This window comes from Dipodomys spectabilis, unplaced genomic scaffold, assembly GCF_019054845.1.
Source record: "Dipodomys spectabilis isolate Male_0828 unplaced genomic scaffold, ASM1905484v1 ptg000051l, whole genome shotgun sequence".
NCBI classification, from domain to species: domain Eukaryota; kingdom Metazoa; phylum Chordata; class Mammalia; order Rodentia; family Heteromyidae; genus Dipodomys; species Dipodomys spectabilis.
The window spans coordinates 21,291,256-21,435,434 of NW_024870728.1; the positions used below are offsets into that span (position 1 = coordinate 21,291,256).

The window sequence follows — 144,179 nt, forward strand, 5'->3', positions numbered from 1 at the left end:
TTTCCCATGCCATTTTCAGGCTGAAATGTCTGCCCATTTCTTTTCTTCTCCAGTCATGAAAGATTTAGACCTGACTATAAACCTGACTTATCTTCTAACTTAACAACTTGATCTGATGGAAAGGGCATTTATTGAATGACCACTGTGTACCTAGAAGTAGCAGGGGGAGATACAGGAAGATACAAAAAAGTTGACACATTAGATTTTACCTTCAGGGAATTTATGATATAATAGATGGAGACACTTACAGAATGACTGAAGAATATAGTTATAAAATAAATAACAAGGAGTGCAAATTTGTATGTAGCCATGCCCCTTAGTGCAAATGCTATGTTCTTTAAGAGATGAGTGACTGCTGGATGTTGTTATGCACTATAAAAACGAGCCTTAAATAGAATAAATAGCAATTCCTTTTATAGTCTAGTATATTGATATTATAAAGTTCTAAACTTTGTGAGTCATTTTTTGTCTTGAAGTAGCTGTAATTGCCTCTTATCTACAAGGAATTAAATCCCAAACAGATGCTAGAAACCATACTGAGGATCAAACACTTTAAATGCTGTGTTTTTTTCTATACATATATACGTATCTATTCTAAAGTTTAATTTATAAATAAATTACAGTATGATATTTTGAACATTAAAAAAAGAAAACAACTTACAATATATAATAACATGTTTGTGAGTCTCTCTCTTGAAAGAGTCAAGATAAATATTATTTTTAGATCATGGTTTTCATGGATAACAGAAACTCTGAAAAGTGAACCTACAGATCATCGGGACTATTGTATAGCATTTGGATTATTGGGCCTAGAAAAAGATCAAGTTTAGGGGTAACTGTAGAAGGTTTTCTGGATGAATTGGAGTTTGGATTAGAGGTCGAATAAAAAATGAGCATCGGTAATGTTTTACTGAGCTATAAACTTTGCACAAGTCCAAAGCAGAAAAATTCAGCATCAGATCTCCACTTGCTTTTTGAGTGAGTGGTTCTCAACATAGGCAGAGTCAATGCTAGGTCATTTGTTGTTGTTTTTTAATTTTTGTTTTATTTTATTGTAAAGATGCTGTACAGAGGGGTTACAGTTACATGAATAAGGCAATGAGCACATTACTTCTCAATCTCTTCCCTTGTTATTGTCCCACTATCCCTCCCTCACCCCACTCCTCCCCACCCCACTCCTCTCTACCCTACCCCACCCCTCCACCTGAAGTTGTAAAGTTTGTTTCCAATATACTGTCCTATGGGTATATACAAGATGCAGGGAACCAAAATCCAGTACAGTGACAGGGGATATACCATAGGGGGAAGAATATACAAAGGAAACAACAACAAAAAAAGAATCACATAGTGCATTTAAAACAATAACAACAAAAGACAAACCTCTTGTGTCCATATCTTGGGATTCATTTCACTTGTGCTAAGTCATTTGTATGATTTGCACATATAAATTGGTATGTGCTTCGTTTTGTGTTATACCCTTCTGAACTGAGTTCTGACTTATTTCACATTAGTTGACAGCCTGAGATTTTTTTTTTGCCTGTAATAAGCCTGGATACTGTCTCTGAGCTTCTTTGGCTCAAAGCTAGCACTCTATCTACCACTTGAGCCACAGCACCACTTCAGGCTTTTTTCTGTTTATGTGGAACTGAGGAATCGAACCCAGGGCTTCATGCATGCTACACAACCACTCTACCACTAATCCATATTACCAGCCCCAGCCTGAGATCTTTAGTGAACATATAAACACTTGTCCTCTGACCCATCTTTGTCTGGCTTCCTAGAGGAGAAGCTAGTGACCTCAGATCACCTGGGCTCCTGTGGTCAATGATACATTCTTTATGAAATTTCTTTATATGATAATTCATTATGGAATTTCTTTTTGTTGTTGTTGTTGGTCATGGGCTTGAATTCAGGGTCTAGGACTGCCCCTGAGCTCTTTTGCCCAAGGCTAATGCTCTACCTCTTTTGAGTCTCACAGATTTTCCTGCCCAAGCTGGCTTTGAACAGCAATCCTCAAATCTCAGTCTCCTGAGTAGTTAGGATTATAGGTATGAGCCACCAGCATCTGGCTACATTCTTTATGGAATTTTTTTTATCCTGGTGACATATCTCTGAAGGTTGATCTGCATGGCAGCTCATGCTGGGAGGCTGATTAGCTTGTCTCCATGCTGAAGATGGAGTGATGATATGGATGAACAAAGTTTCTCTTCATTCTGAAATCCCTAACACTATCCCTTTAAGACATACTTCGCTTTTCCAATAATTCCTTGGTCATTTGGGTTCTTTTTGTCAGTTGATACACAGGAACATAGATAGGTAGAGAAATCATGATAAATAGATCAATGATGGATATAGATAGATGGTAGATAGTCAGCAGAAGCTTGCTCCCTGGTTCTTCCAAGTCCCATCTCTTTTTTGTTCAATTAATTCTATAAACAGCTAATGATTCATTTGTCCTCAAGCACAAAAACATCATCAGCAATTCCTGTTTTGTCTGGGAATGATGATACATGCCTGTAATCCTATCTAGGTGGAAGTTTGGAGGGAGGAAAAATGCAGTCCCAGGCCAGCCCCAGCCAAAAGCACAAGATCCTGTATGAAAAATAAAGGGAAAAGGAATGGAGACATCGCTTAAATTGTGGAACACTTGTCTGTCAAGTGTAGAACGAGTTCAATCCCTAATACTACCAAAAATCAAAGAAAACTCTCACCTATTGCTTGCATTTAAGTCAAAATTCTTCACTCTAAGACCAATGTCCCTTACCACACTTTCTTTTTTCTACCTCCTTAAGCAAATCCATTCTCTACTTCTGTGCTTTTTGTAAAATATTTCAATATTTAAAAGCCCCAGTCACTTCTCTCGTCTGAGCCGTGCCATGAAAAACACTGGTACAAATCCATCTTTCTGCAATGGTTCAATCCTCTTTTCCCCCATTTTTAACCTGCCCTCCACCGTTCACATTTCTGTCAGTATGGAACCTGTTCATCTAATCATAATTTAGATAGTCTATGTTCAGATTATGTTCCTCAATGAGATTACAAATTCTTAGGGACTGGAGAGATTTTTCTATTTGTTCAGTTCCGTTCCTTCCCTGTTTCAACCCTCTGAGAGCACCCAGAGTACAATAGTGTTCTGAAGCCTACAAGCCAGCTAGCAAATAATGGCTGGATTCTTCTCCAAAATACTTTCAATGGACAGTTTGGATTTAAGGCTGTTCTTAAGAACTAAATTTATAATGGTTCTTAAACCTCTTGTCAAGACTTCACTTGTCTTTGTATATTATAGTGTTAGTACATTAACTTAATACTACTATTATGTCATTCCTAACAATGCTGCTATAAGTAGCTGTCCATTCAAATTATATATATTGTGAGCCAGTACAGGTGTGTGGTGGTGAAATAATGTGGATCTTCAGGATGGAGATAAATTACAGCAAGCTAGGAGAGGAAATAACAGAGTGTTCATGGAGAAATCCCTAATGAGGTGACATCTGTATTTATCTGAATATATGGGTATGAACCATTCTTGCAGAGTGAGTAGAAGAACACTCAGACATGAAGAGAGAAAGCCAAGGAAGTAGGTACATAGGAAGATGCTACATTTCTACGGAACAGTTGTCTCTACAGAGTGTCCAGAAGCAATTATGGAAGGGTAGAGACATGACCAGAAGGGAGCTCAATATCCACTCATTCTCACCACCCCTTGTGGAGAGTCAGATACATGGTTAGATATTGGCTCTGTAAGGCCAAGAAGGGAAGATACCTGCTTGGGCTGAGGTCAAAAGTCAGGAGACATGAGCAGAGGAACAATGTAAGCTAAACACTTACAGGGAAAACTGAGGTTCAAGTCCCAGAAAGACTACATTTCCACCAAGTCTTGCGTTCATAGGGCAAAGGTCACACAGCCTAGAATTAAGAGTAAGGTAAGAGTAAGTTGGCAACAAAGACCACCTGATAGCTTATGTTTGCCTTTGGTGGTGGCAGGCATGTAGTTTGGTAGAACTCGTCTCTTCCCTCGCCAAACCAGAAGCAGGGAGCCCAGTGACAGGATGATCCTCCTCACTCCTTTGGCTTTGGCCGTGATGGACTAGAATGTGCCCTGGACCTAGATAAGGAAGTCCAGAGCAGGTAATACTTCATGGTATTGATTGTTAAATGTACATGATTTGGTTGCTTAACCACGAAAGGGTCACGGCTGTCTTCTTCATCTTCTGTTTCTGGCAGGCTGCCTAACATGGTTTCCAATCAGTGTGTGGCTGCTGAATGGATTAGGTTATGGGGAAATTTTAAAATATTTTTTAGTATTGTTAAGTAGTTGTATAAAGACTTGCCAATCACCAAAGCAGTTTATGAACACTTGATCCAGGCCACCCCTTTTAACATGCTCCCCACGCCTCTCAACACACTCCTTCCTTTACTGACCTTAATTTCAGAATTTTGTGTTGTCATTTAACCATGCAGTTTATATGTACAATGCATCTTGATCCTTGTCATTACTTTAACATCTTCACCTCCCTTTGCTGGGCTTAGCCAAAATTGAATCACATATACTTAAATGTTGCCTTAAGGAAAGTAATGAATAATTAGTGAACAGATACATCGAAATACTACACCTATGACAACATTTTGTGCATAGTATGTTATATGTGTTTCAGAACGAAAAAACAATGAAATATAAATATTAAAAAAAACCCTATGTCTGAAAAAGGCCCACACCAAAAAAAATCACAGTGTTTGGGGTGAGCAGGGGTCGAAGGGTTGGAGGGGTGCGGAAAAGAGACTAGCACTGACACAACACAGAACTAGAGCATCGATAAAAACAGCAATTTCAATTAAATCCTGGTAGTTTAGAAACTGAAATTATTTGAATTTCCTACTGAATATGCTAAACAAAAGTCAAGAAAATGAAGGTAGCTTGATTAAAAAAAGGATATTGTATTGAAGATCTTAACAGATTATGACTACAGATTGTGGAGACAAAGCCAAAATGCACAAAGATGGAAGAAAACTGTACAAATGATCGCTTCTAAAACTGAACATCATGAACAGGCCAGCCCTGCATTCCTCTGTGGTTTGCTGCCCTGAGCTGAGCTAATATATTTTGCATCGGGTGGCCATCACTGTATGACACAAAACACTCATGGGCTGGCTGAAATGTCTGTGAGAATCACATGCCATTTATGTTCTACTACCCTAAACTCCTTACTTACAAATCATAGACAGTCTACTTCATACCCTGAACACATGTTTGGGAGCACAGCAGACTGGATTTGCAAATTCTGAATAAAGACTATAAACAGAATCACCGCCTTTCCCCACCCCCCTAAACATCTTGAATTGAAAATCATGGATCTTATATTGAGTTAAGCAAATGATAAGTCATAGACATATTTTTGGTAGTTTATGTATAACATTTTTAAAAATTTGAATTGATATGTCCCAAAGTCACATATTCAAAATATCCATATTTTAAAAATCTGGATTTTCTGTGTTTTATTAACTCATGGCAAGAAATCAGTGACTGGTAGTAATTGCTTCCCATAGAAATGGTGGCTCTATTCACTTATGTTGCCTGTGTGATCTCATAGGCATTAGCAAGGCTGGCTAAACCTTCCATCCTGTAGGGCTCTGCTCACATGTATGTGTGTTTGACTTAAGGAATGACTGCTTTTTTTAGTTATAGCCATGGGTGTGTGTGTGTGTGTGTGTGTGTGTGTGTGTGTGTGTGTGTGTGTGTGTGTGTGTGTGCATGTATACTTCTCATTAGCCCAAAATACATGCTCTTTAATTTAAAAGTGACCCAGATCCATACTAAACAGGTCACAGGTAAGTGAGATAAATGAATCCCAGAAATAGAATAAGAAATAATGAGTTTTATGAGCAAATCAAACAGTCTTCTCCTAATTATTACAGTTAGATGTTTAAGGAAGCTCTGTTGATGATCATCTTCAGGTACCAAGTATTTTAGTGCATTCTCCACACTTAATTTGATTGGATTGTTGTGGTTCTTGTGCAAATACAAGTATATAATGTCAATGTAATTTTATTAGCTCCCCTTCATATAATGGCTTTAAAACAAGCTAATTCATCATTGATTGATACACCCTACACTTCTATTATTATTATTATTATATTACTTAAACTCTTTAATTTTTGTGTCACAACTGTCTAATTGGTAATTTAATGTTGATACTGTTATTGAGATTAAACAAATGTACATTTACATATCTGGTTCTCATTTTTCAAATATAATGAATATTTCTCTACATTAGTGTAGAAGATACACTTGGTTCTAAAACACTCTGATGCATAATTATTATGCCTAAAAAGTCCTGCTTTGAATTTCCACATTTCCTCATATCTGATTCTGATGATTTATAATCATTCCACCCTATCCCCACGGAGTAAATAATTAAGAGCCTTGATACTATATTTGACCATGGAAGAGTTTGCATGAAGTTTAAACCTTACCATAGGCCTGAACTTAGATTTGATAGATGTGAGCTCACTGCCTAAAACTCACTCTGTCATATTCCATCAATAATTTACAGTTTTGATAAAAGACTAACAAGTTAAAGGTAGATATTTTTAGAAATGGTCACCATTTCCTTTCAGTATGTGATTGTCGTTTAGAAGTTACAAATTCCACAATTTTAGTATTGCTTTTACACATGATGTAAAAATGAACTGGCCATAGACCATAAATGTTTGAAAGTGTAATTGCTCCTCTTTTCCTTAAAACTTTACTTGGTTGAAAGATTATTGACAAAAGTTATAACAACTCATCTAGCATGAGGTAATTTAGTGAATTATAACTGAATAAATTTTGTGTGTGTGTGCTAGTCCTGGGGCTTGAACTCAGGGTCTGGATGCTATCCCTGATCTTTTATGCTCAAGGCTAATCCTCTACTATTTGAGCCACAGCTCCATTTCCACCTTTTTGGCGATTAATTGGAGATAAGAACCTCACAGACTTTCCTACCCCAGCTGGCTTTGAACTGTGACCCTCAGAACTCAGCTTCCTAAGTAGTTAGTATTACAGATGTGAGCCACTGCACCTGGTGAATTCTTTGAAATCATTGTTAGTTTAATGTCTTTTATGCTTTGAAGCTCAACTTATTGATCCTTTTGGTGTTATTGCTAATTAGTTGCGTTATGGTGATCAGAAAGATTCAATACATTCTTTCTTTGTCCCTTCCAAAATTCAAGTGTTACATAGATACATTTTAAAAATATATTTTAATTGTTGATTCTGTAGTTAGTCAAACACCTTCTAGTTTTTTTTTAGCATCATTAGTTTTCTATATAAAATATATATTATATGTCTATACATATATATTATATGTGTATATATTATATGTATATATAATTATATATTATAGGTATAAAAGCTTATAGTGTATTTATATATAACAAGCAATTCAGAAGTGAAAAAAGAAAAAACAACAAAGTAAGCAAACAGGAAGTACACTAAATACTCCAATCCTGAAATCATGAATATTGATTGCTCAAATAAAACTATTCTTATACTGGATAATATTAAACTTACTCCTGTAGGGAAGTTTTTAGGTAGTTCTGGTATTTGAGCTCAAGAGCTATGCTTGCTAGATAAATGCTCTACCACTTGACCTATCTCCTTAGCACTTCCATTTACTATTTTAAATAATAAGAATTAATTTTAGTTAACACAAATTTAATACAAAGGAAGATGAATAGAAGTGAAGAAAAATAGACTAAACTGAGCTTAAAATAAGTACTTGGTCCTAAATATGTGTCAAAAGGGAGAAAATCCATGTCATAATTTCTTCTATTTATTCATTGTCACTAATAAAGAAGAACAGAGCCCAAAAAGCTTAATGTTGAACTCATTGGCACCACTGTTTATTTCTCTACCATTATGTTAAGTGTCCTGTAAGACTGTACCTGGGAGTATAATTCCAGTCAAACTTGAGTCTTTGGGCCAACGGTACTATGGACTTAAGAGTCTGCCAGGTCAAAAGAAAAGATAAAAAGTCCATGTGTTTGTGCTTTTGTGTGAGATGCAGGTAATGTGTAGCCCTGAGTAAAAGCAGTGTGGAGCACATGATTCTTTGCACACACAAAATTACCTCCTTTTTATTTTTTTATTTTTTGGGGGGGGGTCCAGTCATGAGGCCTGAACTCTGGGCCTGGGCGCTGTCCCTTAGCTCTTCAGCTCAAGGCTAGTGCTCTACCACTTGAGCCACAGCGCCACTTCCGGCTTTTTTCTTTTTGCTTATGTGGTGCTGAGGAATCAAACCCAGGGCCTCATGCATACACAGCAAGAGCTCTACCACTGAGCCACCTTCTCAGCCCCAATTACCTCCTTTTTAAAATCAGAGAAATGCAGGATGATCAATTAGCTGTATTCAGAGGAGCTCAGGGTTCTTCCTCTCACTCTTAAGACCTGCTAGTTTATGCACAAAGATTATGCATGTGGAGAACACAGATAATCTATGAGAAAAACGGAATTTTAATGTCCTTACAAAATCTCTTTTTTGGTTAATGCTTTATAAGGGACATATTGCATTTGTGCTATACTCTAAAGATATCATTTGCAAAAAAATGAAAGAAAGATATACTTTGAGGATGCATACTTAAAATTCCCTTAGAGGGAGGAATGCCTAGTCAAGACTTAAAGCCTTATACCACATAAACAGTGCAGAACTAGTCAGGGACTTGCTCTCTAATTGTAAACTAAGACCTCTCTTTCCTCTCTTTTTACCATTGTCCCAAAGGGCAAAAACCCCACAAGCATTATGCTTTAAGGTGGGAGAATGGGATTTAGATAAAGGCATTTTATTGTACTTACTTTAGTTTCTATGTTAATTGTCTCCATTTCTCATGTTTAACTCATGTTTGTGTGAATTCTCCCAAGCAGTTGTTCTAAACGTAGATAAAAGGTTAAAAAATAATATCTAGGAGAGGCAGGCCTCTATCTGACAAATTTATATTAAATTCTTGTGTCTTATTCTTCTCTGAAGGGGAATAACATAAATGATCTCTGAATTTCTCCCATGAAGCTTGTTTACAAAAATATCTTGGCTTCCTAAGAATTTGCCTCTTGTTGGCCATTAGGACACTTATTAGAATATTTATTAGTTATTAACTCAGAAAGTGTATTTGCATGCATTGAAAGAAACATAGCTCTGTAACTATTTACTGTTGGGACTAATTTAGATTGTAATATGTTGTGCATAGACTTAAAGCTAACTAAATCCAACAATGGCTTGAGATAAACTCAGGAATGGAAAGCTGATTAGCTAACAGGGGCAGATGTAGACAGAGCTGCCGGATATATCTTGGGTTTCCAGATTCGAAGACCCAGCAAGTTAAAAAATCCAGACAGAAGAGCTGTATGTGCTCACATCTATGGTTGTAGTAATTTTCTAGGGGTGCAACACCAAGTACCACAGGTTGTATGATTTGACACAAAAACCATTTCTCACTGTTCAAGAGGCTAAAGTCCAAATTTAAGGCATCAGCAGGGTTGGCTTCTTCACAACCTCTTTTGACTAGCAGACGCCGATCTTCTCTTGGGTCTTTTTTTTTTTTTTTGGTCCAGTCGTGGGACCTGAACTCTGGGCCTGGGTGCTGTCCCTCAGCTCTTCAGCTCAAGGATAGCGCGAGCCACAGCGCCACTCCCGGCTTTTTTCTTTTTGCTTATGGGGTGCTGAGGAATCGAACCCAGGGCCTCATGCATGCAAGGCAAGCGCTCTACCACTGAGCCACCTTCCCAGCCCCCTTTCTCTTGGGTCTTTATCTTGTCTTTCCTCTGTGTTTACGTCCTGGTCTCCTCTTTTGATCTGGTCATGGTCATATTGGATGAAGGCCTTGTTCATGACCTTACTGCAGCCTAGTTACCTCTTTAAAGATTCTGGGGGGAAAAAGATTCTGAATGGGAGTGAAATAGAATTCAACCCATAAACAGGGGCATTCCCAAGGTGATGAGTGCCATACCATCTCACCAGTATTCTAGCTAAGTCATAGCTAAATTTACACTGGATAGTAGCTTTCTTTGACCTAAACTGTCTTTATACTCTATTGTGAAATGCTTTATTGTGTATCTATTGAAGAAAATTTGTTGCTTTCCATGCCAGAGTTGGCTATATTCCAAAATCAGGAATGGAGTGTTTCCTGAGACTATTCAGCAATGAAGGAAGGAGAAAGAAGAAAATTGGGTATATTAGTTTTTCAGTTACTGTTATAAGATAATCAGTACAAGTGTTAATTGCACTTGAAGGTTTCCTTTACATAGAAAAAGTTTGATTTCTATATTGACATCATTTCATTTATTTTCCTTTTGACTCAATCCCACCTGATGGGATATGGAGTTGAGCTCTTTAGAATATAAAGAAGGTCAAAATACAATTGGTTAGCTAAGCAGCCACACAAGATTCTCTTGCTAACATTTGCAGTATTTTCCTCGGCTGATCAAGCACTTTTCTCCCTAGAAAGTAAACAGAAAACAGCTGTTTATGAAATGGTTCAGAGGATATATATATTTGGTCAGATGCAGGATAAATAGATCATAGATTAACTAAAATAGTCCTAAACAAACAAAACAAATCTATCAGCCACACAGATTCAACCTAAAGATGTTCAAAAGGAAAAATCAAACAAAGAAATTTAAAAAAATCAATGTATCCACAATTAGTTCACATTCCTATTAAAGATCTGTTTCCTAAAGCTTTATACTCACAACTATGGGTAGCCAAAACATCAACCAATCAGCCCAAATCCCTGAGCCTAACAGAATTGTTACAAACTATGACATCCCATGACATTATAAATCCCAAAGATGATTGATCCTGGAGCCCTCTAAACAGCATCACAGAAAACCTAATGCAATGGTTACTGACACAAGAACTAGAAGGAGAATATGCTACACTCAACAAGCCTGCTAGATCCATTCCTGCTTCTTTGCTTTCTCTGGACTACCTCATTCTTAGGCTCTGTGTGGTATTGCTCAGTAACTTTAGGCTACCAGCCTGACAATGTTCAACCTCAAATTAATGGAGCTCATGCAAGTCTCTTCAGGTAGCTTCCAGGAAAGTCCTGAGATTCATTCTGATTGATTTCTCACTCCAGAATTCCACTCATTCAGGGAAATAAGAACTTCTGATGGATCAGGAGGAATTTGCATGCATCACATCTGAAGCTGAGGAGTCATCTCCATCCTGAAGTCTACTGGCTGTGAGTAGAGGAAACAGTTCTCAGAGGAAAATTGAGACATTACCAAGGAATTACATCACCTGCTAGACGACCCAAAACCAATCACTCACTCTGATAAACAAATAAAGCTGGAAACTTGCACCCGAGATACAGCCATTACCAAGAAAAAGATAGGTTGAATTGCAAACATTATGGCAAAAGAGTGCTTAGGCTAGAATTAGAACCCAGGTTCCCTACACAGTAGTTTGATTCGTGTTACTTATATAGTCTATGGCTGAGATGGGAGGTGAATGTTTTTGTAGAGTGCTTTGAGTGGATGGTTTTGTTTCCCTCACTACCCCTAGCTACTTTCTTATTTTATGCTAGGTCAAATCCTGTTGTCTTGTAAATATTGACAGTTGAGGACATGGCCATGTCCATCTACTGTTGTCTCTGAGCCTCCTGTGCCTGCAAAGATCCTTGGGACCTTGTGGCATAGAATGTGAAGGAACACTGCTGTGGTTGGATCCTTCCTGTGTGGTGAGTAAGTCCTGCTTCTAGCTTGGAGTCCCAGAGGCCTAGGAAAACGTTCCCTCTAACTCTACAACAGGAACAGGGTTCCAAGTGGGGACACTGCAGCAAGCCTAGGCAGCCTCTGAAATACTGGAGGAAAGTATGTTTCCCAGGTGGGGCTGAAATTATTCTCTTTAAGAAAAGAGCTGTGGAAATGTAAGTGGAGGAAGCAGTCATAGAACGACCACTTAGAGCATCACAAGAGTCCTTAAAAGATTGTCCAATAAATGGCTGGGCTCAGGTTAGTCAGCCTTGAAACCATCTGATGTATCCAGACCTCTGTACAATGTTTAAAAGCAATTGGAGAACTAGAACACTAATTTGGAAACACATTCTAATGCTGAATCACTCTTCCAATCAAAAATTCCTCCTTATCTATTGCCAATTCCATTTTCTCTCTAAGAGAGCTAATTATCCCAGTATTGGGAGTGGGTTACAGGACCAATGTTCATGACTATAATGCCCTGATTTTTATAGATGTATATTAAAATGACAAGTAAAAGACATTTTATAGGAACACAATAAAGATGAAGAGATTCAATATATATATTGGGTTAGTAATCATTATAATCATTATTCCAATAATTATTGTAACAAAAGTAGTAATACATCTATGTGCAGAAAGAAGAAAATGGAGTAATTTCTAGATTGGGGAAAATTTTACATGTCTTTGAATGATGATGCTACAGCTCTCAGTTGCCTGAGTAGCTGGATTGAACACAAGAACCCCTTATGCTTGGCTGTATTCTTTTTTTTAACCACAGAATAATTGAAAATTTCTATCTTGATACTGGGCTTTGAAGTCTGGGCCTTATGCTCTTGCTCAACTTTTTTGCTCATGGCTAGAGTTCTACTACTTGATCCACACATCCACTTCTGGCTTTTTTTTTGCTGGTTATTGGAAGGTAAGAATCTCTTGGATTTGTTTGTCTAGAGTGGCTTTGATCCTCAGATTTCAGCCTCCTGAATACTAGGATTGTTATGTGTGAACCACCAGTGACCTGCTAAGCATTCTATCTTTTTGAGTGTGTGTGTGTGTGTGTGTGTGTGTGTGTGTGTGTGTATGTGTGTACTATATAAAGTTAACACTTTCATTTTGCATTGGCAGTCAAATTGGAAATAAGAATTACTTCAAATTTTGTTCATTATCTTTCATACATTTCTAACAATAGCCCCCAGATATGTTAAAAACCATTCTATTGCTATCTAATTTGAGGACATTTTCTAGTGATGCTGGTCATCATCTTTAAATAAAAATTGCTTATTTCTTTAGGAATTAATGGTGATTTTGTCATGTATCATACCCTCTAGAGCTCTATTTTTCCTGGTAGAGGTGCAGAATCAAAATCTGGTAGCATTTTGGTTGCCAGAAAATTCATTAAGATTGTCCAACAAAGAAAGGGCACATCACCAAATTCTTCCTTCTAATGCAAAACCGTCTTCCTGGAATTTGCAATATTTTTCTAATATGGATAGTGGAGGTTTTTTGAGAGTGCATAGTCATGTTAAAGTAAATACCCCGGGGAAATACTTTCAATTAAAATTCAGAAGGTTTAGAAATCCAGGCTAGGAAGGATTTCCCTGACCTACAAAACCTAATAAGATTTTTTTTCTTTCCATTTTCTCCCTCCTCATGCCTCCTAAGTGTGCGTCGCCGTCCTGCTTTCTTACCTGGTGGCCCCGTTTAGCTCTGCCCTCTAGACATTTCTGTCAGAAAATGGCTTTCAAGAATATTTTGAGAAAACTTGACACACTGATCTACTCTCAAACTCAATGATTTTTTTTTTCCTGAGTGGAAAAGAGTAACCAGAAAAGCAAACAATAATATCTTTGACAAATGAGAAAAATCTGACTGGAAGATAGAGAGGTAGAATTTGTGGTGATTGAGGAAGTTAGCACACACAAAAGCATAGCAAAAAGAAAGTAGCAACTCTGAGGCTTTAAGAGTAAGCAGACCTGGAATAAGACCGACTTTTTCATGTTGGAGTGTAGGTGGGTCTGTAGAATCTCATTAGTTAGTAAGAGCTTCTTTCCTGTGGGGCCTGGGGCCTGGCATTTCATCTTTCCTGGTCTCATATAAGAAGTAGATAATGAATATCTTGGTTATAGGATTTCTTGGTGAGTTTTACACATTGTATATGTGATGTAATTATCCAGTTTGAGTACAGTGATTCAAGCCTATATACTCATTTATTTAGCACTATCATTGTAAATGCTTAAATGCCTAGGTATAAAGGAAATACTTCGCATTTGATTTTGCATTTTTTTACATCAGAGAACAAAGGAGAATTGCTATCTTGTTGAGTGTGTGTGTGTGTGTGTGTGTGTTATATAAAGAGCAAGCAATATTTTTAGTTGAAGTCACATTCTGTGAATGTATTATTATTAGAATTCTAGTGAAAAGTATGGACATTTAACTGAAATTACTAAACACACACACACACACACACACACACACACACACAATCATCCAGGTTAGGGCCAAGAAGTAGGCCCTGAGATGAATGCGGGGGGTGGGGGGGGAAGGATGGGGGAGGGCTAGTGCTCATGAGAGATGATTCTCACTGGGAGGCAGAAGTGAAGGAACAAAAGAACACTGGAAAGACACTTAGGGGGCCCTGAACCTCAGGTCCTACAAGTCTGTGCTTACACAGTGCTGAGAGTTAGCACTTCCATCAAATTGATGCTCTAGGTGACTCTCCTGCTCTCCCCTATACTGGACCTGTTGGGAGAATATGTGTCTAGCTCATGGTGGGGAGGGGGATGAAGTATGGGGGAAGAGGATCTTGCTCCCAGCCCAAACCTTTCTTTCAAACTCAGCATCTGGAGTTATAGCAATTACTGTTGTCAGATTGCTTCAACTTCCCAAAGAACTCCAGGAGATCACTACAGGACCTGGCATGTGAAAGGGAGCAGAGGTACGTGGCAGACTATAAGGTTTAACTGCAGAGATGATCTCATTTTTGGCCATCAAAGTTCATGTAAAGACTTGCTAAAATGTCTACAAGTTATAGCCTCATTCTCTTTCACACCAGGATTAGTAAAGATGTTAGGAAGAGCAAGCAGGGCCTTTGTTTTTGTTTACCTGGTTTGTCAGGGACCACTTTGGGTCCTAGAAGACACCAGTCACCTCTAAGAAGAAGCCCCTAAAGGGAGTTGGATGGCAGTTGGTAGATTGTCCCCAACATAGATATTTCTCTTAGACATTATTTCTAAGATGTGTGTACTTTCAGTATTCAGTTGACTCAACCCCTCCCAACCTCAGTCCAAATCATTTGTAATGATAGCCTAATAATAACTAGAACATTCACTCTGAGTTGATCGGTATTATTTGATAAAATCAGGGTTTGTTTGATTGGAATGGTAATATATTCAGAATGTGTGATAGAAAACCCAACCATATGGGTTTAATTTTTTTCTTTTTCACATAACAAGCTATACATAGTCGGTGGTTCTTGTTGTTGGTTTAAATCCTTGGTCCTCTTGATCTTTCACTCCTAATCCCAGTATGACTGGGTAAGATTTGGTAAAGTGGAAGTCATATCATAGGAAACAACTCCCTTTCCTCAGAGTAAACAGGAGCAGAGCAAGTGGGTGTGGACAGAAGGGATGAATTCTGGGCTTTAAGAAGCCATTTATGGAAAGATCAGGAAAAAGTGGGTCCTGAGCATATTTTATCTCAGCAGGTCTGGGGGGAGGAGGCTGCCATTCTGTGTCTCCCACAAGCTCTGAGGTGTAGTCAGTGTTTGTTGGGAGTGTGAGGACCACACGAGGACAGGTATACACTTCTGAAAGGAAGCTAACCGAAGTGGGACAGGAAGTTTTCAAAACGGAACTTCTGATGACTGACTTAGGGAACAACCCTCCTGAGCACAAAAAATGTGAGGAATCTAAAGATTTGCCCTGAGTATCTCAACAAATTCGGCTTCTAAAGAACATAAGGGGAGGGGGGAAATCAGGTGAGGCGATGCACAACTGTGGACAATTATAAACAAATGGGGTAGACTTGTCTGGAAGACCTCAGAACAGAGTAAGCAATGCTTTAAAAATGGTTAAAGTTAAATGTAAGGAGTGCCTGGGAAATATACTTACGGCCAATATCCTGCTTTTCTCAGTTCCATTTGTATTCTTATAAAACCGCATACTTGGAGTCCCACCAAAAAATTCCTTCCAGGGTCAATATTATATTTTTATGTCATTTCTTAAACCAATTCTAGAATTAATTACTAAGCTAGATGGCAAGTATGGTTCAGAAAGGGAAGTTACAATCTCCAGAAGTCAGCATCTATGCCTGAAGTTTGAGTCAGGCCAAACAGCACATGATCCCAACTTCAAAGATAAAGAAGGACTGTGGACACAGTACATCTAAGGGACATAGTTAATAGACTTTCCATAGTATCTTTATGGACAGGTTAATAAGATTAGAGAAAGGGTTACCTGCTAGTGTTGTCTACGTGCAATATTCTAAGAAATCCAATATGGCAAAGTGCAGGGAAGCAGCTAAGAATGTGAACTTTGGATTTAGCTCACCTGGTTTTATCCCTTAGGAGCTGTGCAGAAGAGAGTTAGCTAATTTCTCAGTGCCTTTGTTTTTTAAACACATGTACAATGCATGTAGGATTGACAGGTAATATAGAGTATTGTTATGGACACAAACTGCTACATGTAATGTACTTAGAACAGGGCCTGATACAAGGCAAATTTCACACACATTAGCTATAAAGTATTAATATTCTTTCTGCAGGCCTAGGTCATATGGAATTGAGAAGGGTACTAATGTATTAGCCTATAAAACCAAGAGTCTAAAAGGACTTCTGACAGAAAGGAAACTTAAATCAAATGTAAAAAGATGAAGTTTAAAAAGGACTCATAAAAATCTTGTTCTGGGCAAAATAACAGGTAAAGAATGAAAGAAGTTTTTATAGTAGCACATGTGAAAAATGACTTACAAGTTTTTAGCTGATTGTAAGTTTAATATAAGTTAATATGAGTGCAACTATGACAAAATTAGATTTAGGTTGCCTTTATTGAAATACAGTGTTAGAAAGTGCAGTCCAGTTCTGCCCCTAAACTAGTTCAACCACACTTAGAATTCCAGTAAATATTCTGCACAGCAGGCCATTGAAAATAAGCATATCCAGACAACCCAAAACATTAAAGAGATTAAGTACATGTTTTAAAGGGGATTATTTGAATGATCAGGATTGTTTAGTCCAAAGAAGAGAAGACTTAGAAAGATTTAATACTGGCCTTTATAGGTTTTAAGGGTTTATACATGAAAGGAAAAGAAATATATTTGGGTTGAGGGGGGACACTACAGAAGAAAGACCATGCCCCATGCAATGAAGTTAAAAACCAAGTAGCTGTCATCTCAGACACGAGTAAGAACCTTCCTCCAATCAAGGACTGTGGTATCTCAAAGTCCTTCCTTATAACAGATTGCCTATTTCTTCTCTCTGCTCTTCTACCCTAAATGTGTAGCAGTCTCTGAAATCTAATATTTATGCCCCCAGCATTCTTACAACCTCTTTTAATTTTCAGTGTTGGAGATGAAACCTATGGCCTTGCATAGGCTGGGCAAGCACTCTACCACTAAGTTATATCTTCAGCCTTTTATTGAGACAGAGCCTACTTATGTAATGCAGGCTGTGTTGGACCACACAAATCTTGTTTCCACCTCCCCAGTGCTGGTATTACACATATGTAACACTGTGCCCAATGCCCTAGCCTTTGCAAGTTGCTGACACCTCTTCACATTTGCTGATTGATCCTATACTGTTTTCTGCTCAGCTTCCATCATTAGCATGCCTTTAGTTACTTATGTTGATTCCTGAGCTTCTCTGTGATTGCTTTCTTTTCAGGACTTGAGTTTGGTGAGTTCATACTATGTTGTTACTTTTACATATTCTCACCATGCATTTTTTGTATTTTGTCCAAAATTTCTATTGGTTCTCAGAGAAAGTGCTCAGAAGCACATTTAACTCAAGTGTATTGTTAAAGCTTTCTCTTAGCTATTTCTGGGAATATGAAACTTAAGGGTGCCTTCTGTCCGAAGCCATGTTGAATCCTACTTTGGTCCAATAATTCATTATTACCTTGTCAGCTCATGAATGCTTATGTTCGTATACGTTTTCCCCTGCATTTTGGTTGGGTTTACAAAGATAAGAGCATTTTGGTTGGGTTTACAAAGAGTGCCCCAATGATGTACTCTGCTGTGTTGCTCTCATTACTTTTCATGGAAATCTCTCTTTCATTAGCACATCAGTTCTGGAAGGGCAAGCATCATATATCATTTTACCCTTGTAGATATAGTCCCTAGCCTAAAGCCTGACAGCGTGGGTTGTCCATAATTACTGAACAAATGAAATTATATGGCTTTAAATGAGAATATCTGGGTGGTGGGCCTATTAGAACTGAAAATGTACATTTTTCCCAGTTTAAAAAAATTGAATTCATAGAATTCATAGCGGTAAGATCTTATGCTCTAGGGACATTGATTCACAAAGCAAATGTACAGGGTTCTAATTTACAAATGACAACATGGCTTAATCAGTATTTGATGGAAGATACATCTAGAATGATAATGGATGTCTTCTTTTATTTCTTCTTCCATTATCCTTTCATGCTTGACTTATGTCTTTTATTTAATATGAATAAGTTATAGTTATTTTTGTATTATAGTTCCTGTGTTTTTATTGTACTTATTCATACTTCCTCTCTGGTGATAGAAGACAATAAATATGAAAATAAATAAAAGGAATTGATATCATCTATTTACCAAGGGCAATCTCATGTAAATCAGTCCACTTGGAAGATGAAGTCACAGATTAGAAGGTTGCTATGGTAAAGACAAGACAGAGAGGGGAAATTCAATGATACTAAATACTCACGTTAAAGCTACTAAAATAAATCTTTTTCTACTCTAAGTGATCTTTAAAGGTCATTTAGTATCATGACATAGTTTACCTCCAGACAATCTGGAAGAAACTTGTAGTTGACAAATTCTTCCTCTCCTCTTTTCCTTTTGCTGATGCTATATTAGTTCCCAGTAAGATTTGCTATTACATCCCTTTGTGAAATGTGACAATATTCAAAATTATATAATCTGTTGTAAAAAGGTATGAATGATTGTTTGATGACAGGCTGGCACTATTGTTTGCATCCTAAATTTCTTCCAAAAGTTCATGGCTAAAGGCTTCATGCTCTGTCTGTGGAGCTACTGGGAAGTGGTGGAATTTTTAGGAGGTCAGACCTAGTGAAAGGAAGTTAGATCATTGTAGACATGCCCTTGAAAGGAGTATTGGTATCCAGGGCTCTCCTGTTGGTTTCTTTCTCTTTACTTTTCTAGCTGCCATGAGGTAAACAGTCTTCTTCCATGCGCCTTCTATGTTGTACTGTGCTACCACAGGCCCAAAGGGATGGGGCTAAGTGAATATGGACCGAAACTTTGGCAATCACAAGCTAATAAATTTGACTTTTCTCAGTTGTTTTGTGACAGTAACCGAAAGCTGACATAACCCTATTTTGAAACAACTCAGGTGTGGTAGTGGTGTACACCTGTGATCCCAGTGGCCTCAGAGGTAGAAGACAGGAGACCATGAGTTTTAGACTAGCCTGGGTCTATATAGCAATCTGAGGCTAGCCTGAACTACAATATTAGACTCTCTCTGAAAAAACAGCACTTTGTAAAGGGATATACTTGACAATGTATGTCTTTAATCACAGTCATCCCTCAATATCCTTGGTGAATTGGTCCTAGAACCCTTGTGAATATGGATATTCTCACATAACCAAGTCCCTCTATATAACATGGCATAGTATTGGTATCAAATCTAGGCACCTACTCCTAATGTACTTGAAATCATCTCAAGGTTACTTATAATACATAGTATTAGTGATCATAATATAGTATAATTTAAAAAATAACGACAAACTAGGACATGTAGGATTTTTTCCCTTTGAAGGGACAGTATATATCTTTTTCATAGTTGGTTAAATCTACAGTTATTGAACTATGGATAACTGAGTCATTGTATAAAGATATTGCTAGAAGGTTTAGAACTTTTACTCTCTTTTAAGCACATTTGACATTGTTAGACATGATAGCATTTCTTCGTATCTGGACCAACTTGACAGCAGCAGGCATAAGCACTTCAATGTCCAAACTAGAACAAGAATAATATTATTTTTAAATTTCATTAAAAAATTGTAAAAATAATGAAGCCAGGTGCTGGTAGTTCATGCCAGTAATCCTAGCTACTCAGGAGGCTTAGATCTGAGGATCACAGTTTGAAGCCAACCAGGGCAGGTTATCTCCAATTAACCACCTTAAAACCAGAAATGAAGCTGTGGCTCAAAGTGGTAGAACACTAGCCTTGAGCAGAAAAGCTCATGCCCCACAATTGACATGATGATAATCGTTTTTTAAACAGAAAACATCTATGAAAGATTCTATGTTTTCTGTAGGGCAATCAGAACACAACTGCTCTTTCAAATGGCAGATAAACACAAGCACACTCTTCAAAGATTGAGAATCAGTATTACAGAAAAGCAAAGAATATAGTAATTTGTAGCATAAGGACAGTTTAGTAGAATTTTCCATATTGGGACCATACGCTAGAGAGTTATACTGCCTTTTGGTCTTTATCAGATGGGATTTCCCTGGCTTCCCAAATGATCAACATGGAAGCAGAGCAAGCAAACAGTATGTCATCCAGGATGTTCATTTTGAGAGAAGCCAGAATGAGACCCCCCTGTATAAAACACGACCCCATTTACATAGAGCAATCTCAGTGTTAGAAAGCAGTAGGAAGAGATGAGTCAGGAGAGGATTGTGAACATTCTTCGAGGACTGCCCAAGTAGAGGGTTAGAGTGGTAGCTTCTTCCTAAAGTGAACAGTAACCAGTACTAAAAATTGTGACTCAGCAGACTTTTTAACCACTCAAATAAGCATCCCCCTGGTAAAGAAAATTCATTGGAATTCAAATGAGTGACCAGTCAGCAAAAAACTGCTGCTGACGTTATTAATCTTCCAAATTACCCAGATCTATCATATACATAAAAACTCATCATTGGGCACTTGTGGAATAGGTATCCCTCACTTAAAGAAATGACTACTGTCAGCAACGTTTGCAGTACAGAGACTTTCTATCAAATCAATGTTATCCTCCCATTGATTTCCATTACAAAATCTTAGATGCATTCTGCTGTTGACTCCCATTAACTGCCTACCAAACCCTTTGGAAATGGCACATTTAAAAGAAAAATGATTATATTCTGATGAAACAGTCACATTGATATTTAATATATTAATAGGAACACTGTTTCATTCAACATGTCATAATACTCAGGATGAAACATAATACATATATACATATATATCAAACTGTGCTAACTCCTAAGATATTAGCAACTTATATTCTTATTAGTTTTACAACTGTTTTGGCATTTCTACCATTATATGATAAAACTTACCCTATTAATTAAAAGAAATATTTTTTAATTTACTACTGTTCTTTTTCCCCTTAAAATCCTTGTCTAGAAATTCCATTAATAGCTATGGCACTTTTGTCCTTTGATGGGGAAAATTGGTCAACTAGGCTCAATTATGGAGACTTAGCTCTGTGCCTACTGCAGTGTCCCCATTACTGGAGGAACTGTATATCTCCTGGAAATAATGTCACAAATGAAAACAATAGGTCTGAGGTGGAAGGGGTAGCTCAGGTTGTAGAGTATCAGCTAATGAGTTGAAGTGTCAGATTGAGTTTGAGCCCTGGTCTTGGACCAAAATAAAAAAGAAAAGGTAAAAGAAAACAATGATAAAAGCCGACTATATACTTCTAATGCTTTTTCTAATTTCTAAGATGTAGTAGTAGTAGTTTCTAACATTGGTGTTGTCTGTGTCTGTGTTATTTTCAGCCTATGTGCTTTGCATAATGTATGTTCAATTTGAGTGTTTCATGTAATATTTGCTGGATGTCTGATTGACTTTCAATGACGATTTTATTCATTAGCTTTTCTAAGAGCTGACACCTCAAGCTAACAAAGTGATTACAAATATCAGTTTTCACAGGGGTCATGTAACACAAGTCATAATAGCATTAAATGTCCAGTATCATCAGGTCTGGGCAGAACATTCTTAACAGTGGAATTTTGTGGAATTCTTGCATTTCTTACCTTTATCGTTATAGTAAGTGTATTTTTGTTATCAGCAATAATAATTTGAGTTATGGGGAAAAGCAAATTGTCTTCTTAGCCACCTACCCATCACCAGCAATGTACCATCCTCCCTTTTACCTATTTCATATCATTCACTACAATGCAAGATTCAACACCTGGCGTTTGCTTTGACATTTTATTCAAAAGTAAAGTCGTTAAACTGTAACTCACAGAATTCTGAAAAGTTAACGACATGATTCTTCAGGATGTTTCCTGGAAAAGATCAGCAGGTTACTTTCTCTGAACTCTTGGTTAATTAAACCAAGACCAGTTTTTTGTTAAGCTTTTCATGTCCAGAATCCTCAGCATGTCAGTATCTCAAAATCAAACCCATTTACAAGTCAGAACCACACTGACTAAACTCACAAGGATATACAGATAACTAAAATGTCTTTGTAGTGACAATCACAATTAGTATTGTTATAGTGGCCAGGTTCCTGTGGGTGTAATCAACACATTCTTTCCTTGCAGGCATAAAAAGTACTGAAATTATGAGCAGAAAGTGAGCACAGAATGAAAATGGAGATGTTAATTCGTTAGAAATATTTTCGGGTGGACATCAGTGACCTGATGCCAATATGTGTTTTCTCAATCTTGAAACAACTCTCAAGCACCACACACACACACATTCTTTCAAGTTCAAACCCTGTGACTTTGTTCACTCTTCTACCTTTCTGACACTCGTTTTCCATGATACAACTAAAGTGTTCTCCCTACTTCTTTTTCTCTCTTATAGGAAGATTGTAAAAAGAGCAAACGATTCAAATATATGTAAGTACTTGTTTTGCTTTCTAAAAATATGTATTATAGTTATTAATGCATATAAATTGTATCTATTAATGGGTTGCACCCTGGCCTTTCCATGCATGGAGAGTATTTACAAATACTAGGATTCACTTATAAGTTAGTCTTCCATTTGGACATCCCTTCAAATAGCAAGCTTCTTCCCTCCCCCAGTGGCACAAACACAACAGGATGCCCTTCTAGTTCCTCAGCAAAGTGAAACTGCAAATTTTGAAAGAGGTGTAAGTAAGGTTTCCTAAGGTCAATGTAAGTACGGTTAGTAAAGCCACTGGCTCTACTAAATGAAGGGGAAATCAACAGGAAGGTGATAAGATAATCACTTCAGGAAAGAATACTTAGATATGAAATAACTGAGAATCTGGGGAAAATTGCCAAAGACCTCTAACATTTTTAGAAAATGACCCTCTTTTTGATAACGCTATAAAAGTCAAATGTGAAATAAAGTGTGTTATAAGGTATGTAGAGAAGTTGCAAGTTTCTTGATGTATTCTAATAATAAAAAAGCAGTTTTATAAGAGAAAAATCAGAAAGCGGTGCTGTGGCTCAAGTGGTAGAGCACTAGCCTTGAGCTAAAGAGCTGAGGGACAGTGCTCAAGCCCCATGACGACAAAAAAAAAAAAAAGAAAAAGAAACAGAAAAGAGAAAAATCACAAACAACTCATTTAATGCAAATATTATGTGACATGACAACCCTCTGCAATGCAGATCCATAGATGTGGGGAAAAATAATTTAATGGTTGGGTTTGGTGAAGAATGGACAGTTGTATAAAAGTATGACTGGAATGGAGGAAGGAAATGTAATCTAATGGTAGGAAAATGGGGGGAAATGAGGCCTAGTATTTCAGATTTTTCTTGACCTGTAGGTATGGGACAGAAAACCTATTACGTGAGGATTTTCAGTGATGAAGGTGGGAGGCAGAAAAGTTTTGGGTTTTTTGTTTTAGTTTTGTTCTTTTTGTTGTTGTTGTTTTGTCGGTCATGGGACTTGAACTCTGGGTCTGAGCGCTGGCCCCCAGCTCTTCAGCTCAAGGGAGTGCCACTTCCTAAAGTTCTTTTTTTTTTTTTAAGGCTCATTTTGGAGGAGAATTCTAGTTTCTAAGACACACCTCAGGAGATTCTGGAGGGGCCAGTGCCAAGGAATGGTCAAAGAGGTGTTCTTGCTTCTGTAGCTCACCCAATATGTTTCAATTCAAAATAAAAGCAAGTCAATGTGCCATAAGTGCTTTGCATTTTATAGGCAAAATTAAGCTAATAATAATTCTTATTATTTGTTTTGCAATTAACATGTAGTTGTAATTATATCATAAATGTAGAGGCCCAGTCGTGGTGACTCACACCTGTAATCTTATTTGATCTGAGGATCAAGGTTCAAAGTCAGCCCAGGCAGGAAAGTCCATGAATCTCTTATCTTTAATTAACTATGAGAAAGCCAAAATGGACCTGTGGCTTAAGTGGCAGAGCACTATCCTTGAGCTGAAAAAGCTCAGGGAAAACACCTAGGGCTTGAGTTCAAGTCCTGAACCATTAAAACAAACAAATGTACATATTTTGTTTAGTATAGAGTAAATGTTTTTTTAAATAACAATGAGTTTTGTTTTCAAATAAAGTTCCATAAAAATGTTTTTCTCATCAATTGCTCAAATTTGGTTCCTGTTTCTAGTAGATTTTTTTTGAGGGGTCTTTACTAGGACTAATCATACTAGGAAAGTAAGGTCTTCCTATAAAAATGAAATCAGACTTTTCTGCTGGTAAAAATCTGATATTTTCAACTCCAAATGGATCAAAGACCTCTGAGTCAAAGCAGACATCCTGAAAACATTATAGGGAATAAGAGAAACCCTAGGTCTCCTTGGCACAGGCCGAAATTTTCTTAATAGAGACCCAGAAACACAACAAATCAAAGAAAGGTTAGACAAATGAGACTGCATGAAGCTACAGAGCTTCTGCATGGGAAAGGACATAGCTAGCAAGATTAATAGAAAGCTCATGGATTGGGAGAAGATCTTCACTAGCCATACAACGGACAAGGGTCTTATATCTAAAATATACTTGGAACTCAAAAAATTAAATCCCCTAACAACAAATCCTCAAAGAAACAACTGCCCGATAAATAAGTGGGCCAAAGACTTAAAGAGAAACTTCTCTGAAGAGGAAATAAGAACGGCCAATAGACATATGGAGAAATGCTCAACTTCTCTAGCCATAAAAGAAATGCAAATCAAAACAACATTGAGATACCACCTCACCCCAGATTAAATGGCTATAATCAAGAACTCTAATAATAACAGATGCTGGAGGGGATGTGGCCAAAAGGGAACCCTACTGCATTGTTGGTAGAAATGTAAACTTGTTCAACCACAGTTCCCCTATGACCCAGTAATCCCACTTTTAGGCATTTACCTGAATGTCACAAACAAGACCATACTAAAGCTACCACCAGCACAACTATGTTTATTGCAGCATTATTTACCATAGCTAGGATATGGAACCAACCCAGATGCCCCTCAGTAGATGAATGGATCAAGAAAATGGGCAACATATATATGAATTCTATGCCTCCATCAGTAAGAATGACACCACCCCATTTATTAGGAAATGGAAAGACTTGGAAAAAATTATATTAAGTGAAATAATGCAGGCCCACAGAAACATAGGACCTATGGTTTTCCTTATTTGCAATAACTAGTGTATGTCTGGGACAAGCAGAAAAGGTCAAAAGTTATGTACATATGACCAGATAAGATGATGTTAAGCAAATGAAACCCATGATAGGGACACAAGTGGTTTTTTCTTTCTTGCTATTGTTTCTAATGTATTTATAATGTACCATGTGACTTTTTTGTTGCTGTTGCTTTGTATGTTCTTCCCCATGGTAAAACCCCTGTTTTCACTGTATTGATGTTGGTATAATTTGGGGAGGGGAAGGGAAAAAACAAAATGTTTAAATAGGAATGCAGGTTGACCCATTGTAGCAATGAGATGCACAAGACAGTATTTAGGCCGGGCCGGGAGGGTGGGGGAGTGGAAGTGGGGTTGTGGATTATAGTTGTTGGGGTGGGAGGAAAGGGATGGTAGGGGAAAAACAAAGGAGAAGGCAACAATGCTTGATAGGAAATGTACTCATTACCTTGCTCATGTAATTGTAACCCCTCTGTACAATATTTTTACAATAAAGAACTTATTTAAAATCTGATATTTTGATTGTATCTATTTACATTCAAATTTTCACTATTTTATTAAAATATGCTCATTTGCTGAGCACTGGTGGCTCACATGCTTATAATCCTAGCTACTCAGGAGGATGAGATCTGAGGATTGAAGCCAGTCAGCACAGTAAAGTCCTATATACTCTGATCTCCAATAAATACTCAGAAAAGGCAAGAAGTGGCACTGAGGCTGGAGTGGTAGAGCACTAGCCTTGAACAAAAGCAGCTCAGGGATTGCACTCAGACCCTGATTTCAAGCCCCAGGACTGGCATACACACCGACAAATGTGTGTGCATGTATTTTATGTTATCTTATTGTTGATTATTTGATATATATGGATACTTTGCATGGGTTTTACAATTTGAATATTGGGTCTCTAGGATATTAAATAATAGCTAAATATAACCAATAATAAGAATGTGCCTCTTGGAACACTTGGTGCATAAATCTCTTAGAATGAATTCTTAAGCATTTTATAATGCTTTATAAAAAAAGCTCAGAATGTGATTTGTTGGATTTACATTGCACAATTTTGGTTGAGTTCTTTTGCAATTTGGATGCCTGATAGTTACATGAAGAAAACCTTAATAGTAAGCTCCAAACCCATCCAAGTAATTTTTATAAACATTCTTGACTTAAAAAAAAAAATCACCTTTTTCCATGCAGAGAGCCAAGCCTAGGGCAAATGTTCCTAGATTTGAACCCCTGTCTGCCCACTTTCTAGTTCTGTGACCTGGACTGACTAAATATTTCTAAGCTTGTATATTTTCATCAATGAAATATCTGTCTTGGGGTGGTCCTGAAGATTAAATGAGATATTTCATGTAATGCAATAAGTGCTCTGTGTAAATGCTATCTATGAAATTTTCAAATTCATGTGTTAGTAGATATGTTAAGTTTAGGTATAGTTAGGATATCATTATAGTTTGTTAAAAAAAATAGTATGACACACATACAAAACTTTAAATCCTTGAGTTCAAATACTAAATGATGTGCTGTGGTCTTCCCTACTTCCTGCCTTCTGTATCCACGTTCTCATGAACATATCTCCAATGGCATTCTACCCAAGCAACCAGCTAGCACAGGGAGAAGGTTGGAGAAGATGAGATCTTTTAACAAATTAGCAAAGGGATTCTACCTTCCCTCCACCTTCAAGATTTCAGCCTGTTGCCTTGGGACCCATTAGTTATATCTCATTTAGTTTGCTTTGCTAGTCAGGAGACAATGAATGCTAACATTGAGTATTCAGTCATAACAGACACTAGGCTAAGTGAGCTGACAACTTTTTTTTTTCTCCTCCCAACATTTGTGTTTCGGAGATGGGTAGGCAGAGGCTCTGACCCAACAATTTGGCTTAAAGTTATGCATCCGGTTAAGTGGCACCACCCCTGCACATCCTATGCCTCTACATTTAGAGCAAATTTACCCATTATACAATGAATGCTGTAAATTAACCCAACAGAATTCCAGTCACTAACTGGCAAATAGGCCAGCCCTTCCTCAATCCACGAGAAAAATGTAATTCCAATTGGGACTTGCTCTATAAAATAATATTGCAAACACTGTGGTAAGGAGATCCACATAAATTAGAGAGAGGGGAGAGAAGTGGCAGGTGCCGAGGGGGATTCGGGTGGATGTTTCTTCCATTAAAGGCAGGAGGAAGTTTTAACTACTGAATTCAGCAATCATCCTCAAAGTAGAAGTTCAGCTTTCAAAGCCTTTTGGCCAAGCTTCAACCACACTAACTACTTAGGGTCAAGCAAACCACTGGACAACTTGTGTGCACTGTATAGGGAGACATCTCTCCACAGCTCCTGAAAACAAGCGAGTTCTTCTTCCCACAACAGCAGCTCTGCACACCCTCGCAGGGAGCCACATGGTAAAGCCTAACATTAGAGGGGACCCCCCCCCCCAGCAGCAAGCTGCAGAGTCCCCCCCTATTTCTTTAGCGCATGCTCAGGGCAGATCTGCTGTTATTGAACCCTCGCAGGAGTCCAACTCCCCTGGGGTCTCTGGTTGGTGAGGTGGGGGTGGGGGTGTCAGAGGACCTCGCAGGGCGGGGGCGGGGATGGGGGGGGGGAGAGGTCCGTGTGCGCACGCGCACGCGCGCCGGGGGCGGGGCGTGGGCTGCGCGCAGCGCCGGGGGCGGGCGCACACGGTCTCTCCACGCCGCTCCCCTTTGTTCTCTGCCATTGTCAGGCGCTTCTTCCTCTGGCGCTGCTTTTGAGACCACGGCAGTCGGGGAAGGGGAAGTGGTGGTGGTTTCGTGAGAGGGCTTTTGCTACCCTTTGGGGTTCGCTTGGTGACACGTGGGGTCCTCTTGCACTGCCCCCCTGCACCCCCACCCCCGTGCCTAGGAAGGCAGGGAGCGTGCACAGTGCCACTTCCTCTCGGATGGCTGCTGCGCACCGCGGTCCTCGGGATCCCTCCTCTAGGAGGCATCCTCACCCAGCACTTGGGACCTTTCACCTCCTGACCGGCCGCGTCCGCGCCACGACGGCGACGCGCGGCCCCCTCCCCTCCGAAGGACGCGGGCTCCCATCAGGCACCAAAGCCGGGGTCGGAGGCCGGCGCTCGGCCCGAGATCGGCCGTCCGGGCGTCCCGGGAGCCGGGCGCGAGTGCGGCCGCGGCCCTCCCCGGCGCTGGCGCTCCCCGGCCGCCAGGCCGCCGGCTCGGCCCCCTTATATAGCCCTCTAAAAATAGCTCGCCTCGCACCGCCTTGTAAGGCAGCAGGGAGATCCGCGGCGCGCCAATCCGAGCCTGCCGCTGGGGCCAGGCCCCGCCCCTGGGCCCGGTCCGAGCTCCCTATTGGTCCTCAGTGACTTCATGAGCCCCCTGTTTACCTTACATGGTCACACGCGGCCTAATGGACGCCCTCCTCCGAAATCCCACGGCTGCGCGCAGAGCCGGGCGGAGGGAGGGAGTCTGGGGAGGGAGGGGAGGTGGGGGGGAAGAGCAGGAGGAGGAGAAAAGAGGGAGGGGGTGGGGAGACTACAAACTAGCTAGGATGGGGTGGGGGGTGGGGAGGGAAGGGAAGGGGTGTGGGGGAGAGGAGCGATCGCGAGAGGGAGAGGGGAAAAAAAATGCAACCTCCCAAAATAAAGAGCAAAGATTGCATTAGGAGCGAACAGCGCTGCAGAAATAGATGGCAGCTTCGTGTCAGTGAGTTTGCATCCCCCTTCCTGGTCCACGCGCTGGAGTGATTACCCTGGAAGGGAATTGTTACTCCCGTGAAGTCCCCTTTTCCTGGCAGTCATCTGCACTGTACACGCTGGACGTCTTTCTCCATCCTCCCCACTCGCTCTCTCCTCTCTCATCTTTCTCCCTCTCTCCTGCATTGATTTTTTTTTTTCCTTTTTAGTTGACTGAAACAAAACAAAACAAAAGGGCCACTGGATGTCTGCCTTCTTGGGGGGTGAGCCAGACAGACTGACAAACAAACAGACCCAACTGTGCTCGGGGGAGGGTTTGTCCTCCCGTTTTGCCCGGCTGCAGCAGCATGGACGTGTTGGCTAGTTATAGTATATTCCAGGAGCTACAACTTGTCCACGACACCGGCTACTTCTCAGCTTTGCCATCCCTGGAGGAGACCTGGCAGCAGGTGAATGATTTAAATTACTTGTGTAAATCGTGTGGTGGCTGCGGAGACGCAGGGGCTGCGTTGGTGTGGGCTTTGGGTTGCATTTTTTTTGTTTGATTATTATTTATTAGTACTATTTTTTCCCCTTTCTGGCTGTATGTTGTTTAAAATGTTTTTGGAAACAGTCCTATACGCTTACCTTTCCACCCACCCCTAAACCCCTTGGTGCGCCGAGCCCAGCAGCCGGTCCGAACTGCCTGCATTTCAGTCACCAACACACATCCTTGCGCACACACTGTCCCCTATCAGAGACCCGGAGAACTTCTGGGGTTCGGAGGAACCGGGTGGAGAGGTGGTTTGGGGCTTTAAGAGCGATGGTTAACAGGATACCACGTCCCTACATGCACGAGTTCTACCTACTTGATACCTAAATCAGGTTTATCTATTTCAACTGGTGCTGAGAACTGTCAGTTGGGGGAAGGGGAAAGCGGAGTAATTGGCGAGTATCAATAAAGAATAGGAGCTTGATTTTTGAGATTACAAGGTGGGCAGAAGGGAGAGAAGCCCAGTGACAAAAGATGCTCCGAGGATATCTACAAGGACTGATCTATCTCAGGCTTGACAAAGCATTGTAGGTTTCCCCAGAGTAATGCCTCCAGAGAGAAAATACCCTCTACTTCTGTCCTTGTTTCTTTTCTTTTCTTTTTTCTTTCCTCCCCCCCCCCCACTTTTTTTTCTTTCTTTGAGATCTCTTTGCTGTGAGCCCAACCTTTGGACAAAAGGTGGTGTGTGTTTCTGTGCCTCTGACTTTGTCTTGGTGGACTAGTTAAGAAACTCCTAAGGATGCTGAAGGGCACTGGTGCCAAGTTGGCTAGGAGTCCCAGCTAGGATGAAGTGGGGCTTGGGGACAAGTTCACAGGGCTTTGTGAAGTGGAATAAAGAAAGTGCTGGTCAGTGGAAAGCAGTAGGTCTTCTGTGGAGAACAGTGTTTTTTTGTTTTTTGTTTTCCCCAGTATGGATTAGGAGCTGCTGAAGGGGACATTCTGCAGGAAAGATGGAGTGGGGGGGAGGGCGGGGGAGGAAGGGCTCCATATTTAAAAACTCTAAGATGTTCCCCATGGAAAGTCCAGGAAGACAGTTGGGATTTGTGCATCAGAAAGGTGAACTTGCTCTGTCAGTCCTAGAGAAACCTGCTTGCCCTGGGGGAGGGCTGTGCTAGGATGTGTGTGGCTGATCCTGTAACTTCTCTGCTCAGTGTCAGCAGCTTGTTAAGGCTAATGAAAGACTGAATTTTCTCTGCCAGGATCCAAAGCAGGATTTGTCAGCTTGAAGCTGGGATATTAACAGTTGCTGCTGTAAGAAGAGGATTTTAGGGTTTGTGGGGTTTTCTTGTTTGTTTTTGGGTTTTTTGGTTTTTGGGTTTTTTTTTTTTTTTTTTTTTGTAGAAAGAGCCTGTGACAAAGCCAACTGACTGTACCATTGTTACTAGTTGTTGTTTTCTTTTGACTAGAAGCTGCGAGTTTTCCTCCAGGTATTGGCCTCTGGTGTCTCTGTGTGTCCATGCATGCATTCCTGTCCCAAGATGCTGGCAAATACTCTCAACTCTTAGGTTTCTAAACACATGCACAGTTCATATATTTTTAGCACAGAACATTTCTTCAATGCATCTTTCCCCTCATCCTTTACAAGACTGTATCTCATGAAGGGTCTCACTGGATCTCTTTGACTCCTTTTATTTTGCATGCTAATTAAACCAAAATGTTGTCAGAATTTCATTTTCTAAACAGCCTTCATTTCACACCATCAGCCCACCAGTGCACTAGTGTCCAATCATTGCATATTAACAACTGTCTAGACAGGTTAGGGAAGGGAATCTGTTGATGTAGTCAGCCTGCCCCAGGCAGCTCTTGTTTGTGACTGTTAAGCAGTGTTGGAGGGAAGAAAGTTGGCTTTATTTGTTACAACGTTCCCTCCTGATGAATCACACAACTTTGTTTTGGTTCAAGTTTTCAGAGTAGTAAAGCCTGCTTAGGAGAACAGTTTCTCCAGAGGAAACCTGCTTTTCTAGATCTAGCTAGACCATCCTGGAGAAACTCTACATCTGCAGAGACAACATTGGCTTGACAATTAGTGGATGTGTTAGATCTATTGTTTCCTCACAAGCCAGCTTTGCTGTTTCCTCACAAGCTCTTCCCCCACCCCTTCCTGCAAGGAATCTCAAGCTTAGTTTCTATTTGCAGGCAAAGGTATGTTCTTCTTTCGGAACTCCATTCTTATTTATTGTCTTAATCTTCTCCAATTGCCAACCACTCTCACCTTAAGATCTTTCAAATTATTTCAGAGGCACACTCATAGTTCAGACTGAAGCACAACTTGTAAGCAAACACTTGTAAATAAGATTCCACTCTGATTTTGCTCTGAAAACTCTCCTTCCAACTGCTCCATATAAAGGTAGCCCAAACTCCCAAGTTCACACTGATTTCAAAACCTTTACCCTTCATCCCTTCCTTCCTCTCCCCACCCCCATCCCCTTGCCTCTTCTGAGTGATGATGGCTATACGCAACTGTTGGTTCACAATCAACCATCAGATGGTGAAATTTTGAGACTTCTTTACTCAAAACAGCTCAAGAGGGTTGCTACAAGAAAACCCAGGCTGGAGAAAGTCTTCTGCTGCTGTGGGATAATCAGATTTTAGAGGTCAAACAAGGAGTAATTATTAAATGTTCTTCTTAAAATGAACAATGTACCTGGCCTCCGGGAAATGAGTGAAAAACCGAGATCTCAATAATCTGATTTGGTGTCTAGAGAAGAGTGGCTTGGATGATAAACCTTAAACATATGTATTTGAAAAATTGAGGATGAATTGTTTGTGGATTTTATTTCAAACTTAGTATATGAGATAATTTCCTGTGTCACTGAGCTTGTGACAAAGTCATTGGTTGTGACAGGGCCACCTCCTGTCGTAGAGATCATCATTTTGACATTGGATTTTCAGGCAGCGATCCCTTAGCTACATATAGCTCCAACTCCGGAAATCATTGCTGGTGTAATTTTAAAACCCAAATGGACATCCCACATTAACAGCTCTTCATCCTTGGACTCTGACTGCATACTTAAGCACTTGGCCCAAGTAATATCATCTCTGCCTGTCATATAACTGTAAATTACACTCTGCTTATGTGGTCTATTATTTTATGGAATTCAGCTGACACAACTCTTAAGGCTACCAGCTTTAAGCTCTTTGGAAACTTGCAGGAAATTTTCCAAAAGCTATCAGAGCAAAAAAAAAAAAAAAGGAAAATGTCAAGAATACAACCCAAGCTGGAATAGATTATATTGTACCATTTGATGCTAGCTGAAGGGAGACCCATTCATGACTTTTGTTATTAAGAGAAGTTATGACTCTTTGCTCCCAATGCTGACATGAAAAAAAAACCAGACAAAAAATGCAGATTTGATACAATCCTCTTAGCTGTTTCTTTCTAGACTATACAAAGACTCTTAGAATTTTTATATATTTATTTTTCCTAGCCTGCTATCTCATGAGTTCAGGTCCAGTCATGATGCTCTGAGTCTCTTTGGGACTTAACTTTGCTTCATGTCATAGAGGAGCATATCATGTTTACTTGAATAATCTTATGGAATTATGCTCATAGTTAATGCTGATTCATAATTGGCAAATAGGGTCAGTTTCAGGCCTCTCTTTGGCTTGGAGAAAATTTTCCACTGCTACTGGAAACAAATAAATAAATCATAGAACCTTCTTCCCTCCTCCTCCATTCCCCCATTGTTTTAAACTAATGGCATAGTTGGCTACTCTAAGGACTAAAGTGTCCCCATAACATTGCTATTTCATCTTGGTTGCAGGCACCCTGAGACGTTTTATATTTAAGGGCTTTTGGTGTGAAGCATCTCTAGGGGGAAACCTGCAGAAGTGGTTGCCTTCCAAGAACAGGCTCGTGGTACTTAGGATGGGATTTGCTCAGTGAACCACGCTGCTTTTCCTTCTATATGATCTTGCCTTTGCATTGCCTCCAAGGCCTGAGCACCCAGGTGCTGTCTCAGCCAGAAAGACAAAGCAAACTGTGAGATCTGCCCATCCGCAGGTTTGCCACTATCCCCAATTTGTAGAAAACCTTGTCATGAATTAGAATTTCTTGGCAATAGCACCACCCTGAGAATTTTGTAGACACAAAGGAGCCTTGGTTACCATGCTGAAAGGATAAAATAGCTGGTTTCTCGCGCGCGTGTGTGTGTGTGTGTGTGTGTGTGTGTGTGTGTGTGTGTGTTTGTGTTTTCCAGTTTCTGTAAACCTCTTTTTTATAAATTTGAAATAGTGTCTTGGTAAATGAAAAAAGGTAGATTAAAACAATTAGAACTTCCCCTGCCCCTGTTATCCAGCCTTTTCTGTATAAAGATGCACCACTAGATAAATAAATGCAGCTTTAAAAATGAAAGCATATGAAGTCACGTACTTCATCCTTTTTCAATAGATTTGTTTCTATGTTTTCTTAATAGGCACATCTTTGTACAGATCTGGGGGGCCCTCAAACATTATCATTCCCTTTACCTGTCTACAGTTGGGTATTTAAAGTAAGTGAAGATTTCAATGAAGATATATATATATTTACTACATCTGTTCTTAGTAGGAGTAAATGATGACTATGATTCTTTGTTCTTCATGGACTTCACACCCTACTCCCTGTCCTGGGGAGAATGAGATTTTGGGGGTCCCATCTATTTCAGAGGCATTGCAGAAGATGCAGGGTGACAGCCTTGCCTTGAAATGATTTATGGATGGGGATGTTAGAGTCCTTAAGTGTTCAAATGTGAGCTCTTCCTCTTTCCCAGCCCATTCTAAATATAAATGCCTATAGGGGCTAATTTCCCTCTCCACTTAAATGAGGATAGTTTAGAGAGGGTCTTAATGGAGCTTTTAATAGCCATTCTCTTATGAATCTCCTAATTTTTCTCTCTTCAGAGAAACCCAATATTTTAGCTTTTTGAGTAGAAGCATTGCAGTCCTCTTCATCACTTTGTGCCTATTAAGGAAAGAATAGTTTACTCTGGCCAGTCCAGAGCAGCATAATAGTAGCTGGCTGGCTCATAATAGTAGCATAGTTGTTCTGATACTTGTCCAGTTAGTAGATGCCCCAATCTTTGCAGTTTATAACAGTGTGTAATGGATTTATAATCACCCTTGCCGAAACCATGACTGGCAAATGCAGAGACTGCATTTGTGTGACTCTGGTTCACTCTCTCCATCAGTTAGCACATTGTGTTGGAATTGGAATTTGCTGAAAGTTTAGGACAGCTCCCAACTTGAGCAGTGCCAGGTGGATGAAGAGTAGAGATTTAGTCTTCTGTAAATCCTTCTGTTCTCCCAAATCAACCAAATGTTTACGTAGCATGAACAGGTAATTGAAACCCAAATTGCTGGCTCCTGCCTAGTCTAATAATGACTAGAAAACCCTACAGCTACTAAATGGTATAGTCATTATTGTGACATATAACATTGACACCTTAAATAGTATCCCTCCTTTCATTGTATGCCCGTAGTAGGACACCCACAGGAGAAACACTACTTCTTAAATCTTTCCAAAATAAACAAAGTCTGCTACCATTCGCACAAGCTTTTATCATCATCTTGCTCCTCCCTACCTTGTCCATATTTCCTCCTGTTAATTGGCAGAACTGTTTCTATTTCCTTGAAACCTTTGTAATTTCCTCTCTTGATATTTGGTCTGATTCTAAGAAAGTGGTCTTTTTAAATGTAGTACGTCTCTTCTGTTACCTGTCAGAGGACTCATATCCTTGATATACACATGCTACAATGGAGTGTTAACAGTAGCCTTTCGTGTGAGTCTAATGTTGGTGTGCTTGAGATACATGGCTCTGATTTCATAGGAATACCATTCCTGGTTGAGATAGTAGATAGAACCAAAGACACCTTGTGGGATCTTCTTTATTTATATTAAAAATATAGAAAGTAGTCTCATTCTTATGCTCTTGTTCATGCAAAGGCCTGTGTTTGAGTGATGCAAAGGTGAATTGGAGGTAGAATATTCCTGACCAGCAGTGGGGAGAGAAAGCATGTTTAAAATGAAGTAAAAAATAGGACATAACTGAAAAAAAGGATCAAGTTCTATGGGCTCTGAACCCTTACTTATCTGTGTTTGCTCACATTGTTATGACTTTAAAAAAATTAAGACATATTAGAGATTTACTGAGTTCCATAGTGGACATGCTTTTAGCTAAGGATGTATTGGGGGCTGGATACTTTTAGGGCAGATGAGCAAGTGAGACTTCACATGTCCATAATGGCCAGGAAATGGCATCTATGTCTGTGTCATTCGGAAATGATTTGAGGTAATTAAAATAATTAATGTAGGACCATATGCAATGATATCTATTTCTGAATATGGATTCATTGACATTTCCTGAGGGTCATATTGAAAGTCAGGCCTTCAGCTTTGAACCAAAAATAGGGACAGAGCATCTTAGAATTTCAACTCTTGAAAAGGTCTTGTTTTTTTGAACACTAAAATACTAGGGTTCGACCAAGTGACTGCTGAAGCCAGAGGAGGCACTGAATTCTTCAAGGACACACTTTTTAATGTTAACACTGATACCTATAGAGCCCTGGGCTTTTTTCAGATGCCCAAATCAATTCTCTTGCTCCCCATTACTGCTTTTGAATATGCTTAGACTCATTCCTCATACTCTGCTATCCTCTATCCCCAAAAGAGAAAACCCTACCCCCATTTTAAAAAAAGAACACTGGCACATACAAGTTTGGAATTGCCTGGATTCTAGACCAAGCTAATGAATAGTTTAGAGATGCCTTACTTCTTTAATTTAACCCCTTTCCCACTTGGGGTGTGTGTGTGTGTGTGTGTGTGTGTGTGTGTGTGTGTGCGCACGCACGCGCGCGTGAGCATACGTGTGTGTGCCAATCCTGAGGTTTGAACTCAGGGACTGGGTGCTGTCCCTGAGCTTTTGTTTTGCTCAAGGCTAGGCTCTACCACTTGAGCCACAGCTCCACTTCCAACTTTTTGGGCAGTTAATTGGAAATTAAAGCCTCAAGGACTTTCCTGCCTGGACGATTTTGAAGCTTGATCCCTAGATCTCAGTCTCCTGAGTAGCTAGGATTACAGATGTGAGCCAGTAGACCCTTTCCCACTTTTAATAATGTATATTAAATTGGAAAACACTATACTGGTTAAAGGAAAAGCTGGTTAAAGGACCACCATTTGAATAGTAACAAATGGAATGGGACTAGGGAGGTTACCTGGAGGAGTATGTGGTGTAGGTTGGATGGAAGGTAGAGCTAGGGTTTCATGTAGAAAGCAGCAAATGTGAAATGACTTTATTTTTGATACCCTGACCAAACTGTATGAAATAGCAATCTATGTACCAGTTTATGAAAATCTTTTCTGACATGTGTTAAAATTCTTCAGAGGGTTGGCTGGGCAGTAGGGTAGTTTATAAATTTGAACAAAACAAAATGCTGCATGCTCTAGTAGAGCAGGATGAAGAACACAGCCTAGTAGAGGGTCCTGGAAGATGGAGCAGGCCTGAATTGCACAACACTTCCTACTGATCACTCCTGTGTCCTTCCTACCTCCTCATCACCTCTGCTAGTTCTGATGGTGGAAATCCTCCCCTACAATTTATCTTACAGTCCTCTTTTACCTCTAAGATCTTAGAAATTGAAATTTCCTTCCCAAATAGTTATGGATTCTTTATTTCCTCAGAGCTATCTACATCTTCAACTGTAGGTATTTTCCTGCCTTTCAGGTTCATGTTTTTTTGTTTGTTTGTTTGTTTGTTTAATTTGAGATATGCTACTGTTGGTAAAAGCATTTTGGACTGCTTCACCATTGCCACAGCTGAGTATGTTTCAATGTCTACATTTTTCAATTTCTGCTGTGATCTCTTCTTTTTCTTGGCTTCCTTATTTCATTTGATAACAGGATCATCCTTCTCTTAATCTAGGTTGGGTGTACCAGCTATCTTTGGCTTCTTGTTTTCCCTGAATCTAACTTTAAAAATAAATAAATAAAAGGTTCTAGTTTCAAAAATCCTGTGAATTAAAATGTAAAATCAGTGTCCAAGGTCCCATGGACTTGGCTTCTGTAGAATGTCAGCATTCTTCTTTCAACTTTCTGTTCCCTCTGCTGTTGCCCTGGGTAGATCCTGTCACTTCCCTGAAATTGTCTTTCTGCCACTCTAGGCCTCTGGTGTTCAAGGCTCCCTACTACACATAGGATGAGGCCAGTCATTCTAAGAGGCAAGGTGTTCAAAAACTTGGCCTGTTAAGTGCTGTCCACTTTTATGGGTAGTAAATGCCATCCAAATGAATGGAGGGTTTATTTGCAGGGGTTTTTATGTATATTTTTCCTGTGACCTTCTCCCTTTCCTCTCTCCTATCCCCCTTCCCCTCTCATTCATTGCTCTTTGCCCAACTTCTATCCATCCTTTAATCTTCAGATAGTTGCCACATCTTCCAAGAAGCTCTCCCTTACCCTCAGCTAACAGTAATCGCTACTATTTCTACACTCTTGGCAGAAGTTTTTACTTCCTTATATTTTTAGTGTTGTAGAATAGCCTAAGTGACTGTTGTTTCTCTCTGTCTCTCTGTCTCTGTCTCTGTCTCTCTCTTTTCCCCTCTACCATCTTTTTTTTCTTTTCTTTTTAGATAGGTTGTGTGAGTTAAAGAAAAGTTGATGCTTTCGCTATGATTTTGTTAATCACTTTTTTTTTTTTTTTGGTACTAGTCCTGGAGCTTGAACTCAGGGCCTGAGTGTTGAGCCTGAGCTTTTTTTTTTTTTTTTTTTTTCTCGAGGCTGGCACTCTACCATTTGAACCACAGTTCCACTTAGGGCTTTTTGGTGGTTCATCTAAGAATCTCAGAGATTTTCCTGCCTGGGCTGGCTTCAAACCCTCATCCTCAGATCTCAGGCTACTGAGTAGCTAGGATTACAGATGTGAGCTACTGGTGCCTGGCTGCTGATCACTTTTTAATATATAATTTGCTTTTTGGAGAGTCTTGTGTACAATAGGGATTTATTAGTTATTTGGAGAGTATGTTACAACTGTAAGATTTTAAGATTTGACTATGTTATTAGTAGTGGTTCTCAGTTATGGTTGCACTGCAGAACAAGCAGATCATTATCCCTTTGGGAAAGACGCAGGCAGTCATCAGCATTTGTATAGCTTCCTGGTGCTTCCAACATGTAGATGGAAGCATTGAGCTATTGGCCAGTAAAGGGTCAATGGTACAACAGCTTATAGCAGGCTTCTTTTCCTCATATTGGAATATTTAATTTCTTGTGTAACTTGCTAAGTTATGCCAGAGGTTTCTAACAAAGCAGAGCCGAGATGGCGGCTGTTCACAGCTCACTGGTCAACAGCAGCAGCCTAAATGCTCTGTATTTTGCTTTCTCTCATCTTAAAACATCTAACTCAGTCCATTTTGGCTTATATTTCCTCTGACCCACTCCAGGTTTGCTTAACCTGGTCAAATTCCATTTCTGGAAACTTTGTGGTGTTAGGCATTAAGCTTCAGTCATGTGGTGTTTTCAATAATTCTTAGTAGGTCCTCAGCCATAATTTTCCATGGACTCAGACTGCTCCATGGTTTTAAAGAGATGTATGTGTGCATGCACATCTGTTGGATGATGCCAGGTAGGTTTTAGGAACCAGCTCTCCATTTAAAAAAAAATTTTTTTTACTGACCACACTGTTAAGGAAGTGGGCTCTGTTTATAAAGAATTTCAAAGGAATCATCTTTCTAGTAAGAGGAACAAAAATAAACTGTGGAACAATCACTGCTGAGCACATTCAGGCAAGGAGACAGCCTCCAAATCCACGGAAGGCTTGGCTCCTATGGTAATGACAGTGGGCGTGTGGTGATCTTTACAAAGAAGCCTTAGAAATGCCCCTTTTTTTCAAACTGTGCTGTTTGCAAAATTCTAGGTCCTGTAGTGGCATCCTTTCATCTATAAGCTGTCTTTGATGGGGGTATGTATGGTTGGCAAGAGAGAGCATCAGGAGAGGAGCTCAGAGCTCAGAGTTGAAGGATGCTTTTTGGAAAGCTCAACCCAGCTGTGAAAATGGCAATTAGTGTGAAGCAATTCTCCTGCAAGGGAGTGTCTGACTGCTCTCGACCCCAGTCTCACATTCACCTTCCAGAGCCCAGTAAGCAGGAATTTAATGGAATGGTCATAGTGTTGGTATCTATTTTTGGAGAAGCAGCAAATTTGCCCAGCATACAAAGAAGTGGAAATAGACCTTTCCTATGTGTGACCCTACCTTTTGAGGTTTTAGTGGTTGTTCACATTGTCACTATAGGCCTTGTCCTGGAGCCTTGTGAAGGAGGGCTTCTGAGAGGAAGCTCATGGGCAGGGTTGATTCTCCTGGGGGAATTCTACTGGAGATCTTGCTTAATGTCAGACTCAAATCATTGATTTTGCTTCTAAGTACCAAGATTGTTTGGCTTTATCCTATGTTGAAAATAGGTTCTTCCTTCCTTGAATATGGATTCAGAGCTTATTTGTTCTATGATGGGAATTTTCATATTTTTCTGACAAACACCCATGGTGCACTTTGATAATTGTTTGATAATGGGCTACGAGTGTTTTGCTTGTGGTCTCCTGACACTGACACATCCTTCCTGTTAACTAGGGAGCAGGCACATATTACAGAATTTCCCACTCAGAGGTGAGAAAATTGGGGTAGTGGGTGATTAAGCAAGTTGTCTAACTGTGGCTACAAAACGAACTAGTGTAAAACGTGTGGCAGAATCTACTTTTATCTTTCCTCTTTCCACATAGCTGTTCTTCCATTCATTATGTAGCATCACAATAATGTCTAATCTATATGCTTCCTAAAGGTTATCTCCTTGAGTTCCTTATATGCATCCTTATCTTTCTTTCTTTTTTTTTTTTTGGGTCCGGTTGTGGGGCCTGAACTCTGGGCCTGGGCGCTGTCCCTCAGCTCTTCAGCTCAAGGCTAGCGCTCTACCACTTGAGCCACAGCGCCACTTCCGGCTTTTTTTTCTTTTTGCTTATGTGGTGCTGAGGAATCGAACCCAGGGCCTCGAGCATGCAAGGCAAGCGCTGTACCACTGAGCCACCTTCCCAGCCCATGCATCCTTATCTTTCATCTTCATGGTGACCTTGTGAAATATCTATCTTGCTAATTCCTATTTTATAGATGGAAATATTGAGGTTTCTGCTATTCACTAGCTTTTCTAAAATTATATGACATGCAAGAGGTTGAGCTAGAATCCAAAATTAGGCAAGCTACCCGACACTCTTTAAGTTTCATATTTATAATGGCTTCTGGTTAGAGAGGAGACATCAGGGCAGAAGCCAAGTTGTGGCCTGGCAGTCAGTGGACTTATATAGATTTCAGCAGCTCACTGGTCTGTCTGCTTTCTGGGTTTTGCTTTTCTCATCTGTAAATGTACTAGACTGTGCTAGATGCTGCTGAAGGTCACAGTGTTTTACAGTGCAAGAGTTACGTGGAGGCAGAGCTGGAACCTTGAGAAAGTCACTGAATGTCTTTGAGTCCTATTTGTCACCCATGGAAAGAGTTATTATATCCTGTAAAAGTGGCTTTCTAACTCAGTGTCTTGGAATATAGCAACCACTTGAATGTTCCTTCCTCACTCCTGGGCCTTTTTAGTAATAGTACAAAAGTCTCTTTCTCAAAAACTGTGGATGGTCTCTGGGAGGTCTTAGTGATCCTGGAGCATCTAAGAGAAGATGGATGAGAGATGGTAAGGTAGAGTGCTAGACATGGTATATGCACGTGGAATTCCTTTCTCTGCATATGGGTGAAGTTCTCACTAAGTACCTAGTAGTTAGAAGGATATATATTTTCCTCATAAATTGGGTCTAGGGGTAACATCTTTAACAGCTGCTTGTCCAACCTATTGCTGATGACTAAACCTTCTAACATGCAGTTATTCTATTTTATTGTATTTTATCTTATTTTATTTTATGAGTCAAAATTAGGTACACATAACACAATACAGTACTGGTTACTGTACCTGCCATTTCTGCCTTACCCGATGACTGGGCTTACAGCAGCTTATGAGAGTGAATCAGGTTTTATGAGATCTATAAATATCTCAGATAGGAATTTTATTTCATTTTCCTCCTTCAAATAAGACATAATGGAAGCACTCACATACACGAGGAACATTCTTTCTGTGATAAAAGTAGGGTGTTTGTGAATTGGCTTCTGAAAGGCAATCATTTGATAGGCTTATGTTGGGAGGGTTTTTTTTTTTGCGGGGGAGGGCCAGAACCATGCATATGCTGCTATAAAACTCAAAGATTATTACTTCCTTTATAAGGTTTATCCCAGTACCTATGGAGAGATTTATTTCAGAGGTGCTGGCTTGGTATAAAAACTGCATGCCCTCCTTCTGCACATTGTTATTTTCTTAAAGATATAGACACCAGGAAAAGGAAGTCTGAGCTTCCCTAGGAAGGTTTCATACTGCTTCATATAGCTCATTACATTGGAATTACACTTTTAAAATATTCTTATGACTGTTTATTTTCTTAATGTACATGAACTAATATCAGGAATGGGAAAGATTTTCTCTTATTTGACAAGTACCCAGAAGGGACTATGAACCCTACAACATAACAAAAGAATTTTATGAAATTCAAACTGAATTTTCAAAAGCAACTCTTATAGGTGTCTCCTTCTTCCTATCTGTAAAATGGAAATCATGGGCTTAAAATTTTTCCATGTCTTAACTCAGATCTATTGTTGCAAGTTTAACCGACTTCTAAGGCTTCTTGCTGTTGTTTTAGTCTGACCACTTAGTTCTTTATTTTTCCTTCCATTTTTTATTTTCTTAGTAAAGGCTCAATATTCCTCTTGTATCTTCTCTCTTATAATATAAAATATTATATACTAAATATAGTCTTTATATTTAACTAGAAAGGAATTTAATTTGTTCTTGAAAAAAATAAACTGCATGAACTTAGAATAGTTGCATCAGAAAGCATGCAGAGAGGACTTTCTCTTTCATGTTATTGCATTTTTTTCCTATTTAACTTCATGTCAACATGTAACACAATCCTAGCACTTTGCTTCCACCACATATAACAGCCCTTCTGTGCTTCTGTCCACTGAAGTGATTTCTCTGCTCCTTAATTTCCTAATGTATACTGTGGGGACATAGAAGCAGTGAGATTATCAGAGATATAAGCAGGAAGCTTTTAGGCTTGAAGATGTGTATTACTTGGCTGGCATGCATATTTCAATTTTCTTCTTAAATGCTTTTAGACACTATCATGTACTCCTCAATTAACCTCATCTCCACTGTTTTTATCTTCCTTTGTTTTCACATTTCTGGCTCATGGCGCATGCATTTGTGTTTGTGACCCCTCCAGACTAGCAACTAACTACCTTTCCCTCCAAAACAACTTGTACGGGGGACAACTTTTAACTCCTCCATCACTATTTGAAGCTTGCTTGCTCAGTGCTCTCATCCATAGTCCGTTTTCATTTCTTTCTTGCTTTCTCCATCTTGTTGAATGTCTTTGTTTGGCATGCTATTTTATAAAGCAAGTTCCAAATTGCATCTCACTTTTTCCTAGTCATCCAGGTTCTGTTGTAGATCATGGAAATCTGGGATGGAAAAGACCATCTGGCTCATCCCTCCCCCTGCCTGGGCTGAGCAGTTGCATTTGAGCATGCTCATTCTTTATTGGTATTTGCAACATTTTCCAACTTGGAAACTAGCTGAGTTTCCTGAGTAGGTAGCCTCTTCTTGGTCTAAGTGATTATAAAAGGGAACAATACCAAACCCCCCAAAATGGTTTTTTTCATCAGCTAGCCTTCATTAACAAAAAAGATCATCACTGTCATGGTTTCTTTTGCCACCAGCAATCAGTGCTGGAGAAACCCCTTGTGTGTGTGTGTGTGTGTGTGTGTGTGTGTGTGTGTGTGTGTGTGTGTGCAGTTGGGGGATTTTCTCAATCTGACATTGAAGAAAATTGCATAGAGTTCCACAATACTTTAACTGCTTATTATTTTTATTTGTGTGGAAATGGGTTTTATATGACTTGTTTCACTGAGGAAGTGATGTTGGGTGTTATAGTGTAGTACTTTTCTGAGACTCAAGTACTTTGCTGTTTTCATACCTTTGGCTTTCAAGAACTGCCAGTAAGGTACTTGGCCTTCACTTTCTAATGCTTTCAGGATGCTATTCTACATTAGGAGTGCTTAAGAGAATTATTCTTTTATATTGGCTTCCTTATATGACTAAGGTTATATCACTTAGCTTGACCAGATGGGAATTTTTCAGGGTCATTATTTTCCTGCTTCAAAAAAAAAAGCCATTCTTTGACTTGCTGAATGTAAGGTGTTCTTCCTTTTTTCCAATCACTGATTAATTTTTCTTTTGAAAAAATTCTGATTTCTAATGAAGACCCAAGGTTATTATCCTCCCCTCTCCCTTCTCTTTCTCTCTCTTTCTGTGTTTGTAAAAACATTTGTCTTGTGTGTGAATTAGCTATTAAAAATGTTCCTGAAAAATGTTTCTTGAAAGGAAGGAAGAGAAAAAGAAAGAAGAAAGAAAAGGGAATAAAGACAGACATTAAGTGGATATAGAATGTTGGTAGACAATTTTTCCTGCAAAACAGAAGCAGAATACAAACCAGTTGTCCTTTGACCTAGGATGGGCCTCCTTACTTGTTTTTCACCAGCTTTTACATCTGCAGGATTTTACAAGAATTAGAACTTTAGGAGCATTCCACCTCTCATTGTAATCATTCCTCTTCCTTATCAATTTGTAAATAACCTGCCTGAGCTTTAGGGATCATTAAATCCAAGCCAATATTGTACTCTTAAGAATTGTGAGACCTTCTTTCAGTATTTTACATGTGTTTTCATGTTAGCATAATGCATGGTGCAGCATGGCTCACAGCCAGGCTTCCTGAACGGTGGGCTGCAGTTCTCAGGCTTAGTGAGCATCATATTAAATGACACAGAATCACTTTGGAAGACAGTCTCGTTTCATTTTTAGTTCCTTCCATCCTTTTAAACTCAAGGAAGTCTCATTCTTCCCTTCCTACTACCTCTCTCCCTTTCCTCTGATTATTATTATTCTTTTCATTCACGAGAATCGGTTTCAGACCCTGAGCTTCTGACAGGCTTTAGAAGTTCAAATAAGGTTTTATTGTCTTTATTTTTTTGTTATCTCCTTTTAATAGACATTTGTAGCAAATACAATAAAAGAAAATAAAACACATGCGATTCTGTAAAGGTAAGTGAAAACTGAAAGCAGGGAAATGATTGTGCAGATGGAAGACTGAATTGGTAAAAATGTGTGAAGGGGGAATATAACCGAAGTCACTAGTGTTGTGGGAAACTGAAGGGATTTGGCATCAGAAAATGTGGAGTTTAGTCTTGACTTTGTAAATATAAACCAGGGGGAAATACTAAACTGTCTTTTTCCATCTGGAATGCAGGGATTATAATAATAGGATTGTTATAATCAAATAATACATGGATATATAAAAGTGCTTTGTAAACTGTCATGTGCTATACAGGGTTACTGCTTCTCTGTTCTGTGGTTGGAGATGCTTTGGCTTTAAGCTTTAAACTAATACCTTTTGTTGGCTTTCTTCTTTTTTATGATTTCTGTTATTTTCTTTGCAGAAACTTAGGAGCTTCCTGTTCATTTAGGGCTGTGACTGGTGCTTTAAGCAGGGGGCTTTGGAAATGTCCTACTGGTTGCCTAAATGGACATAAAACTTGCTAATTTCTCGTATATGTGCTAGCTTTCAACTACATTTTGAGGAAACTAAGATGAGTTTGTGGAAGATAGTATGTCAGAACTTCTAGATAAGGATGATACCGTATGTGTGCATGAGTGCGTGTGTCTGTGGTGGCAGTGGTACCCAGGGATGAAGAAAGTATAGAATTGGGGGTGGAAGTGAGAGCCTTGGGGACACTTTGCATCTGAAAGTGGAAGTGTGTGTGGCTGACTCATTCACAGTGCTCTGTCACATTCTGAGAAAAAGATGGGGACTTACCTGGATAGGAAGTCCTGGGTTTATCGGGAGCCACTTCCCCAGGTTATTCCATACTGGGGATAGAGTGACAGAGAAGCATGTGGCTCTCTAGGGTGTAAACTCTATCTCAGCTAGAGACAGCCGTGGTATGGAGTAACTGCTGGTAGGAAGGGAGGTTGGACTCTTAGAGGGTTACATTTGCTGAGTTGCCCAAACCTCAGGAACTCTTCATTGATGATGCTGCGGGGTAAGACAAGTGCCCGACTGAAAAGAATTTTAGAACTCAAGTGTCAAGTACGAAGTACACTCTTATGCAGTGATGTTACCCATAGCACTGGAGAACACAGCATTCATCTGATCTCTGTCCCTAGAGGCTCTCTGGATGTCTTCCTGTCATCAATGACGTGGCAAGAGGGTGAGTTCTCTGTCCACAATAGACCACCCCACAGTGGGCCTGAGCCAAGCATGAGCACAAGAGAAAGCCAGGATGGATTGTTGCCAATCTCTTGAAGGATTGTCAGCATTTCCAGTAGAGCAGATATAGGCACCCCTGGGAATGTCCCCTTCTTGATGGGAGTCTGGGACCCCTGCAGAACCTCAGCATGATAGAGCTAGAAAAATGGATAGCTAGGTTAGAAGACAAAGGCAGAGCCTCCTGGAGAGAGACTGACAGCTTGAGGGAGGGTGTCGCTTTGAAAGTGTTTTTAATTTTTCTCTCCAGAAAATTATTAACGACACCCAAGGTAGGAAAGGAAACCCATCAGTTTCTTATTTTTGACTCAGAAATCAACAAGAATGGGTACAGTTGGGCAAAAGACAGATTTTTTCAGTCCTTGGGAGGATGGAAGCTATGAATGCAGCAATGAATTGTGTGGTAAGAGACACTCCTTAGTTCTTATGGCCTTGAACAAGAAGAAGGACGTTAGAGAACATGTGTAAAGACTGGACGTATAATATTTTAAAGGCACCCAGAATTTCAAGAATGGAAAATAGGATGAGGATAGTGGGGTGATAAAAGGTTTCCCCATATCACCTGCATTCCAGCCTTCCAATTAGATATTAGCAAAGGAAAAGTCAGAAGAAGAGTCATAAAGATGGCGACTGGGGGCCAGTCTGGCAGTGTCAAGGGGTGGAACAGGAAGGATGTCAGGCAGTAGAGAGTAGTGTAGACTCGAAATGTAAGTATAGACACCATTTAAAGGAGTAGCTGTCATTTGACTCTTAGAAATGCTGTTCTAAAGGAATGTAAAAAGCTGTTGACAGATCGTTTGGTTTTTCAAGAGAAGCTAAAAATCTGATGTTTTAAAATCTCAAGTCCTCAAAAAAAAAATCACAATAAAAATATTGAATATGTCAAAAAACCATCATGGGTTGGTTCTCGACACCTTATTTCATCTAACTTTTGGGGTTGAATAGCTCTGTCTTCATAAATCCATTCAGAGTGAAAATCCAGGGCTGTGGCCAAGGGTTTTCTTGCTCTGTCTGCCCACCTAGGCTCTAGGTTGAATCATGTGGGGGCTCTGAAGTTCACAGTTGTCTCTGGCCTTGGCTCTAGACTTTCATGAGGTCAACTTATGGAGGAATCATGGAAGTGAAGAGGGACCCATGTTGGCCTCTTGACCCACTTGTATAGGGATTTCTTCAGACATATCTTTGTTTCACTTTCCCACAGGAGCAATTTGATTCTGGGGTTAGGAATGTGACAAGCACTTGAGTATGTGGCTGGGTTTTTGCCATCAATGTGATTTGCAGGGAAGTGTGGCCATAAAATGCTTTGAGATCATGAGTTGGATAGACTTTCCATCTGGTAAGCCATACCTTTCTCTGCAAAATTAAATATTTATGTACTTTTAAGGTTTAGTTTTGATTTTTTAAAAGAGGGTAAAATTAAAAAAAAAAACCTCACTCAACTATTAAAAAGAACATAAAATGCTTCAGATGAAATGGTAACATTCCAAGTTCACAATAGTTGGCTTTATTGGAAAACATTGCTTTGGTCTTTAAAGAAAATCAAACGTGTCCTAGAACATTTCAAAAACTGGCTGATGTTACCAGCCTGGCCTCAGGAGACCGTGGAAGCAGACAAGCCAGGAGCTTGTGCTGCTTGTATTCAGCACACTGTATTATGGAAGACTTTTGCCATCATTAATTAATTATTCCCCTTTCTCTCATGTTAGGGTTTCTCCACTGTGCCTTTTCTCACAGAGCATTGACTTCACTTATTTAAAAGAACTTTATATTTTGAAATGTAGACTCACAGGAAATTGTAAAAATAATACAGAGCCCTGTAGCCTTCACCCAGCAAGGATGACATCTTAAGCAGTCTTCCTAAGTCTTACTTCCTTTGCAGGAAACTTCATGTAAGGGACTGGAATGCACGTAGTAGGAGACATACACAGAAAAAGGGGTGGAATCTTTATGGGGAAGAAGAGGAGGGAGAGGAGAGAAGCATCCTGGCCTTCCCTGACTAGACTTCCATATACCTGAGATGTTTCAGCTGGTAAATAAAAAAAAAAAAATACTACATTCTATGTAAATAGGAAATGGAAAAAGAGGAATTAAATGCCAATTATATGTGCTGCTATATATTAGATGTAGATATTATATTATGTATATATGTTAATATATGTATACATAAGCATTTATTGACAGTTTAGAGGAGGGTACTGGGTGAAAAAGAAAAGATTATAACTTTTTTTTTTTGACGGTCGTGGGGCTTGAACTGTAGGCCTGTGCACTGTCCCTGAGCTCTTTAAGTCAAGGCTAGCACTTAGCAGTTGAGCCACAGGGCCACTTCCTGCCTTTTCTGTTTATGTGGTGCTAAGGAATCGAACCCAGGGCCTCAAGCCTACAAGGTAAGCACTCTACTACCACTGAGCCACCTTCCCAGCTGATTATCACTTTTTTTGTCATGCTTAAATGCCTTTGACCTTCCTGTGGGATCATTACTTTTAATTTGTAAAGAAAAATCCAGGAAATGCAATAAGGAACCAGGTATGTTTTCTTATGCTTATATTTTCTGAAAGTCCAGTGTTAACTTAAGTAGATCAGTAATTTGGACCAATAATGATTATCTATGATTATAATTGCTGCTCTTTCAGTTGGGCCAATAAATGAACTTGTTCTCTTTCTCCCCATGACCTAACTGAGAAGACAGATATGGAACCAGGTAGGCAAGATCAAATCCCAGGTTGGATGATTTAGGCAAGTGCAATTTCATCCAACATACTCATTCCCAATCCGTTCTTGCCTGTGGACTGATCACAAGTGGCCAAGTGTGTGCTGCATAGTGAGGTTACTGTGTCCTGGCCCCATTATGTTTCCTTCATGGAGGGGACAGAGTAGAGCCTCTCAGGGGGACAGAGGGAATGGGAGATGAGTGAGTCATGCACTTCATTTTGTTTCCTTCTTCTCCTTCTCCTCCTCCTCCTCCTCCTCCTCCTCCTCCTCCTCCTCCTCCTCCTCCTTCTTCTCCTCCTCCTTCTTCTTCTCCTCCTCCTCCTTCTTCTCCTCCTCCTTCTTTTTTCCTTTCTTGGGCTGGAGTGAGTAAAAGGAATAAGAGGAAGTCTGAAACCTATACTTCCAGAAATCCCTGGAAGATATTTTACTTGTGGGAATGGAGGGCTCCTGAGGGAATGTATAGGACAAGAGAAATGTGTCCTGCAAGGAGAATGAAGTCTGAGAGAAAAGAGAGTTTCCCAGAGGAGGTAGAGGAAAATATCCAGTGAAGCACGGGGAGGGGAGGGAGCAGAAAGGAAGCAGCAGTAACAGCTCCCATTGGTTTGGCTCAGAAGAGGTCAAAGAATAGTGTCCTTTGGTATTTGAGGAACCAGAGAGTGGCTGAGCAAGACAGGGGGAGGATCATTTAGGAAGTGTGTCCTGAATTCTCCCAACCTTACTTGGTAGTAAATATGGAGAGAATGTTAGGAAGCTAGACCAGTAGCTTTAATGGAAGGGTAGCATGAGTGGAGATGAGAACAGAAGAATCCTATGCCTCTAAAGCATAGGCTTTATGTCCTGCCTTTTATTTGTTCACTTGCCATCTGGCTGTTCTTTGTTACTTTAAATCAGGGCAGTTATTCCTGGTCTTGAAGGACTGGCCTTGCTAGATGAGAGCCCAATGTACATCAGGGATGAAGACATGGAAATGTTCACAGTCACTCATAATAAATCCAAGGGGTGCTTGGGTAGAGAATAGTGAGCACTTAATATTATAGCTGTAACTCATTTTCCTTCTGTACTTCTTTGTTTTCATTCTATAATTCTTTCACCGAATTCCTCTCCTTCCCTTCTAGTCATCCTCTCTTTATTGAAGACTTTCGGTGTGTAAAGCACTATACTGGGTGCTGAGGATGCCATTGTAAGCCAGACAGACATTCTCTGTGTTCACAGACCATAAAATCTAGAGGTAGACCAAAGAGCTAAATAAATAAATATGGAAGGGTGAGTTATCATTGGTCTAGAAGGAACAGAATAGGCTGCTGGAAAGAATGACTCTTACAGTCTCACCTGACATTCTCAAGGGATTTCTTCCTCCAAAATGTTCTTCTAAAACTTTCTCCCATATCTTTACTACTCAAAAAGAATCTGCAAAGCAACGGACATTCAAGAAACACTTGTGATCTTCAAATACTTGTATTTTATTAATTGTGAGTTTCTCTCCAAGTTTATAGCTTCCTTTTATGCTCTAGACAGAGTTTGTGTTTTGCTAATCAAGGAAGTGGTCACTTCCCACATTTTTTTTTGTATCTTCAAATTCTACCAACAGTAGATCAGAAATATTCAGAAAATAATGTCTATATTCAACCTGTTTTCCTTGTCATTATTCCCTAAACAATACAGCATAACATATATTTGCATAGCACCTACATTGTAACAGGTGTAATAAACAGGCTAGCAATGGTTTAAAGTATATAAGAGAATGTGGGTAAATTATATGCAACAATAGAACTGTTGTCTATAAGGTGTATCAGGTGTGTCCAAAAACCAATCTCCTATAGGTAACTAGAGATGACTATTTGTTATTGTTTAAAGTTCATTTTTAAATAAACTTTACTTTTTTCTTAATGCATTCATATTATGTTCCACTGGAAAAAATAAGGGTAGTATATAAAAGGAAAATTAATAATTTTTTCCCTGTTACATATTAAATTATATCAGGTAACACAAAGATAGGCCTAATGATAAGTTACTGAACAGAACTTTCTAGTAAAGTCCATCAATGTAAAAGCAGTAGTTGATTTATGGACATATTAGTGGCAAATTATTTTTTGAATATAGAGTTGATAAGCATTTCAACACTTAAATGCTGTTCTAGAACTGACTAGCAAGTTACCATTGTTTCCTGTTGACAGATGTGAATAACATCAATGAATACAGTAGGCAGCATTTGTTTGATTCTGACTTGGCTTGGTACCTGCTAAGAAAAGAAAAGAAAAAACAAAACAAAACTATTGTGAGAGAAGTGATGTTTATTCAGCAACCAACAGGTTGAATTGAATATGACTGGCAAGGGGCATGTGAACTTTCACTCTGGAATCAAAAGCCAGAACCCAAGAGCCATTTGAAGAAGGACACCACTGCACAGAGACAAGGCATTTGCTTGACCTGCACTTTTGGAGGAGAGATTTGAGGATTAAGATGCATCTGAGGATTAAGATGTATCTTTGTTTATTTATAATGACAGCAAATTTGCGGTGACAGTTACTAGAACTACTGAGGGGTGGTGGCTGGAGACTACCACATACTTTCATGTGAGGGCAAAAGTGAAATGAATTGAGTCATATGATCTAAGGGAGGGGACAGTGACCAGGATGGCTGGGTGGCAGTCCTAGGCAAAATAAAAGACATAGGACAGAAATGAGGTCCTGACTTCATGCAGCTTTGGCAATAATTCTGGATTTGTTCTGGTGAAAATACTTGAAAGTGCTCATTTTGGTATTTTTCAGATGACCCAAGAAGGCAGAGTGAGAAGTTAGAGACGGTGGGGTATTTTAAAAGTTTGTGACTGCAGATGGAGGAGTGTTATGTTGGTGTAATTCATTTAGAACTTGTGCCAAAGTCAGCCCCTAGCATGAGTTTTTCTTCATTGACATGTAGGACACCTACCAGACAACAGCCTTTTTCCACCAGTGCTTTGGTTGGTCTTGCTGTATGTTTTCTTATTGTAACAACTCTTAGATTAGGAGCAAGAGTTTAATTTTTAAAAGGCCTATCAACACTGAGTCCTCTGTTGCACTTGCGAAGCCTCTGCCTCCTGGAGTGAGGACTTTAATCAAGCATCCTCTCCCTCCGAGCCATCCTCCCGTCCCCTCCCCCTGCCTTCTCTCCACCAAGGCCCAGAGCAAAGCCTTCTCTTATGATATTGCAGAGTTCATAATGCTGCTCTATTGATTTTGCAAGCCTCTCAGTCACAGGGGAGTGAGTGGGGGGATGGGTCCAGAGGGCTGTGCGCCTCGTCCAACTCACTCTCCAGCCCTGGAGCTTTTGTTTTCAATCTGGAAGCTTCAGACTGGGGCTGGGTTTGCAAAGGTCAAATATGCCTGCACATTTCATCCATAAGTGAGCCCTGCCCGGGAGCCTCCACTAGTTAGTTGGCTGGCATTGAATCTGAGCAAGTAGGACCAGATTCATAGCCAGATCCCTGCTGGACACCAACCTGCAGCTGCAGTAGGCCCCCAGCAACACTGGCCTGCACAATAGGGTCTTAAATGCCTGTCTACAGGAATGGGTGAGGTTTCCTCTTTGCTTAGAAAGCCAGAAAAACATTCAGAGCGAGGTTATGAAGGAGAAAAACATACTCTGGCCCCAACCTTTCCTCCCCTCTCCAACAAAACCTTTGAGAATTTCTAATGAGGATTTCAGCAGAAAAACATTTTTTTTTCTGGGTAGGGAGAGAGGTCATCTAATTCCCTTCCTGTTCTTCCTTTCTATGTTTTCTTATCCTTCTTGTTTATTTTAAACCTTATGTGCACGGTCAAGTTATTGATTTCTGAGGAACTAGCTTTTTTGATAATGAGAATTCCTTATCTATTGATGATCTTCTTGAATTGACTACCAACTCAGAGCTGAATTCAGTCATGTTCTTGATCAAGTTATTATTATTGTTGTCTGTTTGCAGCCCAAACTTTATGTGGGTAATATTGATATTTACTTCTTACCTTTTTGTTGTTTTTGTTTTCCTCTCATGATCTGTTTGTTATATGTGTGTTTCACACTGGGAGTAGAAAATGCTTTCCAAAATGACTTTTTAGTGTTGAGCCTCAGGAATATTACTTGGCAATATAGACATGACTCCTGGGCCATTTTAATCTTTCTTTGAATTATCACTTTGAATCAGCCCCTAACTTTCAGTAAGTGCCCTAGTGGGGCTAAGCCCAGAGCAACAGCAATGTAATTATAAAAGCCATGATAATTACATTTTGTAATTCTGAGGGTACATTTCTTGATGTTCCAAAACCTGTGCCCATATATCAGAAACCCTGACTGTTCACTGCTCCCCAACAGAGTAGGTCATCTATGACTATATTCTTGCTCATATGGTCTGTCTTTCAAGAATGTCCTTTATCCACCTTGTAAAAGCTTCTTCCTTTATCAAGGTCAGCTCAAGTGTGACATCTTTACATGGCTCTTTCACTGTACACTCACCAGAAAGAGTAAATTGGTTATTTCTCTTTGTTGCCACCAATTTCACTCACCATGGTTATTAGGCATACAGATGTCAAGTTATCGTAAATTGTTTCTATTTCAATCCCTTCATTCTTCCTACAACTATAACACCTTAGAACAAAGTGTCTCTTAGAAAGTGGAAGCTCAGAAAGCCCTGCTGGACAAATTTCAAAACAGTAAAAGAGACAGTCCCTGCCCCTGAAAAGTGGACATGGGTTCACACAGGTGCAGCCTGTTTATTCTAGCAGGGCATTCTTCCTCCCCCGTCCTTATCCTGTTGGAGGAAAAAAAATATCCATCTGGACCTGACCTTGGTCACCTTAAAGTAGAGCATGTGATAAAATATGATAGATTTCTTTTAAAAAAGATTTTAATAGATTTTACATAGATTTTAAAATTGAGTAGCTACTGGCGATGCCAAATACTGTGCTTAGTTTAACTATGAGGTATGTCCTTCACTGTCATCTCTATAAAGAATGAATTGATTCCTTCTCTGTGTTGTCATTACATTTTATTCATCAAGTTCACCAAAAGAAGTTTAAAACTTCAAGGCTTGTGGATTTGTGTTTTTCTTTTTTCTTTTCTTCCTTTTTTTTTTTTTAAGATAGAATATACCTTGTCATTTCAGAGTGCCATCTCTGTTGATCTCAGTTTGGGACAAATTTTTTTGGGGGGGAGATTCTTAAGTCCAGTAGTGCTGGGTAAGGGACACTGAGCAGAGGACTAAAGAAATCCTGCTCATTAGTTACTTCTCCAGACAGGTCTTCCCTCAGAAGGGATTTCACAGGAAAACTTAGTGGGAAGTGAAAGTTCTACAGCTGTCTCCTGCAGTAACTTGGGTACAAAGAGAAGAAAAAATGGGACCAAATATGCCTCTGGATTTTCTTTTCCCTTTCCTTTTTTGGAACAGAAGCCTCAATTTGCTTTCTGCAGGCCCTTGTTTGCTGTGTTTTTTTCTTTTGAATTTTTGAGACAGGGTCTTACCCGTCAGGCTGATTTCTACCTACAGATGCTCCTGCTTTAGTGCCGGGATTGTAAATGTATACCACCATGCCTGGTTTGATATACTCTGTTAATTAATATTTATTACCATTTTAAGATTTTAAGGAATTCCATATAAGTACTGGGTTTGGGGCTCCATTAACAAAATGGGCTCTATTTCACATATGGTACCAATGAGCTGAAATTGTGAAGCAACTTGCTCTTTTGGATAGTGTATACTATCCAGTTTATCACAGTCCCTAACTCTCTGCACTTCCATTTTGCTTCGTTCACTAACGTATATTGGTCTCCCAACTTTTCTGTGTATTTGAGGTTGTTGATTTATTAGGAAGGGTTTTAACTTCTAAAGGAAACCATCCCTAGAAATATCATTTGTCTGCCCAGTACTTCAAGGACAATCAAGTGCCTTTGTTCTATTGGGTTTTGTCTGGAAGACTGGGCAGAAATCCCAGTCTGGAGTCTGAAGTAGAGATACCTGGATTCATGGCACTGTAGGCAGAGGGTTCAGAGAAATAAGTACCATCATCTTCATGCCGTGCTTCCCTTAGACAAGCAAGATTTCATCATGAGAAATGTATTCTATTCACACTCAGGAAAAGGTTGTGTCCATTTTATTAACATCTTTCATTTGTTGGTGAAGAGAACCAAGAGAAGGTGGCTTAGGGAAGGACACATAATTGCATAAAAGGAGCTGGTAAAAGTCTTCTTGATTTTGATCTGCTGTCTCTCCATGATCTCACATTGCCTTTGATTTTATATGCTTATAAAAAGTCCCAAGGTTGAAAGATTTTGGTATTCATGACTGCACAGGCCTCCTTCTTAAAACATGCTACCTATTACCTAGTTCTATAACAGATGATCTTCCATCAAGATAAACTTCTTTTTTTTTTTTGGGTCCGGTAGTGGGGCCTGAACTCAAGGCTAGCACTCTACCACTTGAGCCACAGCACCACTTCCGGCTTTTTTTCTTATGTGGTGCTGAGGAATCGAACCCAGGACCTTGAGCATGCAAGGCAATTGCTCTACCACTGAGCCACCTTCCCAGCCCAAGATAAACTTCTTTATCCGCAGTCTTCCTTCTTTTGCTTTGTCACTACCAGATGATTATAGGCAAACCAATTTCAAATTAATGTTTAAAGCCGACAGTGGTGGTATATTCCTGTAATCCCAGCTATGAAGGAGAGGGAAACAGAAGGATTGTGAATTTGAGGTGCCTAAGCAAAGGGAATGATGAGACTTTGTCTTAAAAAACAAAATCAAAAGGACTGGAGATGTAGCTCAAGTGGTAGGCCTAGTACGTTCAAGGCCCTGGGTTCAATTCTCAACACTAAAAACAAAATTAAACAAAACAAAAACAACCCCAACAAAAACCTTACTGGTTAAATTCAAGGTAGGAAGTGATCATGTTTAAATTTTGCTCTTGAGCTGATTTTCTTCCCAAGGTTGGATGGATCTTCTTGGTCTGAGGGATGTTACTGAGAAAGACAGCTGTGTGCAGCTGGAGTTTGCCAGTGGAGTGAAATGTTTGTTGTTCATCTGTTTCCATTGCTCCCATTTCTCCTCTTCCCGATGCTTCTACTTCTTGTGTGGTATTTTGCTAGCTGTGCTTTCTATTTCATTGTTAAACAAAAGAGGTGGATGATTGATAATACTCAGATTGAAAATGAGCCAAGAGCCACTGTTGGGAAGGGCACTTTAGGGGAAAAATGTTGAAGCATGTTTAGTTAAATCTGTGTTTTTATTTATACTAAAATTTAGGACAAATTTTGTAACGTTGGCTATCAGGCTCCAATCCCTCCTTTAAAAAGTAAAGAGTACAGAAATTTTTACTTTTCATATCTAAGACCATTGCTCAAATAAATAAGGACTTTCGTGCCCTATATTCAGTTTCTCAGTTCACATCCAAAAAATGATGCTAGATTTATTTCTTTTCATCTCAATGAATGTACTTTATGGTGACAGGTTGAAATAACTGCAATCCCACTTGTCTGTTAAGACAGAATCTCAAAGTGTGTAGCCCAGGCTGGCCTTGAACTCAACAATCCTGCCTCTGTCTCCCCAGTGCTAGGATTGCCCCCTTGCTCTCCACAAATAACAGCTTCATCAAAGTATTAAATAAGCATAGACAACTCAAGAATCTCGTACTAAAGGGTGTTGCCAAAAACCAAAGCCACTTAATCCCAGTCTCACCAGAAGAAATGACATAGAGAAATGTAACCAAAAAATTTATAAAATGAAGTTGAAGATCTGGTGGTGTTTCTAATTTAGAAGATCTCAAACCTCACTCGGGAATCTATATTCCTCCAAAATTACTGAGTGATGATGATTTGTTGAGATGCTTTGAGCGCCATAGTGGAAGTTCCATGGTTGAACTAGAAAAAATAATTGTTAGTTACCAAGAAGTTTTGGTTCTGTTTCTTGTCTTATTGCTAACATGGGTGCATAACTATAGAACCCCCAATTTTCTTCACTTTCTTGGGTTCTCATGAATAGTTGTTTTAATCCTGACTGCCTGTATGGTCTTGCAGTAGACTCCTAGATAGGAGGTTAGAGGACAAATATTGATGTGTTTTCTCATGCCTTTCACAAAAGAATTCTGTTTTCACAAAAGCCTATGTCATTTTGTAAGGATACATTGGAAAAGTCCTAGTTTCACCTGTGCTATAGTTAAGGTTTTTGTTCTGTTGCTGTCAGCCTGTTTTTCTTGAGAAAATGGAAGGTTTTATAGATCTCTGATTCAGTAAACTGTGGGTTGAAAGCTCACGGTGTGCTTTTAAGAAGTCTGTAGATAAGACATCCCCTGCCTCAGCAAGTGATCCTTTCATTCACACACTCATTAGCAAATCCTGATAGTGTGGATTGCATTTTCTTTGCCCAAAGAAAGCACATGCAAGAAAGAACTTAAGTTATTGAAAAAAATAAGTCCAATATGAACAAACTTCAATCCAATTGCAGACAGAGATACAAACATCCAAATATCTTCTTAATTAAGGTGATGGCTCTGCTGGGCTTGCATTCCAGGATTCTCAGTAGAGAAAACATGTTTTCTTTTATAGGGGAGTTTTATTAGCAGTAATGTTCCGGTATGTGGTTCAGGTTAATTAATGATGTAGTCACACTGATATCTATCTTTTTTGCTCTGAGTTTTATTCCAGTAAGTAGGGATACTAGGAAATCATATAGGTATATCTTATCATGCCAAAAAAGAAAAGGTATCCTTAATTTGGGCCATTAAAATACATTTCCAAGAGATCAATGAGATAATTTGACAATTTTTTTAAAATGTAGATACAACCTTAGACTAAGAATTAAGAATTAACTCACCATAAACTATCAGTGGCCCATGCAATGTTTTTCGTGAATATATGTAGAAATGATTGAGATCTCAAAGACTTAGACCACCCAGGAGATCTGATGGTTTTGACTTTCATTGTATAGGGAGATTTGTAGCAAGAACCACCTTTTCCCCATGAGAGTATTTTTTATTATTAATTTTTATCCTGGTGATGTTTTAAAACTTAATTTGTGTTGTGCATATGTAGCAACCTTCCTTGGAGGTTGAAACAACAAAGCAACTGGATTGGAAATTAGATTTTCTCCCTTATGCTGCTAATGTAGTTCTGGTCCACAGGGATTTCCCCTTTGCATGGACCGATGATTTCTTTGAAACTGTATGGAAATTGGTTCAGACAGGAACAAAGGGGTTAGGGGATGGCAGTGATGATTCAAATTAGTGTCTCTTCTTCAATGAGAGTCTGGTGTGCTTGAAAGTGCATGTCATCTGAGATCAGTCAAGCCACTAAGGTTAAGTGAGGTGCCTGAGTGACTGGAATCTAAACTTCAGGGTCTCAACACTTGAGTCGTCCCTGTCAAGTTGGATTGAATTGTTAATTTGAAATCTGCAACATTGTCATGTGGTCCAGAAAAGGGCCAAACACAATTTAACTTTTCTATACATGATGGAAACCCATCTCTTCTATTCCCCTTCATCTTTCCAAGGCAAATTCCTGGTGCCTACCATCATGAGTTAGAGAGGGAACAGCTCTGTGACTCTGGAAACAATGACAGATTTTGAGAAAGACAATGGAAATTCATTGAAGTAAGAATACACAATTATTGTCAGTGACATGTATGTAAGTGTATTCTCTCCCTCCCTCCCTCCTTCGCCCCCCCCCCCCATGGGAATCCTGTATAGCTTCTATTCAATATTTTCACCTCAACTTTTGCCTGGTTCAAATGCCATACCCTCTTAATTGGATTTTGGCTTACTTCCAGAGTTTGAGAGTTCTGTATCTGTGAAATAATGATCCTGAAATAAATAGCACTTCTCAGTAGAGATGGCTTTTTATGTAAAAAATTTTAAAGGGCCTAGTGAGGAAGGAAATGCTTCAATGTTTGAGAATTTATAGAAAAATATCAGCATGATTCACAACGAGAAGTTTGAAGAACCTCCTCTCTATAATGGGGGCCATTTAGAATGGCAGAAAATAGGAGTTACTGAAAAGTCTGGATTTGAGTAGATACCCTTAAATGACCTTTTATTTAAGGACTAATGGACATGTGGTTGCTAATGTTGGGGACAAAATTGTGAGCTGTAAGTTTTTTGGAGACCAATAGTCAGGGTTGGCTTTTTCTCAGGGAGATCATTTTTATGTGATAAAAATGGGGCTAAATGATAGAAAGGGGGTTGTATTCCTTTAGGACACTAGTTAATAAGCACCTGTCACAGAAGTGCAGAGGAGGGAGGATTTTGTTCATCTTAGTGGCACTTGGAGCACATGATGCAATATAGACTGTGGAGAAGAAACAGGCAGGTGTTTGCCTCTGTCAGAAATGTACAGGTGTGAGCAGTCAGGGCCGACCTCTTTGTTTTGAAGAGAGGCTGTGTTTCACTGCTGTTTTGATGTGTGTGAATCAGTGATTGAAAACTTGAACTGAGCAGAAATGAGCATCCAGCCTTTGACCTAATAAGGCAGTGTTTTTGGACAGATTTCCTGTCTGGAAAGAACAGCTCAAGTGTTCCCTGGAATTCTTGCATTAAGTAATGGCTTCATTGGTTCATTTATTCATTCAACTAGTGTATTTTGGATGCTTTTTCCAAGCACTGGGCTGGGTGCTTGCAAGTTCACTAATACATAAGAGTAAGTTTCTATTCTCTTGCAACTTCTGTTCTAGTAGGAAAAGATTAACAATAAACATGCAACCGAGTAACTAAGATCTTTCTAGGACTAGCAAGTAAATAAAACAAGGTAGCGTGATGGTGGATGTAGGGGATGTTAGCACCAGTATAGCAGTGTTTTCTGAATAGAAGACAGTGAAGCTGACAAAGTAGATTAAAAGGCTACAGGTGTGCAGTGAACTGTGTGCCCACATTCTGGGAAGCAGAAAGACAGATACTAGGGCTTGGAGAATCTTGAGTCTGGTGTCTCTGTGTGAGGAATGATAGTTTACATGGGAGTGTCAGAGTTTTTTCGCCAGTAAAAACTGGGAATTAACAACAGCACATGTCCATTGGTGCTTTCTAGAGTCCAGAAGAAGAAAGAGGAGGTGGCAGAGGAGAGGGACTGATCTGCCTCACACTAAACATTTGTAACTTTTCTCAAGTGATAAACACTGAAAAAACTGAAGCACTTAGAGTGAAAACTTAAGATGCTGAGGTTTCATATAAGAAATGGTAAGGAACCATATGTACACAGTTTGGGTATTCATCATACTCTTGGATCCCTGCCTATCCAGGATTGTGATCAGTGTTGACTTTTCAGTTGGATTGAGTTGCTTCATTCATTCATTCATTCATTCATTCACTGAGGCAGGCCACAAATTGATATCTTTAAAGAGCCTGCATCCTACTGAAGTTTACACTGTAGATTTTGCTAGGCTAGTATCCATAGGGAGTGTAGAAATGAATTTCCTATCTCTGTAAACTCAGATTATGTGCATGTTAGGCCGGGTAACAGATGCTCTGAGGTTCCTGTTCAGAGGAATATCTAAGACCTGCCTTCTTCAAGATATTCAAAAGCCCTTCCCTTTACCACCTGTTTGACAGTCAGGCCACACATCTGTCCCTCTGAACAGGGCATCAGAGAACTTCAGATGAGCAGATCATTTAGATTTTTAAGTACTTAGGGAAATCCATTTCAAGAAGCTGAAATGAAAATAAAACCATCCACATAAGAAAAGCAGCTTAGAGTTTACTCTTACGATTTTTAACTCTCTGAGGAGAACAAACATTTCTCTTCCTTGTTCCCTTACTTGTCTTTAACATTCTTCACTAAAAGCTCTCAGGTTTGAAAATGTCTTGTGTGATCACCAGCCACTAAACTGCGCCTGTCACTGAGGGCCCCACTGGGCTTTGAACATGTTGTTCTTGGGAAATTTAAGCTGTGGGGAAAAAAGAGGGAGAGAGAGACAGAGAGACAGAGACAGAGAACACTGTTGACATGTGCAAATAAATGTGTTTTGAAGCACAGTAATAATTGTATTTATATATGTATTTTATAGGGGTGCACAGGAAGGGTGTATTTAATTAACCCAACTGAAAAGGATATAACAATGTTCTAGGAGGGAGTCAATGAAATGAGTTTGTTTTAAAAAAAAAAATCCCAGTAGCCTGAGTCAGTCTGTGCAAGTGACTCTGGAGAGGAAGGGGAGATGATGTCATGGGTTCGGTATGTTCCCATCTTGGCCACTGAGAGTAATGGGGCCCAGGGAATTTGAGGAGTGTGTGTGTGTGTGTGTGTGTGTGTGTGTGTGTGTGTGTGTTAATAGAAACGAGTGTGTGTGAGTGTGTGGGGGGGTGTACAAGTGGGCTGTAAAACAGGATTAATAACCCCTTGTCAGACCTTTCCCTGTTACTGTGTTTTGCAGTAATTTTGGTTTGAATGAGGGCTCTCTAGTCAATTAATGTTTATTTGTTTCTTTTGGCAAGACCAGTTGGGGGAAGGGAGAAGATTGGCAAGTTGAAATTTGTTGTTTGGTTGCTGCATTTTGGAAAAAGAGGCGAGTACTGTTGAGTTTGGGTTTTCAATGATGGTGCCATTCCTCCTCCTCCCCCCACCCCCCTTTCCCTTAAGAGGCAGGAGGCAAGACATGGCCAGCTGGTGCCTTGAACTGACACAGGTGCAGAGGCTGTGGGGGGTGGGGAGGCAAGAATAATTACAGGTTTCTGAAGCATCAGGCCCTGCCTGACACAAGCGCTCGTCAAGAAAATGGCTCTTTATGGAAAAATTAATGGCAAAGCTGAAAACCCAGCTTGTTCCTGAGAAGCGACCGCTTCTCAGAAAGGAAGCCTTTCTCCACATCAGTCAACCAGCTCTTGAGAGATGGGCCTGAGTGCCTTCATTCCTGGGCTAGGACTGGTGGGTATTGTCATGGCCATGGTGGTTTTCATATGGCAGTTTCTCATCCATGCTTTTTTCTTATTTAAGTTTTCTTTTCAATTCAGAGCTAGCCACTTGGCTCTTGGTAGGAGTATTGACTTCTTTTGTCCAGGGAAATAGACTGATGCAAGTAGAGACATCTACAGAAACCATCTTGCAAGCTACAAAGCAGGGGGTGGGCCTTTTCCCTAGCTCGTGTCACCTAACTGGGGTCTCGTTAGGAAAATAAGGGATTAACAGGCCTGAGCATCTTCTTTGATCCTGCTACATAGGAGCAATGGAATCTCCTTTCCTTTCCAAAGATGGAGTTTAGTTATAGTCTAGTGGCCAAGGGGCTCTTCTAAAAGCTAGTTGCAATTATGGATAGAAACCAGACCAATTAGACTTCAAATCAATTATGTTTGCAAAGTAACCTCTGCAAAGGTAATGTTCGTAAGCTCTGTCTGTGAGTAAGCCATCTTGTCTTTAGTGGACAGTGTTAATTTGAGGAACACAGACATTATGAGGAAGGAAATGGCATTTTTCAAGTCGGTAGAAATTTAGGGGACCCCAGTGGCTACTTTTAAGAAGCTAAGATTTGGGCTACAGCTCTTAGATACGCCCATATTGTGTGACTTTAAAAGGCTTACTTTAAGGTTTAATTTGGATTTGGGTTGTTTTGGTGATTTCTTTTATGTGTTGCAACTAAGGAATCCTTGGAAGATGAAAGGGGTATTTGAGGCTGCTTTGCATCATGTACCCAGGGAAAGTAATTTCAAAGACACCATCCTCTCCCCAGGCCTTTAATCTTGTCTCCTTCCTCTTTGGTCTCCCCAAGGAAAAATATACAAACAAATATTTTTCTTTGTATGTTAGAAATAATTCAGGGAGGAGAAACACTGAAGAGGTTTTTGATAGAAATTTCCCAACTTTCATGTTTGTTTAGAATTAAATTAATTTGCACAGAATTGTCTCCCAGAATTTACAAATTACTAGAGGGAAATGTTTTATTTGGTTTCAGCTCCAGCAACCAGTTGATGTGAGAAACAGTCGAAAAGAATGTGATCTTACATTGGATGTAATACTGTGGTTATTTTGTGGAGTTCAGCAATTCTGACAGTAATGCGTAATGCTATTGTACCTCTGGGGTGTGCTATTGATGTGGTTTTTTTTTTTTAACTTAATAGCTAAAAAATGCAGCAAGAGATTTTTCACTTATATAGTACTTCCTTACCTGCTTTCTAGGCAAAATTCACTCTTTCCTAACCTTCTGCCTTTGACATTGTCAGTGATGAAACTCAAGAAAAAGCGAACATTCGCTTAAAATCATCTGAGGACTCACTTTCTAAGGCTTAGGAGGTTGAAACTTGCCAGTGCTTCATACGATCATGCTTTTCCTCAAATCTACTTTAAAATGGCAAAGCCCAAGAAGGAAGATAAGAAATTCAAGCACCTGGTGGTGAGATTCTCCCACTGGCTTATTGAGTCAATCATGGCTCTTCTTTCTCCTCTTCTTCTTCCTGAGTAAAATGGTTCCAAATAACTCTGGCCATTCTTTGTTCTTCCTTTCCTATCTTTCAACTCTGATCTAACTTTTTAAAAGTAGAAAGATATCAGAATTATTACATCATATCTTTCTTTGAAGAAGAGGAGTCATAAAGTTCTCATCCGTATCAATCTTTGCAATCCTGAAGTTGATTTCAAGAGTTTGAGGAATCCCCCCCCCCTTTTTTTTTGCTAAAAAGTGTGTGGCATACACACATCTGTGAAGTTAAAGGAAAAAAAATAATGAATCTTTTAGAAAATGGCTTGAAAAAAGAAACTTGAATTTTCCTCCCGTAAGTCATAAGTGGCTTGTTTTGGGTCCCTCTAGATTTCCATTGTGGGATCTGTATGGAGATTTCAAAGCCCAATAAAGTAGCTGCTGCGCTTTGTAACCTTCCTAGGAGAAAGCAAAGGTCCTGCTTCCTCTTTCTGTACTTCAGAGCCCTTGGAGAGGACCAAGGCACCTGGTTAACAGCATGTGACCAAACTACCCACAATAATTGGCAGAAAGAGGCTTCCCTGGGCTGCCAAGTGCGATTCACCTGCTTGCTTTATTACGTGGGTGAATGTTCTTTCTTGGAATCAGAGTGCAACCCTTCCTCACCAGGAACATCAACATCATCATCATCATCATCATCATCATCATCATCATCATCATCATCATCATCATCTTTATCAGCAGCATTGTCATCATCAGGTCAAAGTCCCATCTCAGTTAAGAGGAAGGTCAAGGTTTTTGTTAGGGGAAACATGACTTTACAAGTTTCAAAAAGTAGGATGCTGTACTTCTCTATATTTTTACTTCTCTCTTCTTAGATTGGTTTAATTCCTTGGCCCTTTTAGATGAGAATGACTCAGGCTAGGAGAAACTAGCAAAAGGGACCACAATAATTAATTGATTGCCAACAACATAGCTCAGTAGGAGGAGGGCCCTTATTTCCACAATTCTAAAAAAAATCATTAGAAAAATTCAATTTCTGTTACTTTTAACTCCAATTTGAGTCTAGCAGGATCCAAAGACTCCAAAGAACTCATTGTGGCATCGTTATTGAGTTGTGGCAAAAATATTATACCTATGTTTTTATCTTATATTCAAATTAAAAGACATAGAATGTCCTGAACACTATGACAGCAAAAGGATGATGTTAGAATCAGGTATAGGGTTACATACCTGCAGTTATAGCATTTGAGAGGTAGAGGCAAGAGGGTTAAGAGTTCAAGACCAACTTGGACCTACAGAGTGCCAGCTTGAGCTACATTAGAGAGAGAGTGGGGGAGAGATAGAGAAAGGGAAAGAGAGAGAGAAGAAGGGAGAGAGGGAGGGAAGAAAGGAAAGAAGGAGAGAGAGAGCCTAGAGTCTGTACTTATTGCTTTTAATATCATCTTAATAAACTAAACATCTGTCAGTTCTTAGATTGATTTTGGAGATATATTTAATTGTCCAGGTCTAGGGTAAAATGTCTTTCAACATTTGGCAATCAGCACACTTTCTCTACTCTGTTTTTTGTCGACCAGGCTTCCTATAAGAGATAGATTTTTGAAAGAATGATATGGGGATGGAAGGCCAAAGATCATTTTAAGCACACAGGCTTGAGAGACAGTAAAGAGGAAGAGATAGGTAGCATGGCAGAAACCCTATAGGGAAGGGTCCTAAATGAGATGGTAAAAGTGGCAGGAGAGGTTGGCATCCTGATGGCAAATTTTAAGTCATTCATGGTGAGACTAGGATGGGGTTTGGATGAAAGCCTTTTGGTAACTTTGGCATCATGCCCCTATATGACCAAATGTCTTAACATTTTTCTGAGCCCTTTCCCATCGCAAGGAGATTTGTATAAACTTAGGCACTGCAAGGCTTGAATTACCACATTCTCTTTCAAGTTCTGTATCAGAAACCCATCAGAAGTAGATATGGCAGTAATAGGTTTGAAATCTTTCTTTTTTTAACCAGGTCTTAGATTATTACTTTTAATAAGCATGTTTCAGCAAGTAAAAGGGCTATGAAAAGTATGAAGAGTCTATTAAAAGAGCTTTCAGGGTGATCATTTCAAAATCAATTTCCGATGATATTTATTAGGAGACAAGGGGAAATCATACATTTCACAGTTGACGTATCACAGTTTTCATCAAGTTCATTGGGGACTCATACCTAGATAAGGTAACCACTTTGCATATGGGCACTGTAGTAGTACCCAACTGTAAAATCCCAGTTACTTGGGAGATGGGAGTAGAGAAGATTGTACTTTGAGGCCAACTGGGACAAAATGTTTGAAAGAACTCATCTCAACCAATAGCTCTGCACTGTAGGACATGCTTTTCATCTCAGCTACAGGGCAGGCTGAAATTAGGAGGTTGGCAGTTCCAAACCCACCCTAGACAAAGAACCTTTGCTAATCTGGGTGCTGGTGCCTCACACCTGTGATCCTGGCTACTCAGGAGGCTAAGATCTGAGGATCAAGGTTCCAAGCCAGATTGGGCAGAAATGTAGGTGAGACTCATCTCCAATTAGCCACCAAAAAACCAGAAGTGGAGCTATGGCTGAAGTGGTAGCGCAGTAGACTCGAGCACAAAAGCTCAGAGATAGCACCCACACTCAGACTTCAAGCCCCAGAACTGGCAAACAAAACAAAACAACAGTGGTAAAAAACTTTCATCTTGACAGAACAGCCTAGAACAGCTATGCTGGAAACATAAATAGGAGGACAGAAGTCTGGAAAAACTCAGACAAAAATTTAGATACCTTTATCTTAGAAATAATCAGAGGTGGGCTCATGCCTATAATCCTAGCTACTCAGGAGGCTGAGATCTGAGGATTGAGGTTCAAAGCCAGCCCTGGCAGGAAAGTTCCCATGAGACTCTTATCTCTAATAAACCACCAGAAAACTGCAAGTGGTGCTGTGGCTCAAGTGGTAAAGCACTAGCTTGAGCTGAAGAGCTGAAGGACAGCACCCAGGCCCAGAGTTCAAGCCCCATGACCAAAAAAAAAAAAAAAAAAAAAGAAAGAATCAGAGATAAAAGGACCAGAGATATGACTCAACTAGTAATGGACCTGCTGAGCAAATGTGATGTCTTGAGTTCACACCTTAGTACCACCAAAAACTACCAATAAAGTAAAAAGTCTTCAGGACATGGCTCAAATAGTAGGGTGTTTGGCTAGCAAAGTATAAGGTTCTGAGTTCAAACTCTAGTACTACTCCATTCCCACAAAATAATTACTTTGCACCTGAGAACTTTTCTTTTGATTGTCAAAGGTTTTAAAGAGGTGAATGTTGGTCCAGTAGCTCAAGCTTTAAACTTGTATTGTTAGGTTAGGCAGAAGGACGCTTCCTATCCCTAAGGTGAAACACCATATGCGCATGATTTATGTCATTACACTGATCTCTGCTGACTCACATTTGCAGTCACTCTGCTCCAATGAGTTCCGGTGAGTGGACAAATAAATATTTGAACTGTATATCCAGATTTTGAATCTGGAGTTATTCTTCATATGATTATGATCAGTCAGTGCCCCCTGACCATCTAACCATAGTATAATTGCTATCAAACGGAAATTACTACCAATACTGCTGATACAGACTCATTAAATAAATCTATACCTGCTATTTGAATTATACATTCTTTTCCAACCTGTGTGCTTTCACTGGTCCAGGATCCAGAACAAGGTCCGTTTCTTTATTTGTCATAGCACATTGTCTCTTCTAACCCATGATGGCTTCTCAGATTTGCTTTACTCTTTATGATCTCCATACTGGGAAAGAAAAGTGACTGATTATTTCATATTTTCAGGGGATTCGTCAGATGTTTTCCCCCAATTAGATTGTGTCTGTGGTCCTTGGCAGAAATAATCATAGAAGAATGTTGCAATATTCTCATTGCCTTTGGGCACCATCATAGCAGAGGTCCATGTTATCAATATGACTTATTACTGCTACTGTTCATTTTGATCAGGTGGGTTGTTATAGGAGCTGCTCCACTGCAAAAGTTACTATTTTTGTCTTTGCAATTAATATCTTGATGACAGGATACTTTGAGAATAGGCATGTATCTTGTTTCTTATGTGTTCTGACAGTGATTTTGGTGTCCCTTGATGATTCCTATTTGTTTATTAATTGTAATTTTACTGAACTGATCCTTTCCACCTCTTTATTCAATTATTTATTTATATCAGTCTGGATTTTCTTTTATTCTGTAGGTTCTGGTCCATTAATACCATGATTCATTTTTGTTGTTCGGATTTTGTGATTGAAAGCTTCTTTAAGTTGGCACCCGGGTCTTTTTTCCATAGCCCTCTCTTTATATAAACACTTCTAGGATTATCTATAGGGTTTGTTTGTTTTTTTGCCATTGTATATGTATGTGGTGTGTGTGTGGGGGGGGTCATTCTAGGGCTTCAAACACATAACCTTGGGATAAGTGTTCTACCACTTGAGGCAAGCCACACCTCCAGCTTTTTTTGCTTTAGATTATTTTTCAGATACGGTCTTGTGCTTTTTTCCTTGGGCTAGCCTTGGACCATGATTTTCCGACCTGTGTCTACAACATAGCTTAGATTATAGAAGTGACCACTATGCCTGCCTTATTTTTAAGTATAAACTTTCATGTTTTTCCTTGAACTATGAGCCTCCTATATCTACCTCCTCAGTAGCTGGGATCACAGGCATCTGCCCTCATTCTGGCTGTCCCCAATTCTTGAAAAAGCGTTTGTTTTTTTTTTCAAGGACTTCTGCCTCCCCTTACTGGATAATGGCAATTAGAAACCAAGATCTTTGTGTTTGTGCCCATTGTTACAAGGCAGTTTTGCTTGTGGCCTCTTTCAGTGGATGGAGTTACGAAATAAGTGTATGCATGTATTAAAGTCTATGAGTAAATACTGCTATCTCAACTTCCAATTAAACATTGCAGACATCAGCTAAGAAAGTTCTCATGATTACTTAAAAATGGCATATATTGCTGGGTGCTGGAGGCTCATGCCTGTAATCCTACTCAGCAGGCTGAGATCTGAGGATTGTCTGTCAAAGCCAGCCCAGGCAGGAGAGTCTGTGAGACTCTTATCTCCAATTAATGACAGAAACAGCTGGAAGTAGAGCTATGGCTCAAGTGGTAGAGCACTGGCCTTGAGCAATAGAGCTCAGGGACAATGCCCAGGCTCAAGAGTTCAAGCTCCAGGGTTGGAGAAGAAAAGAAGAAGAAGAAGAAGAAGAGGAAGAGGAAGAGGAAGAGGAAGAAGAAGAGGAAGAAGAAGAAGAAGAAGAAGAAGAAGAAGAGAAGACGACGACGACGATATAGACGACATATATTCTCTTTGGCTTGGGAATAGTATCCATCCTTGACATTTCAATCTCCATACTTGGAAAAGAAAAATCTCACCCCAGGTTCCAGTTGACGAGATCTTCTTTAAGCTTCACCATTAGCCATTGTAAGAAATGGATTTCTCAAGACAAAAATAATTCCATAGTGATTTCCTAATAGCTACCCATGTGTCTCTAAGTCTCAGGTGGAGTAAGAATGCAAGAAGGCCCTGTGTCAGGATTACAGGTTATAGCCTCTATGAAGTGGTCCAGATTTGATGCCAGAGGTTTCTCCATGTTTAGATCCTAAGTATGACTCATGTGCTCCTGGGGTGCAAACCAAGGGTATACTGGGATGATTATGGTTTTGTAATCCTCCCCTGAGAGTGTATGAATATGTTTAGAATATTTCTGTTCTTCAGAACTCTGAATATCAAGTGATCTGAGCCTCTAAGAATCAATTTCTTAGTGGCTTTCAAATCACTGAGCTGGAAAGTATGTAAGGGGTCAGGACATACTAACACTCTATCTATAGACAGTGGTGACTGGGTGTGGGAATTCGTTCTTAGTGGGAGGCAAGGACATCCTGTAAGTCATGATTCAGCTGATTTTCCCTGGAACATATCCACACGTCAAATCTCTGGTTCTTCTCTTTGGGCAAAGCTGAAGAAGCATTAAGATTCTGTACCCAAAGACATTTATTAGTGGTCCTTTCTAAGATTGCCAGCCTCAGCAAGATAGACTGCAAACCTCAATACCTTTAAAAAAGATTGATATCTTATAGAGTATGTTAATTGATCCTAGAGAAATCAAACTAGAAATGAATAATAGAAAGATATTTAGAAAATCCCCCAGATACCTGGAAATTAAACAGCACTTTTTACTTTATCCCTGTAACGATGGATTCTTCTACTGAAAACAACTATTAAATAATGAGCCTAATAGAAAAGCAAATTCTTCCTGGAAGCTGGTGGCTCATGTATATAATCCTAGCTACTCAAGAAGCTAAAACATGAAGAATTGTTCAAAGCCAGCCCTTGCAGAAAAGTCCGTGAGACTCAGTCTCCTATTAACCTGCATAAAGCCCAGCTGGAGATATGATTCAAGTGTTAGAGCACCAGCTATGAGGAGGAAAATGGAATGAGAGCATGAGTCCTTGATTTAAGTGCAAGGTACTGGTGCACATACACAGAAAAGTGAATTCTTAAAGCACTGGAGAATCACAGATTTGAAGACAGACAGTCAGAAGATGAAAGTTGGGAGACTTGACAAGTATCTTCTCAGTATTTGGAAACTTGGTTTGGCTAGTTACAGAGGATGGGGTGGGTACCAGGATAAAGTGTCAAAAGATGAATTTTGAGGAACCAAAATGACCAACACAATAGTATGCTGTTGATTGTATTTTTGACAGACATTATACATGTGTTGAGTGCCTGGCATTGTGCTTGGTAGGTAAAGAACAGGAGTAGCTTATGAGAAGTTTCATAAATAGGATTTTATAGTCTATAGTTGAATTGGCTGGAGCTAAGACCCAGGGCTCCAGTACTGGAGAGGAGTAAATGATCATTTCTTGTAATAAGATTAAAAAAAAAAAAGGGAAATTTGGGGACTGAAATTCAGAAAAGGAAGATATGAGGATAATGCAAATTTCTGGACCCAAGAAGATAATATTGGAGTACTATTGGTTTACTGAGCCAGAGCTATAATTTAATCAATAAGTAAAACAAAATCCAAACTTACTTTTCCAATAAGATTTTCTTGATGAATACCTCCATAGTAGAAGGAGGTAGTTCATTCCCCACTCCCCAGTAATGATGTTCCAGCACACTTTATAATGTGCTGATCATTTGGTATCATATTCCTCTGTAAATCCATGCCACTTTTACCTTATGGTCATTTATTTTGCACGTGAGCTATGTGGATCTATTATCCTGTCTTCTTCTAACGCATACAATGAAACCCTGCACCTTGCCTACTTGCCTTAAGCACGGTAGTTCAATGAATATTTGTGATGTCAGTGTTGAATGAAGACTGGAATCATTCATTAGTTATTAGTTCCGATCATTAAAAATCAGCTGTGAGACCCAAGGCAGATTCCTAGTTAAGAATCTGGGTTTCGTATTCAGTAATGCAGAGTTTAACCAGAAGTATTCTGATTGAAAAACCAGTCTTTTGAGATGTCACTAACATAAAATCCTTGAACATAGCTAGGTATATCATTAAGATACATTCTTAACAGAATAAAAGCGTAGAATCAGAACATTGGTTGGAAACACACATACTTTACTGAGGCAGTAAATTTGGAGCTAGTAGGGTTTAAAATTTGCCACTAGCGTTTCTTTGTTGAAGCCCAGAAGACAGAGAAAATTGAGCTGATGGTGCAAGTTAGCAACATAGTTTTATACAAGAATCAAGAATGGTAGAATTTCTGAGTGAGAAGAGCGTTAGCATTCAAACTCAGTTAAGTATCTACTTTTACCATAAAAAGTGCTTCTCTCTTCTTACAAAGATTTATGAGCACTATGAAATTCAACTTTTGGGTTCTTCTTTATTTCCTTATCAGGTGAAAATTTTATATGGGGATATATAAAGTTCTATCTTTAGCAGGGCTCAGAAACTATCTTTGAACTCATTTTTTTTTTATCAAGTAATGGGACCCATGCCCCTTACCACATAGTATGTGACAGGGATATGTGTAATTCTTTACTGTGAGCAACAGGAGTTTTGTTTTATGCCTAACAGGTACAATAATGGGCATTCTTTTGAATACTAACTCCCTCCTGACATGGAATCTCTGTTCGAGGCAGGACTTGATGCCCAAAGCATTCTCCCTGCTGAATTAGAATTGAAGAATAAGAGATAATTGGGATTGAAGAATAAGAGATCATGATTTTGTCAATGTGGTGTTCTCTGGGATCTTGAAGGTGTGAGATAATTATATCCCACGTTTCTAGTTTTCCTTCGTTGATCGTGGTAGGTGGAAGTCACCTTGCTGAGTGCGTCCATCATATGCAGAGCCTCGATAATAAAGGCCAGACCTTTCAGCCCAAGAATTTGAGATACCAGGCACGGAAGCCGTCTCTGTTCCTTCCCCTTCTGCCTGTCCCCCCCCCAACCCCCCACCCCTGCCCCCTTCCTGGTGTCCTGTGCCTCTGATGGTTATTTCTCTCCCTCCTTCCTTCCTCTCTGCAGACATGCCTTGAATTGGAACGCTACCTACAGACAGAGCCCAGGCGGATCTCGGAGACCTTTGGCGAGGACTTGGACTGCTTCCTCCGTGCCTCTCCTCCTCCGTGCATCGAGGAGAGCTTCCGCCGCCTAGACCCCCTGCTGCTGCCCGTGGAGGCCACCATCTGCGAGAAGAGCTCCGCCGTGGACATCTTGCTCTCTCGGGACAAGTTGCTCTCTGAGACCTGCCTCAGCCTCCAGCCAACCAGCTCTTCTTTAGACAGCTACACAGCCGTCAACCAGGCCCAGCTCAACGCAGTGACCTCATTAACGCCCCCGTCGTCCCCGGAGCTCAGCCGCCATCTGGTCAAAACCTCGCAGACTCTGTCGGCCGTGGATGGCACGGTGACGTTGAAACTGGTGGCCAAGAAGGCTGCGCTGGGCTCGGTCAAGGTGGGAGGGGTGGCAGCGGCGGCCGCAGTGACAGCAGCGGGGACAGTAAAGAGTGCCCAGAGCGACAGCGAGCAAGGCGGGGTCGGGGCCGAGGCGTGCCCCGAGAACAAGAAGAGGGTGCACCGCTGTCAGTTTAACGGGTGCCGGAAAGTTTATACAAAAAGTTCCCACTTAAAGGCCCACCAGAGGACTCACACAGGTAGTGGTACAAGTTGACCGCACGTGGTTTCTTTGTCCTTTCCTTTTGCTCTTCACGCGGTGGGATGGGTTCCTGTTGGTTGTAAGAAGCCACCTTCGAGGCCCATCCGAGGGTGGGTAGAGAGGCAGGAGGACCTGGGTGGGGAGGCAGAGAGACGCATCAGGCCTCCCCCTAGGACCTCAGGGTGGGGACCCCCCCACCACAGGTCCTGGGTTTGCCCCTGGCTGGCAGATGCTCTCAGAGGCAGTGCCAGCCCCAGTGGAGAATCGAAATGGCGGAAGGGGGTCTCTGGGCCTGTGACTCACGGATGTGGGTAGGTGATAGTCTTCCATTCTCTGCCCAGACGCATGCCATTGTTTGATGAGTATTGCCCTGCAGGTGTGAGCAACACTGGTGTTAGCATCCACAGCTAAACCAGGTAACCAGAGTGTCCCTCTTCACCCTCCCCCGCCACCCAGCCCTGATTTTCCATCAAAGTCCCCAACAGCAGGAGGGTTTCAGAGTTCATTAGATGTGATCATGCTATAATTAATTGGCATCTCCTCTTTTGCATTGTTCTCTGGCGCGTGCTTTATGGAGAGATGGCAGAATTGCTTTTTAATGAGCTTGTTACTGAGAAGTTGCTAAAGTGATTACATTGCTATGTGTGTGGTAAGGATGTTTGGCGGGGAGAGAGGGTCTGTGTGTTACTATTGGCTTCTGAGGTGATCCCAAGGAATCATGTTGGTCTTTGGAGGCCAGTGGATCATCTCAAAGAGTGGGGTTTATGCAGAAAGGAGGGAGTTTGGTATTTTCATTAAGACTATCTTTGTTCTCTGTGTTGAGCTTGAAGCTTTGGGTGGTATCTCTCCTTTGGTCTGCAAGAGTGCCACTAAGAGCAATTACTGTGATTGGTGGTTCTTAAGTGGGTCACTAATGGCGTCTTACTTGTATGGCTTTTGCATACTGCAAATCCCCAAAGGTATAAGTGGCAGAGTACAAGCGCTCTCAGTGAGAAGTGGATAAGCATATGAGGTGGGAGAAGTGTCTGGTGCTTTGAAGGGAATCTGTGGACTGTGTCTCCAAGGGATTGTGCACTAGAAAGACCATTGGCGAGAAAATCAGAGCAACCCAGATTCTACTTCCGACTCTGCCACTGACTGACTTAGTGACTGTGTGTTCTTTTATTTTAGACCTTGTCTTTTATATCTCTCAGACAGTGTGGCCCCTTTGAGCTGATATTCTAACGGTTTATATAAGGTTTTTGTACAACACTGAAGAACTTTGCTGAAGTAAGAATACATAATGTGTAACTAGAAGAAATCACTGTTTTGAACCTCAGTGTTACTTCTAGGGGATGATGAGCACTGACATTGATTCCTTACATATCAACCTCTGCGTGTACTCCTTTGACAGAACTTAGTTTCTACAGTGGCTCTGATTTGCTCGTGGGCGAGTCTCCAATAGAATGTTTGAATCCTGTGTTCCATTTGTGGCTTCCTATGAGAATCTTTGCTCAACTTCTCCACTCCGCATACACCCATACTAATGCTTCCTACTATTGTAAGTCTTTTCCCTCTATGATATTGTTCTGAAAGTAATTTTTATTTCTATTCCTCCCTAAAGTCATTGAGTAATGACAAGACACTGCCATGCTCCCAGGTCTCAGTGCATGACTCATCTCCTGTCCCCACAGGAAGCCAGGGAAAGCAGGGTGAGGCAACAATGTCGAGGGCTGTAGAATTCATGATTATGGACATGAAGACAGGCTACCTCCTGCCTCCTATGGAAGCTGGAGAGCTGTGGGGAAGCAGAAGTTCTTTGAGGGGGCTCAGGGGAGGGGGCAGTGATCAGAACATTTTCTTTTCTCTCTCCCTTTTCTCCAACAGAGATGTCAGAAGGGTAAACAGTATGATTGTTGCATTATTTGCCGCTTTGATTTTTGAACAGTATCTATTCAGAGTGATTACCAAGGTGCTGTTTACTAAGGTACTCAGTGTCTATAACCACTTGTTATGGTGGTTTGAAGTGGGAATGCTCCTCCCCATAGAGAATATACTTAAGGGGGCTCCACACATGACTGAAAAGTCTGTATTGTAGAATGGCTAACTCAGGTCAACTTGGGTTTGTGTCTGGCTCTATTTCTCCCTACATTTATGATTTGTATAAATTATTTTCTCTGATTCTCAGAATCCTCATCTGTAAAATAGGGACAATTATATCTACTTCATAGATTGTTTTGAAGATTGAGTTTGCAAATTATTCAACAAATAGTAAGAACTAATTAGCAATAGTAGTGGGGTTGTTTCCATTATTACTGTTGTTGTTGACATTGCATAGTGATGGCTGAATGAAAACGTTTTATATCAACTAGAAATAAGCCAGCTGGCCAGAGTTGAGTATCTCTGTGCAAGCTGAGTATCTCTAATATGGAAACTCCAAATCCAAAACGTTTCTAAATCTGAAACTTTTTGAGAGAAATTATAGAAACTTCCACAGCTGACCTCATGAGACGAGTTACAGTTCAAATACAAGTACACCAAAAATGTACAAATCAACTTTCAAGGGAAGTATGTTATAAAGTATATATGAAATACAAGGGAATTTTGTGTTTAGAGCTAGGCTGCACCCCCAAGATATTTCAAATATTCCAAAATGGTCCTAAGCATTTCAGATTAAGGATACTCAACCTGTATCTCCAAAACATCAGCATAGTTTCTTTCCTTACTCCCAAGGGCTGACCGTCGAGGTGTGTAGTGATGGTGCTCATGCACATCAGTTGTGGAGGCTGAAGTGGATCCTGGGGGCACTAATTCATGGAGGCTGGCAGTAATATTGAGTTCCACAGTACAGGAAGCAGTTGCAGTGCATCCTACAGAAGCACTTGGCCTGCAAACCTTTCCTCACACAAAAGCATGGAAGAGAGAGAGATGGAGGAGAGGGGAGGTAAATATAGGGGTGGTAGTGGAGGATGGGAGCAAGACTATGAATTAATTTGGATTAAATGGATGAGAATCAGAAGTATTTATTTGGAATTGGTGTGAATGGGGCACATGGGGAACTGAAAACAAAGGTGATAATTTATGTGGTGTGAATGAACTAAGAATAATGAAAAAAGCATGAAGGATGGAGTCAAGTTAAATGCAAACATATAAAGGAAGTGGGCTGTAAGAGCCGGAGGGCAAAGGTATATGGTAATGACAATTGGGGTACCAAAGAGCAGGACTGGGGTGAGGAGAGCTGCTGACCAAATGTTGCATTGAAGTTTTCAAAAATGGGCTGGGATGGATTCTGGCAAGGTGTGTGAGCATAGGACTCACTTTATTTCAATGGAATATTTCTTATCTTTCAGTTGGAGAGGTATTTGGAGACAGAAAATAAAAAAGGAAATAAGAAAACTATCCCAGAGAGAGACAGAGATAGAGGGAAAATATTGGCATTTTGTTCTCTAGAGTTTTTATATATATATACATATATATATATATATATATAGCAATGTGCCATATCTCTTTTATATGGAAATATGTTGCAAAGGAGACACCATTGGAAAAATGAAATGAAATAAAAAAATGAAATGTGCGAGTCTTCTCTGCATAAAGACAAATACATTGTGGGTGACATGATTTGTTTGCACTGAGAATTTTCTTTAAAATGTTATTCATTTAATCTTTAGACAGAAATTACTGAGCTAGAAAAGATATGCACTCTTTTTCCTTTTGTTTCTTGAAGTTGCTGGATCTGTCAAATGTTTTGTATTAGGCAATAAGGTGTTTTAAAAAAAAAATAGCAGATGTTCAAGTTGGTAGTTGGGGTACCAAAGAGTAAGGATGGGTAACCAGGCTGGAAGTAGAAGGTATGAGACTGCGAGGGGAACAGTGAGGATGCTCGGAGGCAGCAGATTCTGAGTGAAAGGAGGCATATGAAAGTAGACATGTGATCTCTTCATTGGGAATAGCACTGGATGCGAGCAGCAGTGGTAGCCAGGACACCCATTCTGCTCTGTGGCTTTTGTGTAATATATTTTGCTTTCTCCATAATTCAACCACTGTGATCATAGTTATGTCTATTTTTTTGGAGGGGGAAGACAGGCTAAATAGTCCTGTTTTGATGTGCAGAGAAACTTCATTTCCAATATTTGAAAAATCTCTTTTTTATTATGCCTATTTCCTGCCAAACACAATTTGTTAAAATGTTAAATAGTTTCTATGCAAAGAAGAGAAAGAATTATTTTCCAACTTTCTTCTTGGTCACGTCTCAGAAGAAAGAATATCCTGACATTGAAATGGTACTTTGTGCTAAGACTTTGCTAATTTGGAAATTCATATGAAAATGTGGCTACATTTATATTATTAAGAGTGAGTCATCTTGGTAAAGTCAGAACAAAGGCTAGCAGTAAAATCTCAGAAATGTGAAGAAGCCATATTCTCCTGGGTGCTCTTTGAAGCACTCCTTCTATAGGTGAATGGCTGGAATCTGACAGGCAGGGGCTGGTAGCTTTTTGCCCTGATGGGATGCTTTTCACGTAATGGTAAACACAAGTGTGCCATTTGCTTAGCATTCTGTATCTGCTTTTGGGAAGGGCTGGTTGAATCAAGAGAGAACACAGTCTCTAAGTTCAATAAGGATTTATCATTTATTTTGAAAGAAAAAGATTGCTAAAAAAAAGCCAAACAAAAATGTTATATTTAGGAAGTAAACAAAAGTGGTTATGTTATATGCATAATGAAAATTCCTTTAAAATTTGAGACACAATTAATTTTACTTGTTCAACCACTATTACTAAATCACCTACTATGTGCTAGGCATTGTTTTACGTCTTTTCCAAATATTAGCCTTTTTAACTCTCATTTTAAATGGTATGAGTACTATCTTATTTAAGAGACAACCCAGAGAGAGAGAGATCCAAGTAATTTTCCCAGCTTGTTCATAGGTGATTGAGAAGGACCTGGACTAAACAATATTGCTCTGAACTTTCATGCTAACTAATAATAAAGAGAAAGTCAGAAAGTCAGGTGATATTTTTTTCATAAGCTTTTTTTTTGAGATAGTGGTGTTTGAACTCAAGGCCTTATGCTTCCTAGGCAGAGGTTTGACCATTTAAACTATGCTCCTAGCTCATAATTCGTGAATGGATAATGAAAACCAAATAAATAGATAAGAATTAGCAGAGTCTTTAAACGTATTGCCTCACCAGATAACTAAGGACAGGAATAAGGAATTACAAAGCAAAATTCTTCCATTTCCAGGCTTATCCACTGTGCTGGTTTCTGTAGCTATGGTTATTATAGCCATTACTATTATCCTTTTTTAACTGTGAGGTCAAAAAGAGAGTTAATTATGATAGTCCCAGTTTATACACTGAAATGATAGATGTTAATCTCCATTTCTATGAAATAAGACAAACAAGCATTATCACATATAAGGGAAACTGTGGACCAGCAATGTAAAAAAGCCATAGCCTTAGGATGTGCAAATTCCCATTGGCAAAATTAAATTCTGACCCATGTCTTTTGTCCTTTAGGTTGGCATCTAATTTAATAGGTCACCTTGCTTCTTATTTTCTGTATTTGTTCTTCAGTCATTACACAATGGTTCTGAAATGTCTATCAGTGTGAGGCGATATGTCATGAGTAACCATCAAGGGAGAAGAAAGCAACTTACTCTAAGAAATCTAAGGGGAGGCTGGCACCAGTGGCTCATACCTGTAATCCTAGCTACTTAGAAGGCTGAGATCTGAGGACTGTGGTTCAAAGCCACACCAAGCAGGAAAGTCCATGAGACTCTTACCTCCAATAAACCACTAGAAACCTGGAAGTGGCATGGTGGCTCAAGTGGTAGAGCGCTAGCCTTGAGCTGAAGAGCTGAGGAACAGTGCCCAGGCCCAGAGTTCAAGCCCCAAGACCAACCTCCCCACCGCCCCCCCCCCCCAAAAAAAAGGAAATCTAAGGGGAGGAGCACATCAAATGAGGGTAAAGGTTTCCACTAGTAAGAGGCAACTTGGAACATTCAGAAATTTAAAAGTCACTTGTCTCTTTCTGCACAGGGTGATTATAGATACTGTTCATCTTTTATATGATGCCAATGAGATAATACAGTAATTTATATAAGTAGAAGACCTAATTCAAAGCCAGGTGTAACAGCAGGATAAAATTAAATACTTCAGTCTCACACTGTAGGGGGCCTATCACCCACTTTCAACTTCCTCAGTACCATAGATGAGAATTCTGTGGGTTTATACAATAGCAACTGAAATTGGGGGCAATTTTAAGACATTAAAGGGCCTTTCAGATGCTCACATACATAGCTGCTAATGAAGTTTATCCATGTGTTAAAGCAGAAACTCATTAGAGCCCGATTATGGGACAGAAACTAAAAGAAGGGTTAAATAGTTCCAAGGTGGGGAGAGTTTAATGGGCAAGTTTGATACTTGGGGTTTAACATATTCAGGAGCTTGACAGGAGTTTGGAAAGGAAAATGAAAGTGAGGTGGTGGAGAATAATTGCTAGGAGAATTTTATGATTCAGGAAAAGTCTTAGAAATTCATCACATGATAATTCAGTTCTATGATCACTCTTAACATTTATGAAGATAAATTTATGTAAACACGCATTTGGTACAGTGGTTTAAACTCTGCATATACACAATAAGCACATTAATTTTATCATTGTAATATGGTAATAAATACAGGTTTCGTGGGATGCAATTCCAGATGTCCTTTTAATGGATAATTGGTAGTCACAGTAAATAAGTACGTTAAAAATAAGAACCAAGAAGGAAGAAATAGCATGGAATTAATGAGTGTCTCATCATAAACGTTAGTTTTTGAGCACTAGACAAGACACTCTTCCTTCTACCATCTATGAGAACTCTGCTTTTTGATACAGAAGCCTCAAATGTAGTTTCATAACACCATTAGATTTGGAACTTGTTCTCCAAAGAGACTATAGCATTGATTAGGGTGAGAAGCTGTATCTGCTCCAATAAGTGTTAATAATCATAGCAATCATGGGTATCCTGTGCATATAGATGGGAAGGTTCGAGCAAAGTTCAAGAGAGCTTTGTAAGGATTGAAGGAAGGCTAAGATGATGTTGTAAGAACTTATTGGTACTAGGCAATCATTGTTACATATTACCTAAAGTCAAAACAATAATAGAGTGGTTCTGTTTCAATTAGAGTTGAAGAAAGTAGCATATCATTTATAAAAGTCCTTTTAAAAAGTAACTTGGAAATGATCCTTGCTTTTTTTTTTAAAGTTAAACTATTTTTTAAAAATACTTGTAGGGGCTGGGAAGGTGGCTCAGTGGTAGAGTGCTTGCCTTGCATGCATGAGGCCCTGGGTTTGATTCCTCAGCACCACATATGCAGAAAAAGCTGGAAGTGGCACTGTGGCTCAAGTGGTAGAGCGCTAGCCTTGAGCTGAAGAGCTGAGGGACAGCATCCAGGCCCAGAGTTCAGGCCCCACTACCGACAATAATAATAATACTTGTAAATTGATGTCTGTCTTTGAAATTTATTCAGTTTGAATACAGTAAAAGTTATAGTTGAAAACTTGGTAATGGATCAGGACACAAGCTTCTCATGTAAGGAAGTTAGTTCTGATGAGGCAATGGAACTGTGTGGGGTAGAATCTACTATGTACAGGCTCTGCTACGCCCTACAGATACTAAATGAAGAAAGCCTGATCCCTACCAGCTAGGGAAGTTCTACTTGTCTCAACACTAATGGTAGAAAACTGGGTGGTTCTGGGCAAGCCAGTTTGCAAAATCTCAAATCCTTCCTTCTATATTCTCCTCTTGATACCCTTCCTTATTCCTCTCTTCCGGCCTTTGTCACCTTCCTTATCCTCCTTCACAGCAAGCTCAGGTAGCAACACATTGTTGTATTATGCGTCTGTTAGTCAGAATATGGCATATTCATTTCTTGTAATTTTCTTAATTCTCACTTATGAGAGACTACAGAATTTCAAGAGTTTTCAAGTAAGAGACACAATAGGGAAATAGCTGAAGCCATCCCCCACTCCAGGCTGTACACCACTGGCTTTTCTGCATTTTCTGAGTAACTTCTTTCCAACTATGTGTCCAAGTAAGGTATTGACATCCCACGTGTCAAGCTAAATGTTGGTAGAGGCAAGACCATTCAAGATAACCAAAACACAGTCGAATTTTAGTGCTATCACCATTTAGTCAACTGAGGCTGGAATTATTATTCCCCTCTCCAGCAGTGGTCCAATAGTCAGGCACCTGATTGGCTTATGTAATAGAGCTCAAAACAGCAATATTATTTAAGAATGTCTACAGTTACAGACACAATCTGTCCGATATTTCTGCTTACCTCATGTTCTCCTTTACCATTTATACCTGTGGAGGTAGGTGGGTTGGGAACTGATCTAGAATTGGACCACGTGTGCTTTCATGGAATAAAAGATCTGAGTACACTCCATTGCCACTTCCTTACAAAGCAAAAGTCCAGCTTTACACTGAACCTGTCCTCTCTGGCAGACCCCCTTTTGTTCCTATCCTTCTGTGTTGTCTTTTCTTCCCTTAAAAATGTTATCTGCATTCACCTAAGTTTGCTTTGATTTTTGTTTGCAAAATAAGATGTAATTCTAATTTCAAACACTTTATAAGTGACTCAACTAGAACATAAAACATATACTTAGGCTTCTTCTATTGTTTCTGCTCTCAGAATCTATCTTTTTCATTGCCTCAATTCACAATGTCGTGTGTGTGTGTGTGTGTGTGTGTGTGTGTCTGAGGTCTAAACTTAGGGTCTTCTAAGTGCTCTTCACTGAACTAAAATCTCTAACCCCCACAATTTCTATTTCATCTATGGAATTCAGCAGAGTGTTTTACACTGTTCTCAGATAAATATACAAAAATTTTTAACTTCCCAAGCACATTGGAATGGGATAGTATTTTCTGTTCATCTAGATAAGCTAAAGATAATGAAAGCTATCAGTCCTTTTGTTTGCAAGCATAGGGGCTGAAGCCATCCTGAGTTGAAAAAGTCCTTTTCTTCTATGTACAGGATTGCCCAATTAGGTGTTATGTATGTGACATTTCCTTTGGAACCCTTACTGTTTTCATAAAAGTCTGTCCAAAGGAAGGATATAGATTGTTCTGATGTGGAAGTTAGTGGTGGGAGACCCTAGAAGTCTACTCATGTCCTAACAAATGTATAATTATACACTCTGTTTACTAATGAAGAGAACACAAGAAAAAGATTGGCTTTGGTACAAAATCTACTATATATAAACAGAAGATGTAGGGAATATATTTCAGTATACCTGTGTAATCATCGTGGTTAAAATTTTCCATCTTCATTTTCTGTACGCATGTAGTTTAATGTCACCTCAGTGGAATTCATTGCTTGATTATGAACTCATCTCATTATAGAATATCACAGCATCCTTCACCTGAAATATTGACTTCTCATATTGAATTCCCAATTGATCATGAGCCTATTGAAACTAGTACTAGTATCTTAGAAAGAGCAACAAAAGATATATCTCCCTTCTCTGATATAGGTAATAAGATGTTTTATGTGCCTAGTGTTCAGGAGAGAGCATCAGAAAATCAATATGGATAAATTCAAGCACACAGTGGATTTAACCTATTTGTAAATGTAGTGTCTATCAAAATGATAGATGTATTGTTAAATATCCTTTGTTTCACTCACATGTGTGTATTTTCATATGTAGAAAAGGTATCAAAAGTTATTTAGGCAGACAGTGTTTCATTGGCTTTTTTGTTTTTACATTCTTTATTGTTGTTGTTGTTGTTTAGTGTCTCAAGGCTTATACTAAACTGAATTTGAAACTAAATACTGTCATTACAGAAGTTTCACCCCCCCCCCCCAAGTTCTTCTAGTTTCTCTAGGGACAAAATAATAGTTGCTTGAAGCAGTGGAGAAACAGTAATTAGGGCAAATAGTAATACTGTGCATGATTGAGGAAAATGTGAGGATGGGGGAGAAAAATGCAACAGACAGACTTGTACAGCTTGTTACTAGGAAACCACATCAGCATTAAATACAGTGTGCTAATTGGCTATCCTGTTTCTGCCTGGGTACCAGCCTGGGCCTGCTACACAGCTGTTTCTGCTCTTTCTGGTTGCTAGGTAACTGCATCATTTCCACCCCCCTCCCCCTTTGTATTCTGGAGGGTAATTGGCTACTTCTGCTCCTGGTGTTGCTGCTGGGTACCAGTCTGGGCCTGCTGCTCTGCTGTTTTCCAGGGGGATTTAATGGGGGGATGGGAGGAAAAGAGAAGGAAGATATGCTGGCAATTAATGGAGCATAAGTGCAAATTCTACACAATGTCTGGCACCTGCGTCTCCTTGTCCTGCTTTCTCAACTAAATCCTTTAGCTATGAAAACACATTAGACTCTTGAAGTCTTTCTTTTTTTCACCTACCTTATGAATGTAGTTTAAAAGAAATAAGCCACTGGGGGAAGATTTACCATATAAATAATAGATTTGATCTTCTTAAGAGAAAAGCTGACAAAATATTATGCAGTCTTATTTAATATGGTCACCTAGTAGATGTTAAAATGACTAACTTAATAACAACACAGCAGCTTTAATGTCTTAAGGACAGTACTTCTTTATCTCTTAAATAGATCAAATTCTTTTGTAATACTTCTTCATGATATACACAATACAAAGTACAAAGTAAAATGGACTAAAAGCATTACAGGATTTCTCCCTACTGTTTTATTCTCTGTGAAGTTGTAAAGGGAAGCTTCTAGCCCCTTCAGACTTTCTGTTATATGCACAGCACATGGTCCCAATCTTGAAGATGATACCATTAGATTGATGTGGAATTAATTCAAGTTGTATACAATTTAGTCTTTTATCACAAGTGAATAAATGTGAGGGAAACATATGTGTGTGTGTGTGTGTGTGTGTGTGTGTGTGTGTGTCTGAAATCAATTTCGTGATTTAAAAACATTTAAAAGTGCAATTACTTTCCAAATAGTTGTCATATTCTTGCTTAAGTATAAATTTCCATTTCATCATTATTGAAATTCTCACTAGAAGTGTGAGAAGGAAGATTCTTCAGAAGTGAAGTCATGCTCCAAGGAGATTTTACTTTAAATGGCTGAGAAAGTCTATGTAAATAAAACTTTATCCCCCCTGGGAAGGAGCTGTTTTATTTAGGAAACTCAGAGCATGTTGTGTGACTATGCCCAGAAATAGTTAGCAAAGGCAACTCTTATTTGACACTAATGGCTAGTGCTAGTTACCCACACTAATGAGATTTACCATTCTCTCCTTTCAAAAGTGGAGCAGGAAGAACTTGATTCTGGGCTACAAGCCCTACCATTATAAGATAGGATTAGGCTCTGTTGAATCATTACTGCTTAATATATATTTAAATATATATTTATAGAAGACCTCAAACTAGACTAGTCTGAGAAGAGAATGTTGAAGTGTTCCATAGATTTTTAAGGAAATTGACCAGCCATTGGTAGCATTCAAAGAGTAAGAGAAAAACCTTATTATGAGAGGGTAATTACAGAGCAGCTGTGGTAATATTTCTGCTCTGTATAAGAGGGCCAGTTGTTAATCACTCATAAATATTTGTCTAATAACAGCCCTATTCATTTTCTTGTAAGAAACTATCAAGTTTGAATAGAATATTCCTTTACTACTGGACAAGTTTTACATTCTGACTTAGGGAGGTAGTTTGGATTGTTAGGATAGTTTAGTCTTTGTTGATGGTAGATTACCAGAATAAAACTTTTTCTTGTTTTTATTTATTTTTGGCTTTTTTGTTTATTTATTGTTGTTGTAAAGGTGAGGTACAGAGAGCAGTTATGGTCACATGAGTACATTTCTTTTTGAACAATGCCACCCCTTCACTCACAATTTTTCTAAAACATGATTATCCTTATTTGCCTAAAAATCCAAGTTAGAACTGGGTGTTTGTCTTGCCCAGCCCTCCCTTTCCTTTACATATTACTTGGATTGTCCTCATTTTAGAGTAATGATAGCACAGGGGTTCAAGCCCAGGAGATATTCAATATGGCTCTGTCATCCTGTAGACTTCCCTCAGTTCTGAAAATAGGCTTACTAATACTCATGCTACTCAGAGCTATTCCCTATTTCATCAGGTGAATCAGTTGACAAATCTGGAAAGAAGAATCTGATGGCAGCTTGCTCCCCAGAAGAGCTGCTGCAAACTTGTAATATCACTTTGTGGGAATCAGGAGGTACTCCTGGTAGGGGCCAGTACCACACCGTGCATAGGGACAGAGCTAGATAACCAATATCTAACCAATAGCCCTTCAGCTGCACACCCCATGGCACCTGCTCCCCAGGACACTCCCACATACCTTCCCTGGTCTTTAAAACCTTTTGAGGAAGTGGCGCTGTAGCTCAAGTGGTAGAGCGCTCGCCTTGAGCTGAAGAGCTGAGGGACAGCGCCCAGGCCCAGAGTTCAAGCCCCACGACCGACCAAAAAAAAAAAAAAAACCTTTTGAGACTAAAGAGGGTATAGCAGGAGTACTGATGGTTCAAGGTGGCTAGGACCTCTGCCCAATGGAAGAGTCCATTGCATAGGAGTGCAAACCTTTTAGTCCAACCATTTTCTCAAATGTCTGGTCATTAGTTGCTTAATGCAGTGGGTCTCAACCTGGGGAGGTTTTTTCCCCCTAGGGACAGTTGGCACAGTCTGGAGTTGTATTTATTTCATTGTCACATCTGGGAGTGGGGGTGCTACTGACAGCTGGTGAGTGGGGACAAGATGCTGCAAATATCCCACAATGCACAAAGAATCATCAGTCTTAAGTGTTGATGCTGCTGAGGTGGAGCAACTCTCCGAGTTGCTTTGGACAACGTGTAACATATTCCCTTAATTGTTTAAGACTATCCTCAAGGTCTTGCTCTCCATTTTCATGACCTTTCACAATATTGGCCAAATACGAATCTTAACTAATTGACTTCTGTTGAAACTTTAGAAAATATGGTTATTTGCTGTCTTTCCTCTTATACTGTGAAGACAATGACCCCAACTCTGCCAAATGCTTAGCTTTCTATATTTAACATTCACAAGTGCCATTCCTTCCCTTTTGTGGGAAGCTCCTCAACCTGTAATAATTTGAGATTTTGCTGAGGCAGGGGCTTGAATCTGATGAGCTGACAGGCTGGTATATAGGAGTGAGGCGTTTTGCCAGGAAATGGGCCTAGCTGACCAGGCCCTAACAATCTACTTCACCATGTGATATCATCTTTCTCTACCTGTCCTCTTGTATAGCAGCCACCCCAATTTATAACACTTGTTTCCTTGTTATCGAAAAGAAGATTAGCTCTCAGGGCAGAAATAAGAGGGATGTGTTTTCTGTCAGAAAATAGAACTTCTATTGGGAAAACTGTCTATTGCACTGCTATTTGCTAGTGGATTGCATTGCATTTCCTGTTCTTCACTGTTCTGGTTTGTAATACACCATGAGGAAAATGCGGGAAGCATTTTGAGTTCTTAGGGAGAAAGGTGCTATTTCTGGTGAAGGGATTTAAGTGGTGTTATCTAATGGACACATTCTCTTATGCCTGCATTTTGTCAGGAGATGTGAATTATGCATTGGCCCTTTTAGCTACATCCACATGCATAGAAAATAACACTGTCAGACATGCCATCCCCAGCAACAATGGACAATATGCTGTTGTAATTGTATGGCATTGTCCGTGCTGTTTGGAGATAATACTGCTGACATTATTCCTCTCGTCCATGTGAATGTGGCTGAGGGGAGGACGTGACATCTGTGGCTTTCACACAGATCAGCTTATCCCTTGCTACTTGGAGAGGTGGTTATTAGTGAATGGGTCTTGTAGGGTCATGGTGAGTGCCATGTTTTGGATCACAAATGTTATTGAACCTTAGTCTTAGTACCTATAGGGAATTAAAAATACTTATCTTGATGTCCTAAAGGTACAATCATTATTTAGCCACTTCCTCAGAGCACATGTGCCAAAGATGGGGTAAACTATCACTAATTCAGACTGGCTTTTAGGGTAAGAAAACGATTGGGTGCCAAGATTAAAAATTGCTGGCTGCACTTTATTGCATTAGCCAAGTACACAGTAATATCACTTGTTATAGAGCATACTTAGTGATTTCATACATATGCTATCTCTTAACCCTCACTTACCTATGGGATAAATATTCTCATTATACCCACTTTATAGATGAGGGAACTGAGGCTCAAAGTCATCACTGATGAACTGTAGCTGAGTTTGTGCTACTATGGGCTTGTTTTGTTTTTTTTTTCCTATAAAGATGAGTTATTTAGAGGGCCTGACAATACAGATGCTGAATGAGTTTGGTTGTGTTTAGGGTTTAGGAAAGTAAGTGTCTTAATAATTGCCACCCTTTCTTAGCTCAGGCATCTGCTAAGTATGAGGTATTGCTTACTTATCTAAAATAACTATTACTTCAGAGTAGCTAAGAAAATTGGATGATTGGTATGTGCCATTTTGATCAAACTTTGGAATAGTTTAGTTGTTCTCCCCCCCCCCTCCCTGCCCCACCGCCCGTTTAAGATAGCAAGCAACTTGGAAAGATGTAAAAAAAATAAGGTATTAATATTTTGAAATGATTATGAATACACTGTTTGTATATTGTAGGAATTTTCTGCCAAAAAATAGTAGAAAAATTTCTCTGACCCTGTAAAAGAATATTTTAGCAATCTTCTTCTATTATAAAACTGAAAAATACAAATGAAGGAGGCTTAAAGAAACAAAGGATGCAATAAATGGATAGAGCTTGGCATCTGAGTTGTATATTCCTGTTGGGTTTATGTCAGAGTTTTTCTAGGTGGGTTTCAACAAGTTATCTCGGTGCCTTTGTTTTTGTAAATAAAAATGGAATAAAGGATAATTCTGTTTTGTGCTAGCTGATCCTTTTTGCTCCCCTTTTTGAAGATAGTTATAGATAAGCTGAGTGTTTTAAAGAGCCCATGGTGAATTTAGGAGCTCGTAAGTCCACTAAAGAGCAAAGACCTCAAATTCAGATTACAGTTTTGCCAACATATGCTATGGACAATCCTCAGTCAGAAAAGTATACAGTAGAAAATAATAGTGAGTATTTTCTCTGTCTTTGAGAGATTCAAAGAAAAAGCAGGCATTTTTCACATCGAAGGGGAAATTCGTAGGAGATATAGCATACGTGACCCTGAGGGCCCACAGTATTGGGAGATGGTTGGCCTGTGGATTTTTTCTTTATATGATTCCGTGATCCTGTGCATCTCTGTACTTTCAAACTTACTTCCTGTCTCATTCTGCCTGCCAAGGAAATAGCCCTAGTAAGTCATTACAATTTGATGTTAGCCCTTTGCTTGCCTGACATTTGCTGCTAAGCATTTAGAATGCATACCCATCTGCATATCATTTCTTCCTTCCCACTGTCAGAAGCTGAAGTTTTTCTGTGACTTTCATTGGTTTCCTTCTACAAAAAGAAAGAGAGAAAGAGCAGAGAGAGAGGAGAGAAAGAAAGAAAGAAAGAAAGAAAGAAAGAAAGAAAGAAAGAAAGAAAGAAAGAAAGAAAGAAAGAAAGAAAGAAAGAAAGAAAGAAAGGAAAGAAAGAAAAGAAAGGAAAGAAAGAAAGAAAGTTGAATGAGCAAAGCCGGGGAGAACATTTTGTGCAACCTTCCTACTGTGTTCTTGCACAAGTCAGAAGGACGAACAGCACAAAGCTCGTGGGGTCAACGATCACAAACTCACCACTACACATTTTTTAAAACCTGTTGTGAGAAGAATAAAGCAATAATTAAAACGAACTGAACAGCTTTTTCTCTATTGAGGCGTTAAATCTTTGTGTAAACACAATGACATTGTACAAACATAGGTCTTTTCAGAAGGGTGATTTAACTTAGCAAAACCACTGAAATTTTGAGGTCTCTGGGTCAAGGGCCTATTTTGACACAGTTTGAAAGGTCACCAGCTTATTTGTGTCTGTGTTCTACTGCAGAAGGCCTAGAGCCAGTGTGGTTCCCGGCTTACCGCCACAGGACAAAGGATTGCTGGCTGGCATTTTTAGATAGCAGTCTGTGACAAGCAAGAAGGAAACTGCACACAATGCGAGACTCTACAGTGCCCATGAGCCAGCGGGGAGCACTTGGGGATCTCTGGAGCCCAGGCAAGAAAGCAGCTTGGATGTGGAGAAAATAGCCGATATAAAATATAAATGTGTTTATTATTACACTGTGCCTATGCTATATAATTTTACACACACTCATATTTATGATTTATGGTCTCTGGTCCATGTGGAAGAGAAGCTTGCTAATTTACCCCAATTGATAGGGAGGCCTCTGAAGATGCTCAGACTGAAAGGAGCTGAAGTTAGAGGAGAAAATGGTCTCCTGAATCACCCCTCCCCCCAAAGGAGGGGGCAGGAACTGCTGTGTCAGAGACATCCTTTGTTCATTTATTTTGATAAGCAGAGTTATGCTTTAATTATTCATGGTAATGCTTGTCTTGGAAGGAACAGGCCCCTGATGGTATGGCAGCCTGGGGTTGGTGTTTGGTTCTGTGTGGTGAACACTGAAAGAGCCTGCCTCACTCTTGGTGAGATTTGTCATGTTTCACCTGGGAGAGGTGAGGAGAGCCAGAGAGGTTCATTTACACCCACTGCCCTCTCTGAAGAACTGGTATTGATTGACAAAGCTGGTAGAGAAGAAAAATGCCTAGCAACCACAGCCCCCATTTCTGGAATGTTCTCTGCACATGGAATAGCCTAGTAGTTCTTACCTGTATTCTTTTATTGGCTCCATATAAGGCAAGCAGGGCTTTCTTCTTGTAGGGATGGGAAAACAGGAACCTAGAAGGATCTGGGGGTAACCACCTAATGAGTGGTATGCAATCACTAAGACTAGTCTGACCCCATAGCCTGTTTACTGGCAATTCTGTATTAGAATTCTTTAGGGAGGAAACCAAGAAAGATGCACCACCACCAGAGCAATGACCCCACCCCCTTTCACCCAGGGGTCCCATTTACTGTGCTTTCAACCTATTTCCTAGTCTTAGCATCAATTACTATCATCATTTCCGGCAACATTCCAAAGTGTTTCTTGGCTTGGCAGAATTGGAGGTACTTGTTCTGGGATCTGTTGAGAAGGAAAGCACTTTGGAACAGCATGCACTAATTCCAACATCCCTAGGGTATCTATAATCTTGCTCCAACCCTGTGCAGGGAAATCTCATGCAAACAGGCTACTGTGACTCCAGGATGCTTGATGAACCATAAATACTGGAGGTCAGATGCTGAACTGCCCATCCGCTCTGGGCGTCCAGATCCTGATTCTGCAGACAGCCTTGATGCATCCCCACCACATAGAGGCCTGGGCATTTCTTTCTACATGCTTTATGTTTGTTTACTTCCCTCTAGCTGCTGTCCTTTTTCTTCTAGATGGTTGTAGAACCTCCTAGAGAATCTCGTCTCATTCGCTCATTGATCTCTAGCTCATTTATTGTTTATAGAGCCATGTTTTCAAAGCACAAATCTAATCATGTTTTGCCTCTTCTTTAAAGCTCCCTGTGCTTACCATTGTTCTGGTACTTGAACTCAAGGTCTTATACTTGCTAGACAAATACTCTACCCACCATTTGAGCCATGACCTCCATCCTCCACTCCCAGCCCTTTTGCTGTTAGCTTTTTTATTTTGTTTTTCAGATAAGTGTCACACTTTTTAATCTGGCTGATCTGGGACTGCAATCCTGCTACTTCCTCCTTTCCCATAGCTGGGTTTATAGGCATGTACCACCACACCTAGCCCATAAAGTTCACATTTTAAAGCAAGGCCTGTACAAGTGTTTCTTGATAGCAAGATGAAATGAGCTATGTATAAAGTTTTAAATGTTGTGCTGTTCACAATTTAAAAGGCAATTAAATGAATTAATTTATTCTAGTACTATATTTTGTTTAACCCAATATGCCCAAAATATTATTGAATTATGTGATCAGTACTGACCATTAGTAATGTGCTATTTTTGTGCTCTTTCCTTTGTGGTTTTTCCTTCATCTTTGCAGACTTTGATGTCCTGTGTATACTGTTCACTTGTAACATACCTCCATTCAGATTGCTCGTATTTTAAGTGCTCTGAAGCGATTTATGCTAATAACTCCAGAGTAGATGGTATGGGCTGTAAGTGTCTGGCACCGTCTGGGCCCTTACTGTTCTCTACTGCATTGTGTCACTTCCTGTGGCACTTTTTCTGACCCTCCTCTTTGCCTAGTTTCTAGGCTAGGTGTGGGAGAGGTTGTGGGCAAAGGAAGAGAGAATCTCATCCCTGCTAAGGAGTTGGAGGAAGTAGCCCCATATAGCTCTATCTTCACTCTACCTTTGGCAGGGATTCCTGGCATTGGAGGCTGAGGCCTTCCTTGTTGAGTGTGGCCTTCTTTGGCGAGTTTTTATCTAGAGCGGTGTCAAGTAGCACAGGTATCTGAGGTTGAGCCTCAAGACTGTGGACGTTATATTCCTTCACTTATTTATACTTTAAAAGTTACAACTACTGTTACTGGGGTGCACTGAAATAGTTCAGCCCCAGGACTGTGAAGGTGAGAGTTCCTGGCTTTCCATCTTAAAGCATGCTGCCTCTTACACAGTGAACTGATAAATGGTTTCATTCCCAGACCTCAGTTTCCTTATCTACGAAACAGGGTGGAAATACCATGTGTCTAGTGGGAGTTTGGAGAGGATTAGAGGACAGAATATATATAAAACCTTTGTGTCCTGTAGAATCTAGCATGTAGTAAATGCTTAATAAATATTAGCTTGCAGCCAGTTCCTCAGGATTTGTAAAGAAATCTTATCTTCTAAGGAGTGAAATTGGGCCACAAGTCATAACTCCAGATGATTATTCAAGAGAAACATTTATTGTCAAATTGGTTTATGTATAATATTTTATGCCTTTCTCCCATGATCCACAACTATCTATTTGAGGAGAATAAAGAGAAAGTTCAGCTTGGCCATTCATACACTCTATAGAAAAAGCCAATTGAAGAAAGTATGGTGGTATACATGTCTAATCCCAACATTTGTGAAGTAGAGTCAGAAGGACCACAAGTTCTAGTCTACCCTGGGCTACATAGCAAAACCCTATAAGTCCAATAGGTCAGAAAAACACCAAAAAGGAAGTGAAGAAGGAAAAGACAGGGGGGGATAGAGAGAGAGAGACAAAAGGGAAGAAAGGAAGAAAGAAAAGAGAACGAAGGAAGGTAGAAAGAAGAAAAGGAAGGAAGGAAGGGAGGGAGGGAGGGAGGGAAGGAGGGAGGGAGGAAGGAAGGAAGGAAGGAAGGAAGGTGCTTGGGTGTTTTATTACCTGCAATGTTATTTGTACTTCTTGGTCCAAACCCTTTGGCTTTTTGAACAATGACACAATACAAGATTTAAAGTTGGGGGCACTATCTCTGATCATTAAACGATGTGATTGTCATCTCCTTATAGTTTCTCACTGGTCGCTAGCATGTTGCCTAAAAACATGTGATTGTAGACACTTCATTCACCAGGATAGCATATTGGATACTGAGTGTTGATATGAGCCATGATGCATGAAGGATATTTGTGTGGAGTCTTTTAATTAGCACATCTCTTATGTAGTGTTTTACAATAGATAAAGCACTTATACACAAATCATCTCTCTTCACACTTCTCAATAGGCTTGTGAAGCTGGTGCCAAAAAGGGGATTAGCTCACCATTTTTGCTATGGAGGAAGCTGAGACTATTTCTAGTATGCTTAGTTAATTGTAAGCACTGGGGTAGGACCTGAGCCTCCTGATGGAGGAGTGAGTGAGTGAGTGTGTGTGTGTGTGTGTGTGTGTGTGTGTGTGTGTGTTTGTGTGTGTTCCACTAAACCTTACTTGCATGTAAGAAACCACTTCTGGATGCCCTGAAATTCTTCCTAAAGATCAAAAATGAGACTGAGATATGAAGTAGATTTTTATACTTCAGGTACTAGCCATTTGGACCTTGGACTGGCCTTAGAATCCATTAGGTCATAAGTGAAACATTTGTGTCAGAATCCCAAGCTAACAGAAGCTTACAGATGTGAGATCTTATATGACATGCAGGCTCTTAAATGGCTGTGTCAGAAGCTCTGCCTTCTCTCTCTCCCTTTGTTCCCCTCCCCTATTTCCATTCCTAAGAAATAGGTGCTTGTTGTATCTTTTCGTTTCAAGATGGCTGCTGCTAAGCTGGCTTTCCAGGAATCTAGTTTACATGCAGCTATTTTGAAAGTGGGAAGGGGAGGGGATGCCCCAGCCTTTAAAAGTACAGCTTGAAATTGCACTTGTCACTTCTACTCATATCTCATCAGCCAGAACTTAGTCATATGTCAACAAGCAACTGCAAAGGAGCTGAGAAAAATAGTTTTATTCTGGGTCACCACGAGCTCTTCCCATAGAAAAGAATTGAGGCTACCCTGCTTCTATGCTTTTAGTCTTAAGAATGGCTTCTTAGCTGGTACCTCATGTCTATAATCCTAGCTACTCAGGAGGTTGAGAAGTGAGGATTTAGGTCTGGACAGAAAAGTCCTTGAGACACTTGTCTCCTCTAATTAGCCACCAAAAAGCTAGAAGGAGAGCTGTGGCTCAAGTGGTAGAGATCTAGCCTTGAACAAAAATGCTCAGGGTCAATGCTTCTGTCCTGATTTCAAGCCCAAGGACTGGCACACGACACAAAAAGAATATTTCTTTTTAGCCAGACGTGCAGACATCTTAACATAAAATGCTTGCACTGGGAAATTAAGTGTATGACATGATGAGGGGAAGTTTCTGTTACATTCCAGTTTGGGTGCATTGAGAAATCAAAACAAGTGCATGACAGCTAGGTTCCCGTGGAGTAGCATAAGTTTTGAGTGGAAAGTTATATACTTTTTGCAATCCATAAAAATATTACATTATTAGGATAATAATGGGCACAAATTAGCCACACATTAAATATTTCTTGGACCTTTCTCTCTAAATTGTAAAGTTCCATTTCATTGACATTTTCTTCCCGGGATGCCTTCATTCTTCAGTCAAAGAATAAAGAAAAAAGGGTTTCATAGTTGTGGAAATGGCACCAAAAACTGCAGGCTATTGAAGTTAGATGATCTGGCAGGCTCAGGTATGGGATTCTCCAAATGTGGGTTCACTGTGTTTATACTGAATTGTTTGCAGGCTTGGGAAGATTGCGTGTGTGTGTTAATGTAGATCCCATGGGTGGCTCAGATCATCCTGCTTTCTGTCTGATGACTGCCAGACAGCCCAGAAGATGGAAAGGTGATGAGGATGGTATAAGGTACTAGATGGAAGATTGGGAAATGGACCAGTAGTATGTATGTTTGGTCTCTCACCAGGTTAGTGGAGGCTGTTTAGAAGTGCTCTGGCATTCTAAATTCTGGAAATTCTTAGACGAAGTCTGGCCTTTGCACTTTAATTGTCCGGTTAACAGTATGCAAACAGATTGTTTAATATGGAAAGTCTTTTTCAGACCAAGTTACATAAGCAGAGGGCAGGAGCGCCCACCTCTGCCAGAATCACTGCCTAGAGGATAGGCTTTTGGAAGTACTAGGGCCATGCATTGTGCCAGGCTGTGAACATACAGATGTGAAATATCAGAACTCTGTTCCCAGGACTGTCAGTAGAGGATAGAATTGTTCCTTTGACTGTTACCACCTCCTTGTCTGTTCTTGCAGCTGCTCCTCATGTACTTACCCTTTACCTCCATGATGATGACTTATCATTGGACCTCTTTAGGTGCCAGTCCTTCTCCTGAAAGGCCCCTTACCCTTGTTCTGGACGTCCTTCAATTCAGGGAGTCTGATTTCCTCTAAAACATCTACCTCATGGTTCTGCTAGGTTGTGGGGGATTCTTTCTCTTGATGTGCACACACATGTTTATCCCGTGTTGTTTCTATGCATGCCTGGCACTCGCCAACCTGGAAGTTCTGTGATGCTGTGGCTGGCCTTCTCACTTTCATCCTTCGCAGTCATTGGCCCGTGCATATTAGAACCAGCCACGAAGGCTAGTAGAATGTTGGAATGGAATGTGTCAAATAGAGAGACTGGCTTTTGCCTGTCATTCAGTGAGACCCAAAGTTTATGTGTTGTACTTGACCAGCTCACTATGGACAGAATGAACTATTCTGGAGATCATACATGCTAGAGATGATGAATCTGGAAGCGTTTTGTATCTTTTTAATTATTACTGTAAAAGTGATGTGCAGAGGGCCCACTGTTACATGAGTCAGGTGATAAGTACATTTCTTATTTTGAACAGTCACCTCTTCCTTCATTTTTTCCCATTTTTTTTCCCTCCTGATCTCCTCTCCCCTACAAGGTATATAGTTCATTTTCAGCAGTGTCTAGTGAGTATCACTGCTGTATTTGTTCATCCTTTTTCAATTTGTGATGGATCATTTATCTATTAATTAGCATGTTAGTCATAGGTGTGTGTGTGTGTGTGTGTGTGTGTGTATGTGTGTACACCTATATCCATATAGTGTGCCCAAGCCTGTACTAGACTCTTATTGATTTCAGCAGCAAATTAGAAAACATCTAGCCCAGTGCCTGGACACACACCCATTAGAAATTTACTTAGTATTTATTGCATTGCAGGTATTAGATGTTCCAATTTAAAAGCACTTTTCATCTCATGTGGATGGGAGCAAAGCAGTGCAGGAGATCAAGGTATGAAAAGATAAATATCTATGGGAATTAGTAGATAAGGAGCCAAAGAGCGTAAGCTTAGAGAAAGCTATTATTTTCTAAAAAAGGTGAAATACTTTAGGAGAGGCTGACATGTAGAAGATAACACCTGGTGAATAGACAATAGAAGAGATGTTTACAGATGATGGAAGGTAGAGGGCTTACATAAGGTACGATGTGTAGACAATTAGTTGACATAGTTTTGTGAATGTCTTTTGCTATATAGGCAGTGATATATAAACAGCATTTATCCTAGGTTACCATTACTAAAATGAGAAAGTAAGATTCTTGCCAGGCACGGTGGCACATGCCTGGTAATCTTAGCTCTTGGGAGTCTGAGATAGGAGAATCATGAGTTAGAGATCACCTTGGGTACATATTGAGACTTTGTTTTAAAAAAAATAAAATGGAGTAAGATTCTCTTTCTTCTTGAATTACTGTTTCCTTAGACATTGTTCCTGGTTAAGGTAGATATTTGGGTTGCTTTAGCCAATGGGGAAATTTCGTCTCTGGAAAAAAAAATGTTTGATGTTCTTGGAAGAGAGTTTTGTAGACGGTGTTTTAAAACTTTAATGATTTGATTTTTGCCTCTAAGAACTTCTAGGGAACTGTTGCCATACCTATTCAACTCATCCGGAAAAGGAAGCTGTTTTCCATTATCTGCATGTATATTATCCAACTAGAGCTTCTTCAAAATTGATAAAACTTATCTCTTCCTCTCCTTCTCTCCCTCTCACCCCCTCTCTGACTTTCCCTCTCTTTCTCATTTTAGGACAAATTTATCTTATAAACTATTGATGTATTCAGGCTACTTCTTCATCTACTTTTGTGAAATCAAGGCATAATACTTAATGTTCTTATGCACTTATAATCAGAACAAACTCAGTTAGAGCCAGTTATTTTACATCTTCCAAGGGCAGATCTTAGATGATGTTTAGATTATCTTCTCGTTTGGGGTTTTTATACCTTTTTTCCTTTCTCTTTTCATATAGATCATGTATAACATACAGGGAAATTTTTATTTTGTCAATGATCCAGGCTTACGGCATTCAACTTTTAGTTGGCCAACAAGAAATCCTCAGCATTCTTAAGGCAATAAATTAGATATGTAGTCAGTTAGTGGCTACTATGGATCCTGAGCCAGTACTCCTTGTTTTAGTCTCCCCCTCTGTACATTTCCCTGATTCCCAAGTGCCCAGTGCTCTTACACCACTCTATATCTATTGGATTTACACAACTGAGTCGCCAATCTCAGAAATCCATTGGATCTTTTCTGTGTTGGTTTATCTCCAAGGCACACATGTCTGCTTTAGCAATATGGTTGTATTCAGAGCAGCTTGATGATGCCTGCCCTATTAACCATGCTTACCATGTGTCGTTTGGTGCTAAAGTAAAATCTTTTTCTTCTTCATTCTTTTAATTATTATTCTTATCTTTACGTAGTTGTACAGAGGAGTTGTCATTTAACAAAGCCATTTATGAACACAATATACCTGGATCAATGTTACCCCTTTCAGCATTCTCACCCATCCCTCCACTACCCATTCCTTCCCTCATTATCCTCATCATTCTTGTTGGTGGTGGTGGTGGTTGTGGGTCTTGAACTCTGGGCCTGGGCATGGTCCCTCAGCTCTTCAGCTCAAGGCTAGCACTCTACCAGTTGAGCCACAGCACCACTTCCGGTTTTCTGGTGGTTAACTGGAGATAAGAGTCTCACAGACTTGTATTTCCCCCATCTTATCGTTTTTCATTCAACTACCACTTTCCCCTTTACCCCACCTCTTTCAAGTACCTGCTTCCTGGTGTTTTATTTTGCTGAACTTTGATTTTGGCTTTGAGATCTCCCTTGAATCTGCCATATTGATTTATGAGTTTGGAATCTAAATCTCCTTTCACAAATGAGGGGAAACAAGCATCGTTTGTCTCTCTGGGTATGATTTACTTCACGTAACATATTGTTTCCCCAAGTCTCCCATTTCTTTACAAATGATAAAATACCATTCTTGCTAATGGAGGAATAAAATTCCATTGTGTATATAAAACACATTTTTTCTTGATCCATTTTTCCGCTGAGGGGCATCTAAGCTTCTTTATTCTTAAAGTTTTAAGTGATATGAAAATGAATTGTTTGGTTATTATCATGTACCTGTAGTTTGTTGCCTTATGACTATCTTTACATTTAAGAGCAAAACAAGAGATTGACCAAGGCAAGTTTTAAATTCATAGTTTATAATTATCACATTCCTACTTAAATATGCTAAATTGAATTGTAGGAACCTAATAACGCTTTTAGGACTGAGTGGCAAAAACAACCTACAAATTACCTTCAGATAAGTTCAAACAATGCAGTTGTCATCTTCAAAGGAAAAAGATAAGTGTTTGAATAGATAACTGGCTTTTAACCTTACTGTAACTGATAATCACCAAAATAAATTTGAATTTCCAAGTAATATTAAGCTTTGAATTTAGATGGAGTTAATCTCAAAAAAAATGGATAAAAAACCAATTTTGTTGAATGGCAACCCTTTTGTGCAACTAGTTAAAGTTAATAAAAATATACAAAAAGGAAAAAATCTAATTTTAAAAATAAACTTGAACAGCAGTCAAAAATAGAAATCAGAAGAAAATATTTTTATAGTTATCCTGGACAGACATTAGTGGCCCACACTTACAAGCCCAGCTACTCAGAAGGTAGAGACCACAATCAGAGACAGAACCAAGGAAAAAGTTTCTGAGACTCCCATCTCAACCAAGTAGTTAAGTGTGGTGGCAATGCCTAGTGTCCCAACTTCAGTAAGAAGTATAACTTGGGGAGTATCATGGTCTTAGTTGGCCTAGGCAAAAAGTGAAACCCTGTTTCAAAAATAATCAGAGTAGCTAGGTACTTATCCTAGCTACTCAGGTGTCTGACATCTGAGAATTAAGGTTCAGAGCCAGCGTAGAAAAACAAATATTTACCTCTGAATAACCAGAAAAATTCTGGAAATGGAGTTTGGCTCAAGTGGTAGAGTACTAGCCTGAGTGAAAAAGCTAAAGTGAAATCAAGAGACCCTGAGTTGAAGCCCCAGAACAGAGGGAAAAATATAAATATGAAAATCATGCTTAATTTGAAACGTACAGCTTCGGGTTTGAGTGCTATTGATACCCAAATTCATAAATTAACAATTTGGCGGGAATAACAATACAGTACACTTTAAGAGTTGTAGGGTTTGTTTTGTTGTCTTGTTTGGTTGGGGTTATGGAGCTAATGGATTCTCCTTTGTTCAGCCACCTAGAAAATGATACAGTACTACACACATTTTTACATGAAGAAGGAATTTGACTTGGGGGATTCTATGGCTTCTTTGACTTAGAGGAAACATAGTCCAGTATCTAAAAACTCATGCTTGGAATTGTAGGTCCCTCATTGCAAAAGCTTTTGAATTTTCAACAACTAAATTTATTGCAACATCTGGGCTGCTTACTAATTGGTCAACCAACCCAATCTTCCTTCAACATTTGAAGCAAATTTACCAAGAATCTAGTTTTGCCTCCAGATGAACATTTAAAACAATTCAGCTGGGTGCTGATGGTTCACGCCTATAATCTTAGCTAATTGGAAGGTTAAGATCTGATGATCCTAGTTTGAGGCCAGCCAGGTCAGGCAAGTCTGTAAATTCTTGTCTTCAATTAAAATCAGCAAAATCCCAGAAGTGGAGCTGTGTCACACATGATAGAGCACTAACCTTGAGCATAAAAGCTAAATAAGAGTATCCAGGCCCTGTGATTAAGTACACACACACACACACACACACACACACACACACACACACACACACACACCACACACACACACACACAAACACACGCAGTGTTTAGTTGTTAAAAATGGAAACATGGTTATATGGGATTTAATTCTGCACATTGCCCCAGCTACCCTTTTCAAGGCAGAATTGGCTTCAGAAATGGCTCAGCGTGCTGGACTCCAGTGTTAAGTCTCATGGTAGAGGCCTTGCACACATACAGGTGGCAGAGGACTCTGTACATTCTTGGATGTTTGGAAATTCCTCTTTGATATCTCTGCCATCATGATAGGACCTGTCGTTCATTTGCATCTTTATAACTGACCCATCCTTTCATATATAAGTTCTAGTGAACCTTTGTTAACTACAAAGGAAGTAGGATGGATATGGATGGATGGATAGATAGATAGATAGATAGACAGATAGACAGATAGACAGATATAGATACAGATAGATATTTTAATTTCTTTCTCACACAGTTAAGAACTATAAGTTTTACAGTAACTGTCTCTGCAGGCCATACTGCTATAAAACCAGATCTAGAGTAACCTGTGTTTTGATGACTAGTCTATTTTTCTCCACTAGAGAAAGTTGTTGAAATGTGGTCTCTGCTCCTACTGCCTGGGCATCCTTTAGGAATTTGCTGTAAATGCAGATTCTTGGGTCCTCCCCTAGTGAGTCAACCTACTGGATCTTCACTCCCAGGGTGACTCCAGCTTTTCCTTAGCCCTTCAGGGGCTTCTGATGCAAGCTGAATATGAGAATGTCCATCCCAAGGGACCACTTGTGCCAAGAAAAGTAGCTATTAGGATATGGACTATTTAAGAGAGAAATTACTCTAGGTTTTTAAGGTCTGTGTGTGTGTGTGTGTGTGTGTGTGTGTGTGTGTGTGTGTACTACCTGACCTCATCTACTATGTAGAGAGCTTGAGCTTTTCAGTTAAAGGGAGAACAACTCATACATAGCTCGTGAACTCATGAAATGAGCCCCCTGGTCAGAGAGTTTGCAAAGCATCCATTAAGTTTGGAAGTGGGATGTGGCCATCACAGAGGACTTTTTGGAACCTTTGGTTTAATGATCATTTCTTAAATGCTCCAAGCTGCTTCTGCTCCCAGGGCCTTTGTACATGTTGTTCTCTCTACTTACAAAGTTTTCTTCTTTCTGCATCCGGTCACTAACTTCTTTCTATCTTTGCTTAAATTGCACTTTTTCTGGTTTCTGATCCCATGCACAGACTCTACAGATGATTCTGGCATACAAGGTTGGATATGGGAGCTATCAGTCTACACCTTAACTGATGCTGTTGCTTTCAGTGAGACTTCCTATCTGCCTTGCAGACAGAAAGGTGAGAGTGAAGAGAGTAAGAAGGAAGGGGTGGACAGAAGTGAGTCCACAGGGGTGAGGAACAGGGTGGGCTGCCCATCTTTCCTCCCTTAGCCTCTCATGGCAAAGAACGACTTCAAGAAAATGGGAATGTTTCATGCCTGGAAAACTATGGGGAGAATGAACCCTTAAGTTCATTAAGTGATGATGGGAGAGAAAAAAATGTATTTGGCTTCTACAGAGAGAATATATTTTAACCTGGTGTTGTCCTAAGCAGAAAAATACATGCAAGCCACATACACAATTTTAAAAGTTTTCTAACAACCTGCTTTAAAAACTTCAAAAAGAGGCCGGGGAAAGCACTCGTTAACATGTGTGCAGCCCTGCACTCACTCTCCAGCAATACAAAAAATAACTAAGTAAATAAAAATAAAAACAAATGAGTTAAACTAATTTTAATTATGTGTTTTACCTAAACCAATCATGCAAAATATGACCATTTCAACATAAAATCAATATGAGAAAATTATTACTGAGATACATTTTATGTTCTTTTTTTTAATATTAAGTGCAATACATTTAAAGACATGTCAGTTCGCATGCTAAAATTTCAGTGGTGCAAATTCAATATAATCCTATCAAGAATACAAACTATGGTTACATTGACTCCATTTTAAAATTTTTAGTTAAAAGTAAACTAAAAGTTCAGTTCTTTGGCCACATTTCAAGTGCTAACAGAGATCGGTAGCTAATGTCTACTGTTTTGGACAGTGTAGTCATTGACAATTGGAGGATTAAGTCCAATTCTCTTTTGCATCTCTTCTTATTCTACAATAGAACTATACTTCATTGAGAATATGGCTTGACTTTTGGATTATAGATTTTTTTAACTTTTATTTGAAAATGCTAAGAACAGAGGGGTAAAAGTTACATAAGTCAGGCAAAGAATACATTTCCTTTTGGACAATGTTATGGCTTTACTCACCCTCTCCCAGTTTTTCCCTCCCAGTCCTCTCTCAAATTGTACAGATCATGATCCAGGCAATGGAAAGATATCCTAACCCAGGGCCAGTCATTATACTTGTTTTACGAATGAATTGTGAAAATTGGGTAAATGTCTGTCTGTCTTGAAAAGTGACTGGTGCTCTGAGGCTGCAGTAGCTCAGGTCCTTCTAGAAGGTCTTAGGTGAGCAAGTAGTAGATGAATGAAAAAAATCAACATGGAGCATAAATTAATGAATACGTGTTCTATTTTCTATATGAGCTGTTGCGAATGGTTTTGAAATTTTGAAAAGTAAAAAAAGCAGCTTTATTCTCATTTTCCATCAGTCAACTAAGGCAAGAACCTTGAGAACAAAAAATAAAATATTTAAGATTCAGCTTGAATCAAAGAGAAACTCAGGCAATTTTCCCAAGCAGAGCTAGTCAATAACTTGATATTGGGATTTTTTTGTAAGTTGTAGCACCTACAGCTTGAGCAGGCATTGCTGAGCAATGGAGCGATGTTTACTGGTTACTATATCCAGTGTTAAGGAAGCTTAGTGACATTTTCCCCCTACAATGGCTTCTTTCCCCAGATGGCTTAAATTCTCTAGAGCTGCGGAGTGTAATATAAGAACAACGGATGGGTCTTCGCTGAGTCTCTCTGGATATACCTAAGGATAATATGAAACCATCACACAGTATTCTTCCTCCTTTTCAGTCAGTATTTCCATGTCCGCTCTTTCCAAGCCGTAGCCTATCATTTCCAAATTCTTAATTCAAGGGCTGAAGAGAGTAGCGCCTGACATGCCCAGATGTCTTGTAACCACATTTAGAAAAGAAAAAGAAATAGGAAACTCAGTTTGAATGGATATCTATGCATGTCAAAGCCCTAGTATTTTTAGGACTTAGATTAGAAACTCAAAGCTGTGCAGCTCAGGAAAAAAAATGTAGAAAATATGTATTAACAATATTTGTTTCCAGGGGACCCTTGAACCTTGCGTGCCAGGCTGCCATACATTCTTGTTCCATGCTACATCTTCATCAGTCTAAAAGAAATGGATTTCATGCTGTATCTTAAAGGCCAAGTTGCAGCCCAGTACATTTCACATGTCATCGATATGCTCTCCAACACAACTTCAGACACAAGCTTTGTGGATGAGTTTCATAAAACAAAGCCCTTCGCATCCCAAAGGAGGGTGGATTGGGAGACTGAGGGCCTATCAGCAAGTTTTCAGGATCATCCTGAGACTCTGAGAGATGGAGGAAAAGTGGAAGTGACTTTTGATGGGATGGAGAACTTCGTTCCCTGCAGAGAACCACATTTTAGAAGAGTGTCCCATTTATACAACCAAGCCATCATTACTATACTGTGCCAGTTCAATTCACTGACGCAAAGATATTGGCAATCATGCCGGCTGTCCTGCCCCTCTGTGTGTCCTCTGGCCTTTCTTGTACATCAGGATATGATAGGCAGGGCAGAAGCAGGCGCCATGTTAGGCCTATTGGCATCACCATGAACCAAATGGATGTCTGCCTGAAGCTGAGAGTATAATGGGAACCTGACAAAAAGCATACAGACAACACAGTTGTATCTTCAGTAATAACTTGGGGGTGGGGGAGGGGGTTGTTTGGTTTGGTTTCTTCATTTGAGATTGGGTCTCAGGAGATTGGGTCTCCAGGCTAGTCATGAACTCCAGATCCTCCAGTCTCAGCTTCCCAAGTACTGAGATTACAGATATGTACTGCTACCACCAGCTGTTTATAGAGGTGGTGAGAATAGGGCTTTCCAAGAAAGGAGGCATTTAGGCAGAGACCTAAATGAATGATACAAGATAGCAAAAGCCTTTCAGGCAGAGGAATTGGCAAGTGCTAAGGCCCTAAGGTGGGGGCATGTGAAGGAGATAGGCAGTATGGTGGCTCCAGGAAAGGAGGGAGGATAGGAGCTGAGTAATCAGGATCCAGGCCCGCAGATTGCTGCATTGTGTGGTACCCTGTCATTTTGTGACTTGTATCCTGAGAGTGATAGGAAATCATTGTAGCACTTACATTTTTATTCCATCTTAGTCTTCCTTGGGGGTGCTGGGAATGTTTTTGGTAGTCTAGTATAGCACCTTCAGGTATCTTTTACACAGTAATGTTTTTAAATGCACAAAACCCAAGGGAATGTCAAAGAAACCTGCTATATTGATATATAATGTAGCAAAGTTCCCTGAAAGGGAGACACATGTTATGATTTCCATTCTCAAAGGATTCTCTGCCTGCTGTGGGGTGAATAGACTGTGGGCAAAGAAAGGAGATGCCAGGACAGCCAAGGTGGTGTTATGAGCAAAGTTGTTTCTAGTTATCTTCTAGGGCACTGGCCTCAGAAGCACAATTGTCTAACTGTTTTTAGTGAGAAGAAAAGTGAATACTCCTTCTATTTCTATTTAGACTCCTTTTGAATGAAAAAAGAAAAACATATCATTCCCATTTATATTTATATTTAATTAGCCTTCATTCTTTTTAACTGCTCTATTGAATGTAGGTTTCACAATATCCTCATATGCTAGGACTTTAATCAAATTCTATAACTCATGAATATGTACATACATTGGAGGCACCTGCTCAGAATGTATTTATGCCATGGTTATTTGATCAATGGAATCTGAGGATCATGATTTCAGGAGATTGATACTGTAAGAATCTGAAGAAAAAGCCACCCTGGTTTAGATCACACTCCATTTTAGATCCATTTTGTGGGAGCGCTGAATTACTGCCATGAGTCAACCTCGCTAAGTGTCAGCTGTTTCTCAAGCGCCCCTACCTCTCCTTAAGACCCCTCATCTGGCTGTCAATCTATTTACACCCAGTTAGACTTAGTGTCACCTCTAAGGTAGCATGTTTCCCCAGGGAAACGAGTTTTCTAAAGTTAGTACTGCCAGGTAGGAAAAGTGGTTCTTGGTATTTCCCCTAAAATGCAGTGGGTTCTGAAGAAAGTCCTCTCTAGTAGTGCAAGCCAGGCACAGTATTGTGTGGTCTTGTCCACCCTCATTTGATGCATCCTCAGTTACTCCAGACTCCAGATCCAGCCAGACTCCAAGTCTGATGTTAATACCTCCTGTATGCCTGCGTCAAATAGAGCTGTACTGGACATTTCACTTGATGGTAGGTAGTGGAATGGTGAGGTTATCCTGGGTGTGCCAGCGCACAGGGATGTGAAGTTTTCCTTTAATACACAAGAGGAGTGAAGGGAGCATGAAGAAAGTAGAATGGGGTGAGGAACTGATTTTGTGAAAATACACTCCAGTTCTAGCCCAGCTCCTTCTCTAGCTCTCCCCCTCCCCCGCCTCTCTTTCTCACCCTCTCTCTTTTTCACATTCACAAAATATGCACACACATGTATACTCATACACACACAGAAACAGAAGGAAGATGTTCCTTCCTTTTCTCTATTTTTAAATTTTATTTTATTGTAAAGATGCTGTACAGAGGGGCTACAGTTACATGAGTAAGGTAATGAGTACATTTCTTGTTGAACATCATGACCAAAGAAAATACTTCATTTTTTTATCCATAAAATAATTCTTTTATAAAGAGAATTACCCAGGCTTCTTAGGAAGTGAGTAGAACCACGTTCAGGGAGGCTGTTAGGATGAAAATCTAGTCACCTGTTGGTAGTCATCCCCTTGGTACTGGAGTCTAGCATTAAGCCATCTTGGACATGTTGAAAATACTAACAAGAAGAATTCCACATCCCTGCCTGCTGGGTAGAAATTGGCTTGGGAATTAAGTACAGACCTGGACATTTGACAGCATAGTATTAGGCCCTCTTCCTAGGCTTTCAGTCTGAGGGCATGTGCCTGATTCTGTGGTTCCCAACCCCCGCCCGGACTCCTTTTTGCTTGCTTATTTTAAATTTCTTATTAGTGAGCATTTGTTGAAATGGTAACATGAAGATAAACTGATTAGAGGGAAAGATAGTTTGATGAGTCACTATAACTTGGCTGAAATACCAGGGCAAAAAGGGACCTGACCTCTGGGTGTCACATGTTTATGCGCCTGAAGGATAAGATTCTGGGCCACATCCAGCTACCTATGGTTTCTCTCTAGCCATTGACAATGGGGACAGTCACTAGAAGGGCACTAAAATCATTTCTGGGTAGGATAGTTGGGGTGGGCCAGGGGTTAATTAAGTATCCCCACATTCTGGGAAGTGATATTATGTGTCAAAAGCACCTAGCTAAAAAAAATACAACAAAAGAAAAGCAACTAGTTTGAAATGAAGAAAAAAAGAAAACACTCAGAGACCGCCACTTTGATCTCCTTCCTGCACCCTTCCCATTGGGGCTGCCCTTGATGGAAGGATGCCTGGGCTAATTTCTACAGAACATCATGGGAGTTCCTGAATGCTTTGTTGCATTTAGTGTATGGTTTGTTCTAAGGGGCCAGAGAAGAGTCCAGTCTTACATGCTCTGAAAGTGTGTTTAGGAGTGGAGGACTTTCAGATTTCTGAAAACGTACCTCTCTATTTATTGACCTACTTATTGTTTCAGATTTCCATTTGGAAGAACAGAGGAGCCCTGGAAGGTGATCAGTGGCATTAAATAAGGATGGCAGCAATGTCTCTAGGTCTTTTACTTCCTTCAAGTATCCCATTCATTCTGAATAGATGTGAAATCAGATTTTCAGATTTTATTTTCTATCAGTTTATCAAGGAAACATTTGAAGTTTTAAAAGCTTCCGTGTTTCTAAATATTTAAGCTGACCACAGTAACTCCGGGCTTGGAGTCTCAGATCTATGGAAGTTTCCATTGACAGCTAATGACACAGGTCTCTTGAGCAGCCCCTGCAGACGATGAGAATGTGAGAAGCAGATTGGGATTCTTTGAATATCTATTGGGTGCCAGGCACAAGAAACATGTCTTATACATGACAACTTATTTCAAAATCATAATAAATATGATTTTATTAATAAGCCTGTTCCCATTTAACAGATGAAGACACTGAGTTCTTGGATCTGTAATGAATTTTCAGCAAGGTGCCAACTGTGATTCCCAAGTTTGTGGAACACCTGCACTTAGCAACTTTTCTTTAACAGGTTTTGGTTTGAAGGAACCAAAAGGTGAACTTTTAACATTTCTCAGTGTTACATTTTTTCCCCTGCCTTCCAAAAATGAATGGATTTCCTCCTGGGCTTCTAGCCCTCCCTCGTGTCCTCTTGGTTCCCTTTAAAAGAAATTCCTGTGTGTCTCATTCCTCTTCTTTATCGGCCTTATAGAGCCGAGGCTCACTGGGGCACCGATTTAATGAAATAAAAATTTCAAGCATGTTTGGTTTGATTCTAGGCGATACAAATAGAGGATTGTGAGTGCTTTGTAGTCAAGTTTAAAGGGAAGGGAAAGGTGGAAAGAAAAAGTAGGTCAAGTTCGGTAACAGTGATGTCTTCTTAAAGGCTGCATAGTGAAGATTTAGCTATTGAAAAATGGAAAAATAATGGCACAGCCATAGTACTTTGGCACTTCTGTATTCTGAAATTTTGAGTTCTCCCCTTTATAATATTTGCCTGTGGTATGAATCAACTGTGGCATGAATCCACTGTTGTACTCAATAATATAATTTACATGCATATTGATTTGTCCCTCCCAAAGATTTTGAGGTACAGTTGCTCTCTCTGAGAAAACAAGCAGAGAAGTTCATTGACTTGACCACGGTTAGCCAGCCTTCCCCAGAGTTAGACATTATTGCCTAAAAGTAGAAGCTGGGCCTAGGAAGATTAGTTGTAGACCTCTTGACCACTGTTCTGGCCTACTTTTAAGTTGCAGGGTCTTAATTTCATGACTTCCTGGAGTTTTACAGATTCTTTTTCTTAATTAGAACCAGCTCACAATGCAGCTGGAAAGGTAAATATTTATCATGTTTGGTGTTAGAGTTGAAGTCTTTGTTCTGTTTTGTTTAAAAAGAAAATCTAAGCTGGGCAATGATAGCTTACACTTGTAATCCCAGCTACTCAGGAGGCTAGATCTAAGGATCGTGATTCAAAACCAGTTCTGACAGTAAAGTCTGTGACACTCTTCAATTAACTACCAAAAAGCTGGAAGAGTAAGTGAGCTCAACTGGTAGAGCACCAGGGTTGAGTTAAAAAAAAAAAAAGCTAAGTGACAGCACAGTACCCAGGCCCTGAGTTCAAGCCTTAGTACACACGCACACACACACACACACACACACACACACACACACACACACACACACACACACAGTCTAAGGCAATGCCATGAATTTTCTGCACATTCTCTTACATAGACCTCATATTCCTCCGTTTGTATTTACCTTATGAAAAGGTCACTTTAATACAGTACTCAAATTTCATGTTTCTCAGCAGCTTCCCTGTGGCTGAAAGCTGCTCTACAAATCGACTTCTAGAATATTTTGTTATAAATGGTAGTGTTCCCTAATAGGAAGTGCTTTAGTCAATAAGTTATAGGCTTCCTAACTAGGACTTTTGTGAAGTTTTTCTTTTTCCATAAATTCCAGGAATCTGCAAGCGATTTTTATTTTACTCTCAAACTGTAGTCTTGCCTGCCCATCCACTCTGATTTACTGGAAGGAATAGTGATTCTGAGCTATTTCTTTTATCAGTCAGCTACCTGGCTAAAGTCTGTGGTAGAAGGGGCAGGGAGAGTAGAGACTAAGAAGCCTGAAATGGTAAATTACTGCAGGTTCTGGAGAAAAACAGAATTAGAAGCATTGGTGGTTCAGATGAAAATAGCACATTTCCTTTCTGCTTGGGCTGTGGGGGGTCAACTCACTCAGGGGAATAGAAAATAAATAAAAATTGATCCCTCGCCAGTCGAAGGAAATGCTCTGACTCTGGGAACTGAAATGACAGCTCCACATTTGAAGATCTTGTGAAACAACATTTGAAGGTTAAAACAAAACTACATAGACATACTACAAACAAAGAAGTGTCATACCCTGTTAGGAAATCTAGTCTTTCCAGAATTCTTGAAGCAGCCCCTTTTTTTTTTCCAAGGCTGACCACCAGGCAGCAGAAACCTAATCTGGAGTGAGCTGTTTGTTTGTTGCTGACCTTGGCTCTTCCATCTCTCCTGCAGGTGAGAAGCCTTACAAGTGCTCCTGGGAAGGCTGTGAGTGGCGTTTTGCACGGAGTGATGAGCTCACGAGGCACTACAGGAAACACACAGGTGCAAAGCCCTTTAAATGCAACCACTGCGACAGGTAAGGGGACTTAGAAACCCCGGGTGCTGAAGGGGAGAGATGGGAAAGTTGGGTTGGAAGATGGCCTGCTCTGCGCATGTGCTCATGGATTTGTCACAAGCCCGTCTCACAGATACTTGGTCCTGGGAATGCCTTTTTCTCTTTCCATTAGGGAGACCAGTGACAAAGCATGCCTTCTTGCCATGTAGTTGAGGTATGAATTCAGTTTTACAAGCATTTACTGAGAAGTTTCCTTGAATTTGTCACTAGGTATCAACAAGACATTGTTCCTACCCTTGGAGAGATGATACAGTAAATAATTGTAGTTTAATAGGAAAAGTAATCGAGTAGATAATGTTCACCTGTACCTGCTCTCAATACTGCTTTCTCTGAACCTTCATGATATGAAAAGTATAAAGTTTACTTAAAGGAAGCAAGGTTAGTCTAGCAAGCTTTGCTCTGAAGCATTATCATAAATGAATTTGCTAATGAAACTTTCTTTGGAGGCCTTAGAACATTTTTTCCTCCATGCAGGTAGACAAAGGGGTCCAAAAGATGCCAACACTTGGAGAACAAACCTATGTTGTGATTCAATTTCAAACTTTCAGCATTTGATATGGAAGGAGGATCAGGTAGCAACAGATACTACCCAAGTAATTGAATCTGACAGCCCTGGCATTATCAACCAATAAACCCCAAAATGGAGACTCTGCAGGCCAAGGTGAAGGCAGGATTAGGTTTAGACATAATCAAATAATGGGCTTGCATCTGAGCGTGTTATCCTTCTAATCCTATTTCTGTGTTTAAAAGGAAGCTTAAGAAAATTAACCATCTTTTTAATGCAATACTAAAGGTCTCCGTTATGATGAGAAAAATGCTTCTAATACGATAAAAGCCTCTGACAGCCTCAGGGTTCCCCCGGTATGGGCAGCAGCTTTCAGGATGGCAGGAGGGAGTGAGCAGGATGTCCACAGGGGCCTGGCTGTCCTTGGAAGGAAATGTGATCACTTGTGCATCCTGCCCACCCCCCAGTCCCCATGCCCGTGGCCTCCCGCTGGCCAGCCCTTCCTCTGTAGTTCCCTTGTTTGGAAAGCAGGCCAGGGATGGCCCAATCTCATGGTTGGCCAAGTTGGCTCCACGCTGCTTTAAGATGCTTATAAAGAAGCAATTATGTTTTTCCTCCTTTTTTTCTTCTTCCTGAAGAAGCTATTTTCCTCTTATCTTCATCCTCTAAGAACTAAATAAGGACTCCGAGCCTCCTGGAGCCCAAAGATAACCTCCCACCCAGGGCTGGGGAAGTACACTCCATGCTGCTATTGTCTCCCCACTGCCTTGGAACTCAGTTCTGCTACCCAGCAGAACAACTGTTGTTTTAGTTTCTATCCGGATCCCTAGAAAGCCTCCTGATTATTCAGGACTCGGCAGCTTGTCTTTTGTAGAAAGTGCCGCCTTATTTGACATCCTCCTTTGACTCCCATCTCAAGTGTCCCTGGTACACTCTTCACTTGCTCTGGCTAATTAAGAAACCTATGGGTCATGACTCTTCTCACTGTGAGCAAGGGCATTCAGTTGCCTCCATGAGATGAAGGTACATTGTTTGTGAGCTGTCGTGGCATGACATGATGTCGCAGCAATAGACATGCACACAAGCTGTCCATCTCTGAAGGATGGTGTGGCTATACTGGAGGGAAAATGTGAGCATTTTTCCTTGGAGGTGGATAGCATGTATTTAGGAGGAAATTGCCAGACTTGGTATTCCTCTCTTCAGATCCACTGGTTGAGGAATGTACAACTGCCCAGCTTTTCATCTATGAGCCTTCAGTCTTCCCACAGATGTGACTTACGTGGAGAAATACCCAAGCCCACTAGATAATATAGTGAAGGAGATACCAGTGATGGGTAATTTGGTTAGTGTTTTGTTTTGTGTTCTTTATCAAAATACACTATGATTTCTGGGGCTAGAATTTGCTGTTCGAACGTTGCCAATTCTGGGACATGGTGGGAAAAAGGGGGAGAAGGGGTCAACCAGAGTCCTGTGGCGTATTCCAGTAGTACCTTTTTGGTGATGTCAGAAATGAGAGTTAGAGTGTCATCAGTGTCTCATAACAGGCAGAATTTTGCATTTCAACTGCAGTGAATGCGCTAAGAATAGACTGGTCTGAGAGCTGTTTTGGGGAATTGGAGTGTCCCCAAAGCAGAAGAAAGGAAGACCTGGATTGAACGAGGTGCTGGCATTCCTTAGGAGACTTTCACCTTTGCAAACAGAGGGCATCACAGCAGTACCCTGCACGTAGATGCACTACTGCTTGCCTCTTAGAGTTTGAGCAACTAGTCTACCTTATTTAGAAGCTAAATGAGATATGATCTCCCTGTCCTTAAGTATATACCAGGTCTAATTTAGGCTTTTATTTTGTCCATACGGTAGTTTGGTATTTATTTATTTATATAGCTAGTGTTTCACCTAGTTAAACATTACATACACACATTTTTAAAATGCACTTCTGGTTTTGTCTGAAAAACAGTCCTAGCCACAGTGGGCTCACATTCCCCATGCTGTCACTGATTGGAACTGCATGGTCATGAGATGACTATTTTTCTACTTTCTCCACCATTCCCTATTGCCTCCTCAACCTGGTGGTAAACATACATTGCCAGGTATTAACCTAATTTCTTTGTTGTTTGTCCTACCAGAAAGAACAGTATTTCTTTGTATACATGTTCCATCAGAATTGGAAAGAGATAACCTGATAGTGTTATATGTTTGTTGTAACTTGACTTATTACACTTAGAAGCTTTATCTGCCCCTGAAAAAACTGGGCTATGTCCCTTCAGGTTTGGGGTATAGTGAGAGGACTGTATCATTTCTTTACCATCAGATTGAACTATGCAGCTTACTGAGTGACCACTTATCAGAGGGTTGAGTCATTTCAAACTCATAGAATGTGAGGTGGCTGATGGTGGTGAATAGAGCTCTGCTTCCATTAGACACAATGTGCAGAATACATTCTTCTAACTCAGCATAGTTCAGTGTAAAGGGACTGCCACTCGGGTAATGCATCCAAAATCTCAAGAGTTTGGGAGGAGGGAGGCCAGTTGGATTTTCATGACAGTGCATTTACATGTAATAAGAACTACCTGCCAGAATCTTAGCCCTTTAGCCCTAGAGGATTGCTGCTAGCTTACTCTCCATGTGACTTTCAGTGTGCCTTATTCATGAGCAAGAGAAATGACTGTGAGCTTTGACTGGTCCTCTGGAATGCACACATTTCAGTCATTAAGGACCTTCTAAGGACCTTCTTGCTTAAGGTCATCTGGCTGCTACACAATTATAAACACCCCCTGGGGTTGTATTACCCTTAAAAATAATTCGATTCTGCATTTCTAGATGTAGAGTTTATCTACTACCTTTTATGGTTCCTATGTGGAACTAAGTATAAATTAATAAATAGAAATTAATCATGACTAAGGATATCACTGGTGTGAAGTGAAATTAAAATCTCAACACTGAGGAACCTTGTCTAATCCTGAACATCATATATTTTCTAAAATTTGAACAAATGATGATTCTAATTTGATTCAGTAGAGGTACAATTATATTTCGCACTGTTTTAAAGATTTGAGATTTTTTTTCCTGAAAAATTTATTGAAGGGAAACAGAAGCTTGAATGTATATTGCTAGATACTCAACAGTTGGTAAAGGCAGAGTAAAAGTTGAACACATAAATGACTGAATGGATCTTTTACATAAAATTCTCTATCAAGAATGTTACTTTATTTCTTGAAAGTTCTAATGGTGTAGAAAAGAAAGCAAAGGAATTCCACTCAATTCCAGGGCTCTCTTCTCACTAGCTCAAATTCCTTTTTCCATTGGACAGGCAAGGTTTCTGCCTTGTTCTCTCCCCAATCCTGCCTGACCACTGACCCTCTAATATTCCAGTTACCACTGTAACCAGTGCCCCCAAATTAGCATCATATTCATGTACTTCACAAATGTGTCGTCTTGCCATTTCGTAGGCTTCAAAGTCCAACATGCCTCCAGTGTTCTCCCCGGGCTAAAGTCAAGGTCTCAATAGGCTGGCTTCTTTTCTGGAGGGTATAAAGGAAGAGTCTTTTCCTTGGCTTGTCCAACTTGGAGCAGCTGCCCACATTCACTGCTCATCACCCACTCCTCCATCATCACAGCTGCTCAGTACTTTTCCAGCCCGCATCTGTATGGTGTTCTTTCAATTCCCATGCCATTTTTAAGGACCTTCTGATGATGGTGGGCCTACCCAGATAATCCAAGATAACCTCCCTTCAGCTGATTAGTAAATCAGTTCCATCCACAACCTCTCCTTTGCACAGCTATAAATATAGGCACAGGGTTGGGGGATTATGGGTGGATATTTGGTGTAGAGAGCACCTTATTCTACCTAAAACAACCTCCACAGATTAACAGACAACTATGGCTGAGAACAGGAGTTCTACAGTCAGGCTACCTAGGTTGAAATGGTTTAGCTATGTTCTGATGAACATCTTATCTAGTACTGGGAGATAAGAATGTTATCTTTGTTGTTGTTGTTGTTTTGTGAGAGAGACTATTTTAAAAAAGAAATAAGAGCCAGGTGCCAGTGGCTCATGCCTGTAATACTAGCTTCTCAGGAGGCTAAGATATTACAGTTCAACCCTTATCTCCAATTAACCAACAAAAACCTGGAAGTGGAACTATGGCTCATTTGGCAGAGCACCAGCCTTGAGTAAGCCTTGAGTTCAAGCCCTAGAACCATAAACAACCCCCTCCCCCCCATATACACACACAAAACAAAACAAAACAAAGAAATACCTACAATGATAACTTCCCAATCTGGATCTGAATTTTCTTCTCTAGATAGTTGGGATTAAAAGGGAAGGAAAGCCAGGTGCTGGTGCTCATGCCTGTAATCCTAGCTACTCAGGACACTGAGACCTGAGGATCACGATTTGAAGCCAGCCCAGGCAGAAAAGTCTGTGAAACTCTTATCTTCAATGAACTACTAAGAAAAAGCCAGAAGTGGTGCTGTGGTTCAAATGATAAACTGATAGCTTTGAGCACAAAGTGGCTCAGGGACTGTGCCCAGACCCTGAGTTCAGGCCTCAGGACCAGCAAAAATAAATAAATTATACAAATAAATAAATTAATGGGAAAGAGAGAGAAGAAAGGATGGAAGAAGGAGGAGGATTCGAGAACAGACAGTAGACAACACTCAGCCATACAAGTTAAATGCTAAATTTCCTGCCGGCTTTATACCCTTTTCTGTGTACCAAAGAAACTTGGCACTGTTTTATACTAAATCAAATTCCTTTAGAACTGACTCTTAAGATTTAATCCATATAGCTTGCTCATAACATATTTGGGCCTAAAATAAGTGGGTATAATTGAGATTGTTACTGTTATTGAATGTGTGATTGGGTTGGGTTGTTTTTTGCTGTAATTTCCCCATCTTTATATGTTTTGGTTTTTTTTTTTTTTTCATTGTACTTCTATCCTGTTTAGCTTCATTTCCTTGGGATTCTATCCTGCACATGTACCTATTTAAGGAATGGACACAAACAGAGGGTGTGCAGAGTGTTGGGGTCAGAGGGCAGGGTGGATTTGTTTGTTTTAAGAATGAATACACACAGGAAAATCCTGCCCTGAACAGGAAACTCCACTAACCTAAGCAGAGCAGCCTCTGAACATGCTAGCCAGAGTATTAGATGGTGGGATGTCTCAGGTCCAGGGGAGCCTGGGAACATTCTCATAGGTCAGGAAGTGGCTAGTTTTCAGGAGAGGGATGGAGAGAGACAACACACAGCCAGAGCCAAGCGTGACTGTTGTTGTACGTGCTCATTTCCTGGGATTCCAGCCAGAACCTTAGCTCGTCAGCTGTTGGGACATGGAAACACCCACACTATTAGTTGTAAGGTGCAGAATCCTGACTCAGGCTGGTGTTAACATCACAGAGAGTTTATTAGCTCAGGTAACTAGCAAGAAGAGAAAATTTGATTTACCTCTAGGCTCAGCTGGCTTCAGGTTCCCAGATGTTGTCATCAGGACTCTTTCTTGCTCTTTCTGTGCTCTGATTCCCTTTTGCCTGTTGGCTTTCTCTCCAGGAGGCTCCTTCCCATAGTGGCAATATGGATACCATTCGCTCCAGGCTTATACCTTGGTAGTTGAGCAGTCTCAGTGGAAAACAAAGAACATTTCTCTTTCAGCAATTCCATCAGTTGGGCCTCCTCCATTGTCCTTTATAGGTCATTTGACTGTGTCTTATCATGTCACTATGGCCATAGAAGGCCATCTTTGATACTACTGAGAACATAGAACGATTGCCACCCAATAGTGTCTGGTCACAGATGAAAAAGGCAGGAAGACAACCACTGTTCTCCTGCTGAGGAAATCATTCAGTTAACAACATTAGGTACCAAGTCATTGTTTAGTCCAAAAGGATAGACTCAGAGATTTGCTCTAGCTAGCTTCTAGCCCCTCCCTAGCTATGTAGCCATAGCTCAGCTCCTTACACACACACACACACACACACACACACACACACACACGATGAAAATACACACTGTGGAGGGTAATATTAGACAGAACATCCTTCTCCCAGCACAGTGCCTTCTTTTTCTTGACTTGAATACGGAGCACATGCATGGGCCTGCAGACTTCACAAGAAGCTCTCTCATTGTAAAGCTCAGGTCTGAAATTTGGGTGGTGCAACATCACTGTTCCAGGAGCTGATGAAATAGGCTGATTGTTTTTCCCCTTTTTGTATTTGCAGTATGTGAACATGACACTTGTGTTTAAAGCATTGTCCCATTTGTTTCTTCTTCGTTTCATACAATTGCAACCATAACAGCTAGCCTCTTCCCATTTATGAGGCAGTATTCTGAGTGCTTTGCAGAGATCACCTTATTTAATCCTCACAGCCAACCTATGAACAGTACTACAACTATCTCTGTTTGACTGATGAGGAATTAAGGGACAAAGTTGTGAATGAGCCACACACCTCTTGAAAGTGCTGGGATCTGAATTCAAGCAGTCTGACCCCTTCCCTAGCAGCTCATTTCTCAATTCACACAGACTGTCTCTCTGTTAAGGTTGATCATTTGTCTCTCCATGAGGTTAATAGAACGAGTAGTGTTCTTTCCCTGGACTGCTCTGATATTCTGTTGTTGTTGTTTATATGTTCTAGGTGTTTTTCCAGGTCTGACCATCTTGCCCTCCATATGAAGCGACATATCTAAAAACAACAACAACAACAACAACAAAACAAACCCTAAAGGCCAGAGTTGTCATGGCGTCGGCCAACGTCCGAAGGAAATGCCGTGAGGCAGAGGGCTGGACTTCAGGCGGGGGATCCATTGCCTTGCAGAAGAAAGTTCTCACTTAAAACCTCTGTGTACACACATGCGCGCACACACACAGACCCACACACCCTGTCACACACAGATGCACACACGCACCTACTGTCGTGCACTCAACTCTATTTAAACTATATACATCTATTCCTTATGCCTTGCCCTAGCCAGATGGTAGAAGGCGAAGAGGAAGGAGGCCTGGTGAACTCAGCAAGGCAGACCGGCTGCTTACTTCAGCTCTCTTGGAATTACTTCCTGCTGTTGCCAATGGAAATCAAAGCAAATGGATGTGACGTCTCCGCAGGTGGACGGCAATCTGAGGGGCTTATTTTGCTTCTCGGTGCAACTTAATAGGAGAATCCAACGTCTTACAATTGCATATGTGTAGCACTAATGTTTCTTTTTAAATAGTTGGGGGAAAAATGACCTAGAAAACCAAATTGCAGTTTGGTAGCCAAAATTAACTCTTGGTTTATTTGTCCTTTGTGTGTGAAAAGTCCTACTATTTCGTGCGTCAGACTTTCTCACAGAACTGTTGCTTGGTTTGGGTTCTTCTTGGAACCATTGAGATCTTTCGAGTCGGTACCAACGGCCTTATGGCCTTACAGGCGGCAGACTCTGGAATCCCACCTAAACACCTTTCTGGCCTGCATTTCTCTAGACTTCACTCTCAAGGGAGGAGTTTTCTTTTCTTTTCTTTTTTTTTTTTTTTTTTTTGACTCTTGCACACCATATGCACTAGGGATTCTGGAAACTTCTAGCATGACTGCAAAGTGGCCAAGAGAATAAAAGTCTTTGATGATAAGTCACAGTATATCCCTTGAGCCTCACCTTATTGCCAGTGCTAGATTTTTTTTTCTTTTTTAATCTCTTTTTTGTTTGTTGGGTTTCTTTGCTAATGAAAACTTGAAAAGCTTATTTGGAAGCTTCAATGTTTTATCTTTCCTCCGTGGACTAAACCTCTCCAGGACTCTGTCAGCACCTGGCTCTCGAAGCAGCCAATCAGATGGGACATCACAGTTCTCTCACCCTCCTTGAGGCCTGGTGACCTCAGCGCCTAGTGGTCAGCCACTGCGCTGTGTGTCATTGCTACCCTAGTCACACCATAGATGTCGCTAGTCTCCAAGGGCAGCTGCGCATTTAATCTAACTCTGGGTTAGGACCTGTCATAAAAAGCCAAAAATAATCACTCTTTCCAGGAGTGGGGAAAACTGAGGATGCTTCCCAAGTCAAGTGGCTTCACAAAACACCCTATCCTCCTCTCTCATGCCCACTGAGCTCATGTTACCCACTTGTTCAAATACAGAGTTCAAAATGCCATTGTGAGAATGTAGGGTTGACCGTTAAGAAAAGGGCAGAGGTGTTGCTCATGTGATATTTCTAGGGTGTGTTGGCTAGGCCCACCATGACTTGTGATCTAGAGTACCCAGGATCAACAGAGGCCTCACATTTACTCCACAAGCTGTCTCCAAGGGGGTTATGGTCCTTACTTGCCACCCCCTTCCCCCAGACACACATATCCAATATTGATCTTGCTCTGCCCACATTCTTAGCTAGCTGGCACTGGCCTCAAACTCCAAAGACTGCCTTTAGGACCATTAAATGGCCTATGCAAGCAAGCGGGGTGGTTATTAGGACAGATTGTATATTTTGTATATTCTGGGACCATCCCTTCAAGACACGTCTAAAAATAAATAAATAAAAATGGCATTTGGTCCACACATGGTTGCTGCTCCTTCATACCAGCTGGCGCCCCTCCTGCTCTCCTTTGACTGTTTGACTCATTGACTGTTAAAATGCCACCCCATCTATATTTGGGATGCAAAACTGAAGTCTTTAAGAGGAAATCATAACATAAGAAACACAAACACTTATATGACAGCAACCTTCAAGATCCTTGGCATATGGGTTCTCAGCTTTCTACAGCCTTTGTTTTCGCTGAAATGTTGAAACTACTTGTCTGAGGGTAAAGGAACCTCCTGATCACAGACTTAGGGTTGCCAGTTGAATACTTGGGGCATTTTGAGGTCTGGCCCTTAGAAATTTTTCTTTTTCCTTTTTTCAATTCAGACCAAAAATTAAAAAAAAACAATGAAAAAAAAAACAAAAACAAAAAAATAAAAAACAAACACACAGACACAACAAATCTGTCCATTTGCCGGAGGCAATTTTATATATATATATGTTAGTTGGAGGGTATTAAGGGAAAAAAATCAGTTTTATTCCAAAGATTTAAAACTAGTCATGACTTAGAAATAATTTCTGGAGCACTGCTTGCTGACAATCTTGTTGTTCTCTTCTGCATTTGAGTGCATCTTATGGCCATTCCATCTTGGCGTACCATGGGGTTATATTTGAATTTGAATGTGTGGGGCATCCTTTCTGGATGAAGGATGTGTGAGGGACCTTGAACCTCAGCTGTATTAAACTGTAGCACCTCCAGTCAGTGCACTAGATGAAACTTTAGACACCCCAGATTCTGTTGATTCTTTTCTTTTTCCTTTTGGTAGCAGCCTCCAGCATGAATGCACGCACACACCAGTGATGGCATTGAGCCATGACTGCCACGATTTATAAATGTTCTCTCCCCGGCTGGAGCTGCTCTTGCCTCTTGAAAATGCTATTCTTAAGGGTTTATAATACTTAATTTTTGAACTGACCAATGCAAGGCTCTATTATAAAGAAAGTTTTAAAAAAAAAACAGCAACAAAAAAAAGATAAAAAAAATTTTAAAAAAAGCAAAAAAAAAAACCACAAAAAACAAAACAAAAAACACAATGAAAAAGAGTAATCATTGCTGTTTGCTCCCGTTTGTCATCTGTGGTCTCATTTGAATGTGGCAGAACAAAGGCCCTATGGTCCTCATCAGTGTCTGAAATGTTTGGTAATTTCTCTCTCTTTTGTATCAGTGAGGTCCTTTGTAATCTGCTCCTGACCTTTCTCAGAGCAGGGTGCATGTATCTCAGAGCAGATACCATGATGGTGCTTGCTTGCTTCAGAGTCATTTGTTGACTGTGAGAATTGGCCTGAGAATTCGGTGGGTGCTAAGTGTATGGCTTTGAAACTATTCTTCTCTAGCCCAGGTTGGCACCTGTGAATGGTAACCAGTCCTAAGCATGGGGCAGGGTCAGCCCTAATCATTTGGAAATGAGTTTGGGATAAATTCACCATCATCTCTGAAATGGCAGAGGTGACTCTGAAGAGTTTATGGAATGAACAAATTTTCCAAGAAATGACCCCAGAGTGTATTTTGTGCCCAAGAAGACTGGTTATTCAAGGAATGCTGTAGTGGACACTGGAAACACAATATATTCCTTTCTCATTTAAATCATTACCTCCTAACATTCCAGGGGATCCCAAATTTGACAGGAAAAACATGGCATGGTGTTTCTTGTGGTTGTCCTCTCCAGCATACTTTTTCCAGGGTTCACAGTTGGAGGTATAGAAGAAGTGTTTCTAAGCCACTGACAGTTTTCTTTATTTCAAGGTGTGCTTCTTTCTCCTACCACATGGCTGTAAGTCAGAGATGTGGAAGCCTGAAATTGCAATGCTGCTCCTAGCTACTGGCCTTCTGCCCCACTTTTGGTTTGCTGGTCCAGCTTAATGCCTGGTGGTGATGAGTATTATGTCCAGAAAAAGAGACATGACAAAGCTGCGTTTTGTGAAAAATCGGAGACCTCCCCCAATGACCTTCATGCTGACCATTTCCTTCTCTGTGTGCGTTCCCTCAAGAAGCCCATCAAATACCCGCTTTCTCTCAATGCCATCTCTTCCTTGCCTGCACCTCTTGTGCCCTTTTACATCTTTGATTGCCTGATTATAACAGGGTAAAAGACAGTCAACCTCTTGCATGATGAGCAGAATGGATTCTTAGGTGGTTTTGTTTTCTGGTTTTTGGTTTTTTAAAAAAAATGTTCTATAAAGCCAGAGAAGATTTTTAGAAGAACTTTAGTTTGGGATAAGCTTCCAGATTATCCATGTCTATTTGTATCAAAAAATATATGGGGTTTTCAGGTGGCTCATCCAGTGTGTTCAGAGCCTTCTGCCTGTAGCCTCCATCCTGCATCTGATGAGAAAGTCAAATGAGACGTTGTGAGAACAAAGTCTAGTGATTGTTTTTGATAGCTCCAAATCATTTCCTCTATGAAAGCCACTTCATAAAATTTAAAATAAGAGTGGGAGGTGCTTTTGTCTTCTCTTCTGCATGAATTGTTTTTAGAAGGAGGGAAAGTCAGAGATGTAACCCATTTGGCTACAAAAATCTGACTCTTCATTTCTTCCTTAACAACAAAAATCTTAGAAGGGCCAGCATTTGGGGGCTACAATTTTGCACCCAGACCATGGACAAAATCACAATTTATTAAGTAGAACCTGGTTGAAATTTATTTGTGGAAGCTTTCCCTTGTTCTTTTGTTTTTGTTTTTGTTTGCAAGTGGCAGGAGTCAAGGGGAAGTTTGGATTCAATTTCGGTAAACATGGTGATCTCTCAGTTTGGAACTAGAGGCCTGGTCTTTGTGCCCATCAATGCCTTTTGATGGCATATTTTTCCTCTTTAAGGATTTTAGGACAGAGTTGAGATAGGACAACAGAAATGTGTCAGAGGAAGCAAACTGCTTGTAAATACTGTGATATCTCATGACGAATGCCTGAGGCTTCAGGGTTTTCTCTTCCTTCTAACACTCTTCAGTCTCCTCTGTTGGTTCCTCTAATAGATCCTACAAAGGGGAAAAAAAGCTACAATGAACTTTCTTATGCGCATCCTTCCAATATAGTACTGTATTCTTCAGGTGTTCTGGATTTGTGTCTAAGTCCTCGGGAAACAGGTATTCCAAAAAACGAGAGAGAACTCCTAGGCCATCAGTTCACAAATATCCCAAACAAGATACACTTCTCAAACAGGGCTCCCTCTCCCTGGTCACGAGGGAAGGTGGATAACGTTCTTGGTTGGGGACTGTTTATATAATTTTTTTTCAACTGTGAGCTTTGGAATCGTAAATTGTTTTGACTCCAGCTTCTGTCTACTGCCATAAAAAGGACCCACATCAGAATAATGAGGGTGGTATGTATGCGCACACCGGACGTGTGCATATATTCCTAGGGTACCTTCGCAGAAGGAAAACAGGCTACTGACATTTAAGAGGAGTAGCCACCAGTGCCTAATATCTTTTGCGGGGGATGGATGCTTACAATTGCCAGTATATCAAAACCACACACTGGGAGTTAGTTCCACGTTGAGGGGAGGGGCTATGGGTGGGGAAAGGGGACATTTTAATCCTAGGTCTTTAGACTGGAGGCAGGATAATTTCTGCAAATCCTGGTCCTGTCTGAAGGCTTTGGGGCTCATTGGCTGGTTCTCAACCTTTATATTTTAGCTTCCCAGCATGCATTTCCTATCCAATCCCAGACTTAGTTTTATTTCCTTATTTTTCACTTCTGCTTCATTCCAGGGAGGAAAAACAAAACACACCTATTACGGCCAAGATTTCCTTGCTAACACAGAGGCAAAAATAAATGTTTGTTTTTGAAGCCTCCCCTTCCCACTTATCACTATCTCTCTCCCCGGTCCATGTGCCCTCGCCCCATTCCTGCTCTCATCACATGATTTCCTACTCACCATAACTTTGCTTTCCAATCTCTATTCTCCTCTTAATAGTTGCCTGAAGAATTTTATTTTTGCACTATACATTTTCCTTTTATTTTTTTTTTTGCCAGATGTGTCTAACAAGTGTGTTTGGAAAGACCTTCTCTCAGCCCCCTCCCGCCCCCCACCCCGCCCTGCCTCTCCCCCGGTCACATTCTCTCAGGCCTTCTCTGGTATTTATAATATATCACAGAAGTACCCAGTCTTATAGCCCTCGGTTATGCCTTTTTTTGACATTTTATTTTTTTTAAGCTTTTTATATATATATATAAATATAAATATATTACTTTGTCAAGTTTTTTTGCTGTACAAAAGTCTTAAGATTTAAAACTATTATTTGTATTATATGATGGTGGTATGTTAATGTTACAAAATTATTAATGAAGATAAAATTTATTTTTGTTACTGGTCTGTTTCATAATTCTTTTTTAAATTGGTATATTGTAAGATATCTATGCAAAAAATGTTATGTGACGCATTTTTATTTAAGAATGTAATATGTGTAATAAACAGTAGAATGTGTTTGGCCTTGGAAAGCCTTACTGTATTTCTCCTTAGCTTATTTCATGGGGGAATGAAAATTGTACAAGAGAAACAAACAGGTCTTTATATACTTCACAAGTTTTTCTTTCTTGGAAAAAGGAAAAGCAAATGATACTAGGTCATTTTTCTTTGGGAGGTTGTGTGTGTGTGTGTGTGTGTGTACTTGCGCTTTATGGTTTCAGTGAGATAGCTCAGTGCCCATATAACAGACACTGAAGTCAATTTATCTCTGTGAGAAGAGAGAGGGAGCAAATGGTTGAAGGTTATGAAAAGCAATATTTTAGAATGAGGTAGATTGGTGGGGTGTTATTTGTTTAGGAGGCTGGGAGAGGCTTATTGAAAGCAGTTTATTTGGTGAGAGAAGGGGTAGTTTGCTTTAGGATGGTCAATGTCAAATAGCCCAATGTAAAATGATGGAAAAGATATGTAGTAGTTTGTAAAGGAGGGAAAAGGAGAAAGGGTGGAGGGAAGTGTTAATGGGATGGGGTTTCATTAGGAGATAGCTGGTAACAGAGTAGAAGGGAGATGAGTAACCAGTGGCAGAGAAACTCAGGAAACTCCACAGAGCACAAAAAGCTAGATGCAAATACATGCGGCCTGCAAGACCACGAAAAGAAAGGGCTAAAGGGCCAGAGGAAATTCTCAGAACTGAAAAGACTCCTTACTATTAAAATCTCCTCTTCCACCCATGGCTTCCAGGAAGGAACAGCAAAGCAGAGCAGAGGGGAAGGTGGAGAACCCACCAATGGTGTGCTCCCAGCATCCCTTGCTGGGCCATTTTTCCCAGGGACATGGTACTCTTCGAGCTCTCTTTTCATTCTTTGGACTTACCAAAACGGATCTGATGGTGAAAAGGCTCTAACCTTGATCACAAGAATCCATCAGGGAACTTTTCAACAATTGTTCACCTTAGAAAAGGTGGGTACAGGGAGTGTCTTTGCTGTAGAAGCACTGACATGGCTTCCTGAACTGGGAGTGGGAGTGGAGGTAGGAGTGGAGGGGTTTGTGGGGAAAGCTGTTCTCAGCTTGGTAAATGGTAGATGCTGCAGGGGCCTAGGGAAATGCTTCTGAAAACTGTAAATAAAATCAGCTGCCACATCTCCTCAGCTGCAAGTGAGCTGGACACAGCAGCTGAAGCTGACCAAGAATCCACATAACCTAGTGAGGAAAAACAGCACCTCAGATAGAGGTACTGCTGATCTGCCTGAGAGTCCCTGACTCTTAGTAACTCCAGTACCAGGGGAGTCATTTAATTAGCCAAAATCATTTACATAGAGCAAGGAGGAATAAGATAGCTCTGTAATATTACCTAGAACAAGGCTTGTTATTCTACTTCCCTGACTGGTAAAAGGATATCAGAAAGAACATTTTAGAAGCTGACAGCCTGCACTGTGATGAAAAACCAAAAGGAAAGGGTCGTAAATACAATCTATGTGGCATAAAAGACTTGGGATGATTTACATAAGCAAATAAGCTACAAGATTGAAGCTTCCTCATTTAGAGTCATAATCTTTGGCTAAAAATAGATTGAAAGATACATTACCCACTTTATAACCTTTTGAGCATCTTCTCTCCCTCCTCCCCCTCTTCTTCCTCCCCCTCCTCCTTCTCCCTCTCCTCCTCCCTCTCCTTTCTCCTTTTCCTTTTCCTGCTCCTCCTTCCTCTTCTTCTTCCTTTTCCTCTTCTTTTTGCAATATGATATCAATTCAGAGATGATTCTGGCCTGGAGTATTGCTTACCCAGCACTAAACGACTCTACAGTTTTTTGTGGGTAGTTCTGTTTTCTTTCTGGAGTTCACCTTATTTTGAAGTTGTTTTGTTTTATGAGTCACTTAACAGTATTTATCTCCATGTCAAATAACAGATCAAATAAGCAAAAGCTGGGAAATTCTAAAGTGAAAAAAAAAGTAATTGGAGTTGGAATTCAACACAGTAGCCTGAGAGTGTAACCTGGGTGTCCCTGGGGGATAAAGCATGTGAACTTCTGACAGAGATCATCTGAGGTTCTGTGTCTACTTGGGAATGCTAGGCTATTGGAAAGGAGCATCAGAAAAAGCAGAATTCAGTTGAGCTGATAAATAATTTAGTATTTCTATCCCATCTTCTGCTTGTAAGTTTAGAAGAAGTGAGAGTTAAAACTTTTAACTGAAACAAGATTTTGAGGTTACCAATAGGTACAATGATGTTCTAGTTGAATCCATGTTGAACCAATTTACACTTTCTACTTTAATATTAAATATTTTTTCTGTTTTTTTAATCTAGCAATACTGGCTTGAATTTAACCCATTTTTAAAAATTCCACTTGATCATAATATAGCTGTATCTACACAGTATACCTTAAAACGAGAAATAATGGTGACCAAGAAAGCTAGCAGAGGATGCAATTTCAAGATTTATGATTACACAGACTTTTTTTTTCATTTCACATGCACTGCTGTTGAGCTGTCCATCAAGACCACATGCACTGGATATGTATTATTCATGACTGTGACCATTTACCCTCTTAAATAGAGAAACTAGGGGCACAGAAAGACAAATACTGTACAATGTCGTTTATATAGAGAAGTCATTTAAATATTGAACTCACAGAAGCAGAGAGCAGAAAGGTGATTGCCAGGGCCTGGGTGGGAATGGTTTGGGGTGATAGTGGCCAAAGGATACAAATTTCAGTTAGGCAGGAGGAATTAGTTCAAGAGACCCATTATATGATACATTGTCCATAGTTAATAACACTGTATTATAATTCTTGAAAATCACTAAAAGAATAGATTTAAGTGGTCTCTCCACAAAAATGGTATACTAATTAATAATTGAGCCATTCCCCCATTCATAAATATTTCAACAACATCATGTTATACAGAATATAGATCATATTTCAGTTAAAGCAATTTTAAAGAACTGAGAGGATAGAAACTCAATTGAGGCCTAATGGCAAGCAACAGATCTGCCTTGCATGTCCTCTATCTCCCAAGCCATCTGTGTCCTACCTTGTCCCTTTAGGGACACCATGAGGCAGCCTGATGCTCATGCATGCCTCCAACCTCACATCACAGCAGGCAATACTGACGTTATCTCTTCGTTCTCCCCCACCCCCATCACAGAAAGTAACTTATAAAATACATAGAATTGTCACAGGCTAGAATTGAAAGGGTTCTTGGAGTTGTTGTCCAATGTCACTTATTATTTGAGTCAACTAAGGTCAGAGAATTCCAACTTGCCCAAGGTCATACAGCATGTGCTTTACAGGACAAGGGTCAGCCCAGGGGTATTGGTATGCAGAAATGCTCTACTGCTCTTGGCTGGCAGTGTTCATTAAACTTGAGCCACTTGAATGTGACCTCCAAGAGTCTTAAGCTATCTTTGTACTACTAATTATTTTCTTAAGATTTTTTTTCTTTAAATTGATATACTTTTAAACTCATGAAGACAGGTTTTAGCTTTGGCCTAAGCAAAATGATTCCCCAAAGTACAGACTTGATCAGCTATTCTCCCTTTAAATATAAATGAAAATGAATAACTCAATAAAGTACTCATCTTTACATTACATTATGATACTCAAGTACTCCTGGTGGTACTCGAGAGACAGCATTCTGTGCCATTCTCTAAAAATCTATGCCATACTATTTCTCTTTAGCTAATTATTTTGTCCATATGATGCTCCTTAGAGCACATTTAAAATTGAATCTAAAAGTAAGTGCATGTGAAAATTTAATAAAGACTGATTTGATGACTGGGAAGTTACTTCAGGACATAGAGATCTGTAGTCTCTGTGGCTTGTGAGTGAAATAAATGCGTATTCTCTACCTATGTCATGATGTTATTCTGGGGTCATGCTCCTGACCATGAGGTTTTGACCACACCAAGAAGTCATCTCCTTTATTTACACCCTGAAATCATCACTGAGTGCCTGGAAATTAATGTATGCTGTACTATATATTATGTCCAGTTTCAAAATGTACTCACCTTCATGGCATGGTTTCTGGGATCTTTAGGCAAACAGACCTTCATATTCATACAACACAACTGATCTTCCAAGTATTTTTCTAAGCAACTTCGACATACTTGATATTCCAGTAAAGATGTATAATTTGCTTAAAGTCTTTCCTCTTTTTGAACTACAGTTGACCAAGAAGAGGTAACTAGTTAAGCCTTATTTATTCTATGTACCTGAATGTGAATGGCTGTATTGCATATTTTCTCATGGTCTCCAAGTGCAAAAAGAATGAGCTCTGGAGATTATGGATAAGGAAAAATGCATAGAAACAAGAGAGAAGGCTTGGAGCAATAAACAGGAAAGTGGGTGATCCTTTGCCCATCACTGTGGTCATAGGACAATCTAGTGACTTGATAAAGAGGCTGAAGCCTGTGAAATCTCCTACATGATCACAATGAAGAATCTACAGGAGCCTGGATCTGCAGTGCTTATCACAGGAAACTGCTCCCACAAATGGGTCACTCTTGTTAGATAGTAATGGCATTACATATGACTAGTTGCTGGACTTGATTCTGTTCTTTGAACCAACAACTTCTAGCATCCTATTTGTTGTGAGCAGAATGTCAACAATACCCTTATAAAGATGGGGATGTATTTGAGTCGCTAGTGGTATATTTAAAGGATCATCATTTATGGACTCAACATCAGAGCCCAAGCAATGATATCTTTTCTGTAGCTCAGCCATGTACTTGTTCTTGGGATTAAGTCTGCAGACTGCTCGGAAAAGTGCATGAGCTAGGATTATGGAAGTTCTTTTTTCTTTTTTAAACCCAGCTACAAAAAGTAAAAAGGCTGGATATTATTTATATGCTCTGGCGAATCACAGAAGGAAGCATACGCCACAAGATTTGCTGCTCAGAAGAACTTTTAAGTTAATTTTTTTTAAAATCAAACTTAAAAAAAATCATTTTCCATCTTTTCTTAGAAAGATCTCATTTCACTCTTAAGTACATAGTCCCTGATGACAGTATTAAAGACTAGCCAAAATGTAGAACTGGTCTTTGGTTCTGGAAATTTTCAACCTTCTTCTCTTCCCAGTTTTGCAGGGTTGTTGTGGGGTTTTTTTTTTTTTTGGTCTTATTTTGTTTCATATTTGTGTATGTTTCTTATTTTCTCTGTTTATCCCCTTTTTCTGACTTTCCTTTCTCCCTTCTCTCTACCTCCTCATATTGAAAAAGTCACCATGAGGAACTGGTTTCTCCTAAAGAAACTGGGCTTCCTTCTACAGTATGGTCCAATGGTACCATTGGGCCCATCCTCCCCAGGCTCTCTTTCTTCCTCCTCTGTACCACCCACCACTTTTCAGCACAGATTGGCATGGAGATAAGTAAGAGACATGCAGAGGTAAATTTACAGGCCCCTGCTCTCAGGGGTGGGCTGCAATGAGCCTTCCTTGGGGCTTTTTTGAACATAGACCTCTATGGTAACAAGTCTTTGAGGATACAAATTTCCTTTTGTTGATTTTGATTCCCTCCTTTTATTCAAATTTGGTCGCAGTTCATGTACTGTACTGAGATAGTCTCTGGCAGAGTCCTAACCTAGGGATAGAAGCAACTCTGGAACCAAGACTAAAGGATTCTCCTTCTTGAAAGGTGGAAAAAAAGCACAGGCTGACCTCCAATCAGCCAGTGATACCCTCTCAGTGTCAAGTCCTATTTATTCTTTCTAAAACTTGCCTCTCTCCTAATTGCCACTTTTATGCCATTGAAACTTATCTCCCCAGCAGGAGTATCCTAGGACTGAGAGTTTGGAGGACCCACGTGTGTTGATTGACAAAACATTTGGAACTAAGCCTACTTTTATGCCCAGATTTCATCAACTACTCTTCAGGAAGGAATACATGTCACAGTTGGAGAACATGGACATTTCTGTATTCTGAGAAAGTTATTCTAAAAATAACATCTCTAGAAGCCCTCACAGGGGAAAAGCATGAGCAAAGAGGAATGTTCAAAATGATTGTGAGAGCTCTCCCTGAAAACATTCAGATACACATTCCCTTATCTCCTCCCTCTGACCAGAAGGGCCCCAGAGATGACTCCAGGATAGGGAAAGGAATCACCATACAGCTGAGTTGATTTGGAGAAAGAAGGATGATGTAAATATGCAGCAATCAATAGAGCAACGTCTTGTTTTGTGGTAAATGTTTACTGACCCTGCTGCTGGAATGCGAGCCCTAATCACATGCCATTAGAGGTGACGTGAGTTCATAGATTGTTCTCCTGTGCGGTTCATATACACTACTCCTCCATGCACAACACGATTCACTACTTTCCAGCTACAGAAAAGGCTGTGGACAGTTAGGGACATCATTACATTAATTACTCCGAGAAGGAGGAAAACAACTGATTTCTCTTTCTTTAGCCACGTTTGTAAGATGGAATGTCCAAATGTCGTCTAGTGTTTCCTTCTACTCCTGAAAGTGTTGCTGGGGGGAGAAAACAGGGAAACGAAACCACCATGAGAACAGGGACTCGATTGTTCCTCCACTGACTAAGCTAGAGCGATGCTCTGCCTTGCTCTGCTTGGGGGTGGGGAGAGGACCAGAGGCAAAGCCTGTGTTTCCTTGTAATGGAAAGAAGAGGGTATAAAAACACTTTGACTGAAAAGTGAGTGTGCTAATTGATTGCTAATGACTATGCAGCTCTAAATGTCTGGAATTTGGTTTCGATTCAATGTAATTTGACATTTGCCAACCATTATTAAATCTCTTTGATGCTCTCCCTGTGCAGCAGTGATGAGCAGCTGATTGGCTCTGAGGAATGGAAAATGCAACTGGGCTGGGCAGGGAGTCAATGGGTGTCTGGAAGGCAGCCATCTTCCCCCAATCACTCAGTCTCCCCAGGCTAACTCCAGTGGGGCTTCCTCATGCCTTCTCATCTCTGCTGCCCTTTCCTGCTTCTGCAACCTGTCTTGTTCCCTTACTCTCATTCTCTTTCTAACACCAGCAGAAAGTATCCTATGTTCTATTGCCTTCTTATAAATCAGAAGTCAACATCCCTTTGCAAAGAACAAAAGTGTGCTGCAATTTTATCATGATAAAAGCATTAAAAGAAAGATGTTGAGAGATTTTTATGAAACCCTACCAGGGAAAAAATAGTCTCTGTGAGAATGTGAGAGTAATCAAGGCCTCTCTCTGTCTCTCTCTGTCTCTCTCTGTCTCTGTCTCTGTCTCTCTCTCTTTCTCTCTCTCTCTCTGCTATTCTTTGTATATTTGCTCTGTCTTACCTCCCATGGCACATTATAGCTCCTACCACCATTACCCTCAAATATCTCCCTCAGTTCCATTTTTGATAGGCTCCATCACCTAACTCTCCCACCGAAGTTGACATAGTCTCTGGGTCTCCAATTCAATTTCTCATGAAAAAGAATTTGATTGGCTCATCATTGACTGAGTCAGCTCTTGTGAGGGAGTAGAAGTAAGGCACATGTGTTCATCTTTACAGAGCTAGTATAAGCCATAAGCCGGGCACATAGGATGGTTAGCTCAATGGGGACCTTCCTCAGAGCAAGGGGCATGAGCCTTCTTTTTCATCTTGGAGTTACCTAGTTCAGAATATTCCACATACCCTTGCTAAAACTAGTTGCATTATGTTGATGGTTGATAACTTACTCAAACACTTACATTATTAACCCATTAACTTTAGCAGAAACCCATTCCTCCTCATCCATACTTCTGCTACATCTTCTTCAGATGATTTAGAAGGAAAAAAAAAAATAGAAGAGCACTTTTTAAGAAAGCTTCTGAAAAATGCACAAGAGGTATAAAATTCTCACAATTCCTTTGCAGTAAAGACAAACATACATTTCTTTATGTGAGAGCTGGCATAGTGTAGACCAAGGATGGTAACATCCAGTCCGATCTTTGTCGTAATTCTAGTTACTTTGGGGGCCTTATTCTTTCTGTTCTGATTCTATTGCTACAGAGACATGTGGACATGGCTAGAGAGAGGCGCTGGCCAGTGTCTCCATCTCCTTCTGTATCAGGCCTTTTAAACAGGACTTCCTCTTTCAATTTGGAATAACTTCCAAAAATATTCCAGGAGAAATTGTAAAAACAATGAGGAAACTCAAACAAACATTAATGATGAATTATCGACCATATTTACAGAGCCAGCCTCTATTAACTAAATGAAGACGTCAGAATAGAAGCATTCATACAGGGAAACAATGAGTTTGTCCTGGCCCATGTCATATGCTTGGTAAGTGTTGTTCTTAATCAGAACTTTTTATCATTTGGGGAAGGATTTCTTAGATGTGACGCTAATCATACTTTATGAGAAATTATACTCGCTGTGTCCCATTGTACACAAGCCCACCTCCAATCTTTGGCACGTTGGTTTCTTTTCGGGACTCAGAGCAGGAAAGACAGTGGAGTCTTAGAACAGGGCCTCTCTCTTTTGCTTGCTCTCCTGAGACCCCTCAGTGCTGTGGCCCTCACTCTGGGCTGAGCCAAGATAGCCCTTCAGTGATGCGATCATTCACACTTGAAGAATGCATTTCTCAGGTTCCTTCCTGCCTTTTCCCCAGCGACTCCATCTCTGAAAATGAATCCGTGTGTTCTCTGAAAACAAAGCCCAACTGGGAATGTTTGCCATTTTCTTTGCTAGATTTTGTTTTGTTTTCCGTATTGGGGGTCTGATTTCCTAGAATTCTTGGAGATCATGGGGAGGAAGAGGTTGAGGAAACTGGCCTTCGACACAAGGGCGGGGGACTCTGCTCCCCTCTGCCCTTCCCCTTCCCCACTGAGGACTGCCAATTCCTGTGCAAAGATCCTTTTATGAAGAGATGGTCTTTGCTGGTGCCTTTTAGATTACCTGAGTGGAATATGCAGTCTTTTCCTTCACCTTCTCTAACATGCCTACAGTGTGGCATTCTGGGAACAAGCACCTGCTTGTTCAATGATTTGGATTTCCCTTCGAACTAAAATGTCAGGTGAGTTTAACATACTGTAATTATTCCAAATGTTTTCTGCCGTGAAAAGTAGCACTCACCGTGAGGTTAAGAAAAGAAGCTGAGGAAGGGGAAAGGCATCAGGAGAGTGTCAGAAGAACACTGAGAGTCGCTCCCTATTCCCTCCCTACCCTTTCTGAAAGGAACTCTGTATTGGTTTTTCTCCCCAATCAAAGGTGGTAGTAAAGTTGGTTATATTAATTTGATTTGATATATCTATTTAAACAATTGGTCTCATAAAAAGCAGAGAAAATTATCCAAGTTATTCAGTTAATGACATAACAGAATAGTAACAGAAATTATACCCCATTAGTCACTGTTTTAATAGCTAGCCAAAGTCCTTATTTTATCACATTTAGGATTCACAACAAACCTTTGAGGTAGAAAAACATACTCTCTGAGCCTAGCTCCTTAGCCCCTTTTATTTTTTGAATGAGGACTCTGGAGTACAGGAAAAGCGTAAGTAGGAGACCCAAGGAGAAAATATCCCTCTTCTGCTACTTCCTCATCTGTGTGCTCACCAGCACATCATTAAGCACATTTTACCCTCCTGTGATGGTGTATCCAAATATATGCTTCACTTAATTTATGTGTATGCCTATAGTTGACTTAACAATATTCTGGAAGTTTGCTCTGTATTCATATTAAAGCCAATAGCCCAGTGTTAAAAATTAAAACATAACTACACTGTTGTAATTTTTTCTTTTACAAGATCAGGCTTTTTTTTGTTTGGTATTGTATGTCACAGGAATTGGGACAGAAATAATTAATTTGCTAATTTAGCTAATGAGTATACAACGAGTGGAAGACTGTTAAACATTGGGGACTCAAAGATGCACAAGGCAATTTATATTAGTTAGAGCTGTATATTTATATTTACTCATTTATTTTTGGTGGTGACAGAAACTCAACTTGAAGTGTCCTATGCACAAAGGGGAATTCATTATAAGGATCTTAGCATATACATAATTCATCTAGGCATGCTAGAGTATCTTTGTAGAAGCCTCAGGAGTGAAATATAATTTCTAGAACCATTAGAACTGGGAGTGTGAATGCCTAGGAACTTCCATTTCAACCTGGTCCCTGTTGTTGTTGTTGTTGTTTTCCTGCTGGTCCTGGGGTTTGAACTCTGTGCCTGGGCTCTGTCCCAAGCTGCTTTTTGCCCAAGGCTAGCACTCTACTACTTGAGCCACAGGGCTCCTTCTGGATTTTTTCTGAGTAGTTTATTGGAGATAGAAGTCTCACAGATTTGTCTGACCAGGTTGGCTTTGAACCACCATCGTCAGTTCTCAGCCTCCTGAGCAGTTGGGATTACAGGCATGAGCCACCAACACCTAGCTTCAGTTTATTTGATTGTTCTATTTCTACAGAGTTCCATGTCTTTTGCCCTTGCATCAGAAAACATGACTATCAGCAGCTCGAAAATGTATTGCTTCCAAACCAGTGAGACTGAGTGTCTGTGTCCCAGTTCTGAGATTTCCAAGGAAGGTCACTGATTGGTTCAGAATGTAGCAGAGGCTCACTTAATTGCCTCTTGCCTGTTCTACACGATCATCAGCTTCAGTCAGATGCCCACCTTCAGTCTGAGGAGCATGTGTGTACTGTGGTGGATCCTGTGATAGCCAATGGGTACTGGCAGAAAGGAAGTGTTACTGAAGGGAGACAAGATGAAGACAGTTGCCAAGCACTGGTGGCTCACGCTTATAGTACTAGCTACTCAGGAAGCTGAGATCTGGGGATTGTGGTTCAAAGCCAGCCTGGGCAGGAAAAGTCCATGAGACTCTTATCTCCAATAAACCACAGAAAGTCAGAAGTGGCACTGTGGCTCAAGTGGTAGAGCCCAAGCCTTGAGCTGAAGAGCTCAAGAGTTCAAGCCCCACAACCAAAAAAAAAAAAAAAAAACCACACACATACACACACACACACACACACACACACACACACACACACACACACATACAACCCCCCCCCCCCCCCAACACACAACCACAAAAAAAGGAAAACAGCTCCAAGAATGCTGGACAGTTGCTGTGATCTCTAGTAATCTCTAAACTGATCACAACATTATAATTTTAACACAAGAAGTCTATTACATTGCTCCAAAAACACAGCTTAGAAAGGTTGTATAGATAAAGTGAAGTTCGGCTGAAGTCTTGAAATATGAATATAAAACCATCAGTGAGAAAAGACATTCCAGGCACATGGAACAATATGTCCAGCAGCTCTGAGGCTTAGAACCACAGCATAGAGAAAGAATAGGATGAGGCTGAGAAGAGGAGACAGTCTGAATGAGTGACTTTCAACGGTCTCCCTCCTTCGAGGTTCAAATGAGAACCAGAAATGAAGGAAGCACATTATATAGAGAATCTCCTATGTGAATTCTTGATGTTGGAATGTCTCCAGACAATACGGGAGGAAAACAATTAAGAGAATAAGTTCAAACAGGGAGTAGAAGGATACTTGGTAGAAGAAAGGCGTCAGTGACCAGGTCACAAGTCTCTTACAGGGCAAGGGAGGAGGTTGCTGTAAGAACAAAGGGAAGCCACCGAGGGATTTAAGCAGAGAGGTGCACGTCTCTGATTTTCTTTGTGAAACAACACTCCCATTGTTAAAAGAATCATCGTCTATCCAATTTCTTATGTGAAAACCAGAGAGCTTGTTCTCTAAGACATTATCCCAAGCACCACGATTTCTTTCTACCATCATCTAAGTTACCATTTCTTAGGGCTGAGATGTAGCTCAGAGGGTTGGAATGTATCTCGGTGCAAAGCACTTGCCTATCAAGTGCAACATCTAGGTTTCATCCCCAGTACTAAAAAAAGAAAAGACAAGGGAAAAAGACTACCATTTCTTGTCTAGACTGTTGAAATGCTGCTTTAAATGTTGTAAATTGGAGATTTTTGTTAGATTTTCAAGAATAGGTCAGTAGGCATTTAACATTTAAGACTGATTCTCAGGTTGAGGGTTACATAAACTAGTACCTATAAATACTTGTCACAACACCTGGCTTCTAGAATGTTCTTAATGCACGTTTTTTAATAACCCTCCCATCTCCCTGGTGTGTTTTAATATGATGAAAAGATCAAAGGATTTAGAGCATGAGACTTATGTTTATTACCCAGTTTAAAAAAACTTGGGTTTTTGGACACACCTTAATTTTTCTGAGCTGAATTCCTTTTCTGTGATTGAAGAGGCTAAATGTCCTCCTATTATACCATCATATCTGAACAAGAAGTAAAAATGCTTTGTAAGCTGAGAAACATCTTTCATTAGAGATTGACTATATGAAATGGTACTGTGGCTCAAGTGGTAGAGCGCTAGCCTTGAACACAAGGAGGCTCAGGGACAGTGCTCAGGCCCTGAATTCAAGCTTCACAATCCACAGGGGGAAAAATGGCGGGGGGCGGGGGGGGGTAGTGGGAGAAAAATGAAGGAGTGGGTAACAAGGTTTGACAAGAAATATTACTGCATGTAACTGTAACACCTCTGTACAGCACCTTTAAATAAAATGAATAAATAAATAAAAGCGTGAACAAACATAAAAAAATTGAACGCAGGGCCTCATGCACTCTACCACTGAGCCAACTTCCCAGCCCGATAAACATCATTTTATTATTGTGATCTTAAGCTTGCTGAAGTCCAAGATTCTCGAGCCTCAGTCTTATTGGGTCCAAACTATGACAGTCCAATAGACCTTTCTGCTGCAATGAAAATGCGTACATCTGTGCTGTCCAATATGGCAGTCACTAGGCATTGAGTTGTGCACTTAAAATGTGGCCAGTGTGACTAAGAAACAAGACATGTTGCTTTTTACTTTTAATCAATTTAAATTTACATTACCATACATGGCTAGTTGTTACTGAATGACTAATCCAAGGCCAAAAGCTCTACTTTTCTGGTCCATCTTTAATAAAACAAGATTCATTAAGATCTTCTCTAGCTCTAACTATGTTTCTATATACACAATTAAGGAATAGATAATCCAGTTCAGATACAGTAAGTGTTGACTCCTGAGCCCATCTTCTTAAATTCTTGAGTCAAACATTATAATTTTTAGACTTTTAAAAAATAAAAGTGATAAAGAAGTTTATTAGCAAAGGAGTATGCTTTCAATAGACTGAAAACAGGTCATCTCTAGGGAAAAAAATGACCCATCTTGATCTTATTAAAAAGTTCACAGTTGAACAAATGCAGCAGTGATACTTGCTAGATACTATGTTGAAAATGAACTATACAACTTGTGGGGGAGGGAGTTGGGAGGGAAAAATTGGGAGAAAATGACAGAAGAAGTGACACTATTCAAAAAGAAATGTACTCATTACCTGACTTATGTAACTGTAACCCCTCTGTACATCACCTTTACAATAACAACTTTTTTAAAAAGTTCACAGTTGGTTTATGTATCAGTAAACAACAACATTCTCAAGCCTGGAATGTAGACTTGGAAGATGAACTACTTAAGAAACACATTCTGGGAGTGATATATGGTATGGAGTAGTAATTGTTACCAAGAAAAATAGCTAGGGAAGAGCTATTTGGAGATGAATAGCTCAGAAGTACCTGCAAGTAGAAGTTATTCCATAATGCCAATAGTATTGTGATCACAAGTGGCTTCCATGATATCGCAGGCACTAATTTTGTTTCTATATGTTCCTATAACTAGTATTAAGAATGTATGTCAATCCTGACAATAGTGGCTGATGCCTATAATCCTAGCTACTCAGGAGGGGGAATCTGAGGATCATGGTTCAAAGCTAACCTGGGCAGGAAAGTCAGTAAGTCTCTTACCTCCAATTAATCACCAAAAAGCCAGAACTGGAGTTGTGGCTCAAGCTAGCCTTGAGAAAAGAAAAAAAAAAAAAGTTCAGGGAGAGCACACAGGCCCTGAGTTCAAGCCCTTGGATTGACACCAAAAACAACAGCAGCAAAAATGTATGTTGAGAACTATAGCTCAAGCCTGTAATCCTTGTTACTTGGGGGAGGTGAAGTACAGAGATTGAGGAATCTCTGTTTGAAGCCACCCCAGGCATCAGTTTGTGAGGCTTCATCTCAACCAATGGTTGGGCACAATAATTCATGCTTAGCATTCCCAACCATTGAGGAAGCACAAACTGGAGGCTCCCATCCTAGGAGGGTCCTGCTATAAAGCAAGACCCTACCTTGAAAGTAGAAGGGGCTAGAGGCATGGCTTAATTGGTAGAGTGCTTGTCTAAGCAAGCTCAAACCCACGTTTAATACCTAGTATCACCAATTTTGTTTTTAAGCAAGGAGAAATTTATAGAGGAATAGCAAAACGAAAACAACATGACTGGATTGTGTGTGGAGATGAGGGTAAGGGATGAGAACTCAGCAGAGTTCTCAACCCAAGATAGTTGAAAGGATGAGCCACCGAAAGGGTGAGATGTGTGTGTTGGTGTAGTGGGGAGGGGAACCTTTAAAAGGGGAAAATGAATACAGAGCTGAAACCAAGAAGATGGAGAGAGAGAACAGATTGGGGTGGGCGGGGTGAGCCTAAGAGAAGAAATTCCAGCTCCATTTGTGAAAGACACCAAGAGCTAAGCCTGTCTGTGGGGAGGAAAATAAACCCAGGAACAAAAATAAAGAAGACCAGAACAAAATTACTTTAGAAAGAACCATAGTGACAAAGTAGTTCAAATAAGGAGGGACAGATGCCGCTTCATTTAATTAAGAAATTATTAATGGAACAGACCAGCAACCACAACGGGCCTTTACCGATGAGCTACTACCAAAAATCCCAGATACTAGCAATAGAAAACTATGGAAAAGTTAGTGAGAGCAAAAATGGTAAGAATGTTAATTTAATTGGGATAAGATTATACTCAGCACAATACTTAGGAATTTTAAGAATCACACATTAAATAAATTTAAATGACTCCAGTTATCATCCAATTAAGGTTATTTAAATAATGTAATATAAGTAAATGCAAAAAAAAGAAAAGTGCCCAATACTTTGAAGCAATCCCTCTCAGGGCCTACGTTCTCTTTGTAAGCATTGAAGTTCAATCTTGTAGCCCTGAGTGCAGGTAAAATTTTCCTGATGATCATGCTTTTACCAAATGGACGTAGTTGGTGGATCAGAAAAAGATAAGGGGCAAACTTAGCTTCCAAGTATTTTGTTATATTTTTTCCCATCCCTTAGTCTACCATGATCAGAAAAACCAGTTTTTCTCCTCAGATCCTTTCCTAGGTCCTCCTACCAAACAGCTTCTTCAACAAGTCCTCCTCTTCCTCATCCTAATCCTCATAGGCAATCTTCAAACAGGGCATGCAGTAGCTCAGCCATACAAGGGCCCATCACAGAAAGCTTTCTGCGCTGGGAAACTGAGAGTCAATAACCACAGATTTGTGGCTGGGGTCATGTTGCTCCTGAGTTTGGCAACATTTTTCTCATCGGTCTGCTTAATGGGTAGTAAGTCTGGAAATTCTCACTCTGAATAATAGCTTCCTAGTCAGGGGCAAGAAAAGAAACGAAATGCCTGATTTATCTGAAAGTATTTTTTTTCCCCTGATACTACATGACTGCACAGAAAATCAACTCTTAGAGCCCTGTCTAGAGACAATCTAGATGGTATCTGTCTCTAGAAATTGAGATGTATGTGAACATAACTGGGATCTTGCCTATGGATGTGGGCTTGAACTCAGGGTCGGAGTGCTGTCCCTCAGTTTGTTTGCTCAAGCCTAGTGCCCTATTGCCTGAGCAATAGCTCCATTTCCAGTCTTTTGATGGTTAATTGGAGATAAGTCTCACAGATTTTACTGCCTGTCTGGCGTTGAACCTCTATCCTCAGATCTCAGCCTCCTGAGTAGCTCGGATTACAAGCATGAGTCACTGGTACCTGACTGCAGGATGCTTTTTAAACTTAAAAGTATGGTAACATTAATATGCCATACTTGTTTGATGCCTATAATTTTAAGATTGCTTGCTTAGATGAAGAAAAAATTGTTGCAGATTATTACTGGCAGACTCCTTTGACTATAAGATAGTAGTAGTTAGTTTATACAAATGTTACACAAATGAAAAGGCATCTTGTGCAGGGCACCAGAGGCTCACTCCTATAATCCTAGCTTCTCAAGGGGCTGAAATCTAAGAATCACTGTTTGAAGCCATCCCAGGCAGGAAAGTCCATGAGACTTATCTCCACTTAACCACACAAAAGTGGAAAGTAGAATCGTGGCTCAAGTGATAGAGTCTTAGAGCTTTGAGAAGAAAAGCTCAGGGACAGCACCCATGTCCTGAGGTCAAGCCACAGGATTGGCACACACACAAAAAGAGGGCCACTACAAAATAAAGAATAAAGAAGGTAATACATTCTTTTTGTACTCTTGTTCATAAACATGGAGATGACTAATTAAAAAGTGCAATGGTGCCTTTGAATTTACTACTTGCCTACGGCTTTATCCTTTTCCTAGTGTTGTTCAATGTTTTGTTTTTCTAAAAGTAATTGTACAGAATAAATAAATAAAGCATCTTATAAAGAATAATATGCAATTCCCCCATTAGAGGATGCTTCAGATTTCCAGGAAATTCTTGATATATATATATATATATATGTTTGCATACTTGTCATATTAGCTTAAGTGTGCCATTCTATTATTGTATATGTATTTCAAAATAATGTACTAAATGTGGCAAGAATGCAATTTTATCAATTTTAAAGGTAAATTATTTGTTTAAAGGATTGCTGGATTAAATCAAGTAATTCTGTTTATACCAGACCATGCTGATTTACACTTACATCAGTGGTTTGAGAATGCCTAGGTCTTCAGGCCCTTAGCAACGAATAGACCATCTACATAAGCCTAACTTGGACCTCACGACAATCTCAAAAACATACACCTCATGTACAATCCATTATCATTTCTGTCTTCTCCCTTGGCATTTCCACAATATGGGAAGTTTCAGAAATGTTAATCTACAAATGACTCCTTGATCATGAATAATGCCCAGATCCATTAATTGGCAGAGGACCAACTTAACAATAGAAATATGTTCAATGTTATGAACTTTATTACTCTTTCTCTTTTTACCAATTGAAAACAAGCCTAAGCACTGTGAACATTTGGATATGACAATATTAATGGCATCAGTAATTAGAAAATAGAGTTAGGCTACTACCCTGAATCGTTTTGTTCATTTGATCTGAAGTCACTGCCCTGACCTCTGGGCACTAAGCTAAGGGGACACATATATGCTCAGTGGACATCTCTGCACGAAGAAACTACAATCCAGCGAATGAGATATACTGACATATAAAGTTGTGAAACAACAGAAAGGCAAGATCATTGATTTTAGAAGTCAGCATATGATTTAGTTTCAAATGCGTAGACAGTAAGTCCAGAATTTGAATGTAATCTGGAGACAGGCTGTCCCGCTGCACTGAGAGGGAGGCACCAAGACCAATGGTAATATGCCGTGACCCGCTGGAAGCACAAAGATGACACAGGGCCTTTATGGGGAGCATCTGTGGCCTGGATCTTCCCACAGGAGTGCATGGCACATCAACAAATGCTCACTTTTCCTGGAGCATCAGAGACGCAGCTGTACCGCCGTCCTCTCTGTCCTGGAGGGGAGAGCAGACTATTTGATTTTCTGCAGCTCCTTTTCAGAAGGAGTGACCTGAGGATGGAGCACACAGGTCCTGGAGGCCATTGAGTGTACAAGCCAGGGGCTGCTGGCTACGTGGACACCACCTTTCTATGCCCGCTGGTGGAGGAACTAAAGTCCCATCCATAGAGCAAGCTTCTCTGTGAATCAGTGATTCACGTTTAGAGATCTTCTGTGCCTCTCACCCCAGATACCACATGAGAGAGGGAGAGCGAGAAATGGCTCTTTTAAAGAAAAGATTGTTTCTGAAGCCAAATGCACATGGCTTTTAGGAGGCACCACATCGTGGTCCTGCTTCAGGGCTCTGATTTAATAAGAATGGCAAGAAACAAACGTCTCACATGCTGATATTGAAAGAGTACAAATGCACCTGCCTCAGGCCCTCCACGTCAGGGCATATGTTTGCAAATGACATGCATGCTGTGAACTCAGGGGTAGAGCCCCAGATGGTGAGGCAGAAGAGAGAGCTGGGCCACATCAGTGGATCTTAATCAGAACTTGGCACCAGAATACCCCAGGGCATTTCAGAATAGACACAGGTCCTAGCTACACAGGCACCCTGAATCACAATCTTGGGCTGGGATAGGTATTGTCTCCCAAGACAGTCTACCCTTTACGGTGTCTCAGATGTGCTCCTATAGCTAAGAATCACTGAAGCTAATGAATCTCCAGCCTGGAATGCTCATCCATCAGGAGAGGTACATGATGTATAGGGACTTCTATACTATTTTTAAAAAATCAAAAAGAGAGAGAGAGATTCATCTAAAAATATAACAAAAAAATCCAAAAGTTCAAATAAGGTTTCAAAATCACTCAACTAGGTATACACCATTTGTGTCTACATTGAACTTGATAACCCTTAGTGTAAGATTGCAATGCAATTAAATCTCACAAGACAATGAAAAGATTTATGAAAAGTAGTAATTCTTAGAATCCAAAAATGGAACAGAAGTTTAAGGTTATACTGTAAGTGGGTTTTCCAGTCTTGTTAGGTGATAGGTAAGGTCAAAGATACTACTTCCTTTGACAAAATAATTAAAGTACAGATTTGTTGCTCATCATTAACAGGAAGTTCAGAGGTTGTCTTGCCTCTTTTTCCTACCTTCTATTTCCAAGTAGCCTCACTGCGAAAATCCTGGGTTTCAGCTGTGTTAATCAATGACCCATTTTCCCCCTAATATTAGTAATAACTGTTTCTGAGGTGACTAGTTTACTCCCCCAGGAGAAAGTTGTTAACAGTAATATTAATAAGAGCTTCTAACACATGCTATGTGCTTTAAGGGTCTACGCTAAGAACAGAAAATAGATTTGTATTTCCATGACAGTGTGGAGGTCCAGGCCCTTGAGAATTTGCAATTAAGAGAAATTGTGTGTTTTCCAGAGCAGGCTCCATATGAATCACATTACAACTATGAAATATGTTTCTTCTCTGCATTATGTGTCTCATAATGATGTCTTTTTAGAAGACTCAGCACCATTTACATCCTAAGTTGAGGACATTCGGCATAGGATTTGGAGTTCAGAAGTATGTAGAGCTAGAGAAGCAAGATTCTGGGTAAAAGTGAACAAGAGCTTCGAAATTAAGTGAGAACCAGTGGCTGATGGGCCCCGAGTCCTGGTACAGGACAAGACATACGGTAAGGGCCCCCAATTCCCTGACCAGTTTGCTTAAACAGTATACATGTCTGCCCTTTTTACTGACCCTCTCATTGCCCTCATGTTTTTCCTGTTTTATTTTCATCACCATCCCTGATACTTCCATCTGACAGGTATGGACTTGTTTGCTGCTTTGGTGTCTGGTTTCACCAAAACTGGTTGTTACACAAGAGCAGGGATAATGACTCACTTGCCTGCAGTAACACCAATGTCCCCCTGCCCCGCTCCCCCCCTCCCCTCCTCCCCTGGCAGAACAGTACTGACACAGAGCAGGAAGAATCTAGTCTAGGGGTCAGATTAGGTTTCTGGAAGAAATGATCTTTAGGTTGAGGCTAGAAAAATGCAGAGGACATAACCAGGCTTGTGGTTGGGGAAAGTATGTGTAGAGAGGAAGGGGGAGAGACAGCACAAAGAAAGTTGGAGTTGGATCTTGTAAATTGTATGAGTGGGTTTTCCCTAATAAGTAATGAAGAGCTACATGAGGTGCCATTTGGAGTTGTAGATATCTCTGCTTCTCCGTCTAGACTGGATGACAAGAGAGCAGGGCTGGACACTAGATAGCCCGTGGAAACAAGGGAGAGATCTGGTGGTTTGTCCAGTACATTCCAGATTACATTTTCAAAGGCAGTAGCTCAGAGGATATTACCCACTCAAAGAAAAGTCTCCAAATGGTGATGGTTTAAAGAAGTTGAATAGTTACTACATTTTTTCCAGTTCTAATTTTTTCAAATGCTACCACCTCTTACTAGAGGCTTTCCATGATCCGTTCTGGCTCTGAATCATTATGGACTACCATCTTTACAGAAATCATTCGGCATAGACACAGTGTCCTGTATTTCCTGTAACTTTTACACTCATCCCCAATTGCTCCATGATTCTAACATCTCTAAAAAGCAACCTGTGGATGTCCTGACAATATGCCTGTAGAAACATAATTTGAACGCAGTATTTGTCATTGATGGTGACATTTTCCCCTATGATACTGGAACTTAAAAGAGGAAAAGTGTTCTTTGGGAAGGAGAAAGAAAGGTCTAGGTCAGGTTTTAGAAAATTAAATCTCCATAGGCTGTTCCAAAGTAGAACTGTGGCCTGTTGCTTTTCTTGTGTGACAAATCAGCCCTGATAGGATTTCTTGCTCCCTGGAGAAGAGAGTTTTAAGTAAAGGAAGACACAGGCTCCCTACAGAGAGTCCTAAAGTCAGCACCATCTTTCTGAGGGTCAGGAGTTTCCTCTCACCTTGGGCTCCTGCTAACAGTCATTTACTCTGGCAGCTTGGAAGTGGCTTAAAGGAGTACATGGTCTTTTGTCTGGGCCTTTGATCGACAGGCTCATAGAGCTAGGTGACAAGGGATTGTGTTTTAATTCCAGGTGAAGTTGGAGGGCCACTCAGTTCTGGAAAGGCTATTCCTTCTTATCTGAAGCCTCTCTTTTCCTATTTCCAAACTCTAAACTCCAGACCACCAAGGTCAGAGAGAGAGAGAGTGAGAGAGAGGGCTGCTGAGGACCCAGTGGGATTTTTATTTCTTAAGTGCTCATGCTGTGAGGGTTGGAGGAAGGAAAAAGATTGTGTTTGGAGGGAGCAGAGTAATTGTCACCTGGGCAGCCCGTTATTCACAAACTCTAGGAAGCAAAAATGAAAAAAATAATCCCTTTTATATCTGCCCATGCCTCCTCTCATCAGGGCAGACTATGCCAGTGATAATTACTGTTCAGGTGAAGCGCTCTGTGTTAAGACATCATTTTTCTCTTTCCTTTGTCTTTCAAACCATGCTACATGCCTTCTGTCTTCTCCATCTGCTATTTTTCTTTTTTAATAACAATTAAAATTGCAGGCACTTATCTTTCATAGGACTGATCTTTGGATGCTTTGCTGTTTTTTGTTTTTCACTCCATTGTTTTCTTTCTTGCACATGCCCCTCTTCACAAAAATCCTGCATTTTCAATTGTTCTTATGATTACAGTATTAATTCACTGCAGCATTTGCTGGCTAGGCTAGGGATGCAAAAAGATGTTGCAGGCATGTGGTTGCTTGGTACTAGCACACATGGACTGTCACCAGTTTATGACAGAAGTAAACAAGATCTTTCTCTTCTTTTCCCCATTATACTGTCAAACTGAGATGTAATACCTGCTGTAGATCTAAACTGAAATTTAGCTCAAATGGTTACCAAAGCTTTTGATTTGATTTGATTTTGTTGATGCCAGTCCTGAGGTTTGAACTCAGTGCCTGAATGCTGTCTCTGAATCTTTTAGCTCAAGGCTAGCATTCTACCACTTGAGCCACAGCTCTACTTCTGGCTTTTGGTAGGTAATTGGAGTTAAGAGTCTCATGAGCTTTTCTGCCCTGAGTGGCTTGAAACAGCTATCCTCAGATCTCAGCCTTCTGAGTAGATAGGATTACAGGCATGAGCCATCAATGACCATTTATGCCTCTAATCTTAGTTACTAGTAATTTTTGATTCTTCAAAACTTATTTTGTGCACACTCAAAATGAATTAATATAACTATAAAATGAGCCAGGTGCTGGTGTCTTATGCCTCTACTCCTAGCTACTCAGGAGGCCTGAGATCTGAGGATCATGGTTCAAAGCCAAAAGTCTGTGAGATTCTTATCTCCAATAAACCAGTCAGAAAACTGGAACTGGTGCTATGGCTCACGTGATAGAACACTAGCCTTGAGCTGAAGAGCTGAGGGACAGCGCCCAGGCCCAGAGTTCCAGCCTCATGACCAACAACAACAACAAAAAGTATAAAAATAAATTAAAAATTAAAAATAAAGTAAAATAAAGTAATGAAATAAAATGGCAGCTGAGAAAGCAACATCTATGTTGCTTAGCGGGAAACAGCATCTGATCAGTCTGTTGATATTCTGAATTTATTTTCATTGTCTACATCTTTGGAAGGGATTGAAGGCTAATAGCAACCAATTTAAGGAAACAGGAAATGCAGAGAATTTTTTAAATATATATTTTCATTGTAAAGATACTGTACAGAGGGGTTAAAATACATGAGTAAAGTAATTCCCCTACCATCCCTTCCCTCCCCACCTCTTTACGCCTCCCTCCCCCAAAGTGGTAAAGTTCATTTTTAACATAGTGTCTTGTACATCTCATTGCTACAATGGGCCAATCTGTATCCTTATTTCAGCATTTTGTTATTTTCCTTCCTCTCCCCA

At 40.1% G+C, this 144,179-nt stretch overlaps 1 protein-coding gene across 2 annotated transcripts; it reads left to right on the forward strand.

Moving 5' to 3' along the window:
• The first annotated feature begins 29,031 nt into the window (after positions 1-29,031).
• Positions 29,032-115,512, forward strand: Klf7 (Kruppel like factor 7). 2 transcript variants are annotated; one of them, XM_042679199.1, is made up of 5 exons: positions 29,032-29,138; positions 29,338-29,577; positions 71,660-72,290; positions 108,134-108,257; positions 115,430-115,512. In XM_042679199.1, exons 2-5 carry the CDS (start codon positions 29,476-29,478, stop codon positions 115,479-115,481), a joined length of 909 nt encoding a protein of 302 aa, XP_042535133.1. In that variant the 5' UTR covers positions 29,032-29,138; positions 29,338-29,475; the 3' UTR covers positions 115,482-115,512. The 2 variants fall into 2 exon arrangements, with proteins under 2 accessions (XP_042535133.1, XP_042535134.1); XM_042679200.1 differs by having other exon boundaries at positions 71,660-72,287.
• The last annotated feature ends 28,667 nt before the right edge of the window (positions 115,513-144,179 follow it).

Excerpts from the sequence above, each read along its gene's own strand:
- Klf7 (XM_042679199.1), top strand. The coding sequence starts at position 29,476 with ATGGACGTGTTGGCTAGTTATAGTATATTCCAGGAGCTACAACTTGTC. Across the intron at positions 29,578-71,659 it reads TGGAGGAGACCTGGCAGCAG|ACATGCCTTGAATTGGAACG; the intron begins GTGAATGATTTA and ends TCCTCTCTGCAG. Across the intron at positions 72,291-108,133 it reads CCAGAGGACTCACACAGGTA|GTGAGAAGCCTTACAAGTGC; the intron begins GTGGTACAAGTT and ends TCTCTCCTGCAG.